At 45.9% G+C, this 144,179-nt stretch overlaps 4 long non-coding RNA genes across 7 annotated transcripts; 2 read left to right on the top strand and 2 right to left on the bottom strand.

Moving 5' to 3' along the window:
* Positions 1-14,013: 14,013 nt before the first annotated feature.
* LOC128776465 (uncharacterized) lies at positions 14,014-40,692 on the top strand. 2 transcript variants are annotated; one of them, XR_008421497.1, is made up of 4 exons: positions 14,014-14,260; positions 36,942-37,080; positions 39,328-39,384; positions 40,300-40,692. It is a non-coding gene; the product is annotated as an uncharacterized LOC128776465 (long non-coding RNA). The 2 variants fall into 2 exon arrangements; XR_008421498.1 differs by lacking the exon at positions 39,328-39,384 and having other exon boundaries at positions 40,300-40,691.
* On the bottom strand, positions 39,698-44,778 carry LOC109261581 (uncharacterized). Of its 2 annotated transcripts, XR_008421500.1 has the most exons (3): positions 44,586-44,778; positions 43,643-43,801; positions 39,698-39,975 (listed from the first exon to the last, which is right to left on the bottom strand). It is a non-coding gene; the product is annotated as an uncharacterized LOC109261581 (long non-coding RNA). The 2 variants fall into 2 exon arrangements; XR_008421499.1 differs by lacking the exon at positions 44,586-44,778 and having other exon boundaries at positions 43,643-44,412.
* Positions 40,775-47,566, top strand: LOC128776464 (uncharacterized). 2 transcript variants are annotated; one of them, XR_008421496.1, is made up of 5 exons: positions 40,775-40,865; positions 43,444-43,597; positions 45,075-45,181; positions 45,782-45,937; positions 47,380-47,566. It is a non-coding gene; the product is annotated as an uncharacterized LOC128776464 (long non-coding RNA). The 2 variants fall into 2 exon arrangements; XR_008421495.1 differs by lacking the exon at positions 45,075-45,181.
* A 661-nt stretch (positions 47,567-48,227) lies between these two features.
* On the bottom strand, positions 48,228-121,173 carry LOC109260859 (uncharacterized). Its single transcript, XR_008421501.1, has 5 exons — positions 121,020-121,173; positions 91,531-91,687; positions 63,527-63,683; positions 48,846-48,933; positions 48,228-48,490 (listed from the first exon to the last, which is right to left on the bottom strand). It is a non-coding gene; the product is annotated as an uncharacterized LOC109260859 (long non-coding RNA).
* Between the last annotated feature and the right edge of the window lie 23,006 nt (positions 121,174-144,179).

Raw genomic sequence — 144,179 nt, forward strand, 5'->3', positions numbered from 1 at the left:
ACCCCAACAGTGCACTTGTCTCCACGAAGGGCTGAGTGGAGTACACAAGGGAGGGTACCAGTCAGGATTAGTCTTTGGGTTCCAAGACCAGACAACTCTATGGGACGTTCTTCAGGTAGGCCTAAGAAATACTCTCTTGTAGGCACACTCGCGCTTTGGAAATCACATGGTGATGTTTCAGGTTCCATGCCAAGTGTTTCTGCACCTATTTTCGAACCCGTGTGCGTGTTGTAGTCAGACTTTGGAATTGGGTCCCATGGGGAGAGAGCCATAGCTATGGTTAGGGTTCGGACCAGGGACATCGACAGGGCTGAGACGACACCAGTATCATGAATTCCATGGAGGACTGAGGTGACGGCACATGCACAGCTGTGGGCCTGCTGTAGAGTTAGTGTGATAGATAGGGTTAGGAGCAGGTTGAGGGCTAGGGTTAAGATTACGGTTAGGGTTAGGGTATGTCCCAGGAGACTCCAGGCACTGACCCCACATCAGAGCAACTGTCTCCCCGAAGGGCCGAGTGGAGTACACAAGTGAGGATGCAGGTCAGGATTAGTCTTTGAGTTCCAAGTCCAGACAAATGTATGGGCCACCCTTCAGGGAGGCCTCAGGAATTCTCTTGGGCAGCTGCAGCCAGGCCTTTGAAAGGACATGGTGATGTTCCAGGTTTTTTGCCGAGTGATTCTGTACTGCTTCATGCACCCAGACTCGTGGTGTTTTCAGACTTCGGTATTGGGTCCCCATGGGGAGAGACCTTAGCTAAATTTAGGGTTCGATTGAGTGACATCACCAGTGCCGAAGCGAATCCAGTCTTGTGATCTCCATGGAGGGTTGAAGTGAGGGCCCATGTGAAGGTGCAGGTCATGAGTAGGCTTTGAATTGAGATAGGGTTAGGGTTTGTTGAGAGTTCTGGCTAGTGTTAGGGTTAGGGTTAGTTTCCAGGGGGATCCAAGCGCTGACCCCAAAGCAGTGCAGTTGTCTCCCTGAAGGGCTGAGTGAGGGTACAGTGGATCGTGCTCGTCAGGATTAATTTTTGGGTTCAAAGGCCAGACAACTGTATGGGCCACTGGTCGGGTAGGCCTCAGGAATTCTCAGGGGCAGCTACAGTGGGGCTTGGAAACAACATAGTGATGTTCCAGGTTCTATGCCAGGTGATCCTGCACCGCTTCAGGACCCCAAGTGTTGGGGTTGTCAGACTTTGGTATTGGGTACCCATGGGGAGAGAGCCTTAGCTAGGGTTAGCGTTCGATCCAGGGACATCGCCAGTGTTGATGAGACCAGTCTCGTGACCTACCTCGAGGGCTGAAGTGGGGGCCCATGTGACGGTGCGCTTCAAGTGTAGGGTTAGAGTTCGAGATAGGGTTTGGGTTCGCCTGAGGGTTCTGGTTAGGGTTTCTGTTAGGTTTAGGTCTCAGGAGCCTCTAGACACTGACCCCAAGGCAGTGCAGATGTTTCCCCGAAGGGCTGGGTTGAAGACACAAGGGAGGGTGCCGGTCAACATTAGGCTTTGGGTTCCAAGGCCAGAAAAATGTATTGGCCACCCTACAGGTAGGCCTCAGGAATCCTCTCATGCAGCTGCAGTCGCGGTTTGCAAATGACATGGTGAATTTCCATGTTCCATGCCGAGTATTTCTGCACTGATTGTTTATCTCATGTGCGTGCTGTTGTCAGACTTGAAATTTATTCCACATGGGGAGAGAGCCTTAGCTAGGGTTAGGGGTCGGTCCTGGGAAGTCACCAGAGCTGAAGCTACTCCAGTTTCATGATCTTCCTAGAGGGCTGAGTGAGGGCTCATGCGAAGTTTCAGGTGAAGTACAGGGTTAGAGTTAGAGATAGGGTTAAGTGTAGGTTGAGGGATATGGTTTGGGTTTCGGTTTCAGTTAGGGTTAGGTCCCAGGAGGCTCCAAGCACTGATTCCACAACAGTGCTGTTGTCTACCTGAGGGGCCGAGTGGTGTCCCCAGGGAGGGTTCAGTCAGGATAAGTCTTTGGGTTCCAATTCCAGACAAATGTATGGGAGACACTTCGGATAGGCCTCAGGAATCCTCTCGTGCAGCTGCAGTCGTGCTTTGGCAATGATGTGGTGATGTTCTACATTCCGTGTAGAGTATTTCTACACTGATCTCGAAACCGTGTGTTTGCTGTTGTCAGTTTTGGAATTGGTTCCCACGGGGTTAGCGCCTTAACCAGGGTTAGGGTTAGGTCCAGGGAAGTCGGCAGGGCCGAAGCGACTCCAGGTTCGTGATCTCCCTCGTGGGCTGAATTGAGGGCCCAGCAATGATGCGGGTCAAGTGTAGGGTTAGAGTTCAAGATAGGATTAGGTTTCGGTTGAGGGTTCTGTTTAAGATTACGTTTAGGGCTAGGGTTAGAATTAGGTCCCAGGAGGCTCCAGGCAATGAAAGCACAGCAGTGCAGTTGTCTCCCCACTGGGCTGAGTGTACAAGGGAGGGTGCTAGTCAGGATTATTCTTTTGGTTCCAAGGCCTGACAACTCTATGGGTCACTGGTGTAGTAGGCGTCAGGAATCCTGTCAGGCAGCTATAGCCAGGCCTTCGAAAGCTCATGGGGACCTTCCAGGTTCTATCCTGAGTGATTCTGCACCGCTTCTGGAGCCCAGGAATGTGGTGTTGTCAGACTTTGGTATTGGGTCCACATGGGGAGAGAGCCTTAGCTATGGTTAAGGTTCTGTCCCTGGACTTCGCCAGGTCTGAAGCGACTCTGGTCTCGTGATGTCCCTCCAGGGATGAAGTGAGAGCCCATGCGACGGTGATGGTCAAGCGGAGCGTTAGTGTTTGAGATAGGATTAGGTTTCGGTTGAGGGTTCTGGTTAGGCTTAGGTTTAGGGTAGTGTTAGGACCCAGGATGCTCCAGTCGCTGAACCCACAGCAGTGCAGTTGTCTTCCCGAAGTAATAAGGTGAGGGCACATGGTAGGGTGCTGGTCAGGATTAGTCTTGGGCTTCCAAGACCACACAACTCTTTGGGCCACTGGTCAGTGAGGCCTCTGGAATCCTCTCGGGATGCCGCAGCCGGGTCTTTGAAAGGACGTGGTGTTGTTCCAGGTTCTATGCCGAGTGATCCTGCACCGCTTCTGGACCCCAGGTGCATGGTGTTGTCACACTTGGTTTTGGGTCCCCATGGGGAGAGAGGCTTAGCTAGGGTTAGCTAGGGTTAGGGTTTGGTCCAGTGACATCGCCAGGGCTGAAGCAACTCCAGTCATGTGATCTCCCTCGAGGGCTGAAGTGAGGGCCCATGCGACGGTGCGGGTCAAGTGTAGGGTTAGGGTTACAGATAGGGTTAGGTGTAGTGTGAGGGTTATGTTTAAGGTTATGTTTAGGGTTAGGGTTAGATCCCAGGAGTCTCTAGACACCCCACAGCAGAGCAGTGTCTCCCCAAAGGTCTGAGTGGAGTACACAATGGAAGGTGCCTGTCAGGATTAGTTTTTTGGTTCCAAGGCCAGACAATTATATGGGCCACCCTTCGGTTAGGCCTAAGAAGTCCTCTAGTGCAGCTGTCATAGCTCTTTGGAAATGACGTTGTGATGTTACACGTTCCATGGCGAGTATTTCTCCACCGATTCTTGAACGTGTGCGTGTTGTTGTCAGACTTTGGAATTGGGTCCCCATGGGAAGAAAGCCTTACCTAGGGTTAGGGTTCGGTCCAGGGACATTGCCAGGGCCAAAGTGACACCACTGTTGTGAATCCATGGAGGGTGACGTGAGGGCACATTCACGGCTGTGGGTCTGGTATAGAGTTAGTGTGATAGATCGGGTCAGGTGTAGGGTGGGTTATGGTTAGGGTTATGGTTAGGGTCAGGGTTATGTCCCAGGAGCCTCCAGGTACTGAACCCACAGCAGAGGAGTTGTCTCCCTGAAGGTTTCAGTGGAGTACACAAGGTAGGGTGCCGGTCAGGATTAGTCTTTGGGTTCCATGGCCAGTCAAATGTATGGCCCACCCTTCTGGTGGGGCTCAGGAATCCTCTCGTACAGCTGTCTCCCTGAAGGGCTGAGTGGAGTACACAAGGGAGGTTTCCAGTAAGGATTTGTCTTGGGTACAAAGTCCAGACAAGTGTATGGAATGCTCTTCTTGTAGTACTCATAAATCCTCTGTTGTAGCTGCAGTTGTGCTTCAGATATGACATGGTGATGTTCCATGTTATGTTGAGTATTTCTGCACCGATTCTGGAACCCATGTACGTGCTGTTATCAGACTTTGGAATTGGGTCTCCATGGGGAGAGAGCCTTAGCTAGGGTTAGGGTTCAGTACAGGGACGTCGCCAGGGCCGAAACGATACCATTCTCGTGAATTCCATGGAGGGCTGAAATGTGGGCACATGGGCGGGTGTGGGTCTGGTTTAGAGTTAGTGTGAGCGTTCGTGTTAGGTTTAGGTGTAGCGTTAGGGTTACGTTTCTGTTTATGGTTGAGATTAGTTCCCAGGAGGTTCTAGACCCTGAACCTACAGCAGTGCAGTTGTTTCCCCGAATGGCTGACTGGAGTGCAGAAGGAAGGATACCGGACAGCATTAGTCTTTGCGTTCCACGGCCCCACACCTATATCCGCACTCTTCGGTAGGCCTCAGGAATCCTCCTGTGCATCTGAAGCCCTGCTTTGGAAATGACATGGTGATGTTCCACGCTTCACACATAATTATCCTGCACCGCTTCTCAACCAATTGTGCCTGCTCTTGTCAGACTGTGGAAGTTCGGTCTCCATATGCAGAAAGCCTTAGCTACAGTTAGGGTTTTGGCCAGGGAAATCTCCAGGGCTGAAGTGACACAAGTTCTGTGATCTCCCTGAATCGATGATATGAGGGCACACGCATGGTGCGAGTCAGGTGTCGGGTGAGTGTTAAAGATGAGGTGAGGATTAGGTTCACGTGTATACTGTGGGTCACTGTTAAGATTTGGGCTTGGTCACAGGAGGCTCCTGGCACTATACCCCCAGTAGGGCCATTGTCACCCCACAAGGCTGAGTAGAGGGGTCTAAGGAGGTTCCCAGTCAGGCTGAGTTTTGGGTGCCAGTGCCACTCCTCGGTTAGACCTCAAGAAGTCCCCTGTGGAGCTCCTTCTGGTCTTTGGAAATGACATTGTGATATTCCAGGTTCCATGCTGAGTAATCCTCCTCCGCTTCTGGGCCCCATGTCTGTCATGTCCTCAGACTTGGGAATTGGGTCCCCATTAGGAGAAAGCTCTTGCCAAGGTTAAGGTTCGTTCCATGGATGTTGCCAGGGCCAAAGCGACACCAGTGCCATGATCACCCTGAGGGCTGAATGAGGGTCCATGCACGGGTGCGGGTCATGTGTAGGGTTAGGTTTAGAGTTGGGTTGAGGTTTAGTTTGAGCGGTATGTGAGTGTCACAGTTAAGGTTAGGGTTAGGTCCCAGGAAGCTCCAAGCGCTGAACCTCCGCAGGGTAGTGGTCTCCCCAGAGGATTGTGTGTGGGCCTCATCAGAACGGGCTGTTCAGGCTTAGTCTTTGTGTTCTAGGAGCAGCCTCGTGTGTGTGCCATCTTAGTTGGGCCTCATCAGCCCCCTTGTGCTGCTCCATGCGAGCATTGGAAATTTCATGATGATGTTCGACGTTCCATGTCGAGTAATTCTGTACCGCTTTGGGCCATTTGTTTGTGGTGTTCTCAGGGATAGGAATTGGGTCCCCATCTAGAAAGATTCTTAACTAGGGTTAATGTTCTGACCAGGGACTTCACCAGTGTGGATGTGACACCATTCCTGTGTGTCGTGTGCGTTGGGTTAGGGTTTGAGATTGGGTTTGGTGTTAGGTGTTAGGGTTATGCTTAGGGTTGTTGTTAGGGGTTACTGTTAGGGGTTAGAGTTAGGTTTATGCATTAGGGTTATGTTTAGGGTTATGGTTAGTGTTTAGTGTTATGGTTAAGTGTTAGGTTTAGGCATTAGGTTTGGGCTTGGGTTAGGCTTAGGTTTAGGGTTATGGTTTGGGTTTGAGAGTTAGGGTAATGGTTAGATGGTGGGGTTAGGGTAAGTTGATAGCATTAGTGTTAGGGTTTGCGTTAGGTTTAGGGATAAAGTGAGGTCTAGGTCTAGGACTTGGGTTCGGGTTATGGGTGTGGAGATTCGATTAGTGGTTAGCATTAGGGTTAGTGTTCGAGTTTTATGGTTAGGTTTAGGGTTAGTGTTAGGTTTTATAATTTTAGGGTTAGCGGGTAAAGTTAGAGCATTAGGGTTATGGTTTTAGGGTTAGAGTTATATGGTTAGGGTTAGAGGTTTAGGCACAAGGTCACAGTTAGTTCAGGGATTGTTTACTTTCTTAGTTCGGTAGGGTTAGGTTTGGGTTTAGGGGTAGGGATAGGGACAGGGTTTAGTATTAGGGTTATGGTTAGGGTTAGCTGTTATGTTTAGGTGTTGGGATTTGGGTTAGTGTTAGGGTTAGGTCAAGGACAAGAATTAAGTTATGTTTGCACTCCCACTTGGAACGGGGAGATGTTTATGCGTAGACATCGACCTGGATGTGGGAGGGAGTGTGTTCATTCTTTTCGCCCCTGTCTCTCTAGGTATGATAGGATTTCACGTCCTGCCTCATCCGTTTTTGATGCATGGGGTGCATAGTTTTAATCTCTATATCATTTATTTCTTTTTTGATTTTAATTATTTTCTTCATTCTGTCCTTTGTGAGTTTTGTTTGTTGTCCTTTGTCTGGTTTTTATTTTATAAAGTTATGGAGTTTACTTCAGTGTTTGTTTGTTGTTGTTTTTTTTTTGTTTCTTTTTGCCTGAGGCAGACTTGTATTGTTATAAACTTCCCTGTTAGAACCAGTTTTCCTGCTTTACAGAAGTTTGGATTCTTCTGTTTTCATTTTCATTTGTTTCCATGTTTTTTTTTTTATTTTCTCTTTGATTTGTTGGTTGAGCCATTGTTTGTTTAGTGGCATGTTAACTTCCATGATTTTGTGCCTTTTCCAGATTTTTTTTTCTTGTTGTAGACTTCTAGTTTCATAGCTTTGTGGTCTGAAAAGACACATGGTATGGTGTCAATCGGTTTGATTTTGTTTTGGCTTGTTTTATGACCTAATATCGAGTGTGGGGAATGTTATGTGCACGTGAAAAGAATGTGTATTGTGCTGTTTTAGGATGGAATGTCTAAAATATATCAGTTAAGTCCATCTGGTCTACTCTATCATTCAAAATCTCTACTTCTTTGCTGATTTTCTGATGGAAATATCTCTCCATTGATGTAATTGGGGTGTTAAAGTGCCCTACTATTATTGGATGACTATCAATTCTTTAGTTTTGGACTGTTTTGTGTATTTGGATGCTCTCAGGTTGAGCGCATATATGGTTACAATTGTTCTATCTTTTTGTTCGATTGTATCTTTTATTATTATAGTGTCCTTTGTCTCTTGTTACAGTTTTATTTTTAAATCTATTTTGTCTGATAAAGGTACTGCTAGTGCAGATTTCTTTTGAAACCTTAGTTCTATAATTAGTCTCTTGTAGGTAGAAGATAGATGGGTCCTATATATTTACTCATTCTATCACCCAGTGCTTTTTATTATGAAGAGAGTGAGCACAGGCATGGGAGGGCGGGGTGGGGGGAATCAGGGAAGAGAGAGACAGAGAGAGAGTGAGAGAGAGAATGAGAATGTGAATGAATCCTCACCAAGTTCCATGCTCAGTGCAGAGCCCAGTTGGGGCTCAATCCCATGATCCTGCGATCATAGCCTGAACCGAAATCAAGAGTCGAAATCTCAAGCGATTGAGCCATCCAGTTGCCCCTATCTGTCACCCAGTGCCTTTGATTTGAGAATTTATTCTGTTTCTATTCAATGTAATTGATAGACACGTGCTTGTCCTATTATTACTTGATATTGGTTATTTCTGATTTTTTCTGATCCTTTGTTCTCTTTCTCTTATTTTGAGTTGCTGGGTTTCTTCACAATTTCACAGTTGAAATTGTTTGTCTTTATACTCTGCATATGTATTAGTAGTGTTTGATTTGTGGGTATTATTAGGTTTGTACCTAACCACTTCTGTATATAGGAGTCTATATTAAGTTGATAGTTGTTTAAGTTTGAACCAGTTGTTTACTCCTCTCCTTCCCGTGTTGTAGCTATGTAGTGTTCCTATTTTGAAACCTTTCATATTGTGAATACCTTGACTGATGTTTTACAGATATACTCATTTTTATTGCTTTTGCGTTTCACACTTTAATATTGTCACTTTAGGTGTTTCTTTTCCACTTAAAGAGTCCCCTTTAACATTTCTTGCAAGGGTGGTTTGTTGATTGTGAACTCGCTTAGTATTTATTTGGGAACCTCTTGATCTCTCCTTCCATCTGAATGATAGTTTGCTGGATAGACTCTTTGGCTGCAGATGTTTTCCATTCGGCACCTTTACCAGACCGTGCTGCTCACTTACGGTTTCAAAGTTTCTTCTGAAATACATCCAGTGATAACTTTATGGGGTTTCCCTTGTAGGTAACTGTCAACTTTTGTTTTCTTGCTGTGAAAATTTTTCTTTATCACGACATTTTGGGTTTTAATTACTATACGACTTGGTGTGGATCTGCTTGTGTTGAATATAATGGGGGTTCTTTGTGCCTCCTGCTCTGTATCTCTTTCCTTCCCCGCATTAGGGAAGTTTTCATTTATTGTGTCTTCAAATAAATTTTCGGATTCTATTTCTCAGAGTTCTGAGAATGAGAAATAGGACAGAAAAGACTTATTGAAGGTTCTCTGATGAGTCACTGGCTTTGCATGCGTGGAGGATAGATTTGAGACTCAAATGAACAACCTACCTTTAACTTCTAAGAACTAGAAGAAAAAAATAATCTATGCCCATTGTTCTCAAAAGGGAGAAATTAATCCATATGAGAGTGGAAACCAATGAAACAGACCATGAAATCAATAGAAAATATGAAGAAGACCAACAGTGGATTTTCAGAAGAGTGAAACAAAATTGTCAGGACTATACATAGACTATGCTAAAACATAAAGAGGACCAAATTCAAAAGAATTATAAATAAAAGAGAAGATATTATGCCTTATACCAAAGAAACATAAAGCAGACAAAGTGGCAACTATGGCCAAATTAGATGACAGAAAACTACCTACCTAGAGGAAATGGATAGGTTCTTAGAAACACACAACCTACCAAGATTGTATCAGGAAGATATGGAAGGTTTGCACAGACCCATTAAAGGAAGACTGTATCAATACAAGAAGATAACCAATGTAAGTAAATTGAATCAGTAATCGATGTTCTGCCAAGGAAGAAAACCCCAGGACCAGGTGGATTCATTGGTGAATTTAACCAAACGTTTGTAGAAGAACTAAGAGCAGTCCTCTCATTGATTCAAGAGGAATGAACACCACCAAACTCATTTCATGAGACTGGAATTACCCTGGTAGGAAGCCAGAAAGGATACTACCTGAACAGAAATCTATAGGCCAGTATCCCCGAGATGAATATAGATGAATCATTCCCAGTAACATACAGGCAAACCAAATTCAGGATCACGTGAAAAGGATCATTGACCGTTTTTTCCTGTAAAGGGTTTTTTCCCTGTAAAGGCAGGATGTTTCAGAAATGCATATCAATAAATGTGACCCCTCACATAATTGAATGAAATAAAAATCAACCAGAAACCAGACTCTTAACTATAAATAGCAAATGGAGGGTTACTATAAGTGAGGTGGGCAGGGGAATGGGTTAAATGGGTGATGGGCTATGGAGGGCGCTAGCAGTGAGGATCACTGGGTGTTGTATGTAAGTGATGGATGACTACATTCTATACCTGAAATTAACATACACTGTATGTTAACCAATTGGAATTTAAATAAAAACTTGAAAAAATAAATACTGAAGAAATGCATACATAAATTTAAACTAAACTAAATAAATACATTTTATTTTATTTTTTTTCAATATATGAAGTTTATTGTCAAATTGGTTTCCATACAACACCCAGTGTTCAATCCAAAATGTGCCCTCCTCAATACCCATCACCCACCCTCCCCTACCTCCCACCCTCCATCAACCCTCAGTTTGTTCTCAGTTTTTAACAGTCTCTTATGGTTTGGCTCTCTTCCACTCTAACCTCTTTTTTTTCCTTCCCCTCCCCCATTGGTTTCTGTTAAGTTTCTCAGGATCTACATAAGCGTGAAACCATATGGTATCTGTCTTTCTCTGTATGGCTTATTTCACTTAGCATAACACTCTCCAGTTCCATCCGTGTTGCTACAAAGGGCCATATTTCATTATTTCTCATTGCCATGTAGTACTCCATTGTGTATATAAACCACCGTTTCTTTATCCATTCATCAGTTGATGGACATTTAGGCTCTTTCCATAATTTGGCTATTGTTGAGAGTGCTGCTATAAACATTGGGGTACAAGTGCCCCTATGCATCAGTACTCCTGTATCCCTTGGGTAAATTCCTAGCAGTGCTATTGCTGGGTCATAGGGTAGGCCTATTTTTAATTTTTTGAGGAACCTCCACACTGTTTTCCAGAGTGTCTGCACCAATTTGCATTCCCACCAAGAGTGCAAGAAGGTTCCCGTTTCTCCACATTCTCGCCAGCATCTATAGTCTCCTGATTTGTTCACTTTGGCCACTCTGACTGGCATCAGGTGATATCTGAATGTGTATTTCCCTGATGAGGAGTGACATTGAGCATCTTTTCATGTGCCTGTTGGCCATCTGGGTGTCTTCTTTAGAAAAGTGTCTATTCATGTTTTCTGCCCATTTCTTAACTGGATTACTTGTTTTTCTGGTGTGGAGTTTGGTGAGCTCTTTATAGATTTTGGATACTAGCCCTTTGTCCGATATGTCATTTGCAAATATCTTTTCCCATTCCGTTGGATGCCTTTTAGTTTTGTTGGTTGTTTCCTTTGCTGTGGAGAAGCTGTTTATCTTCATAAGGTCCCAGTAGTTCATTTTGCTTTTAATTCCCTTGCCTTTGGGGATGTGTCAAGTAAGAAATTGTTACGGCTGAGGTCAGAGAGGTCTTTTCCTGCTTTCTCCTCTAGGGTTTGGATGGTTTCCTGTCTCACATTCAGATCCTTTATCCATTTTGAGTTTATTTTTGTGAATGGTGTGAGAAAGTGGTCTAGTTTCAATCTTCTGCATGTTGCTGTCCAGTTCTCCCAGCATCATTTGTTAAAGAGACTGTCTTTTTTCCATTGGATAATCTTTCCTGCTTTGTCAAAGATTAGTTGGCCATACCTTTACAATAGCATCAAAAACAATAAAATTTATTGGAATAAATTTAGCCAAGGAGGTGAAAGATCTCTACAGATAACTACAAAACCTGTGTGCAGAAATGGAAGAAGTTCAATTTGCATGGAAGAAACAGAACACACAAGTCAGTGAAAAGCCACCCCATGTCCATCTGTAGGAGGAATTAATACAGATACAACGTCCATACTACTCAAAGCCCTCTAGAGATTCAGTGCTATCTCTATCAAGACTCCGATGCAATTTTTATGCAATTAGAAACACATATCCTCAACTGTATTTGGAACCACAAAACGAGCCTAAGTAGCCAATGCAAGAAAGGACAAAATAGGAGGCATCACACTTCTCGATTTCAAGCTTCATTCTAACACAAAGAAGTCAGTTATGTTACTGGCATAAGCACACACATAAGACAATGGAATGGAAATTGAGAGCCCAATCTAAACCCATGCATGCACAGTCAACTAGTATTTGACAAGGGAGTCAAAAATACACAGTGGAGAAGAATAGTCTCTTGAATAACTGGTGCTGGGAAAATTGGATATTCACATGTACAAGAATAAAGGTTAGCACTGTATGTTACACCACTCCCTAAAGAGTGAAAGGAAGAAACATAGATGTGGTTAGAGAGAAACAGTGACAAAGAGGAAGTACAAAGAGGAAGGTAGACACCTGCTCGAGGTATGTGGATGGCGTTAGATACATCAGGGGAGAGGGGATGTGTGAGATGGCTCTGCGTGCTGGGGCAGAAAGGGATTGTATCGTGGGCATCAGAGTTCCATGACCCCAAGACTCCAACATCCCTGGGTCCAAGCTCTGCAGAAGCCATTGGAATTGAACAGAAGAGTATCCCTCATTTCTTCTGGAATTATGAGGCTCAGCCTCATGTTCTGTCATGGAGAGGGATGTCTTGAGGGAGATTGTGCTGCTCTTTGGCAGGTATACTCCAAGTCTGCCCTGTGGGGAGGTGTCCTGGGGCCATCTCTCTCACTGCCCCAGGCCCTGTTGGATTTCCCCTCTCCCCCACCAGCTGGCCTTCCTCAAGTTCTGAACCCAGGCATCAGGCATCATGTTGTCCCCAGGTCCTGAAGTCTGTACCTGGCAGAGGTGGACTGCTGATATTGATTTTAAAAAATTGACAATAAGGTCCATATCCTCCCTCTGGGACTAGCGGTGTGCATCCCAATCGTGGGTTGCTATCCTCCTGTCCACAACTAATCTGAGGATTCCAGAAGGTAGGTGAACACTTTAAAACACTCTAGTCTTCTCTTAAATCAAATTCAAAGACATTTTCTTGCCCCAGATTTTTTTTAATGCTGAAGAGATGGCAATTAGTAATTGAAGGCATAACGGTCCTATAGGATATTTACCTATATGACTGGTGGACATTATTTCATCCATCCATGTCCCTAAAGCACATTTCATTGGAAATATTATCCAAGGATACATACTGTAAATTCACAACTGATTCATAGCTCCCTGTAAGTTTCATTCTGACCTTGTCACATATGTGTCATCAAAAATATTATTAGTGACTTTTCAGATAAGCTCTTCACATCAAAATGGTGATGTTAGAAAATCTGGTATAAATGGAATTTCACAAATTCCAAATTAGGAATTATTTTTCATTTTTAATGTTTCTTTTTTCTTTTTTTGAGAGAGCCCGAGCTGGGGAGGGGGGAGAGAGTGGGAGATACTGAAACTAAGGCAGGCTCGAGGCTCTGAGCTCTCAGGACAGAGCCTGACGCAGGGCTCAAACTCATGGACTGCAAGATCACGACTTGCGTCAAAGTCGGACGCTTAACCGACTAAGCCACCCAAACGCCCCAGGAATTATAGTTTATTGGCAAAGAAGGAGAAATTAAAAATAGTGTAAAGGATGTCTATTTTTAATTGAAATATTGTTCACACATTTGTTTTATGAGTTTTAGGCATACATTGTAGTCATTCCACATGTCTATAAATTATATTGTACTTAAGCACAAGTGTAGCTATCCTGTGAAAGCATGCAACAGTATTATTACAGGATTGACTCCATTGCATTGGCTGTCCCTTGTATCCCTAGGACTCATTCATTCCATAGCTGATGCCGGTATCTCTCTCAAAGGTGTTCATTCTTTATCTAACCTAAGTATTTTGGTGGTAAACACAATTACCACTTGCTCAGCAAGTGTAAATTGGCGGTCTATTTTTCTGTGAACATTGCTTAAAACATTACAAATGATGTCATTACGTTAATAAATTCGGTTTCATTCTTCACTCACAAGAAAGGAGAAGGAAAAGATTTCTTTGTGTCCCAGGCCCTGTCATTAAAACCTTTCCCAATGTGGAGAACAGGTTTAGTTGCCCAGGCACCTTCAGTGTCTCAGCTGAGTGACCAGGGCCTTCCACATTGCAAAAATGCTCATGATGGCCAACAGAGAGAGCTCGAGCACCGCAGACCCGGAGAGGCGGGTTTCTCTGCCCAGGCAGTGATGGCCAGCAGAGGGTGCAACATCGGCTTTACTGACCCAGGGCACCTGAGAGCAGGAAGGGCGTTGATTGCTCCCAGAGTACTCGGGGCCTCTGCCGCTGCCTCAGTACAGAGAGCAGAGCTGCATTTCCAGCAGGTTGTGCCGCCCGCCCCAGGGGAGATCTTGGGAGCTTTGTAGCAACTTGGCATCTCCTGAGTCGCCAGAGAGAATTTGTCTTATTGTACTGAGTGCTGAGGAGTGGGCGCTGGGTGGCTTCCCTGGGCAAGCTGGTTGCTGAGCTGCACAGGCCCTTGCATATTCTGGGCTGTTCCCGTGTTTCATTCCTCCCATTCCCGGACAGTATTTGAACAAGACATATTTTACTAAAGGTCTCGTGGATTGCGGAGTCCCACGACATCACCTCATCGATGCAGTCGATGGTTTGTTCCAGATTCAGGCTTGTTTCCGGGAAGAAACCCTGACAGAAATTCAGAAGAATGGGAGCTGTTTTCCGTTAGGACATGAATACATGAAATGCTCGTCTTGGGAACTCCTAGAAGAATGAGCTGGGACCCACTTTCCGAGTCCTGCTAGAACCAGTGACCGAGGTAAGGGCACAAACTGTCCCCCACATCATACATGCCTTTTAAAAAGTTTCATGGTTATTTTTCCAACCTAATTAAGTGACTGCAAACTACAGAAAACCTGGTAGGTACCTGTCATTAACGTACGTTATCTTTAATTTAAATTGCAGTGAGTAAAGTTACAGTGTAGTATTAGTTTCAGGTGTAAAATATAGAGCAACCCTTCCACACGTCATCCGGTGCTCATCCCAGGTGTACTTCTTAATCCCCAGCAGCTGTTTCACCCATTCCCCACCTTGCTCTGGAAGCCCTGTTTGTTTCCTAGTTGAGTCTGTTTGTCACTGTCTCCTCCCCGCCCCCCCCCCCCGCTTTGTTTTGTTTTATTTCCATGTGTTAGTGAAATCATCTGGTATTTGTCTTTGTCTGAAAGGCTTATTTCACCCAGGGTAACATTCTCTTGCTCCATCCAGCTCATGGCAAATGGCAAGATTTCATGTTTTTACAGCCTAGTAATATTACATTCCATATACCACATCTCAATTTATTCATCAGTTGATGGATGCTTGGATAGTTTCTGTAATTTGGCTGTTGTAGAAAATGCTGCTGTAAACATCATGGTGCATGTATCCCTTTGAAGATTTTGTATTCTTTGTGGAAATACCTTGTAGTGAAATTGCTGGATCGTAATGTACTTCCATTTCCAGTTTTTTGTTTTTGTTTTTTTTTTGTTAGAAATCTCCATGATGTTTTCCATACTGGCTGCACCAGTTTGCATTCTTACCCACAGTGCAAGAGGGTTATCGGGCTGCAGTTTTATTTAAAAAATTTTTTAACATTTTTTAAATGTTTATTTCTTTCCTTTGAGTACATAAAAGTGAGGGAGGGGCTCAGAGATAGGGAGAGAGAGAATCCTGGCCATGCCCTACACTGTCATGGCAGGGTCCAACATGGGATTCAAACCCACACACCGCAAGATAATGTCCTAATCCGAAATTAAGAGTTGAACAGTAAACAGCCCGAGTCACACAGGCGCCCCACCAGTTTTCGGTTTTAGTGGAGGCTTTATCTGGTTTTGGTATCAGGGTAATGATGGCCTCATAAGATGAATTTATAAGTTTTCCTTCTTTTTTATTTTTTGTAATAATTCGAGGAGAATACATATTACCTCTTTCTTAAATGGATGGTCGAATTCATCAGTTAAACCATCTGGCCCAGAACTCTTGTGTTGGGGGGAGATTTTTTTATTACTGATTTGATTTCTTTCTGTTTTCAGATTTTATGTATCTTCCTGTTTCAGTTTTGGTAGTTTGTGTGTTTATAGGAATTTGTCCATTTTTCTCAGAGTTTCCAATTTGTTGCATATAGTTGTTCATAATATTAACTTCTAACTGTATTTTTGTGGTGTGGACTGTTATTTCTCCTTTCTTATTTGTGATTTTATTTATTTGAGTCCTTTCTCTCTTCTTACTGAAGTGTCTGCCTAGAAGTTTTCATGTTGATTACTGTTTTCAAAGAACCAGCCTGGTTTCATTGATTTTGTCTAGTGTCTTTTTGGTTTGAATATCCCTTATTTCCCTGTGAATCTCTATTACTTCCTTCCTTCTGCTGTTCTTCTTCTGATATGTGACCTAGAATATGATCAATTCTGGAGAATGTCCCATGTGCGCTTGAAAAGAATATGTACTCTGCCATTTTAGTATGGAGTGTTCTAAATATATCTGTTAAACCCATCAGGTCCAGTGTGTCATTCAAAGCCATTGTTTCCTTGTTGATTTTCTGTTTACAGCTTCTGTCCATTGATGTGAGTGATGTGCTAAAGTCCTCTACTATCGTTATATTATAAAAAATGAGTTCCTTTATGGTGGTTGTTAAATATTTTATATACTTAGTGATCGCATGTTGGGTGCATCAAAATTTACAATCATTGGATCTTCTTGTTTCATTGTCCCCTTTTGTATGAGATAGCGTCCTTCTTCATCTCTTGTTATGGCTTTATTTATGTATTTATTTATTTACTTACTTATTCATTTATTTATTTATTTATTTATTTATTTTAATTTAAGTCATAGTTGACATACAGTGCATTCTCGGATTCGGGAGAAGAATTTGGTGATTCATCCCTTACATACAATACCCAGTGCTCATCACAACAAGTGCTCTCCTTAATACTCATCTGACATCTAGCCCAGCGCTGACCCATTTCCCTCCATCAACCTTCGTTTTTTTTCTCTAACATTAAGAGACTCATGTGGTTTGTTACCACTCTTCTCGTTTCCTTCCCCCTTCCCATGTTTTCATCTGTTTTGTTTCTTCAATTCCACATGAGTGAAATCCTATATTTGTCTTTCTCTGATTGACATATTTCACTTAGCATAATACTTTATAGCTCCATCCACATCATTGCAAATGGCAAGATTTCATTCTTCTTGAAGTTGAGTTATATTTCTTTGTATATACATATGTTTGTATATATGAACGTACACATATGTACATATATACATATATATATATATATATATATATGCGTATACATACACACACACACACACACACACAAACACACACACAAAAAACTTCTTTATACCTTCATCAGTTGATGGATACTTGGGCTTTCTCTGTAGTTTGGCTACTGTTGATAATGCTGCTATAAATACTGGGTTCATGAAATGTCACTATTAGGTATTTACCCAAAGTGTACCAAAATAGAGTCTCAGTTTTAAAGGTTATTTTGCCTGATATAAGTATTGCTACTGGCTTTCTTTTGACATTATTGGCATAATAAATGTTTCTTTATTCCCTCACTTTAAATCTGAAGGTGACTTAAGTCCAAATAAATCTTTGTAGACAGCATCTAGATAGGTTTTGTTTTTGTTTGTTTGTTTGTTTTGTCCATTCTGACGCCCTATCCAATGTCTTATGATTGGAGCATTTAGTCCATGTACATTTAGAGTGGTTATTAATAGGTATATATTTAGTGCCATTCTTCTAGTTGTTTTGCCATGGTTTCTTGGTGTTTTCTCTGATCCTTTCTTGTCTGTAACACTTTTAGTCCTAGATTTCCACTCAAAGAGCCCGATTTAAATATTCTTTTCTTTTGACTGGTAGTACATTTCTTTACTTCTTTTTAATATCTCTCTTTTTTTTAATTTAAGCTCAAGTTAGTTACTTTATAGTGGAATACTGTTTCAGCAGTAGAATTTAGTGATCCATCAAGTACAAAATATACCCAATACTCATCCCAAGTGCGCCCGTAATGCCCATCACCCATTTAGCCCATACCCCTATTCAATAACCCTCCTGGAACCCTGAGTTTCTTCTCTGTATTTAAGAGTCTCTTATCGTTTGACTCCCTCTCTGTTTGTATCTTATTTTTGCTTTCCTTTCACTACGTTCATCAGTTGTATTAAATTCCACAGATGAGAGAAATCATATGATGTGTGTCTTTCTCTGACATGTTTTGCTTAGCATAATCAAGTCAGGTTCCATCCATGTTGTTTCAAAGAGCAAGATTTCATTCTTTTTGATCGCCGAGTAATATTCCATTGTATGAATATACCAGATCTTCTTTATCCATTCATCTGTCAATGGTCATTTGGGCTCTTTGCATAGTTTAGCTATTGTTGATAATGTTGCTATAAACATTGCAGTGCATGTGCCACTTCGACTCAGTGTTAGTGTATCCTTTGGATAAACACGTGGTAGTGCAATTGCTGGGGCCTAGTGTAGTTCTATTTTTAGTTTTTCTGACAAATCTCCATACTATTTCCAGAGTGGCTACACCACTTTGCATTTCCACCAGCATTTCAAAAGCGTTCCCTTTCTCTGCATCCTTGCCAAATCTGTCTTTTTCGGAGATGTTAATTTTAGCCATTCTGATAGGTGTGAGGGGATATCTCATTGTGGTTTTGATTTGTATTTCAGTGATGACGAGTGAGATTGAGCATCTTTTCATGTGTGACCAATCTGAATGTCATCTTTCTTAAAGTGTCTCTTCACGTCTTTTGCCCATTTCTTCACCGGATTATTTGGTTTTTGGGTGTTGAGTGTGATGATTTTTTATAGATTTTGGATACTAATCCTTTATCTGATATGTCACCTGCAAATATCTTCTCCCATTTCATTCAGTGGCCTTTCAGTTTTGCTGATTGTGTCCTCTGCTGTGCAGATGCTTTTTATCTTGAGGTCCCAATAGTTCATTTTGGTTTTTATTGCCCTTGCTTTGGAGACATGACAAGCAAGAAGTTGTTGTGGCCAGGATCAAGGAGGTAGATTGCCTGTTTTCTCCTCTAGGATTTTGATGGTCCCTTTCTTACATTTATATCTTTCATCCATTTTGAGGTGTGTGTGTGTGTGTGTGTGTGTGTGTGTGTGTGTGTGTGTGTGTGTGTGTGGTTTAAGAACATAGTCCAGGTCCAATCTTCTCACTGTCCAGTTTTCCCAGTACCATTTGCTGAAGAGACTTTTGTTTTTCCATTGGATACTCTTTCCAGTGTTATCAAAGATTACTCGGCCATATGTTTGAGGGTCCATTTATGGGTTCCCTATTCCATTCCATTGATGTCTGTGTCCGTTTTTGTGCCCGTACCATACTGTCTTGATGATTGCGGTTTTCTAATACACCATAAAGTCCAGATTTTAATGTCTCCAGCTTTGTTTTCTTTTTCAACATGACTTTGGCGATTTGGGGTCTTTTCTGGCTCCCTACAAATTTTAGGGTTGTTTGTTCTAGTTCTGTGAGAAATGCTGTTATTTTGATAGGGATTGCATTGAATGTGTCGATTGCTTTGGGTGGTATTGACATTTTAATAATATTTGTTCTTCTCATCCATGAGCATGGAATGTTTTTCCGTTTCTTTGTGTTTCTTCCATTTCTTTCATAGATGTTGTATGGTTTGTTCCTTTATTTTTTTAACGTTTGTTTATTTTTGAGAGAGAGAAAGAGAGAGCACATGAGCAGGGGAGGGGCAGAAAGAGAAAGAGAGAGGGAGACACAGACTCTGAAGCAGGCTCCAGACTCCGAGCGGTCAGCACAGTGCCCATCACGGGACTCAGACCCACAAATGAGGGATCATGTCCTGAACCGAAGTTGGCACTTAACCGACTGAGCCACCCAGGCGCCCCTCTATTGTTTTAAGTGTACTGATCTTTTACCTCTTTGGTTATGTTTACCCCTGGGTATTTGATGGTTTTCAGTGCAGTTGTAAAGTACATCAATCCTTGATTTCTCTCTGCTGACTCATTATTGGTGTATAGAAATGCAGTCAACTTCTGTATATTGATTTTATATCCTGAGACTTTCCTGAATTCCAGTATCAGTCCTAACAGTTTTTCCATGGAGTCTTTTGGATTTCCTTGGAAAGTATCATGTCTGTGAAGAGGGAAAGTTTGACCCTCCTTGCCAATTTGGACGCCTTGTATTTCTTTTTGTTGTCTGCTTGCTGAGGTTAGGACTTCCAACAGTTTGTGGAATAACAGTGTTCATTCAATAACATGTTCATTCAAGATCCGAAAAACGCTTAATTGACATACCACATAATACAGTGCTGTATACATACGTTATTATCTTAAAATATGTAAAGTGGATGTTTCTATGAAGCGTATATCATGCATTCAGTTTTCTGTACCATGAATGCTATTATTTAAATTACACAATAGTAAGAACAACAAGACTAGGTACATGGCCATCACTAGTAACTAATACTAGAACTAGTCATATAATATTACGTGTTGAAAACATAAAACCATGATTACTAATAATATTTTCAATCGTGGTGGGCTTCTAGTTACCAGAAAAATTGGGAAGATATTATTGAGTCTCCACATACATCAGAGTGTTTTCTGACTATTGATGTCCTCTAAGTCGATACATGATCACAATCAATATCCCAAAGAGATATGGTAGTATTAACTAACTTTATATTTGTATTCAGATTGCTTCTGTTTTAACCTCTTCTGTCCCAGACTCATCCCAGCTGGCACATTACAGTCATCCTGTCTCCTTCGGCTCCACTTGGCCATGACAATTTTTAGATTTTTCCATATTTTTCATGATCTGCAAAGTTTTGAGGGTACGTTTGTAGAATGTATTTTGTAGAATGATCTTTGGTTGGGATATGTCTAACGTTTGTTCAAATGCTTAGGCTGACTACTGTGTTTTGGAGCAGAAGATCCAGAGGCATAGTTCCATCCATAATTATCACTTCACATAAAGGTTGTTTACTCTGAAGATTTGGGTCTTTTGTGCTGTACAAATTTTAGGACTGTTCTAGTTCTATGAAAAATGTTTTTGCTATTTTGATGGCGATTGCATTAATTGTGTCAGTTGCTTTGGGAAGTATAGACATTTCCATGAAATTTGTACTTCCGATCCATGAGTATGGAATATCCTTCCACTTTTTTGTGTCACCTTGTATTTCTTTCATCACTTTTTTATAATTTTCAGAGTATAGGTCCCTCACCACCTTGGATAGATTTATTCATAGATACCTTATTATTTGGTGTACAACTGTAAATGGGACTGTTTTCTTAATTTCTCTGTCTACTGATTCGTTATTGTCTAGAAATGCAACAGATTTCTGTACAATGATTTTGTATCCGGTGACATTGATGTATTCATTTACCACTTCTAGCAGTTATTGGGTGGACTCTTTGGGGTTTTCTATATATAGTGTCATGTAATCGGCAAAGTGTGAAAGATTCACTTCTTCCAGATTTGGATTAGTTTTTCTTTTCTTTTCTTCTTTTCTTTTCTTTTGTCTTTTCTTTTCCTTTTTTTCTTTTCTTTTCTTTTCTTTTACTTTAATTTACGTTGTTTTGTTTCGTTTCGTTTTGTTTAGTTTCATTTCATTTGATTTATCTGCTGGCTGTAGCTTGGACTTCCAGTGCTATGTTTATTAAAAGTGGTAAGAGTAAACATCCTTGTGTTTTCCCTGACCTTATAGGAAAAGCTCTCAGATTTTCTCCATTAAGGTTGATTATAGCTTCAGGGTTTTCATAGAAAACATTTATTGCATTGATGTATGTTCCCTGTAAACCTACTTTAGGGGGTTATAATCATGAATGGATGTTGTAGTATGTCAAATGCTTTTTCTTCATGTATTGAAATGACCGTATGGTTCTTTTCTTTTAACGTTTATTAATTTTGAGAGAGACAGAGTGTGAGCAGGCAAGGGGCAGAAAGAGAGTGGGAGACACAGAGTTCGATGGAAGCTCTTGGCTCTGAGCTTTCAGCACAGAGTCTGATGTGGGACTTGAACTCACGAATCATGGGGTCATGACCTGAGCCGATGTCAGACTGCTAAAGGATTGAGCCACCCAGGTGCCCCGATCATATGGTTCTTATCCTTTCTCCTGTTGATATATTGTATCACATTGATTTGCAAATACTGAACCACCCTTGCAGCTTGGGAATAAATCCCACTTAATTGTGGGATATATTTACAGTTGTTATATCTCCTTTTGGACTGTACACTTTACTGTTATATAACGTCCTCCTCTGTCTCTTGTTATGTACTTTGTTTTAAGTGTATTTTTTCTGATACAAGTATTGCTACTCTAATTTTTTTTTCATCCGTTCTTACACCCTATGTCTCTAGATTGGAGCATTCATTCCATTTACCTTCAAAGAAATGATTGCTATGTATGTATGTATGTATGTATGTATGTATGTATGTATTGCCATTATATTACCTGTTTTCTTGTGGTTTCTAATGATTTTCTCCGATCCTTTCTTGTCTGTCTTTCATGTTTTGCTTATTTTCTTTAGTGAAGTATTTTAATTTATTTATCTTTATTCTTAGCATATTTGTGACTGGTTTTTGATATATGGTTACTGCTGGGTTATTTACATAACCTCTTCTGCATTTAGCAGTTTGTACTAAGCTGATGGTCATTTACCTTGGAACCCATTATGTTCTTCTCCCTAGGCTTTTGGTAGATGTTATTATATTTCAAATCCATATCTCTGAGTTCCTTAACTATTTTTTACAAAAATATTCATGTTTTACTTGATTTGTGTCTTTTACCTCTATAGTGTCACTTTTGGTCTCTCCTTTCCACTCAAAGAGTCCCTCTTCATATTTCTTGCAGGACTGATTTAGTGGTACAAACACCTTTAGTTTTTGTTTGGGAAAGTCTGTGTCTCCTTCCATTCTGAATGATAGACTTGCTGGATAGAGTATTCTTGGCTGCTGATTTTTCCATTCAGCACTTTGAATATGTGATGTCACTTGCTTCTCGCTTGCCAAGTATCTGTTCAGAAATCTGGTAGCTAGCCTTATGGGTCTTCCCTTCTAAGTGAAGGTCTCTTTGTGTTGCTGCATTTAAGAGTTTTTCTTTGTTGTCACTGTAATTTGCAAGTTTGCTTACAATATGTCTGGATGTTGGCCTGATTTTGTTCATTTCGATGTGAATTCTCTAGCCTCCCGCATGGGGATGTTTGTTTCCTCCCCCAATTAGGGCATTTTTCAGCGATTGTTTCCACAAATAAATTTTCTGCCCCATTTTCTCTTTCTTCTGAGACTCCTACAATATCAATATTGTTATCTTTGCTGTAGTCACTGAGTTCCCTTAGTCTCATCTCACGTTGCAGAATTCTGTTCTCTCTCTTTGGTTCAATGTGATTAATTTCCATTACTTAGTCTTCGAGGACACTGGTTTGCTCCTCTGCTTCTTCCATCCCTTTGTTAGTTCCAGCAAGCATGTCTCTCCTTTATCGTGTCCTCAATGTCTACTGTACTATTTCTTATCTCTAGTCAGTCTCACTCTTCTACTCATTTCACAACTCTAATGAGTACCCTTATGATCATTGCTTTCAAATCTGTATCAGGTATGTTACCTACATCTCTTTGGCTTAGATCTCTGGCTGTGACTTTGACTAGGTCTTTCATTGTGGATAAACATCTCTGTGTGTCCATTTTGTCTGTCTCTCTGTCTCTATTTGTCTGTGTTAAGAAAGTCAGCTGTACCTTCTGCTCTTGAAACTAATAACGTTATGAAGAAGAGGTCCTGGAGAACTCAGCAGTGCACATCTCCGTTTATAGGACCTGGACCTTCAGGAGGCTATCGTATGGGTACTGTTCACAGCCTGCTGCTGTGTCTGGGTTACTTTTCCTGTTAGTGCAGGTGTCTGCACTGACTGCGTGCTGTTTTGGGCTGTGCTTTGTCTCAGTGGTGTTAGTGGGACCCAGGCAGGCCAGCTGTGGGGTGGTGTGTCCGCTGGATAACTTGGGCACAGGGCAGGAGTGTTAGCAAAATTTCACAGGGCTACAAGTCCTATGCCAGATTTCCCGATGTCCTTTGGTGGCTGGGGGGTGTGGCCCAGCGGTGGAAGCTAGGGGCTTGAGGATATGCACAGAGCATGTCTGTGCCTGGGGACATGTGGCTTAGTGAGACAGATGAGGGTGCCTGGATATGTACAGCTGGGTGAGGTGCAGATGTGCACAGCATGTTGTGGCAGCTATGCATGCAGCTTGTCAGACAGGGTGCCCTTGTGGTTTGAAAAATGTTTGCCCTGAGACCAGCAGTCTTGGTTTGGTGAGTCCCCTAGTGAACCCTTGGGACTGGTGCACTGCTAATGGGTTAGTTAGCAAGTGTCTGTGCAGCCTCACCCTCTTGTGGGTGCTTCTATGCTTATTCTGGGAGGCTGGGGGAGAAGAGTGGTGCCTGTGAGCTCCCTCATTGTTGGAGAAGTCCTCCAACACACTCCAGAATGAGCATGAATACATCTGTCTCCTGTTTCCTCGGCATTGTGTAAAATGCCATGTTTACATTGCCTCTCTACACATGCAGGGATATGGCTATCACTCATCCTCCTGGATCTCCCAGTGCTGGGTCAGCTGACCTCCAAACCTCCTGTATCTGAACACAAAGGCATTCAGCCCCTCTAAGTTTTAATGCCCAATGTTATGGAGATTAGTCTTCCCTGTATGACCTCCCTGGTGTGAGGGCTCACTTTTTCTGCCCCTTCTGCAGGCAGACAGCCTCCACCTTTCTGACATTCCTAACCTTTCTGATGCAGCTTCTCTCTACTTCGGTGTGGAGTTTGTTCTGCCAGTCTTTGGATCGCTCTTTGGTTCATGGACTTGGATGTGGATGTTATGCAGTTGAAAATATGGGACAGGGTGAGCTCAGGGTCCTCTTACTTTGCTATTATTAATTTTTTAAATGTCTTATTATTTTGGATTTTTGAGACATGGGAAGACAAACTCATATCACACATGCACTTCAGGATTGGAAAGGAACTTTCCCACATTTGCTTCTATTATTTTATGTTTTGAAACTCTCTTTAATGAGATATGATAACATATAACAAACCTCAAGTTAAAGGGTATACTTTGATGAGATTGAGGGTACAGGACCATGGGTACAGCACCATGAAATCATATGGTTTCTCCCTAAACCTTCCATCATGATCCCTTTGTGTCTAATGCTAATGTTGCTTTTGAAGTAAGGACTACTTTTTTTTCCATGTTTTCACATATTGCCCAGGTGTCTGAAAGCTGGCATTGGGGTATCTCCTTTTCCGATAGTCTATATTCCCATAAGTTTTGAAGTCGGTTTACCTTTGGACTTTTGCTTCTATTGTATCTCTCTGTATGTTCACATGCTCTCGTTGCAATACTTTAATGATGAGGTCTTCATCATCGCTTTAATTTTCACCAAATGGTATGAGCTGCAGTTCCACTTATGACAGAAGGCACAGGCTTCCTGTGATATGTATTCAAGAGCAAGGCAGATATCCTGAGCACTTGAGCTGAGAATGTCACCCTGTCTTTTTTCCAGCCCTCTTCCCTTCCCTGCGAGACAAGAATCTCCTTTTGTTCACACAGAAATGTGGGTGAAGTCAGTAGAAAACGTTGCCTTCTCTCCTCTTCCCTTTATATCTCAAAATCCTTGCCACTATCTTCTGCCTTTCCCTTTCTCTGACTCATTCTCTCAGACCCACTGTTCCACTCCAGCCATGATCAGGGTGTCCTCCAGCTGCTGGCCTCTGCCCTGTCCATCCCTCAGTGAGAAATCTGGAGTAGGATTATGCATTTCACAGGACTGATCAAGATATATGTGATCCTCAGAGCCCTCCTGCACAAGGTTGCTGTCGTGGAGACATGGCATCCTGGGTGAGGATCTGACGCCATGTGTGGCCCCCTCACTCATCTTCCACAGTCACTGCTGGTCCCTGATCTTTACCCACCATTAGAAATCAGCCATATGCTAGGGTCAGGTACCTGTCTATCTGACCCCAAGCACCAGGAGTCAGTGAATATTTCTAAAATAAATGAGCACAAGCACCCCATGCATCTAGATATAGGAAGTTACCATCACCCCAGAAAACTCTCTCGGGCTCCTCTGCAAAAAGGGCGATCTTGCTACTATCCTCCATCACTGCAATTTCTGCTAGTTTGTTACCTGTGTGTATAGGAACCGCACTGTGTGCATTCGATGGGGGGTGAGAGTAGGTCCTCCTAGAAGCAAACACTGAAACAGAGACAGAACAGTAAAAGTACTATTAAGGGATACTAAGAAAAACAAAGTGGAGAGCGCAGGGTGAGCAGAGAAAGCATGCGGGCAGATCTGACACATTTTTAAGATATATAATCACCATACTCTGTCACCTCACACAGTCCTCTTCAAATTTCAAAATAGTTGTCATATAAGACAGTGAGATTTACGAGATTTGGGGTTATTTCCCTATGGTCTTATGTTTTGCTACGTGCATTCCCTCTTCGGTACTTAATCTGTGGCCTCAGATGAACACTTTAGTGTGTGGATGCATCTGCAAGTCTATATGTAATGGAATATGATTGTCTTCAGATCTCAGATGTAGAACTCTGATATACACATTCTCGTAATTATCTTTTTCTTTCTTTGTCTGGTAAGGCCTGAATCTTAATAGAATAAGTGTGCCGTTGTCTTCTTTAAAGTGGCGATCCCCAATCCCTGGGCTGAGGCATTAACCGTCTTAGTTTAATGAACTTCTGTGACCATCTTTTTTTGATGATCATTTGTGTGGAGATATCTTAATTGAAACTGTGAGAAGGGTGAGTGGACATTTCCCAGACATTTTGCAGATGCATTCTGTATTCAATGTCTTCTTTTCATTATGTCCTTAGAAACAAATATTACCCCTCTTTCACAGATAACCCATCTCAGGCTCTGTGTAGGTCCCACTGAGAATTGGTGTTCTGGCTGAGATAGCAGGAACACAGGGAAACCCTCGGGATATTGTGATAGAAGTTTAAGGAGATAGATGCAATGCCGTTGTCAGGTTATGTCAGGGGTCCAGCAGGGGTGGCATCTTGGCATCCCTGAATTGTAGGTCTACCCAGGCTAAAGGCCAATGCAGGCACTCAGCTGATCTAGATCCTGTCTTCACTTTTAGTCTCGCTGAAGGATATGAACTTAGGCAGACAAGCATTTCCTTAAGACCAAGTTAAATTTCCTATATATCCAGGGCATTTTTTTCACCCATAAATATCCAGAACCTTCAGACAACGCAGGGAGACAACAACCTTTTTAGATGATCACCTGGGTGCACTTTGACAAATATGACATTTTGGAGGGGAACCCTGCATTGTGCACTGAGAGTGATCCCACATAGCAGCTCCGTGTGGAACTCATGCTCCCTGCTCAGGCTGTGGTCAGGAATGGCCTGCAACTGCATCTCACTGAACCCAGTACCCTCCCCTCTGCACTTCCTCAAACTCTGCTTACTGTCCTCTAATTTCTCAAATTTCTATTCCTGTGTGATTCAAGTTTCCCCCACTCCTTCACTGGTGCTTCCATTATGGTGACCACAAGGTCTGTGTCATATAATGCATGTGCCCCATTTCACACAGGACACCTAAGGCACCTACACTTAGTGGTGCATCTCATTCTTCACAGAACTCAAAACATTGTGTCTGTAAAATATGCACCAGTACGCCCGATACATCTGTCTTTGTGTAAAAATCCTTTCTTTTTGACAGGAGAAACCTAAAGCTGACCTCATTACGGGGAAATGATACAGTCCATTGAACATATGTCCTGAGAAACTTGAGATATGTTACAAAGTCCTCAGGCAGTTTTGCAGTTGAATTGCCAAGCCCTAACAACCATCTCTACATTTTTCCCACAAAGTGTTTCACGAAGTAGATGAATATGCTTTAGAAATCCCTAACCACTTCAGTTTATCTACCCAAATAGAGGAGGCGGGGGATGGGGGGGTGTTCATAGCCCATGACTGGTGATGAAAGACTTTCCATGGGGTTAGGGTTAGGGGTTAGGGTTAGCGGTTCGGGGTTAGGGTTAGGTTTAGGGTTAGGGTTAGATTAGATGGTTAGATTTAAAGGGTTCGGATTACGGTGAAGGTTAGGTTTAGGGTTTATGGGCTAGGGTTGGGGTGATGGTTAGGGTAGGGCTTAGGTGTTAGTGTTAGTGTCAGCATTAGCTTCAGGGTTAGGTTCACGGTCAGGGTAGTGTCAGGGTCAGGGGATAGGGGTTAGGATTTAGGTTTTATTGTTTAGAGTTTAGGTTTTAGGTTTTGGGGTAGGTTTTAGGTTTTCGTGGTTACGTGTTAGTGGTTAGGTTTTAGGGTTATGGTCAGGGTCAGTGTTTGGTTTAGGGTTAGTGTTTAGGATTTATGGTTTACGGTTTAGGGTTAGAGTTTAGTGTTCAGGTCTAGGGTTTAAGTTTATGGTTACAGTTAGGATTTGGATTAGGATTTGGGGTTTAGGGTTCAGCGTTTCGGTGTAGGGTTTAGGGTTAGTATCATTGTTGCGGTTCGGGTTAGGGTAGGTCAGTGCCATGGTTTGTGTTAGGGATAGGATTTAGGGCTATGATTCAGGTTAGGGTTTGTGTTTGGGTTAGGGTTAGGAATAGTAGTTAGGATTAGGTCCTAGCACATTGCAGGGACTGATCCAACAGCGTTGCAGTTGTCTCCCCAAAGGGCTGAGTAGAGGTTCCAAGGTCAGTTTCCTGTCAGGATTAGTCTTTTGGTTCCAATCCAGACAACTGTATGGGAGAATGTTCTAGCAGGCCTCAGGAATATTCTCGGGCAGCTGCAGCCAGCTTTTGGAAACGACATGGTGATGTTCCAGGTTCTAAGCCAAGTGATCCTGCACCACTCCTGTACCTAGGGCGTGGTTTTGTCATACTTTGTTATTGGGTCTGCATGGGTAGAGAGCCTTAACTAGGGTTATGGTTTGTTACACGGATGCCGCCAGGGTGTAAGCGACTCTAGTTTCGTGATCTCCCTCTAGGGCTGAATTGCGGACCCATGCGACGTTGTTTCTCAACTGTAGGGTTAGGGTTGAGATAGTGTTAGGATTCGGTTGAGGGTTCTGTTAGGTTTAGGCATAGGTTTAGGGTTATGTTCCAGGAGATCTAGTCGCTGAAACCAGAGCAGTGCAGTTGTTTCCCTGAAAGTCTAATTTGAAGGAACAATGGAGGGTGCCGATTAGGATTAGTCTTTGAGTTCCAAGGCTAGACAACTGTATGGGCCACCAGTCAGGTAGGCCTCTGGAAATCTCTCTGGAGCTCCAACCGGTCCTTCAAAAGGACATAGTATATTACGTGTCCTATGCGGAGTGATGCTGCACCACTTGTGTTCCCCAGGCATGTGGTGTTGTCATACGTTGTTATTGGGTCTAATAGTGAGAGAGCCTTATCTAGGGTTAGGGTTCGGTCCAGTGACGTTTCCAGCTCCAAGTGAAACCAGTCTTGTCATCTCCTTCGAAGTCTGAAGTGAGGGCCAATATGACGATGCGGAGCAATTGTAGGGTTTGGGTTCGAGCTAGGTTTGGTTTCAGTTGAGGTTTCTGATTAGGGTTAGAAGTAGGGTTCGGGGTTTGTTCCCAGGAGGTTCAAGGCGCTAAACACATAGCAGTGCACTTGTCTCCCTGAAGGGCTGAGTTGAGGGCACAAGGGTCAGGATTTGTCTTTGGGTTCCAAGGCCAGACAATTCTATGGGCCACTGGTCGGTTAGGCCTCAGGAATACTTTCGAGCACCTGAATCCCAGCCTTGGAAATGACATGGTGATGTTCCAGGTTCTATGTGGAGTGATCCTGCACCTCTTCTGGACCCCAGGCGCGTGGTGTTGTCAGATTTTGGTATTCGGTCCCCATGGGAAGAGAGCCTTAGCTAGGGTTAGGGTTTGGTCCAGGGACGTCACCAGAGCTGAAGCAACTCCCGTCTCGTGATCTTCCTCGAGGGCTGAACTGAGGGCCTAGGTGATGGTACGGGTCAAGTGTACGGTTAGGGTTCGAGACTAGGTTAGGTTTTGGTTGGCGGTTCTGGTTGGGGTTAGGGTTATGGTTAGGTCCCAAGAGGCTCCAGGCACTGAACCTACAGCAGTGTGGTTGTCTACCCAATGGGCTGAGTTGAGGGCTCAAGGGAGGGTGCTGGTCAGGATTAGTCTTTGGGTTCTTATTCCAGATATCTCTATGGGCCACTTGTTGGGTAGGCGTCAGGATTCCTCTCAGATAGCTGCAGCCGGGTTTTGGAAACGACATGGTGATGATCCAGAGTATATGTTGAGTGATCCTGCACCATTTCTGCACCCCAGGCGCTTGGGGTTGTCAGACTTTGGTATGAGGTCCCCACTGGGAAAGAATCTTAGCTTGTGATAGGTTTCGGTCTAGGGACGTCGCCAGGGCCAAAGCCACTCCAGTCTTGTGATCTCCCTCGAGGGCTGAAGTGAGAGCCCATGTGACGGTGTGCTCAATGTAGGGTTAGTTTTCAAGTTAGGGTTAGGTTTTGCTTGAGAGTTCTGGTTAGCATTAGGTCCCAACAGGCTCCAGGCGCTGAAGCCACAGCAGTGCAATTGACTCCCTGAAGGGCTGAATTGAGTGCACAAGGGAGGGTGCCCTCAGGATGAGTCTTTGGATTCCAAGGCCAGACAACACTGTGGGCCAGTGTTCGGGTAGGCCTCAGGAATACTCTTGGACAGCTGCCACCGGGCCTTGGAAATGACATGGTGATGTTCCAGATTCTATGCTGAGTGATCCTGCACTGCTTTTGGACCATAGGCGTGTGGTGTTGTCACTTTGGTATTGGGTCCTTATGGGGAGAGAGCCTTAACTAGTGTTAAGGTTCGGTCCAGAGACAACACCAGGGCCAAAGCGACTCCAGTCTCGTGATCTCCCTCAATGGCTGAATTGAGGGTCCATGCAACGGTGTGAGTCATGGGTTTGGGTTCGAGATACCGTTAGGTTTCTGTTAAGGGTTCTGGTTAGGGTTAGGGTTAGGTCCCAGGATTCTCCCTACACTGAACCCACAGCAGAGCAGTTGTTTCCCTGAAAGGTTGAGTTGAGGGCACAAGGGAGGGTGCCGCTCAGGATTAGTCTTTGGGTCCCAGACCATACAATTCTATGGACCACTCATCAGTTAGGACTCAGGAATTCTCTTGTGCACCTGTACTCAGGCCTTGGAAATGACTCGGTGATGTTCCAGTTTCTATGCCGAATGATCCTACATAGCTTCTGGCCCCCAAGCACATGCTGTTGCGAGACGTTGGTGGGTCCCCATGGGGAGAGAGCCCTAGCTAGGGTTAGGGTTCGGTCCAGGGATGTCCCCAGATGCAAAGCGACTCAAGTCACGTGATCTCCCTCGAGGGCTGAAGTGAGGGCCCATGTGACGGTGCGGGTCAAGTGTAGCATTAGGTTTCGGTTGAGGGTTCTGGTTAGGAATAGTGTTAGGTCCCAGGAAGCTCCTGGCACTCAGTCCACAGCAGTGCAGTTGTCTCCACGAAGGGCTGGGTTGAGGGCACATGGGAGGATGCTGGTCATTTTTAGTATTTCCGTTCCAATTCCAGACAACTGTATGGACCATTGGTCGTGTAGGCCTCAGCAATCCTTTCGGAAAGCTGCAGCCGGGCCTGAGAAAAAACATGCTGAGGTTCCAGGTTCTATCCAGAATGATCCTGCACTGCTTCTGGACCCCAGGAGTGTGGTGTTGTCAGACTTTGGTTTTGGGTGCCCATGGGTAAGAGCCTTAGCTAGGGTGTGGTTCCATCCAGGGTTGTCGCCAGGCTGAAACAACACCACTGTTGTGAATTCAATGGAGGGCTAATGTGTGGCTGTGAGTCTGCTGCAGAGTTAGTGTGCTAGATACAGTTAGGTTTAGGGTGAGGGTTATGTTTCGGTTCACCGTTAGGGTTAGGTCCCAGGTGAGTGAAGGCAGTGACTCTGCAGCAAAGCAGTTGTCTTCCTGAAGGCCTGAGTGCAGTACAGAAGGGAGGGTTTTCGTTAGCATTAATCTTTGGGTTCCAAAGCCAGGCATACATATGGCCCACCCTTCGGTTAGGCCTCAGGATTCTTCTCGTGCAGCTGCTGTCGTGCTTTGCATATGACATGGTGATGTTCCACGTTTCATGCCTAGTATTTATGCACCGATTCTCGATCCCATGTATGTGCTGATGTCAGACTTTGTAAATGAGTCCCCATGGGGATAGACACTTAGCTAGGGTCAGGGTTCAGTATAGGGAAGTCGCCAAGTCTGAAGTGACACCAGTGTTTTGAATTCCATGGAGGGCTGAAGTGAGGGCACATACGCGGCTGTGAATCTGGTTTAGAGTTAGTGTGCTAGATAGGGTTAGGTGTAGGGTGAAGGTTGTGTTTAGGGTTATGATTAGGGTTAGGGTTAGGTCTCAGGAGGCTCTAGGCACTGAACCCACAACAGTGGTGTTGTCTCCACGAAGGGGTGAGTGGTGTCCCCAAGGGAGGGTGTCAGTCAGGACTAGTCTTTGGGTTCCAAGGCCAGACAAATGTAAGGGTCACCCTTCAGGTAGGCCTCAGGATTCGTCTCGTGCAGCTGCAGTCACGCTTGAAATGAAATAGTGATGTTCCACATTCCATGTCGAGTATTTGTGTACAGATTCTCGAAACCGTGTGCATACTGTTGTCAGACTTGGAATTGGGTTCTGACGGGGAGAGAGCCTTACCTAGGGTTTGTGTTAGGTCCAGGGAAGTCAGCAGGAGTGAATCGACTCCAGTTTCGTGATCTTCCTCGAGGACTGAATTGAGGGCCCATGCGACAGTTCGGGTCAAGTGTAGGATTTGGGTTAATATTAGGGTTAGGTGTAGGGTGAAGGTTATGGTTAGGGTTACGTTAGGGCTAGGGTTAGGTCCCAGGAATGTCTAGGCACTGACCCCACCTCAGAGCAGTTGTCTCCCCGATGGGCTGAGTGGAGTACACAAAGGAAGGTGTCAGTCAGGATTAGTCTTTGGTTTCCAATGCCAAACAAATATTGGGCAAGCTTCATATAGGCCTCAGGAATCCTCTCGTTCAGCTGCAGTTCCGCCTTGAAAATGACATAGTGATGTTCCATGTTCCATGTTCCATGTCAAGTATTTCTGCACTGATACTCGAACCTATGTGCGTGCTCTTGTCAGACTTTGGAATTGGGCCCCATGGGGACAGAGCCTCAGTTAGGGTTAGGTTTCGGTCCAGGGGCGTCACCATGGCAGAAGCCATAGCAGTGTTGTGAATTCCATGGGGGGCTGAAGTGAGGGTACGTGCGTGGCTATGGGTCTGGTGTAGCTTATTGAGGTTGATCGGGTTAGGTGTAGGGTAAGGATTATGTTTAGGATTAGGGTTAGTTTTAGGTCTCAGAAGACACCAGACACTGATCCCATAGCAGAGCTGGTGTTAACCCGAGGGGCTGAGTGGAGTACACAAGGGAGGGTGCCGGTCAGGATTAGCCTTTGTTTTCCAAAGCCAGAGAAATGTATGTGTCACCCTTCGTGTAGGACTCAGGAAGCTTCTCGTGCAGCTGCAGTCGCGCTTTGGAAATGACATGGTGATGTTCCACGTTCCATGCCAAGTATTTCTGCACTGATTCTCGAGCCCATTTGTGTACTGTTGTCAGACTTTGGAATTGGGTCCCCGAGCCTTAGCTAGCATTAGGGTTTGGTCCAGGGAAGTTGCCAGTCCTGAAGCAACTCCATTTTCGTGATCTCCCTCGAGGGCTGAATTGAGGCACATGCGAGGGTGTGGTTCAATGTAGGGTAGGGTTAGATATAGGGGTAGGTGTAGGGTGAGGGTAATTGTTAGGGGTACAGTTAGGGTTATGGTTTGGAAATAACATGGTGATGATATATATTCCATGCCAAGTATTTCTACACCTGTTTTCGAACCTTGTGTGTGCTATTATCAGATTTTGGACTTGTTTCCCCATGGGAGAGACACTTATATAGGCTTAGGGTTTGGTCCAGGAATGTCACCAGGGCCAAAGCAACTCCAGTGTTGTGAATTCCATGGAGCTCTGAAGTCAGGGCACATGCGCAGCTGTGGGTCTGGTGTAGACTTAATGAGATAGATAGGGTTCGGTGTAGGGTGATATTTATGGTTAGGGGTACTGTTAGGTTTAAGTTTAGGTCCCATGAGACTCCAGACACTGACCCCAAACAGAGCAGGTGTCAACCTGAAGAGCTGAGTGTAGTACACAAGGGAGGGTGCCCGTCAGTCTTCGTATTTGGGTTCCAAGACCAAACAAATGTATGGGCCACCCTTTGGGTAGGCCTCAGGATTCCTCCCGTGCAGCTGCAGTTGCACTTTGGAAGTGACATGGTGATGTTCCAAGTTCCATGCCAACTATTTCTGGACCAATTCTTGAACCAGTGTGAGAGCTGTTGTCAGATATTGGAATTGGGTCCCAATGCATACAGAGCCAGAGCTAGGGTTAGAGTTCATTCCAGCGGTGTGGCCATGGCCGAAGAGACTCCAGTCTCGTGATCTCGCTGGAGGGCTGAATTGAGTGTCCATGCGAGTGTGCAGGTCAAGTGTAGTGTTTGGGTTAGAGATAGGGTTAGGTGTAGGTTGAAGTTTACGATTAGGGTTACAATTAGGGTTAGGGTTAGGTCCTAACCCAGCAAGCTCCAGGCACTGAACGCACAGCAGAACAATTGTATCCCCGAAGGGCTGAGTGTAGGACACAAGGGAGGGTGCCTGTCAGGATTAGTCTTTGGGTTCCAAGGCCAGGCATATGTATGGGCCACCCTTCGGGTAGGCCTCAGGAATCCTCTTGTGCAACGGCAGTCGTGCTTTTGAAATGACATGGTTATGTTCCTTGTTCCATGCTGAGTATTTTTGCACCGATTCTCGAATCCTTGTGGGTGCTGTTGTCAGATTTTAGAATTGGGTCCCCATGGGGAGAAAGCCTTAGCTAGGGTTAGGGTTCAGTCCAAGGAAGTCGACAGGGCTGAAGCGACTCCAGTCTAATGATCTCCCTCAAGGGCTGTGTTGAGGGCCCTAGAGAAGGTGGGGGTCAAGTATAGGGTTCAATTAGAGATAGGGTTAGGTGTAAGTTGAGGGTTATGTTTAGGGTTATGGGTAGCGTTAGTTTTAGGTCCCAGGAGGCTCCAGGCACTGAACCCACAACAGTGCAGTTGTCTCCCCGAAGAGCTGAGTGGAGTACATAAGGGAGCGTGCCGGTCAGTATCAGTTCATAAGATCCAAGACCAGAGAGATGTTTGGGCCACCCTTGGAATAGGCCTCAGGAATCCTGTCGTGCAGCTGCAATCACACCTTGCAAAAGAAATGGTGGTGATGTTCCATGTTCAATTCCGGGTATTGTTGCACCAATTCTCGAACCCGTGTGCGTGCTGTTGTCAGACTTTGGAATTGGGTCTCCATGGGGATAGACACTTAGCTAGGGTAAGTGTTCGGTACAGGGAAGTTGCTAAGGCTGAAGCGACACCAATGTTGTTAATTCCATGGAGGTCTGAAATGAGGGCACATGTGCGGCTGTGGATCCGGTTTACTTTTCATGTGCTAGATAGGGTTAAGTGTAGGGTGAGGGTTATGGTTAGGGTTATGTTTACGGTTAGTGTTAGGTCCCAGGAGGCTCTCCATCCATGTAGTTTCAAATGGCAAGATTTTATTCTTTTTGATGGCTAAGTAATATTCCAGGGTGTGTGTATGTATGTATGTGTATACACACACACACGCACACACACACATATACATACCGTGTGTGTGTGTGTATGTACGTCTGTATCCATTCATCCATCGATGGACATTTGGGCTTTTTCCATACTTTGGCTATTGTTGATAGTGGTGCTATAATCATGGGGGTGCATGTGTCCCTTCAAAACAGCACACCTGTGTCCCTTAGATAAATGCCTAGTATTGCAATTGCTGTGTCATAGGATAGTTCTCTTTTTAGGTTTTTGAGGAGCCTCCGTACTGTTTTCCAGAGCGGCTGCAGCAGCTTGCATTCCACTATTCATTGTTCAGTAGGATGTTCTTTATTCTACAAGTATTTGTTATCTTTCCAAATTTTTTCTGGTGGTTGATTTCGAGTTTCATAGCATTGGGGTCTGAAACTGTGCACGGTATGATCTCTATCTTTTTGTACTTGTTGAGTACAAGTAAACATAAAATTATTTATGTTTACTTATTTTAGAGAGAGAGACACAGCATGAGCGGGGGAGGGGCAGAGAGAGAGGGAGACAAAGAATCCGAAGCAGGCCTCAGGCTCTGAGCTGTCAGCACAGAGTCTGACACAGGGCTCAAACTCACAAACCATGAGATGACGACCTGAGCTGAAGTCAGATGCTTAACTGAATGAGCCTCCCAGGCACCCACTTTAATGAAATTTTAAATGACACCGTTCAAAGTGCACTTGCTACCTTGCAAACTCAGAGAGAGAGAAAGAAATGTGAAGAATCAGGAAGTGGTTAAGAGTTGGCTGCTGAGTTTTACCGTAATTTGGCTTTGGAGGGTTTTTGTTCATTGGGTGAAGTGAGCACAGCATATTTGCCTGCCATTTACCACAGTAGACAATGGGCCTCTGGGAGCCAAAACTCTGACCAATGAGTTGGAATTTTACTAGGACCGCCAAGATGAGATTTGCTATTTCAAGGACTAGGAGTTATCTTTTATTTTCACAACTAGGTAATTATCACATCATTCAACTTTGCCCTCCAAGATATGTAGAAAATACCCAAATATAGTTGAGAGAGGGTGATAGCCAAAGTGTATAATCCTTTCCCTTTAAAAAATATGTTTAAATTATGCTTTATGATTTTTTTTAAATTTTAGTGAGGGGGCATGCAAGTGGGGGAGAGGGGCAGAGGGAAAGAGAGAGAATCTTAAGCAGGATTCACACTCAGTGTGGAGCCCAACACAGGTCTGGGTCACATGATCCTACAATCATGACCTGACCCAAAATCAAGAATCTGATGCTCAACTGACTGAGCCACCCAGGTGCTCAATAGTCTCTTTCTCTCTGAATGCTGAATAGTAAATTTTCAACGTGAATGGGGGATAAACATACATGCATACATACATACATACATACATACATACGTATACCACTAAGAAAGCCATGAGTTGTTAGACATGAACTATTTTCCATCATCTTTGTCTTCTAGTTATATTCATGCCTCAAGGTGTTTGTTGATTGCAATGCACGATCTTGCTGTGTGAGGTACAAATTGTTGTGTGATCAGTTTTCCGTGAAAGTCTTTCCTCATATCTGTCTTAACCACAAGATGCAAATGTTGAATTCAAGGATGTAGAGCTAAGAGCCTTCAGGTCCAATAACTGTCAACTAGAAGTTATATTTTCTGTTGGGGAGAAATCCCCATATGATGGCAATGACTTTGCATTGGTAAGGGAAAGAATACTTTCATGCCTTCGTGGTTCTTGCCTTTTTTCTGTCTCACCAAACTCAAGACTCAGGTCATGTGCAGGTTTATCAAGAAAACACCTTTTTTTTTCCAGAAAATAAAAACGCCCTGGAAGACAAGTGTGATGCATTGAGGTCTGTGAAAGCCACAAAGGAAGCAAAAGTCAAACAGCTGAAGGAGAAAGCACATAACCTGGAAGAATTCTATGAACAAAGAAAAGTGCCTACAAAAAAGTAACATGGGGGCGCTTGGGTGGCTCAGTCGGTTGAACGTCCAAATTTGGCTCAGGTCATGATCTCACGGTCCATGAGTTCAAGCCCCATGTCGGGCTCTGTGTTGACAGTTCAGAGCCTGGAGCTTGCTTTGGATTCTATATCTTCCTCTGGCCCTACACAACTCGCACTCTGTCTCTATCAAAAAATGAATAAACGTTAAAAAAATTTAGAAAAGTAAGATGTTCATGTGAGAACTGTCACAAGGACCAGATTGTATGGGAGAACATGGCAGCCAGTAGAGATAATTGTATTTCTTTTGGAACTGGGTCCAGAATATTTTTGCCCAATGCATTCAGTAGTATTGGACCTTCCCTTCCTACCTTGCTTTCTGTAATGTAACCTGCATTTTCCTTTCTGTCCTAAGTGCTTGCCACACATTGTGTCATGTTTTGGGGGTGGAAGAGGGAAGGTACCATCATTAATAACTTTAATACCTGGATCCACTCTGGATCCACCTACACTGTCCTACAGGTTTCAATCGCATCACACTGTTTTGTCACCCAGCAATTAGGTCATTTTTCTTCAGGACCAGACATGGGTCAAAAATGTGTGGGGAAAAAAAATGAATTATCTTGCTGCAGAAACAATGGAAGTTGCTTTCTGGAAAGTGGGTAGGGGTACCAGCAGTACTGGATCCCTGCATCCATTCTGCCAGTGAGATTGCTCACTGCAGGCCCAATCCCTAAGAAAGTCAAGTTGTTTCCTGTCCCCTGATTTTTTAAGTGTAACTCTTCTGAGTCTTGGCCAAAGCCCACAGCTTCACTAGGGCTCATCTTTGCTGGCCGCCCCTGAACTACACTTGTTTACTTCTAAGTCTGTGCCCATAAAGTTGTTCAGCTTCTTTGCCATTCAAATGTATGCCCCCCACCTCAATGATGAGTCCTAGGGAGTTTGGGTCCAACTGCCAGGCTGGCTTTGTCCTGGGCTTCCTTCTTCTCCATCTTGGTCTTGTGTGTCTTTGTGGGGTTGTCAGACACTTGGTGCATTCAGTAACATGTTTCCTCCTTTGTACAGTATTTCCTTTTGTTCTCAGGAGGAGATGCGGGACTTTAGAGTCCCTCACTCGTGTTGGAAAATGAAGTCTTCTCTTCCCTGGAGACTCACCTTATATTTGTCCTTCCCACAGCTGGGGCTGGGGTTAGGGCTTGCTCTGTCTCACTGGCATCTTGTTTTTGTTAACTCGTAAGCACTTTCTGTGAGTGGGTGCAGCACCCTGACCACCTCTCTATCTTCAACCCCTTACAACAGAGCCACTACATTACAACCACTCCAGCGAGCATTTGCCGAAGGACTGCCTGAGAGGCCAGAAGGAAATGCATGTGCCTTTCTCTGTCTAGTGCTTTTGTGTCATTTTCTAAGAGATTTTCAATTTTGCATGTGATTATTGAGTACATCAAGTGTCAAGTTGAAACCATCTCAATCAACACCACAAAGAAAATAGTCTGAGGGTAACACAGCAACCCAGCCTTGCCAAGCATTGCCTTTTGCTGCCTTCATTATCAATGGAATGAGTCTTGTTAAAGTAGATTTGGCTCCATGAAGTTGAGAGTTTTCTACCTGAAATCTCTTTCCTGGAAGTAATCCCAAACTGTGTGACAGTTCATATCATGTTGTACGTCAGGAGATGATGTTGTTCTAAGATTGGCCTTTTGAAGGTGGAGGCAGGGGTTGCAGTCCTGAACTCTAGCGATGTCTGGGAGTGAGCTGCAATGTTAGTGAAACCATATTCTGGAAGGTCGTCTTTCAGGTGATTGCCTGTGTCATGGTACAACTTTTGGACTGAGAATCAGGGCTCCCCATGGAGGTGTAAGACTAGTGATGATCCCCTGCTTCATCCTAATGGGTACAGTTGGTCAGATATGGTTTTTCACTCACTGATGAAATGAGTCTTCACCATCTCAAACAAAAGACCAACTCTGGGAAGGCACAAAGTACAATGTTATTTGATGACTTTATGATAAAGGAGAGGAAACGAGAACTAGAAAGACAGTTCCAATAGTAGAGACGTGGCAGCAGACAGAAGTTGAATTTTCTTGAACTTAAATGGGGTGTTCACTTCATTTCTCTGATTGGGTTGTCAGTCTGTGCATTTATGGGAGAAGTGGGGGAAGGGATATTTGCATAGGACTTCAAGAGTGCTGGGAGGTAAAAAGGGAGAACCTCTGGACCTTGTTCCTGACTGTGTATGTATCTTTCCCATCATAGGAAGCTGAAAATGACACTGTGAACTGGTGGCAAAGAAGAATCAGCTGGCAGCTGCAGGTAAAATTTGAAAATAGCTACTTAAGGGGCGCCTGGGTGGCTCAGTCGTTTAAGCGTCCAACTTCAGCTCAGGTCATAATTTCACAGTCCGGGAGTTCGAGCCCCGTGTCAGGCTCTGTGCTGACAGAGCAGAGCCTGGAGCCTGTTTCAGATTCTGTTACATCTCTCTCTGTCCCTCCCCTGCTCATGCATGTGCTCACTCTCTCTCTGTCTCAAAAATAAACATTAGGAAAAAAAAGAAAATAGCTACAGAAGAAATAAACAAGTACAAGTGAGTTCAGCTAGTAATTACCAGCAGCTCATGAAACCGCTGTTCACTTTTTGGTTTTTAATCTTTGTGCAGTGTTTAAAGTCAACATATGCATAGAGTATTAACAGATAAAAAAGGTAAGTTTAGAAAGAATAAAACAATTAAGTTTCTAAACATTTGCAGATCTCAAGTAGTGGCCAGACTGTGTGGAAACTTTGTCCATGCTAACATTCCTCAGAGGTGGTGTCAATTGTCATCATATGTAGGAAAGCAGTGTGTCGTACAATGAATCATACCCATCAACGTGGTAGTGCCATTTCATGGCCCTCGTCTTTGCAACCCTGGGAAACATGGTGAGGATATAAGTTATAGAAGAATAGATCTTTATGATAACAGACACTTGTCACATGATGAGTTATGGAAAGATTGAAAATGGGAAGGAATTCTATGAACTCTGAACCCTACAGGCATGGAATAATGAGTAAGGAAAAGATGTAACAATAGCTTTGATCCTACTGGTCATTGATAATCATGTGCAAAGTGTTTCATGTGTAAGAATAAATTGTATCCTGGGACAAATATGAGGTTGTTGGGAACGTGGGCAGCTTATTTAAAATCATACCCAATATCGGGCCTTATCTGACAAGAGCAATTGTAACTCACAGGCAACAAATTGAACAAACACGGGAACAGCTGCAGCAGGCAGAGCTCCCCTTTAGACACCAGGTAACCTGAGTTCTGCCTGACATACTGAACCCTTAGCACCTCACGCGGGTGAGTGTAGTGGCCCTTGGAATCCCTGACCACGGGCTTTTCATTGTTGGCTTTTTCAGCTTGCAGTTCATGAGAAGAATGCTCAGGACAACTAGGTAAGTGTTTTCTTGTTTCCTCCTCTTTCTTTGGTGCACAGTGTGGCACCACCTTCCGACTGAAGGTGGATGTGTTTTTTCTCCCCCAGATCAAGACTCAGATCTGGGACAGGGAGATGGAGGAGCAGGGCAGGGAGGTCGCTTACTTGAAATACAGGTGTGGTCATTTGACTTGCGTTTTTATGGGTGTTTCCAGGGATGACGCCTGCACTGTTTGTTGTCTAGTAGACGACGCGGTGTTGCAACTCTTATAGAAGTCCATTATTTTCCTGTATCCAAGACTGGATGGGATGGAAGCAAAGAGGCTGCCTGAGGGATACATGAGGCAGAAACCAATCACTGCAAGAACCCTCCACGGAGAGGTAAGGAGCACGTTGTGATGTGCCGCAGTCTAATTTCTGCTGTGCAGCCTGTTCCTGTGTGTGATCATCGTGTGGTCTGGAAAGAATCACAAGCAGTAAGGACCGCAGGTGGTCTGAAGGGGTGACAGAAGGGTGTTCTCCTCTGCTGCCGCAGACAGTGAGGCACTTGTCCCTGTGACTGGTGGAGTTCGTGACCCTCCCACCTCCTCTAACATCCCGGTGTCTGAAGAGCCTGGAAACCTTCTTCCCACCCGGACACAATACGAAGACTTTAGTTTATTTGAGGAGAAGGTCATTTATTCACTAGTTTTAACAGTCTTTCTTTTTGTTTGTTTTGGGAACTGTAGCCCTACATCCCTCATTTCAAGTTCCATAAAGCTTAGCTTAGTCCTCTGATGGTATCAGTGCAACTCTGCAGCTTCACTGCTAACTTCTGACAGTTTTCCTTTTCTTGATAGTGTCAAATTAGTCTTTCCTTATATACTAACTGCTCTCATGTGGAAGGCAGCTTGTAGATAAGCTGGGAGATTGAACAATTTGCCTGAAGCCTGAAGAAATGCACCCTTCTTGAGGACTCATTGAGGATATACACCAAACCAGTATTCTCAATGTTATTCTTTTTTGTTAATTTTATTTATTTTGAGAGACGCATAGACAGAATGCCAAGCAGGCGCCACACTGTCAGTGAGGAACCCAATGCTGGGCTTGAATTCACAAGCTGTGAGATCGTGACCTGAGCCAAAATTAAGAGTTGGATGCTGAATCCAAGCATCCTCAGATTAATTCTTGATCTGTAATGGAATCGTGATTTCCCATGATGTATACTGAGAAAACTGTTTTACTGGTGAATTCTAAATTGCTAGTTTGCCTGGCCTGTCCACAGTTATGTGATTAATTATGAAACAACATGAACTAGGGCACCATGAGGTCTTTATCAAGGTGAGGGGATGGTTCTCCCCCTTATCCTTGGGGACCTGACCATAGGGAAAAGTTTAAGATATTCGAGGAATGAGTTGAGGGATTGTTTTCATTCCACACAGTCCTCTGAAAGCAGAATAAACCTCTGTCCCTTCTAGGGTCTTTAGTAGATCGAGAAACTGCTGAAACCTTTGTGGGTTACAGCGGCTCTGACTGTACCAAGAATGCATACAAGGACAAGGTAAATGCCAGGGCCATTCTCAGTTGTAACTCTTTTGGGAAACCCTCATCTTTATGTACAGCATGCTCCCCCAGCCTTGTCTCATTTTGCGTGTTGTGTGATATGTCTGTTTGTTCTTTCTTTTCCAAATGCACACTCATAACCCAGGAGCCCACAGGCTTCTCAATTTTTAGTCTGTCAGCTTTCTGTGGTAAGTTTAGAAGCCAAAAGCGCTTAGAGACTGAGTACCTTAAGGTTTTTCCATGAGTTTCAGGAAATAATGAGAGGAGGATGACTGCACACTCCAAACAGAGGTCTCCCGGCCTGGGTGATCCCTTCCAGACCTCACCTCTGTGGGAACAGTGTGGCTGCTGTGTCTTCTTTTCTTGATTCTGGCTAGGAGATGAACCTGTTAGAAACGACATCATGACTCCAACTTTTTATTATGTGCCCTGTGCCATTTAGAGTGGTCATAGAGAAAGCCAATGTCATCACCTTTCTGTCTTTGTTGGTAAATGACTTGTCTGGAATCCTCCAGCTATACCTTAGGTAAAAAACAATTTGAACACTGTGTCCTTCAGTTGTGTTTCTATGAGCAGTTTCTGGTTGTGTCCCCAGTCACTGTTAGAGCTGATATAATCTCATGACACATACCAGTTTTATACCAAAACACTTGCATGAAATCTGTTATGTGAATTTCTCCCTCTTTTTTTCCGTTGCACATAACTACTCTGTGTCCTTTAGTATGCTTAAAGTCAGAATTCCCTATGAATTAAGATGAACACATCTGAACTTTGTAGACATTCACCACAAGTAACTCGTTCTTCACAGAAGACTCTCATTCCCCTGCAAGGTTCCAGGCATCCTCCACTCCCCAGAGGTCTCTGAGGCCTTTGACAACACTTCAAGAGGGAAGACTCCTTTCTCAGGGAGAGGACCAGAGGAGGCACAGTGAGGGTCCGGCCGCAGAACGTTTTGCCAGGAGTGGCTGTGATTCCATGAGCAGAACATGAGTCGTTCATTCCCAATCATTTTTTTTTTGTGTGTTCTTAATATAGCAAAAGCAGAGCATCTGGAGTCGCCGTAGAGGAGGGATGCAGGGTGAACCTGGACATCGATGGCTGCCTGTCGGGAGAATGCTACTTCATTAATCTGTAATTACTTCTGTTAACCCTCTAGGACAGGACCCTTGCCATTTTACTTCCGCAGACATGGGCAATGATGTGTGGTGGCAATAGGTTAACCTCTTGCATCTACTACCCCAAGCTGTTGGTGGTATCCAGTGGCAGGGACAGACTTTTCAGGTACTGATGCTACTCTCTTGGATCCTGGTGGTAGAGAGGTGGCAGGTGCTGACACCTTCTTCTCTGGGTTACAGCTGCTTTTGGTATTTGTTCTCTTGTCTGGCATATGGATGTAACTGTCACCTCTGTTCTGCAGGGCAGTCTGGATCCTGGGGACCTCCTCCGTTAACTGGATGATTCTGTATGCCCTACCCTAGACATGCCCCGCCCCCATGGACTATTAGGCACGTCCACCTCCTGAACCTTAGTGGCCCTGAGGCCACCCAGAACCCCTCCACCTGCAACACTTGGTAAGATGATCTAAGCACTAGGACTTGACTCTAAAACACACTCACCTTATTTTGTTGCTGTTAGGTCTTGGGCCAAGGTGCAGAGGCGGTACCACAGACCATTGTGATGCAAGGGGAATGTGTCTGCTGCCATTACCATATTCCTCAAGTTGCTCAGGATCTCATCTTTGTCCTTTCCCCCACCATGGGTTGGTACAGGCATCTCTTGTGGAAAAGGAATGGGGCCGTATGCAGAAAAGCAGACATAGCGCTTCAGCAGAAATGCCCTGTACACAGTCCACTTGCTGGGATCTGTGAGGCATGAGGCACAATGTAACGTACGTCCATCTAGTTGTGCTCACAGCCATCCATAGTTGTTCTATGAGTGATGAATACATCTGAATCAGGGCTTTTAGGAGTCTTCATCAAGTTATAAGGGATGGTTCTTCAAGTTCTTTTTGGGTATCACCGGAGGCATGTGGGACACCCTGTGCATGTAATTTGGGATCTCACTGGGACAAAGAGTTTAAGTTGAAGGAAGTATGAGGGGAGGGTTTTTTGTTTTGTTTTTGACCTCCAAACAGTCTACTCAAGTCAGAATAAACCTCCATCCCTTCTAGAGCTTTTTGCAGGTCCAGAAGTAGGTGTCACAACCAAGAGTGACATCGACACTGGCTCTACCAAAACTACCAAGAAGCACAAAGTAAATACTGTGGCCATTTTCAGTTCTAAGTCTTTACGGACAGCCACATCTTTCTGTACAGGACACTCTCCTGCCATTGTCTCTGGTTTGTGTGAAGTATGGCCTGTCTGCTGTTTTTGTTTTTTTTTCCCAAATGCAAAACCTTTACCACCGAGTCTATGGGATTCCCTATTTTCCAGCTGGCATCTCTTTGTGGTAACTTTGGAAGCTAAGCGTGCTTAAGGGTGAGAACCATAGGGCTTTTCCAATGTGTTCCTGGAATAAATCAAGGAGGATGACACCACACTCCACTTGGAAGTCTCCTACCTTGCCTCATTCTTTGTGGATCTCCTCAATGTGGAATCATTGCTCTTGCTGTTTCTTCCTCTCCTGTTTCCTTCTATTGAGGGTTTTAACGTGCTCAGAAAAATCTGTGGGTATCCTTACAATTTGAAAATGCAAACTGCCTTCACTCCAACTTATATTTTTGTATGTGTCATTTACAATGGTCTTAGACAAAGTAAATTTCATACCCATCAGCATTTTGGTAAACATGCTGTCCAGAGTCCCTTCAGGTGTGCCCTGGGCACAAATATCTGAACTATAAGAGGTGGCATATTTGCCATAGAAAACATGCACTGAAACTTAAGTTGTGAAGAGAAAAAATCCAAAATTACCTGTGTGTCAAGTCCCCACGGTGTCCTTCACTTGTGTTCACATGAGCACAGTCTCTCGTGTCCTGTGTCACAGGTACAGCTAAAACATGGAAACTTACACCAGACATCAAAGTGCATTTGTGTTAATTTTGTCTTTTAGAATTTCAGCTCATTTTTCCAGAGGACACAATTACCCTGCAAAGTGTACTGCACTTAAGCTGAGAAGTACCTCTGAATTCAAATAAATTAGCTGAACCCAACTAACATGTATAGGCTACCTGTTTCTCTAAGAGCATGCTTTCCCAGGTCCTCTACAGGCCCTCACTGTGCCCATGGATAGCACTTCCAGAGAGGAGGAGATCCCATTGTCGGGACAGTAGTTTGGACACAGGCAGGGGCTTAGAGGCAGAACTTTGAGCCACGAGGGCTATGATTCCATGTGTGGACACTGGCTTTGTCATTCCTTCTCATTCTGTAGTTCTTCACATACACAATAAACAGCCTCTGTGGTGGAGGGGATGAAGGGTGGAGTGTGATCCTGGACATAGTTGACTTCCTATCTGGAATATGCTACTTTGTTAATTTAGTATTCAGCCTATAAATCTTCTAGGAAAAGGACGCTTGCTGTTTCTATGTTTCCAGACATGTGGGGACATTAGTTTACCCCAATCACATCCTCTTCCCACCCCAAAGCTGTAAGTGGAACCCAAAGTATGGGTAGAGATTTTGGCACTGATTCTGCCCTCTTGGAACCTGGTGGTGGGGAAGCTAGTAGGATATGAGCACTGCTGCTTTGGGTTTCCGCTTTTTGCTGGTGTTGGTGCTCGGTTCTGTCCTATGAACATACCTCTCATTTCTTTTCCACAGGCTATTTTGTATGCAAGAGTCCTGGTCCTTTCCCAGGATTGCCTTGCAGGCTGTACCCTGTGGACCACCCTTCACCACCAGCCATGGGCTATAGGCCACATCCCCCTCCTCCACCTACTCTATTTGTTAAGATGACCTGAACTGGATGAGTGGCTGGTAAAGTATATTCATCTTCTTCATGATTGACTTTGTGGCAATGATGTAGAGATGGTTGTGAGTCTTGGCAATCCAACTACAAACTGCCTGAGGACACTGTAGCATATCTCAAGTTTCTCAGGACATACATACAATGGGCAGTGTCATGTCCCTGTAATACAGTGAGCTATACGTTTCTCTTGTCAAATGAAAGAGGAGTTTTTACACAAAAGCAGATGTATCAGCAGTACTGGTGCGTATGTTGGAGACACAATGTGTTGGGTTCTCTAACTTTTAGAGCATCAGGTGTCCTGTGTGAAAGAGGGACATTCATTAAACGATGCAGACCTTGTGATCACCATGATGGAAACACCAGTGAAGGATCCAGTGCAAAACCGGGGGAGACTTGAATCATACAGGAATAGAAGGGAAGTTGAGCACAATAAGCAGAGTTTGAGGAGGTGCAGAGGGGAGGGTGTTGGGGGTCAGTGAGATGCAGCTGGAAGTCATTCCTGGCCACAGCCTGAGCAGGGAGTGTGAGGTCCATACGGAGCTGCTATGTGGGACCGCTCTCAGTGCACAATGCACTGTTCATCTCCAAAATGTCAGTGTGTTGCCAAAGTGCACGCAGGTAATCACCTAAAAAGATTCTTGTCTCCCTGGATTTTCCTGAAGGTTCTACATATTTGTGGGGGGAAAAGAGCCCTGGAGATATGGGGAATTTAACTTGTTCTTATGAAAATGCTGTATGCCCAAGTTCATATCCCTCAGTGAGACTAAAAGTGGAGACAGGTTCTAGATCAGCTGAGTCATCCTACAATTCAGGGCTGGCCAGATGCCACCCCTGCTGGACTCCTGTCATCACCCTGACTACAGCTTTGCATCTCCTCAAACTTCTCTCACAATATCCTGAGGCTTTGCCTGTGTTCCTGCTGTCTCAGCCCTAATAACAGTTCTCAGTGGGACCTACACAGAGCCTCAGCTGTGTTATCTCTGAAAACAGGGGTAATATTTGTTTCTAAGAACAAGAGAAAAAGAAGACATTCAGTGTATAAAGCATCTGCAAAATCTCTGGGAACACGCTTCTCACAGTTTCAGTTAAGATATCTCCACACAATGATCCTCCAAAAAAGATGGTCACAGGAGTTCATTAAACTAGGACTGTTAACAACTCAGCCCAGGGAGTGGGAATCACGGTTTTAAAAAATAAGACAATGTCCCTCGTTTTTCTATTAGAATTCGGGCCCTGCCACACAGTGAAAGAAATCTAATTATGAGAATGTGTACATTCAGAGACCTAGATCTGAAGACAATCATTTTCTATTACACATAATCTCACAGATGCAGCCACACACTACAGTGTTCATCTGAGGCCACAGCCACAGATAAACTACAGAAGACAGAATGCATGTAGGAAAACATAAGATCACAGGGCAATAAACCCAAATCTCTTTGCCTTGTAGGACAACTCTTTTGAAATTTGAAGAGGACTGTGCATGGTGACAGACTATCATGTTTGTATATACATTTTAAGAATGTGTCAGATCTACCTGAATGCTTTCCATGCCCATCCTGTCCCCTCCACTTTGTCCTTCCTACTGTCCCCTAATCCACCTTTCATCGTTATGTCTCTGTGTCAGCGTCTGCTTCTAGGACCATCTATTCTCACTCCCCATTGGTGCACACAGTGGGGTTCCTGTACACACAGGTAACAAAGTACCGGAAATGGTGGAGGGAATTTTCTGGGGTGATGGGACCTTCCTATATCTAGGTGCTTATGCTCATTTATTTTGGAAATATTCCCTGAGTTCATGATGCCTTCGGGTCAGATAGGTATCTGTCCTTAGGAAATGGCTGAGATCTAATGGTGGAGAAGGATGAGGGACCAGCAGTGACTGTGGTAGAGGAGTGAGGGTCAGACCCATGCCCAGGATGCCAGGTGTCCACAGACAGCACCACGTGTAGGAGGACTCTGAGGAGCAGAGATTTCTTGATCAGACCCATGGACTACATAATCATCCTGCAGTTTCCTCACTGAGCGATGGCCAGAGCAGAAGGACAGCAGCTGGAGGACACCCTGATCATGGCTGGAGTGGAGCAGTGGGCCTGGGGGATTGAGTCAGGGAAAGGGACAGGCAGAAGGCAGCAACAGGGAGGTTGAGAGACAAAGGAAAGAGAAGAGAAGGGACCCTTCTCTGCTGACTTCACCTACATTTCTGTGTGACCAAAATGAGACGCTTGTCTCCCAGGGAAGGGAAGAGGGCTGGCAAAAAGACAGAATGACACATACTCAGCTCAAGTGCCCAGGGTATCTGCCTTGCTCTTGAGTACCTAACACAGGAAGGACGTGCTTTCTGTCATGATTGGAACTGCAGCTCGTACCATTTAGTGAAAATCAATCCAATTATGCATCCCTCAGCATTAAAGTACTCCAACAAAATTAAGTGAACAGACTGAAAGATACAACACAGGATAAAGTCCAAAGGTAGAATGACTGCAATACTTTCGGGAATACAGTCTATCAGAAAAGGAGGTAGGTACCCTAGTGCAGGCCTTCAGACACCTGGGCAATATCTGAAAATGTAAAAAAAAAAAAAAAAAAGTCCTTACTCCAAAAGCAACATTAGCTCTAGACACAAAGGGATCATGATTTAAGGTTTAGAGAGAAAGCATGTGACTTCATGGTGCTGTATCCATGAGATCAATTCTCATCAAATTATACCCTTTAATTTGAGGCTCTTTGTTATATGTAAATTATACCTCATTAAAGAGAGTTTCAAAGCACAAAATACTAGAAGCAAATGTGGGAACGTTCCTTTCAAATCCTGAAGTGCATGGGTGAGATGAGTCTGTCTGCCCATGTCTCAAAAATCCAAAACAATAAGACACTTAAAAAATTAATAGCAGACTAAGCAGACCCTGAGCTCACACTGTCCCATGTTTTCAACTGCATAACATCCACATCCAAGTCCATGAACCAGAGAACGATCCAAAGACTGGCAGAACAAACTCCACACCTAAATAGAAGCTGCATCAGAAAGGTGGAGTCTGGCTGCCTGCAGAAGGGGCAGAAAAAGTGAGCCCTCACACCAGGGAAGACTAATCTCCATAACATTGGGCATTAAAACCCAGGGGGGCTGAATTCCCTTGAGTTTAGATCCTGGGCTTTGGAGGTCAGCTGACCCAGCACTGGGTGATCCAGGAGGATGAGTGACAGCCAGGTCCCTGCCTGTGTAGAGAGGCAACGTATACATGGCATTTCACACAATGCTTAGGCCACAGGAGACACATGTATTCATGCTGATTCTTGATTCTTGACTCAGCTGGCCTGCCTGGCTCCCACTGACACCACTGACAGCAAGCACAGCCCACAACAGGCACGCATTCAGTGCAGACCTCCGCACTGAAAGGAAAAGTAACCCAGACACAACAGCAGGGAGTGAGCAATACCCATACGATATCCTCCTGAAGGTCCAGGAGGACGCATATCTCCGTCTATAAACGGAGATGTGCACTGCTGAGGACTCCAGGACCTCTTCTTCATAACGGCATTAATTTCAAGATCAGAAGGCACAGCTGACTTTCCTAACACAGAGAAATAGAGCCAGAGAGACAGACAAAATGGACACACAGAGATGTTTATCCACAGTGAAAGACCTAGTCAAAGCCACAGCCAGAGATCTAAGCCAAAGACATATAAGTAACATACCTGATACAGAATTTAAAGCAATGATCATAAGGATACTCACTGGAGTTGTGGAATGAGTAGAAGAGTGAGACCCCTGACAGAGGTAAGATATAACATAGTTACACACTGAGGACACAATAAAGGAGAAACATGCTTGCTGGAATGAACAGAGGGAAGGAAGAAGCAGCCGAACAAACTAGTGACCTCGAAGACTGAGTGATGGAAATTAATCACACTGAACCAAAGAGAGAGAACAGAATTCCGCAACGTGAGACGAGACTAAGGGAACTCAGTAACTACAGGAAAGATAATAGTATTCATATTGTAGGAGTCCCAGAAGGAAGAGAAAATGGGGAAGAAAATTTATTTGAGGAAACAATAGCTGAAAACTTCCCTAATTGGGGGAGGAAAACAAACATCCACATCCAGGAGACTAGAGAACTCCCATCAAAATCAGGCCAACACACAAACCTATTGTAAGGAAACTTACAAATTAGGGTGAGAGTAAAGAAAAACTCATAAAAGCAGCAAAACAGTCCTTAACTTAGAAGGGAAGACCCATGAGGCTAGCTACATATTTCTGAAAAGAAACTTGGCAAGCCAGAGTGACATCACATATTCAAAGTGCTGAATGGAAAAATCAGCAGCCAAGAATACTCTATTCAGCAAGGCTATCTTTCAGGATGAAGGAGACACAGACTTTCACAAAGAAAAACTAAAGGAGTTTGTACCACTAAACCAGTCCTGCAAGAAATATTAAGAGGGATTCTTTGAGTGGAAATGAGAGACCAACAGTGACAGTATAGAGGTAGAAGACAAGTTCAAGTAAAAAATGAACATTTCTGGAAAAAATCAGTTAAAATACTCAGAGAAATGGGTCTGAAATATAATAACATCTGCCAAAAACCTAGGGAGGAGAAAGTAATGGGTTCAAAGGTAAATGACCATCAACTTAATACAAACTGCTAAATGCAGAAGAGGTTATATAAACACCTAACAGTAGCCATATCCTAAAACCAGTCATAACTATGCTAAGAATAAAGAAATCAAAATGTATCACTAAAGAAAATAAGCAATACATGAAACAAAGGCAAGAAAGGATCAGAGAAAATCATTAGAAACCACAACAAAACAGGCAATAAAATGGCAATACATATATACATAGCAATCAATTTTGAAGGGAAATGGAGTGAATGCTCCAGTCTAGAGAGGTAGGGTCTAAGAATGGATGACAAAACAAAACAGATTCTGATGCCTACAAGTGACCCACTTTACACCTCAAGAATGATAGGATAGAGAAACATCACACAAATGAATGTCAAAAGAAAGCTGGGGTGGCAATATTTGTATCAGAAAAAATACACTCAAAAAAGTACATAACAAGAGACAAAGGAGGACAGTATATAACAGTAAATGGTACAATCCCAAAAGAAGATATAACAACTGTAAATATATCCCACAATTAAATGGGATTTATTCCCAAGCTACAAAGGTGGTTCAATATTCGCAAATCAAACAATATGATACAATACATCAACAGGAGAAAGGATAAGAACCAGATGATCAGGAAATCCGGGTGGCTGATCCTTTAACAGTCTGAAATCAGCTCAGGTCATAACTTCATGATTCCTGAGTTCAAGTCCTGCGTCAGACTCTGTGCTGAAAGCTCAGATCCAAGAGCCTCCTTCGAATTCTATGTCTCCCTCTCTCTCTGCCCCTCCCTGCTCACACTCTCTCTCAAAATTAGTAAACGTTAGGGGCGCCTGGGTGGCGCAGTCGGTTAAGCGTCCGACTTCAGCCAGGTCACGATCTCATGGTCCGTGAGTTCGAGCCCCGCGTCAGGCTCTGAGCCCCACGTCAGGCGCTGGGCTGATGGCTCGGAGCCTGGAGCCTGTTTCCGATTCTGTGTCTCCCTCTCTCTCTGCCCCTCCCCCGTTCATGCTCTGTCTCTCTCTGTCCCAAAAATAAATAAAAAACGTTGGAAAAAAAAAATTTAAAAAAAAAAATTAGTAAACGTTAAAAGAAAAGAAGCATACAGTCATTTCAATACATGCAGAAAGGAACATTTGACAAAGTACAACATCCGTTCATGCATGTAACCCCCTAAAGTAGGTTTACAGGAAACATACATTAACATCATAAAGGTTATCTATGAAAACCCTGCAGTTATAATCAACCTTAATGGGGAAAATCTGAGAGCTTTTCCTGTAAGGTCAGGAAGAAGACAAGGATGTTTATTCATACCACTTTTATTTTATTTTTTTTTTTAATTTTTTATTTTATTTTTGGGACAGAGAGAGACAGAGCATGAACGGGGGAGGGGCAGAGAGAGAGGGAGACACAGAATCAGAAACAGGCTCCAGGCTCCAAGCCATCAGCCCAGAGCCTGACGCGGGGCTCGAACTCACGGACCGCGAGATCGTGACCTGGCTGAAGTCGGACGCTTAACCGACTGCGCCACCCAGGCGCCCCTCATACCACTTTTAGTAAACAAATTACTGGAAGTCCTAGCCACAGCCAGCAGACAAACAAAATGAAACTATTTGCAGATTACATGACACTATATATAGAAAACCCTAAAGAGTCCACCCAATAACTGCTAGAACTGATAAATGAATTCAGCAATGTCACAGGATGCAAAATCATTGTACAGAAATCTGTTGCATTTGTAGACCATACAGAAGCAGTAGAAAGAGACATTAAGAAAACAGTCCCATTTACAGTCATACAACAAAAATAAGATATCTATAAATCTAACCAAAGTGGTGAGCGACCTATACTCAGAAAAGTATAAAACAGTGATGAAAGAAATTCAAGATGACACAAAGAAATGGAAGGACATTCCATACTCACGGATCAGAAGTACAAATATAGTGAAAATGTCTATACTTCCCAAAGCAATTGACAGAATTAGTGCAATTTCCATCAAATTACCGACAGCAGTTTTCACAGAACGACAACAGTCCTAAAATTTGTATGGAACCAAAAAAGACCCCAATCTTCAGAGTAAACAATCTTTATGTGAAGTGATAATTATGGATGGCACTATGCCTCTGGATCTTCTGCTCCAAAACACAAAAAATCTGGCTTAAGCATTTGAACAAACGTTAGACATATCCCAACCAAGGATCATTCTACAAAATACATTCTACAAACGTACCCTCAAAACTTTGCACCTTATGAAAAATATGGAAAAATCTAAAAATTGTCATGGCCAAGTGGAGCCTAAGGAGACAGGATGACTGTAATGTGCCAGCTGGGATGAGTCTGGGCTAGGAGAGGTTAAAACCGAAGCAATCTGAATACAAATATAAACTTCACTTCATACTACCATATCTCTTTGATACATTGATTGTGATCATGTACCAACCATTATGACATCAATAGTGAGAAAACAGTCTGATGTATGTGGATACTCAGTATTATGCTCCCAATTTTTTTTGGTAACTAGAAACCCATCATGAAAGAATAGATTATTAGTAATCATGGTTTTTCTACACATAAGATTACATAACCAGTTCCAGTATTAGTTACTAGTGATGTACATGTACCTATTCTTGTTCTTACTATTGTTTAATTTAAATAATAGCATTCATGGTACAGAAAACTGAATGCATGATAAACACTTCATAGAAACATCTACTTTACATATTTTAAGATAATAACGTATGTATATACCACTCTATTATGTGGTATGTAAATGTTTTTCTGATCTTGAACGAGCATGTCATTGAATGGCTTTCCATAAAGGTGGTTATGCTAGATAATGAATGATACTCAGATTTTACAGGATGTACGTCACATCATGCCTGAACATCGTCAAAAATAAAAACATACACGCGGCCAGATGAAGCATTGTGACTGGCTCACTTATTGTAAAGAACCCTTGCTTTACTATTTTCACGTATATTTTTAGCAGGAATACAAGAGAATCAAATATTTCCAAATCGAAGAGATATTCAAAGACTGGAAGAATGATAGGGAGTTCAAAGGGTTTCAGAAGGATAAGATGTGACCATGAAGGGGGAGTCACAGGCAAGCAGCTTTCTCTGGTCCACACTGACATGTTTGCATGAGGATATGTGACTTGCCAAAGGGTAAGTCCCAGAAGTACAAGAGGGAAAGACAACGCTTTAGGGCGGGGTGACTTGGAAAGGGTGCTTCTGTGCCTAAGTGATGGGTCAGCAACCTGGCTGGGGGTCCCTGCGTCAAAGACTTCAAAAGGTCAGCAGTAACCCATACTCACAAAGATCTTAGTAACATAGATCAAAGTAAATTAGAGCCACAAAGATCTTAGAGCCACAGAGTCGATCTTTACCTATGATTAGAAGATGGTCACAGTTTCACAGGATATGATCTTTGGGCCGGCAGTAGATGCCTAAAATATTATTTAGGGCTATACATTTAATGAAAAAAATGTATGTGTAAAAATTTGGGTTTGGAATGTTAAGAAAAATCACAGGCCCATCATGGAGTTACTTACGGTAAGGCCACATGTCACTAAACCTAATTTCATTCCTGCAGGAATGTAACCTTTAACCAGTCAGCAAAGAATTTCCTAGTCAGTGCTGGAAATTTAACTGATAGATCCCTGCCGTTCCCCTCAGAGAGGCAGTCTTGCCTAAATAAGGTATTCCATGCCACTATTTTTTTTTTTAAGTTTATTCAAGTTAGAGACAGGGAGCACATGCAAAAGAGGGGCAAGACAACAGGGAAAGAGAGAATCCCACAACCAAGAGGTCATGATCTGAGCCAGGATCAAGAGTCAGACACTTAACTAAGCCATCCAGGCACCCTGAGAATGTGGAGTTTCAAAGGTTAGCAGTCTTGGCTGGGATACAGCCATGAGGGCACTGGCCTACTCCTGAAGAGAAAGCGCAAACAACTTGCAGGCAGATGGCATTGAAACAGTGATCTGTACAACACCTGGTGCACACACTGGGGGAGATTATACACTCATCGTGGAGAGCATCCCTGTGAAGCAGTGTTCACAATGAGGGGACAAAGAGCTAGGACAGAGGAGCTGCGTGGCGCCATTACCCTGCTCTGCACACCCCCCCCCCCCGGGAAAAAAAAACCACAGAGCCATCTGCTGGAACCAAGGCAATCCCCACACTGGGTGCCTAAGCTGCTTACGACAACCCCAACTTCCTGTGTTCTGGCGAGACTGGCCTTCAAGGTCATTCAATCTTGCTTCAGTCCCAATGGAGCTGGCCCCTTCCCCAGAAGACCAGGGGAAGCCCATGACCATACCACCTCTCTTGACCAGACAGTTATGCAGGGCTTCACTTCTAGTGGCAATCATTTCAAGTCTCACTTAACAAGCAGATCGGAGCAGACCTAGAAAAGTCTCACAACATTCTGGCCAAGGACCATACATTGCTCATACAACTGGCTTGAAGGATAGTGCAGCCAGAACACAAAACAGTGCATGCAACACACACCACAGACACTCCGTGATGTGCCAGGCCCTGGACACTAGATGATCTCCTCTTCATAAAGCCATTCATCCCAGAGGCAGGTAACATAATGAGCTTTGGTAACAGAGAAGGTAAATACTCAACCAAAATGCCAAGATAAGAGGAATGCATCCCAATGAAAGAACAAGATAAGGTCATGGCCAGAGACATGGAAGGAACATTTCCAAACTCATTCTATGAGGCCGGCATGGCCTTGAGTCCAAACTGGACAAAGACCCCACCGGAGAGGAAAACTACAGACCAATTTCCCTGATGAACCTGGATGCGAAAATTCTCAACAAAAAGTAGCAAACCGGATCCAACAATACATAAAAAGGATTATTCAGGACAATGAGGTGGATTTTATTCCTGGAATGCACAATAGATTCAATATCTGCAAATCAACTGATGTGATACATCACATTGATAAAAGAAAGGATAACAACCACATGATCCTCTCAATAGATGCAGAATAAACGTTTGACAAATGCAGCAGCATTCTTTCTTGGTGAAAAAAAAAAAACCTCATGAAAGGAGGGATAGAAGTATCATTCCTCAACATGAGAATATCCAGATATGAAAGTCCCACAGCTAATATCATCTTCAGTGGTGAAAAACTGAGCTTTCCCCCTAAGGTCAGGAACACGACGGGGATGTCCACTCTCAGCACTGTTATTCACCATACTGTTGGAAGTCTTAGCCTCAGCAATTAGACATCAAAAAGAATACAAAGTGTCCAAGTTGGCTAGGAGGAATCAATATTTCCCTGCTCACAGTCACAATACTCTCCGTGGAAAATCTGAATGACTCCACCAAAAAACTTCTAGGATTGATACAGGAATTCAGGAAAGTATCAGAATATACAATCAATATGCAGAAGTTGATTGCATTTCTATACACCAGTAATGAATCAACAGAGAAATCAAGGAATTGATGTCATTTACAACTGCACTGAAAACCATAAAATACCCAGGGATAAACCCAACCAAAGAGGGAAAAGATCAGTACAGTTAAAACAATACAGGGTCTCCTGGGTGGCTCAGTCGGTTAAGTGCCGTCTTCGGTTCTGGGCATGATCCTGCATTTGTGGGATTGAGTCCCTTGACGGGCTCTGTGCTGACAGCTCAGAGCCTGGAGCCTGCCTCAGAGTCTGTGTCTCCCTCTCTCTCTCTCTCTGCCCTCCCCCCCCCCGCCCCCCACCGCTCATGCGCTCTCACTTGCTTGCTCACTCTCTCAAACATAAATAAACATTAAAAAATTAAAAGAACAAACCATACAGCGTCTATAAAAGAAGTTGAAGAAGACACAAAGAAATGAAAAAAAATCCCATGTACATGGATTAGAAGAACAAATATTGTTAAAATGTCAATACTATCCAAAGCAATCGACAAATTCCATGTAATTCCTATCAAAATAACACCAGCATTTTTCACAGAGCTAGAGACAACAATCCTAAAATTGTATGGAACCAGAAAAGATCCCAAAGAGCCAAAGTAATGTTGAAAAAGAAAAACAAGGATGGAGACATTACAACTCTGGACTTTATGGTGCATTAGAAAGCCGCAATCATCAAGACAGTATGGTACGGGCACAAGAACAGACACATAGATCAAAGGACCAGAATATGGAACCCAGAAATGGAGCCTCAAACATATGGCTGAATAATCTTTCACAAAGCAGGAAAGAATATCCAAAGGAAAAAGAAGAGTCTCTTCAGCAAATGGTACTGGGAAACCTGGACAGTGACAAGTATGAACCTGGACTATGTTCTTAAACTTCTCTCTCTCTCTCTCTCTCTCTCTCTCTCTCTCTCTCTCTCACACACACACACACACACACACACACACACACACACACACCTCAAAATGGATGAAACATCTAAATGTAAGACAGGAAACCATCAAAATCCTAGAGGAGAAAACAGGCAACCTACCTCTTTGATCCTGACCGCAACAACTTCTTGCTTGTCATTTCTCCAGAAGCAAGGGCAATAAAACCAAAATAAACTATTGGGACCTCAAGATAAAAAGCTTCTGCACAGCAGAGGACACAATCAGGAAAACTAAAAGGAAACTTAATGGAATGGGAGAAGATATTTACAGGTGACATATCAGATAAAGGGTTAGTATCCAAAATCTATCAAGAACTTATCACACTCAACACCCAAAAACCAAATAATCCAGAGAAGAAATGGGCAAAAGACATGAAGAGACACTTTAACAGGACATCCAGATTGGTCACACGTGAAAAGATGCTCAACCTCATTCCTCATAAGTGAAATATACATCAAAACCACAATGAGATATCCCCTCACGCCGATCAGAATAGCTAAAATTAACATCTCAGGAAACGACAGATGTTGGCAAGGATGCAAAGGGAAAGCTTTTGCAATGGTGGTGGGAATGCAAAATGGTGTAGCCACTCTGGAAAATAGTATGGAGATTCGCTACAAAAACCAAAAATAGAACTGCACTAGGACCCAGCAATTGCACTACTAGGTTTTTACACAAAGGATACATTAATGCTGACTCCAAGTGGCACATGCACTCTAATGTTTATAGCAGCATTATCAACAATAGCTACATTATGCAAAGAGGCCAAATGACCATTGACAGATGAATGGATAAAGAAGATGTATATTCATACAATGGAATATTACATGGTGATCAAAAGGAGTGAAATCTTGCTATTTTCAACAACGTGGAGTGAACTGGACTTTATTATGATAAGCAAAATATGTCAGAGAAAGACACATCATATTAAATTCCACAGATGAGAAAATTCATAACACTGAAGAACGTAGTGAAAGGAAAGCAAAAATAAGATACAAACAGAGATGGAGTCAAATGATAAGACACCGTTAAATAGAGGGAAGAAGCTCAGGGTTCCTGGAGAGTTACTGAATAGGGGTATGGGCTAAATGGGTGATGGGCATTAGAGACAGCACTTAGGATGAGTACTGGATATATTTTGTAATTGACGGATCACTAAATTCTAATCCTGAAACTATTCCACTATAAGGTAACTAACTTGGGCTTAAATTTTAAAAAAGAAAAAAATATTAAAAATAAGTAAAGAAATATACTACCAGTCAAAAGTAAAGAATATATAAATCGGGCTCTTTTAGTGGAAATGAAAGACCAAAATTGTTACAGACAGAAAGGATCAGAGAAAACATCAAGATACAATGGTAAAACAACTAGTAGGGCACTAAATATATACCTATCAATACTTACTCTAATGTAAATCGATAAATGCTCCAATCAAAAGACATTGGATAGGGAGACAGAATGGACACAAAAAAAAAAAAGGAAAAGAAAAGAAAAAGAAAAGAAACAAACAAACAAAAAAAAAAAAACAAGGCCTATCTAGGTGCTGTCTACAAAGCCTTATTTGGACTTAAGTCACCTGCAGATTTAAATTGAGGGAATGAAAAAACATTTATCATGCCAATAATATCAAAAGAAACCCAGTACCCATACTTATATCGGGCAAAAAAACTTTAAAATTGAGACTGTAGTTTGGTACCCTTTAGGTCAATACCTAGTAGAAAATTGCATGCACCCAATATTTATAGCGGCTTTATCAACAGTAGCTAAATTATGGAGAAAGCCCAAGTATCCAACAAGTGATGAAGGTATAAAGAAGTTGTGGGGTCTGTGTATGTGTGTGTCTGTGTATTCATGTATACGCGTGTGTGTGTGTGTACGTGTATATATTCATTCATACATACATACATACATACATACATACATACGTATATACAATCAAATATGTCTCAGCTTCAAAAAGAATGAAATCCTGTCATTTGCAACGATGTGGATGGATCTAGAATGTGTTATGCTAAGTGAAATATGTCAATCAGAGAAAGACAAATATATCATTTCACTCATGTGTAATTGAAGAAACAAATCAGATGAAAACATGGGAAGGGGGCAGGAAAAGAGAAGAGTGGTAACAAACCACATGTGTCTCTTAATGATAGAGAAAAAAAAGTGAAGATTCATGGAGGGAGATGGGTCAGCTCTGGGCTAGATGGGGGACCTGTATTAAGAAGAGCACTTGTTGTGATGAGCACTGGGTGTTGTATGTAAGGGATGAATCACTGAATTCTACTCACGAATCCGAGAATGCACTGTATGTCAACTAAGACTTAAATTTAAAAAATAAATAAAGCTGTAACAAGAGATGAAGACGAACACTATCTCATACTAAAGGGGACAACCAAACAAGAAGATCCAATGATTGTAAATTTTGATGCCCCCAACATGCAACCAGCAAGTATATAAAACATTTAACAACAACAATAAAAGAACTCATTTATAATAATATAACGATATTAGAGGACTTTAACACATAACTCACATCGATGGACAGAACCTGTAAACAGAAAACCAACAAGGAAACAATGGCTTTGAATGACACACTGGACCAGATGGGTTTAACAGATATATTCAGAACACTCCATACTAAAATGACAGAATACACATTCTTTTCAAGTGCACATGGGGCATTCTCCATAATTGATCACATTCTAGGTCACAAATCAGGCCTCAATAGGTACCCAAAGGCAGAGATCAGACCAAGCATTTTTTCTGACCACGAAGCTAAGAAACTTGAAGTTAACCACGTGTGCGCACGCACACACACACACACACACACACACACACACACACACACTAAGGGGGAAAGGCCACAATTAAAGGGAGGTTAAATAACATGCTACCAAATGAATGGGTCAAACAGGAAATCAATGAGAAAATACACCGAAACTAATGAAAATGAAAATACACTGGTAAAAATATTTGGAATGCGGCAGAAGCAGTCTATGATGGAAGTATATAGCAGTACAAGCCTACCATAAAGAGCAAGAAAAATCCCAAACAATCCTAACTTATAACTAAAGGAATGAGAACAGCCGAAGGAAGGAAATAATAGAGATTAAGGCAGAAATAAGGAATATAGAAACCAAAAAGACACTAGAGCAAATCAATGAAACCAGGGGCTGGTTCCTTGAAAACAGTAATCAACATGAAAACCTCCTAGGCATACTTTTCACAAAGAAGAAGGAAAGGACTCAAATAAAATCACAAATAACACAGGAGAAATAACAGTCAACACCACAAAAATACAGTTAGAAGATAATATTATGAAAATCTATATGCAACAAATTGGACACTCTGAGAAAAATGGAACAATTCCTAGAAACACACAAACTACCAAAACTGAAACGGAAAGATACATAAAATCTGAAAACAGAAAGAAATCAAATCAGTAATAAAAAATTTCCCCCCAACACAAGAGTTCAGGGCCAGATGGCTTCACTAATGAATTCCACCATCCATTTAAGGAAGAGATAATATGTATTCTTCTCGAATTATTACAAAAAATAAAAAAAGAAGGAAAACTTACAAATTCATCTTATGAGGCCATCATTACCTTGATACCAAAACCAGTTAAAGCCTCCACTAAAAATGAAAACTGCCGGGGCTCCTGTGTGGCTCGGTGGGTTTGGTGTCCAAATCTTAATTTTGGATTAGGACATTATCTTGCAGCGCATGGATTCGAGTCCCACGTTGGACCCTGTGCTGACAGTGTGGAGCATGGCCAGGATTCTCCCTCTCCCTGTCTCTCTGCCCCTCCCTCACTTTTATGTACCCTATGTCTCTAAGTAAATAAATACTTTAAATATGTTTTTAAAAATTTAAATAAAACTACAGACCAATATCCCGATGAATATGTATGCATAAATTCACATCAAGATACCTTCAAATTAAAGTCAATAATACATTAATAGAATCATTTACCATAATCAAGTGGGATATATTCCCGGACTGCAAGGGTGGTTCCACATTCACAGATCAATCAACATGATGCACCACAGTAATAGAAGAAAGGATAAGAACAATATGATGCTTTCAAGACATGCAGGAAAACGATTTGACAAAATGTCACGTCCATTCACGATAAAACCCCCTAGCAAGTATATTGGTACTCAACCTACCTGCACATAATAAAGGCCATCTATGAAAAACCCACAGCTCATCTCATCCTCAATGGGGAAAAATTGAAATTTTTCTTCCAAGGTCAGGGACAAGACAGGGATGATCCCTCTCACCACTGTTATTCCACATAGTACTGTAAGTTATAGCCACAGCAATCAGACAACAAAAAGAAATAAGAAGCATCCAAACTGGCAAGGAAGAAATAGAACTTTCACTATTTGGAAATGACATGATGCTCTCTATAGAAAACATGAAAGATTCCCCTCAAAATTGTTAGAATTGATACATGAATTCAACAAATCAAAATATACAGAAATCAATGTACATAAATCTATTGCATTTCTGTAGACAAATAATGAATTAACAGAAAGAGAAAGTAAGGGGTCAATCCCATTGACAGGTGCACCAAATACCCCAAGATACCTGGAATAAACCTAACCAAAGAGGTAAAAGATCTGTACTCTAAAGGCTTTGAAACACTGATGAAAGAAATGGAAGAGGACGCAAAGAAAAGGAAATACATTTCATGTTCCCGGATAGGAAGAACAAAATACTGTTAAAAGGTCTACACTCCACAAAACAATCTACACATGTAATGAAATCCCTATCACACAAACAAAACATTTGTCACAGAACTAGAACAAATAGTCCCAAAATATGTATGGAGTGACAAAGACCCCAAACAGCCAAAAGAAATTGAAGACCAAAACTAAAGCTGGAGACATCACGCTTCTAGACTTTAGGTTATATTACAAAGCTGTACTGAACAGAACAGTATGGTACTGGCAACCAACAACAACAACAAAAACATAGACGCAGAGACCAATAGAATGGAAACCCAGGCATGAACTCATACATATATGGTCAATTAATTCTCAACAAAGCAGGAAAGGATATCCAATGGGTAAAAAAAGATACTCTTGGGACACATGTGTGTCTCCACAGCGTGTGACTGTGGATTCAGCTCCAACCATGATCTCAGGGCAGTGCAGAGCATGCGTGGGATTCTCTCTCTCCATTTCTCTCTGACCCTCTTCTGCATGTTCTCCCTCTCTCTCTCTCTCTCTCAAAAATAAATACATAAACTTAAAAAAAGTCTCCTCAACATGTGGTTTTGGAAAAACTAGACAGCAACCTGCAAAACAAAACAAAAACACAAACGGACCACTTTCTTACAACATACACAAAAATAAATCCAACATGAATAAAGAACTATGTGTGAAACCTGAAACCATAAAAATCCCAGAGGATACCTAACACAGGCAGTATCTTATTTGACATTGGCTGTACAAACATCTTTGTAGATATATCTCCTGAGGTAAGGGAAACACAAGCAAAAATAATGGGACTTCATAAAAATAAAAAGCTTCTGTCACAAAGGAAATAATCAACAAAACTAAAACACCTACAGAATAATATTTGTAAACGACATCTGATAAAGGTTTACTGTCCAAAATATATAAAGTTATACAGCACCCAAAAAATGAGAAATCCAATTAAAAATGGGCAGATGACATGAATGGACATTTTCCCAAGGTGACATAAACATAGCCAAGAGACACATGAAAAGATGCTCAGCATTACTCGTCTTCAGGGAAATACAATTCAAAAGTACAATGAGATAACACGTCACATCTGTGAAAATGACTAAAATCAATGAATGATGAGACAGCAGGTGTTGGCAAGGATGTGGGGAAAGAGGAACCCTCTTGCATTGTGGGAAGGAATGCAAACTGGTGCAGCCACTCTGGAAAACAACATGGAGATTCGTCAAAAAAAAAATGGAAATAGAACTATGTTACGATCCAGCAATTTCACTACGAGGTATTTACAGAAAGAATACAAAAATAATTCTTCAAAGGGATACATGCACCATGAGTTTACAGCAGCATTTTCTACAAAAGCCAAATTACGGAAACTGACCAAGCATCCATCAACTGATGAATAAACTGAGATGTAGTATATGGAATGTAATATTATTTAGCCATAAAAACATGAAATCTTGTCATTTTCCACGAGGTGGATGGAGAGAATGTTATGCTGGGTGAAATAAGCCTGTCAGAGAAACACAAATACCAGATGATTTCACTAACACATGGAAATGAAACAAAACAAAGTGGGGGGGGGGAGGAGACAGTGACAAACACTCTTAACTAGAAAACAAACTGAGGGGTTCCACAATGAGGTGGGGGAATGGATGAAACAGCTTCTGGGGATTACGAAGTGCACCTGGGATGAGCACCAGGTGACGCATGGAAGTGTTGCTCTACATTGTACACCTGAAACTAATATTACACTGTATGTTTACTAAGTGCAATTTAAAGTAATAGATATCAGAAGGTTAAGACACCTACCTACGGGGTTTTCTGTAGTTTTCAATCACTTCATTAGGTTGGAAAAATAACCATAAATTTTTTAAAAAAGCATGTATGTTGTGGGGGACAGTTTGTGCCCTTACCTCGGTCACTGGTTCCAGCAGGACTCGGAAAGTGGGTCACAGCTCATTCTTCTAGAAGGTCCTGAGACAAACATTTCGTGTATTCAAGTCCTAACGGAATGCAGCTCCCGTTCTTCTGAATTTCTGTCAGGGTTTCTTCCCGGAAACAAGCCTGAATCTGGAACAAACCATCGACTGTATCTATGAGGTGATGTCGTGGAACCCTGCAATCCACAAGTCCTTTAGTAAAATACGACTTGTTCAAATACTGTCCAGGAAGTTGAGGAATGAAACACGGGAACAACCCAGAAAATGCAAGGGCCTATGCTGTTTTGCAACCATCATGCCCAGGAAAGCCACCCAGCGCCCCCTCCTCAGCACTCAGTACAACAAGGCAGCTTCTCTCTGGCGACTCAGGAGATGCCAAGTTGCTGCAAAGTTCCCAAGGTCTCCCCTGGGACGGGCGGCAGAACCCGCTGGAAACACAGCTCTGCTCTCTGTCCTGAGACAGTGGTAGAGGCCCTGTGTCCTCTGGGAGCAGCAGCAGCCCTTCCTGCTCTGAAGTGCCCTGGGTCAGAAAAGCTGATGGTGCGCCCTCTGCTGGCCATCACTGCCTAGGCAGAGGAGGCCGCCCCTCCGGGTCTGTGGTGCTTGAGCTCTCTCTGCTGGCTACCATGGGAATTCCTGCAAAGTTGAAGGCCTTGGTCGCTCAGCTGAGGGACTGAAGGTGCTCTGGGCAACTCTGCCTGTTCTCCACAATGGGAAGGGTCTTAGTGACAGGGCCTGGGACACAAAGAAACCTTTTCCTTCTCCTTTTTTTTGAGTGAAGAATGAAACAGAATTTATTAACATAATGACATCATTTGTAATGTTTTAAGCAATGTCCACAGAAAAATAGACGGCCAATTTACACATGCTGAGCAAGTAATTGTGTTTACCACCAGAGTATTTAGGTTAGATAAAGAATTGACACCTTTGAGAGAGAGATAACTGCTTCCAGCTATGGAACGAATGAGTCCTAGGGATACAAGAGATAGCCAATTGAATAGAGTTAATCCTGTAATAATACTGTTGCATGCTTTCACTTGTGCTGAAGGACAACATAATTTATAGACATATGGAATGACTACAATGTATGCCTAAAACTAATACAACAAATGTGTGAAGAATATTTCAATGAAAAGTTGACATCCTTTTACATTTAAAAATAAAACTCTAAGAAGAGGGAAAGAAGGAAATTATAATGATAAAAGGTATAATCCAATGAAAGATACAACAATTGTAAACATACATGTGCTCAACCTGAGAGAATCCAATACACAAAACACTGAAATCCTAAAGTAAAGAATTGATACTCATGCATACATAGAAGGGCACTTTAACACTGCAAAGACATCAAGGGAGATATCATTCCACCAGAAAATATACATTTGTACATTTTCTAATAACAGCATGCACATGGGTTCCAGAATTGATGAAGAAATACTCGACATGGAACGTGGAATATCACCATGTCATTTCCAAAGCGAGACGGCAGCTTCACGAGAGGATTCCTGAAGCCTACAGTAAGGGTGGCACATACATATGTCTAGCCTTGGAACCCATAGAATAATCTTGACCGGCACACACCCTTGTGACTCCACTCAGCCCTTTGGGGATACACCTGCTCTGCTCTGGGGTAACAACCCGGAGCCTCCAGGGAGCTAACCCTAAACCTAATGGTAACCCTAACCAGAATACTCACCCTACACCTAACCCTATATATCACACTAACTTTACAACAGATCCATGTCGGAACATGTGCCCTCATTTCAGCCTTCCATGGAATTCAAAACACTGATGTTGCTTCGACCCTGGCGACTTTCCTGGACCGAACCATAAACCTCTGACAACATCACGTGGCTGGGGTCCAGAAGCAGTAAAGGGTCACTCGGAATGGAACGTGGAACCTCACCATATCATTTCCCAGGCCCGGCTGCAGCTGCCCGAGAGGATTCCTGAGGCTTACCCTACAGGGGGCCATATATTTGTGTGAAATTGGAAGCCAAAGACTGGTCTTGATTGGCACCCTCCCTGTACCCTCTACTCAGACCTTCGGGGAGACCACTGCACAACTGTGGGTTCAACGCCTGGAGAATCCTGGGACCTAACCCTAAGCCTAATGCAACCCCTAAACGGAAAGCTCCACCGAAGTCTAAGTCGACCTCGAACCCTGACCCTATACTTGAGACCCACCATCACATAGGCCCTCACTTCAGACCTCAAGGGAGATCATGAGTCTCGGGTCGCATCGGTCCTGGTGACGTCCCTGGAACGAAACCTAAACCTACCTAACGCTCTCTCACCATGGGGACCCAATACTACAGTCTGACAACACCATGCAACCGGGGTCCAGAAGCGGTGCAGGCTAACTCGGCATGGAACCTGGAACCTCAACATGTCATTTCCCAACCCGGCTACAACAGCCCGAGAGGATTCCTGAGGCCTCCCAGAACATCGCACAGAGAGGTTGTGGCCTTGGAAGCCAAAGTGATCCTGACCGGCACCCAACCTTCTGCCCTAAACTCAGACCTCCGTGGAGACAACTGGCTTCTGAGGGTTTGGCACCTGGAGACACCAGGGACCTAACGCTAACCCTAACCCCACTCCAAAAGGGGACTCTCCAACGAAAATAAAGGGGACCTAGAACCATACCCTACACTTGAGAAGCCCCATATAATGGGCCCTCACTTCAGCCCTCGAGGGAGATCACAAGACCAGAGTCGCTTCAGCCCTGGCGGCGTCCCTGGACCGAATCCAAACACTAGCTAAGGCTCTCTCCCCTTAGGGACCCAAAACCAAAGTCTGACAACACCACACGCCTGTGATCCACAAGCGGTTCAGGCTCATTCGGCATGGAACTTGGAAGCTCACTCTGTCATTTCCCAGGTCCGGCTGCACGGGCCACAGAGGATTCCTGTGGCATCCACGACCAGGGGCCCATGGACGTGTCTCGCCTTGGCAACCAAAGACTGATACTGACCGGCACGCTCACTTGTGCCCACAACTCAGCCCTTCGGGGAGACCACTGTCCTACTGTGGGTTCAGCGCCTGGAGTCTCCTGGGACCTAAACCTAACCCTACCCAAAACCAGGACCCTCCTCCGAAACCTAAGTCAGCCTCGAACCGTAACCCTACACTTGAGCCGCCCCGTTGCATGGGCCCTCACTTCAGGCCTCGAGGGAGAATACGAGACCGGAGTCGTTTAGACCCTGGCGACGTCCTGGAAAGAAACCTAACCCTAGCTAAGGCACTCTCCCCATGGGGACCCAATACCAAAATCTGACAAACCACTTGCCTGGGGTCCAGAAACGGTGGAGGCTCAATCGGCATGGAACCTGGAAGCTGTCCATGTCATTTCCCAGGCCCGGCTACACAGCTGCCCAAGAGGATTCCTGAGGCCTCACCGACAAGGGGCCCATCGACATGTGTGGCCTTGGCAGCCAAAGACTGATCCTGACCGGCACTCTCCCTTGTACCCCCAACTCAGCCCTTCGGGGAGACCACTGCCCTGCTGTGGGTTCAGCGCCTGGAGCCTCCTGGGACCTAACCCTATCCCTAACCATACCCTTAAACGTGACCCTCCACGGAAACCTAGGACTGCCTCGAACCGAACCCTGCACTTCAGCCACCTTGACGCATGGGACCTCACTTCAGTCCTCGAGGGAGATCACCAGACTGGAGTCGCCTAGGCCCTGGAGACCTCCCTGGACCAAACCCTAACCCTACCAAAGGCTCTCTCCCCCTGGGGACCCAATTGCAACGTCTGACAACACCACGCGCTTGGGGTCCAGAAGCGGTGCAGGCTCATTTGGTATGAAACGTACAAGCTCAACCCAGGCAGGGCTACATCTACCCGATAGGATTCCAGAGGCCTTCTCGAACAGGGGCCCATCGACGTGTCTGGCCTTGGCAGCCAAAGACTGATACTGAACGTCACTGTCCCTTGTGTCCTCACCTCACTCCCTCGGGGTGACCACTTCCTTGCTGTGGGTTCGGCAACTAGAGCCTCCTGGGACCTAACCCTAACCCTAACCATACCCCTAACCGGGACCTTCCACCGAAACCTAAGCCTGCCTCGAACCCTAAACCTGCACTTGAGCCGCCTTGTCGCATGGGCCCTCACTTCAGCCCTCAAGGGAGATCACAGGACCGGAGTTGCTTCGGCCCTGGTGACGTCCCTGGAACGATCCCTAAACTTAGCTAAGGCTCTCTCCCCATGGGGACCCAATTCCACCGTCTGACAACAGCACGTGCCAGGGCAAGAAGCGGTGCAAGCTCACTCAGCATGGAACCTGGAAGCTCAACATGTTTCCCAGGCCGGTTTGCATCTGCCAGAGAGGATTCCAGAGACCCTCTCGACCAGTGACACATCGACGTGTGTGGCCTTGGCATCCAAAGAATGATCCTGGCCGTCAATGTCCCTTGTGCCCTCATCTCAGCCCTTCGGGGAGACCACAGCCCTGATGTGGGTTCGGCGCCTGGAGCCTCCTAGGTCCTAAACCTAACCCTAATCCTAGCCCAAACCGGGACCCTCCACAAAACTTAAGCCTGCCTCAAAACCTAATCCTGGACTTGAGCCGACTTGTCGCATGGGCCCTCAGTTCCACCCTCGAGGGAGATCACGAGACCGGACTCGCTTCGGTCCTGGCGACCTCCCTGGACCAAACCCTAACCTTAGCTAAGGTTCTCTCCCCATGGAGACCCAATTCCAATCTCTGACAACACCAAACGCCTGGAGTCCAGAAGCGGTGCAGGCTCAGTCGGCATGGAACCTGGAAGCTCAAAATGTCGTTTCCTGGTACGGGCTGCATTTGCCCCAGAGGATTCCAGAGGCCTTCTCAACCAGGGGCCATCGACTTTGTGGCCTTGGTAACCAAAGACTGATCCTGACCGTTACCGTCCCTTGTGCCCTCAACTCAGCCCTGCAGGGAGACCACTGCCCTGCTGTGGGTTCGGCACCGGGAGCCACCTGGGACCTAACCCTAACCCTACCATACACTTATCTGTGTCCCTCCAATGAAACCTAATCCTGCCTCGAAACCTAACCCTGCACTTGAGCTACCTTGTCGCATGGGCCCTCACTTCAGCCCTCCAGGGAGATCAGGAGACCGGAGTTGCTTCGACCCTGGCGAAGTCCCTGGACCGAACCCTAACCCTAGCTAAGGCTCTCTCCCCAAGGGGACTCAATTCCACCGTCTAACAGCAGCATGCGCCGAGGGTCCAGAAGCGGTGCAGGCTCACTAAGCATAGAAATGGAAGCTCAACATGTCGTTTCCCAGGCCGGTCTGCAGCTGACCGAAAGGATTCGGAGGTGTCCTCGACCAGGGTCCCATCGACTTGTGTGGCCTTGGCAGCCAACACTGATCCTGACCGTCACCATCCCTTGTGCCTTCAACTCAGACCTTCGGGGAGACCACTGCCCTGCTGTGGATTCGGCGCTTGGAGAATCTTGGGACCTAACCTTTACCCTAACCCTACCCCTAATTGGGAAACTAGACCGAAACATAAGCCTGCCTCGAACCATAACCTTGCACTTGAGCATCCTTGTCTCATGTGTGCTCACCTCAGCCCTGGAGGGAGATCATGAGACCAGAGTCGCTTCGGCCCTGGCGACATCCCTGGAACAAAGTGTAACCGTAGCTAAGGCTCCTTCCCCCTTGGGACCCAATTCTAGCGTCTGTCAACAGCATGCGCCTGGGGTCCAGAAGTGTTGCAGACTCACACGGCATAGAACATGGTAGGTCACCATGTCGTTTCCCAGGCCGGTCTGCAGCTGACTGAGAGGATTCGGACGCGTCCTCGACCAGGGGCCCATCGACATGTGTGGCCTTGGCAGCCAAAGACTGATCCTGAACGTCACCGTCCCTTGTGCCCTCAACTCATCCCTTTGGGGAGACCACTGCCCTGCTGTGAATTAGGCGCCTGGAGAATCCTGGGTCCTAACTTAACACTACACTACCCCAAACCGGGAAACTCCACCAAAACCTAAGCCTGCCTCGAAACCTCACCCTGCACTTGAGTCGCCTTGTCGCATGGGCCGTCACTTAAGCCCTTGAGGGACATCACGAGACTGGGGTCGCGTCGGCCCTGGTGACGTCCTTGTACCAAAACCTAACACTAGCTAAGTCTCTCTCCCAATAGGGCCCCAATTCCACTGACTGACAACAGCACACGCCTGGGTACCAGAAGCGGTTCAGGCTTACTCAGTATGGAACCTGGAGCTCAGAATGTCGTTTGCCAGGTGGGGTTGCAATGGCCCGAGAGGGTTCTGGAGACTTCCTCAACGAGGGGCTCATTGACGTGTGTGGTCTTGGCAGCCAAAGGCTGATCCTGACCGTCAAGGTCTCTTGTGCCCTCAACTCAGCCCTTCGGGGAGACCACTGCCCTGCTGTGTGTTCGGCGCCTGGAGCCTCCTAGGACCTTACCCTAATCCGACCCCTATCTGGGAAGTTCCACCGAAACCTGTGTGCCTCAAACCATAAACATGCACTTGATCCTCCTTGTAGCATGGGCCCTCACTTCAGCCATCGAGGGAGATCACGAGACTGGAGTTGCTTTGGCCCTGGTGACGTCCCTGGACCAAAACCCAAACCTAGCTAAGGCACTCTGCAAATTGGGACCCAATTCCACCATCCGACAACACCACGTGCCTGGGGTCCAGAAGCGGTACAGGCTCACAAGGCATTGAACCTGTTCTCAGCATGTCGTTTCCCAGGCCGGGCTGCAGATGCCTCAGAGGATTCAGAGGCATCCTTGACCAGGGACCCATTGACGTGTGTGGCGTTGGCAGCCAAAGATTTATCCTGACCGTCAGCGTCCCTTGTGTCCTCAACTCAGCCCTTCAGGGAGACCACTGCCCTGGTATGGGTTCGGCGCCTGGAGCCCTCTGGGACCTAACCCTAACCCTAACCATACCCCTAACCGGGACCCTCCAACGCAACCTAAGCCTGCCTCGAACCCTAACCCTGCACGTGAGCTGCCTTGTCGCATGGGCCCTCACTTCAGCCCTCGAGGGAGATCACGACCGGAGTCGCTTCGGCCCTGGTGACGTCCCTGGAGCAAACCCTAACCCTAGCTAAGGCTCTCTCCCCATGGGGAACCAAATCCACCGTCTGAACAACACCACGCACCTAGGGTCCAGAAGCGGTGCAGGCTCACTTGTCATGGAACATAGAAGCTCAAGATGTCGTTTCCCAGGCCGGTCTGCAGCTGACCGAGAGGATTCGGAGGCATCCTTGACCAGGGGCCCTTGACGTGTGTGGCCTCGGCAGCCAAAGACGGATCCTGACCAGCACCGTCCCTTGTACCCTCAACTTAGCCCTTCGGGGAGACCACTGCCCTGGTAGGGTTCGGCACCTGGAGCCTTCTAGGACCTACCCTAACCCTAACCGTACCCCTAACCGGGACCCTACACCTAAACCTAAGCCTGTCTCGAACGTAACCCTGCACTTGAGCCGCCTTGTGGCATGGGCGCTCACTTCAGCCCTCGAGGGAGATCACGAGACCAGAGTCACTTCGGCTCTGGCGACATCCCTCGACCAAAGCCTAACCGTAGCTAAGGCTCTTTCCCCCTTGGGACCCAATTGCAACATCTGTCAACACCATGGGCCTGGGGTCCAGAAGCGGTGCAGGCTCACTCGTCATGGAACCTGGAAGCTCATCATGTCGTTTCCCAGGCCAGGCTGTAGCTGCCCAAGAGGATTCCGAGGCCTCCTTGACCAAGGGCCCAATCACGTGTGTGGCCCTGGCAGCCAAAGACTGATCTTGACCGTCACCGTCCCTTGTGTGCTCAACTCAGGACTGCGGGGAGACCACTGCCCTGCTGTGGATTTGGTGCCTGGAGCCTCCAGTGACCTAACCCTATACCTAACCCTGCCCTGAACCGGGCCCCTCGACCGAAACCTAAGCCTGCCTCGAACCCTAACCCTGCGCTTGAGCCGCCTTGCTGCATGGGCCCTCACTTCAGCCCTCGAGGGAGATCACGAGACTGGAGTCGCTTCGGCCCTGGCGACATCCCTGGACCAAACCCTAAGCCTAGCTAAGGCTCCCTCCCTATGGGGACACAATTCCCACGTCTGAGAACACCAGGCGCCTGGTGTCCAGAAGCGGTGCAGGCCTACTCCGCATGGTAACTGGAAGCTCACAGGATAGTTTCCCAGGCCCGGCTGCAGCTGCCTGAGAGGATTCCAGGGCCTTTGGACCAGGGTCCCAGACACGTGTGAGGCCTTGGCAGCCAAAGACGGATCGTGACCGGCAGACTCCCTTGTGCCCTCAACTCAGCCCTTCGGGGAGACCACTGCCCTGCTGTGGGTTCGGCGCCTGGAGCCTCCTGAGACCTAACCCGAACCCTAACCGTACCCCGAACCGGGACCCTCCACCGAAACCTAAGCCTGCCTCGAAACCTCACCCTGCACTTGAGTCGCCTTGTCGCATGGGCCGTCACTTAAGCCCTTGAGGGACATCACGAGACTGGGGTCGCGTCGGCCCTGGTGACGTCCTTGTACCAAAACCTAACACTAGCTAAGTCTCTCTCCCAATAGGGCCCCAATTCCACTGACTGACAACAGCACACGCCTGGGTACCAGAAGCGGTTCAGGCTTACTCAGTATGGAACCTGGAGCTCAGAATGTCGTTTGCCAGGTGGGGTTGCAATGGCCCGAGAGGGTTCTGGAGACTTCCTCAACGAGGGGCTCATTGACGTGTGTGGTCTTGGCAGCCAAAGGCTGATCCTGACCGTCAAGGTCTCTTGTGCCCTCAACTCAGCCCTTCGGGGAGACCACTGCCCTGCTGTGTGTTCGGCGCCTGGAGCCTCCTAGGACCTTACCCTAATCCGACCCCTATCTGGGAAGTTCCACCGAAACCTGTGTGCCTCAAACCATAAACATGCACTTGATCCTCCTTGTAGCATGGGCCCTCACTTCAGCCATCGAGGGAGATCACGAGACTGGAGTTGCTTTGGCCCTGGTGACGTCCCTGGACCAAAACCCAAACCTAGCTAAGGCACTCTGCAAATTGGGACCCAATTCCACCATCCGACAACACCATGCGCCTGGGGTCCAGAAGAGGTGCAGAATGACTCGGCGTGGAACCTGGAAGCTCACCATGTTATTTCCCAGGCCCGGCTGCAGCTGCCCGGGAGGATTCCGGAGGCCTCCTCGACCAGGGGCCAATAGAGGTGTGTGGCCTTGGCAGCCAAAGACGGAACCTGACCGGCACCGTCCTTTGTGCCCTCAACTCAGTCCTTCGGGGAGACCACTGCCCTGCTATGGGTTCGGTGCCTGGAGCCTCCTGGGACCTAACGCTAACCCTAACCCTACCCCGAACCGGGACCCTCCACCAAAACTTAAGCCTGCCTCGAACCCTAACCCTGCACTTGAGCCGCCTTGATGCATGGGCCCTCACTTCAGCCCTTGAGGGAGATCACGACAACCGAGTCGCTTCGGCCCTGGCGACGTCCCTGGACCGAACCGTAACCCTGGCTAATGCTCTCTCGCCAAGGGGACCCAATTGCAACGTCTGACAACACCAGGCGCCTGGAGTCCAGAAGCGGTTGAGGCTGACTCGGCATGGAACCTAGAAGCTAACCATGTCATTTCCCAATCCCGGCTGCACTGCCCAATAGGACCCGGAGGCCTACTCGACCAGGGGCCCAATCATTTGTGTGGCCTTGGCAGTCAAAGAGGGAACCTGACCAGCACCGTCCCTTGTGCCCTCATCTCAGCCCTTCGGGGAGACCACTGCCCTGCTGTGGGTTCCGTGTCTGGAGCCTCCTGGGACCTAACCCTAACCCTACCCCGAACCGGGACCCTCCACCAAAACCTAAGCCTGCCTCGAACCCTAACCCTGCACTTGAGCCGCCTTTGTGTATGGGCCCTCACTTCATCCGTCGAGGAAGATCACGAGACCGGAGTTGCTTCGGCCCTGGCGACGTCCCTGGACCAAACCCTAACCCTAGCTAATGCTCTCTCCCCATGGGGACCCAATTCCAACGTCTGATTACACGATGCGCCTGGGGTCCAGAAGCGGTGCAGGCTGACTCGGCATGGAACCTGGAAGCTCACCATGTCGTTTCGCAGGCCCGGCTGCAGCTGCCCGAGAGGATTCCGGAGGCCTCCTCGACCAGGGTCCCAATCACGTGTGTGGCCATGGCTGCAAAGACGGATCCAGAGCAGCAAACGCCATTGCGCCCTCAACTCAGTCCTTCAAGGAAACCACTGCCCTGCTGTGAGTTCGGCGCCTGGAGCCTCCTGGGACCTAACCCTAACCCTAACCCTACTCAGAACCAGGACTCTCTACCGAAACCTAAGCCTGCCTCGAATCCTAACCCTGCATTTGAGCTGCCTTCTGCCATGGGCCCTCACTTCAGCCCTCGAGGGAGATCATGAGACCAGAGTCGCTTCGGCCCTGGCTACGTCCCTGCACCGAACCCTAACCCTAGCTAAGGTCCTCCCCATGGGGACCCAATTCCAACGTCGAACAACAGCACACGACTGGGGTCCGGAAGCAGTGTAGGCTCACTCTGCATGGAACCTGGAAGCTCACCATGTCATTTCCGAGGACCGGCGGCAGGTGCCCAAGAGGAATCCTGATGCCTCCTCATCCAAGGGCCCATCGAAATGTGTGGCCTTGGCAGCCAAAGACGGATCCTGACCTGCACCCTCCCTTGTAGCCTCAACTCAGCCCTTCAGGGACACCACTGCCCTTCTGTGGGTTCGGCAACTGTAGCCTCCTGGGACCTAACCCTTTCCCTACCCCTACCCCTACCCCGAACCGGGAATCTCCACTGAAACCTAAGCCTGCCTCGAATCTAACCCTGCACTTTTGCCGCCTTGTGGCATTGACCCTCACTTGAGCCCTCATTGGCCCTCACTTCAGGCAGATCACGAGACCGGATCGCGTCGGCCCTGCCGACGTCCCTGGACCAAACCCTAACCCTAGCCAAGACTCTCTCCCCATGGGGACCCAATACTAACGTCTGACAACATCACGCGCCTGGGGTCCAGAAACGGTGCAGGCTCACTCGGCATGGAACCTGGAACCTCACCATGTCCTTTCTCTGACCTGGCTGCAGCTGCCCGAGAGGATTCCGGAGGCCCCCTCGGTTAGGGTCCCATCCACGTGTGTGGCCTTGACAGCCAAAGACAGATCCTGACCGGCACCCTCCTTGTGCGGTCAACTCAGCCCTTCGGGGAGACCACTGCCCTGCTGTGGGTTCGGCGACTGCAGCCTCCGGTGACCTAACCCTAACCCTACCTCGTACCGAGACCCTCCACCAAATCCTTTGCCTGCCTCGAAACCTAACCTTGCACTTTTGCCGCCTTGTGGCATGGGCGATCACTACAGCCCTCAAGGGAGATCATGACACCGGAGTCGCTTCGGCCCTGGCGACGTCCCTGGACAGAAGCCTAACCCTAGCTAAGGTCCTCCCCATGGGGACTCAATTCCGAAATCTGATAACACCACACTCCTGTGGTACACCTGCGGTGCAGGCTCACTTGGCACGGAACCTGGAAGGTGACCATGTCGTTTCCCAGGCCCGGCTGCAGCTGCCCGAGAGGATTCCTAAGACATACCAGAACAAGGGCCGATTGAGTTGTGTCGCCTTTGAAGCCAAAGACTGACCCTGAGCAGCATCCTCCCTTTTGCCCTCAACTTAGCCTTTCAGGGAGAGAACTGCCCTGCTGTTCGTTTGGAGCCTGGATACCTCTTGTACCTAACCCTAAGCCTACCCCGAACCGGATCCCCATACCAAAACTTATGCCGGCCTCAAAACCTAACCCTACAATTGAGCCGTCCTGTCTCATGTGCCCTCACTTCAGCCCTCAAGGGAGATCACGAGACCGGAATCAAATCGGCCCTTGTGACTTCCCAGGCCCTAACCTAACCCTAGCTAATGCTCTCTTCCCATGGGGACACAATTGTAATGTCTGACACCACACACGCGCCTGGGGTCCACAAGCGGTGCAGGCTCACACGGCATGGTACCTGGAGCTCGCCATGTCATTTCCCAGTCTGCCTGCAACTGCCCGAGAGGATTCCTGAGGCGTCCCCGTCCAGGGGCCAATCAACTTGTGTGCCCGTGGCAGTTAAAGACCTATCCTGACCAGCACGCTCCCTTGTGCCCTCAACGCAGCCCATCAGGGAGACCACTGCCCTGCTGTGGGAACAGTGCCTGAAGCCTCCTGGGACCTAACCCTAACCCTACCGCGAACAGGACCCCCACACCGAAACCTAATCTGGCCTGGAACCCTAACTCTACACTTGAGCCACCCAGTCGCATGGGCTCTCACTTCAGCCCTCGAGGGAGATCACAAAAATGGACTTGCTTCGGGCCTGGCGACGTTCCTGGAACCAACCCTAACCCCTCTAAGTCTCTCTCCCCATGGGGACCCAATACTAAAGTCTGACAACACCACGTGCCTGGGGCCCAGAAGCGGTGCAGGATCACTCGGCATGGAACCTGGCATCTCACCATGTCGTTTCCCAGTTCTGGCTGCAGCTGCCCGAGAGGATTCCTGAGGCCTCCCCATCCAGTGTCCCATCGACGTGTGTGGCCTTGGCAGTCAAACACTGATCCTGACCGGCACCCTCCCTTGTGCCCTCAACTCAGCCCTTCGGGGAGACCACTGCCCTGCTGTGGGTTCGGGGCCTGGAGCCTCCTGGGACCTAACACAAACCCCAACCCTACTCTGAGACGGACCGTACCAGACTGTGGGTAAGAATGCAAACTGGTGCAGCCAGTATGGAAAACATCATGGAGAATCTCCAAAAAATAAAAAAATAAAAATTTAAAAAAACCTGGAAATAGAAGTACCTTACAATCCAGAAATTTCACTACAAGGTATTTCCACAAAGAATACAAAATCTTCAAAGGGATAAATGCACCGTGATGTTTACAGCAGCATTTTCCACAACAGCCAAATTACGGAAACTTCCCAAGCATCCATCAAGTGATGAATAAATTGAGATGTGGTATACGGAATGTAATATTTAGCCGTAAAACCATGAAATCTTGTCATTTGCCATGAGCTAGATGTAGCGAGAGAATGTTATCCTGGGTGAAATAAGCCTTTCAGACAAAGACAAATACCAGATGATTTCACTAACACATGGAAATAAAACAAAACAAAGCGGGGGGAGGGGGGAGGAAACAGTGACAGATTTTTATCTAGGAAACAAACTGAGGGCTTCCAGAACAAGGTGGAGAATGGGTGAAACAGCTGCTGGGGATTAAGAAGTGCACCTGGGATTAGCACCGGGTGATGTGTGGAAGGGTTGTTCTATATTGTACACCTGAAACTAATACTACACTGTATCTTTACTCACTGGAATTTAAATTAAAGTTAACATATATTAATGACTGGTACCTACCAGGTTTTCTGTAGTTTGCAGTCACTTCACTAAATTGGAAAAATAACCATGAATTTTTTTAAGAAGCATGTATGGTGTGGGGGACAGTTTGTGCCCTTACCTCGGTCTCTGGTTCCAGCAGGCCTCAGAAAGTGGGTCCCAGCTCATTCTTCTAGGAGTTCCCAAGAGGAGTATTTCATGTATTCATGTCCTAAAGGAATGCAGCTCCCATTCTTCTGAATTTCTGTCAGGGTTTCTTTCCAGAAACAAGCCTGAACCTGGAAGAAACCATCAACTTCTTCGAAGAGGTGATGTCGTGGGACCCTGCAATCCACGAGACCTTTAGTAAAATGCGTCTTGTTCAAATACTGTCCGGGAAGGGGAGGAATGAAACACTGGAACAGCCCAGAATATGCAAGGGCCTGTGCAGCTCAGCAACCAGCTTACCCAGGGAAGCCACCCAGCGCCCACACCTCAGCACTCAGTACAATAAGGCAAATTCTCTCTGGTGACTCAGGAGATGCCAAGTTGCTACAAAGCTCCCAAAGTCTCCCCTGGTGCGGGCGGCACACCCTGCTGGAAATGCAGCTCTGCTCTCTGTACTGAGGCAGCGGCAGAGGCCCTGAGTCCTCTGAGAGCAATCAAAGCCCTTCCTGCTCTCAGGTGCCCTGGGTCAGTAAAGCCAATGTTGCGCCCTCTGCTGGCCATCACTGTCTGGGCAGAGGAATCCGTCCCTCTGGGTCTGTGGTGCTTGAGCTCTCTCTGCTGGCCATTATGGGCATTCTTGCAATGTGGAAGGCCCTGGTCGCTCAGCTGAGACACTGAAGGTGCTCAGGGCAACTTAAACCCGTTCTCCACATTGGAAAACGTTTTAATGACAGGGCCTGGGACACAAAGAAATCTTTTCCTTCTCCTTTCTTGTGAGTGAAGAATGAAACCGAATTTATTAATGTAATGACATCATTTGTAATGTCTTAAGCAATGTTCACAGAAAAATAGACCGCCAATTTACACGTGCTGAGCAAGAGATAATTGTGTTTACCACCAAAATACTTAGGTTAGATAAAGAATGAACACCTTTGAGAGAGATACCGGCATCAGCTATGGAATGAATGAGTCCTAGGGTTACAAGGGACAGCCAATGTAATGGAGTCAACCCTGTAATAATACTGTTGTATGCCTTCAAAGGATAGCTACACTTGTGCTTAAGTACAATATAATTTATAGACATATGGAATGACTACAATATATGCCTAAAACTCATACATCAAATGTGTGAACAATATTTCAATAAAAATAGACATCCTTTACACTATCTTTAATTTCTCCTTCTTTGCCAATAAACTATAATTCCTGGGGCGACTGGGTGGCTTAGTTGGTTAAGCGTCCGACTTTGACGCAAGTCGTGATCTTGCAGTCCATGAGTTTGAGCCCTGCGTCAGGCTCTGTCCTGAGAGCTCAGAGCCTCGAGCCTGCCCCAGATTCAATATCTCCCACTCTCTCCCTCCTCCCCAGCCTGGGATCTCTCAAAAAAAAAAGAAAAAAGAAACATTAAAAATGAAAAATCATTCCTAATTTGGAATCTGTGAAATTCCATTTATACCAGATTCTCTAACATCACCATCTTGATGTGGAGGGCTTATCTGAAAAGTCACTAATAACATCTTTGATGACACATATGTCACAAGGTCAGAATGAAACTTACAGGGAGCTACAAATCAGTTGTGAACTTACAGTATGTATCCTTGGCTAATATTTCCAATGAAACGTGCTTTAAGGACACGGATGGATGAAATAATGTCCACCAGTCATATAGATAATTACCCTATAGGACCATTATGCCTTCAATTACTAATTGCCATCTCTTCAGAATTAAAGGAAAGCTGGGACATGAACATGTCTTTGAATTTGATGTAAGAGAAGACTGGAGTGTTTTAAAGTGTTCACTTACCTTCTGGAATCCTCAGATAGTTTTGTGGAGAGGAGGATAGCAACCCACGATTGGGACGCCAACCGCTAGTCCCAGAGGGAGGATATGGACTCTATTGTCAATTTTCTTAATCAATATCAGCAATCCACCTCTGGCAGGTACAGACTTCAGGACCTGGGGGCAACATGATGCCTGATGCCTGGGTTCAGAACTTGAGGAAGCCAGCTGGTGGGGGAGAGGGGAAATCCAACAGGGCCTGGGGCAGTGAGGGAGACTTGGACACCCCCCACAGGGCAGGCTTGGAGTTTACCTGCCAAAGAGCAGCACAATCTCTTGCCTGAGTCACTCCCAGTGACTGAAGTCAAAGTCACACTCAGTGTCTGCAGTTACTCCTAGTGATGGCAGCCGTCATTCCCAGTGACTGAAGTCATCACACCCAGTGCCTGAAGTCTCCACTGCCAGTGCCTGAAGTCGGCACTCCCAGTGCTGAAGGAACTGCAAGGGAAGGACAGAGAGACAGGAGACACAGAATCCCAAGCAGCCTCCAGGCTCTGTCACCTCAGCACAGAAACTCCAGGGGAAGGTCAGAGAGAGAGACACACACAAAATCCCATGCAGCCTCCAGGCTCTGTGCTGTCATCACAGAGACTCCCGGGGAAGGACAGAAAGAGAGAGAGAGACACAGAATCCCAAGCAGCCCCTCCAGGCTCTGTGCCGCGAGCACCGTGCCTCCAGGATCTGTGCCGCGAGCACAGAGCCTCCAGGCTCTGTGCCTCGAGCCCAGAGGCTGCAGGCCCTGAGCCACTCACCATGGATGACAGCACTCCCCGTGCCTGAAATGCACAGGCACATTCTGAGGATGCATGCCATGCCTGAGGGTAGTCTCTCTGTCTCCTTGAGTTCCCTGTGCATGTTGGGGCAAACCTTGTTGAAAGACACATGTACTCCCCTTTCCTGAATGGCACCGGGGTTCCCCGTCCTGAAGCTGTGCTCCATGCCTGAAAAAGCTCCCAGTGTCTGAAGGCAAGCCCCATGCCTCAAGGTGCTCCCCTTGACTCAAGGGCACAAGCACCCCCTGAAGACTTGCCCCATGCGTGACAGCGCACCCCTTGCCTGAGGGCGCCCTGTGCCTGATGACAAGCACAGTGCCTAATGGCGCAACCTGTGCCTGAAGAGCACAGAGGCTCCCCTTGCCTGAAGTCACGCCCTGTGCATAAAGCCCCTCACTGTACCTGAAGGTGCTCCCAGTGCCTGAAGACAAGCCCCATGGTTGAAGGTGCGCCCCATGCCTCAAAACGCTCTGTGTGCCTGAAGCCGCTCCCTATACCTGAGAGAAAAGAGTCACAGAATCCCAAAAAGCCTCCAAACCCTCTGGTCTCAGCTCAGAACCTCCCGGGGAAGGTCTGAGGGATGCGAGACACAGAATCCCAAGCAACCCTATGAGCCCAGGGAACCCAGACCATGGGCTGCGAGCCCAGGGCCCCCAGCACATGGGCTGCGAGCCCAGGTCCCCCAGGCCCGGGACTGAGAGCCCAGGGCACCCAAGCCCGGGGCTGCGAGCCCAGGGCCTCCAGGTCCTGAGTCACTTACCATGGCTAAAGGCACTCACTGTGCGTGAAATGCACAGGCACATTCGGAGGATGCATGCCATGCCCGAAGGTAGTCTCTCTGTCTCCTTGAGTTCTCTGTGGATGCTGGGGCACCCCTTGTTGAAAGACACATGTACTCCCCTTTCCTGAATGGCACAGGAGCTCCCTGTCCTGAAGCTGTGCCACATGCCTGAAAAAGCTCCCAGTGCCTGAAGGCAAGCCCCATGTCTCAAGACACTCCTCTTGACTCAAGGGCACAGGAACTCCCGGAAGGCTTGCCCCATGCCTGACTGCGCAGCACTTGCCTGAGGGCGCCATGTGCCTAATGGTGAGCACAGTGCCTGATGGCGCGCCCCGTGCATGAAAAGCACAGAGGCTGCCCTTGCCTGAAGTCACTCCCTGTGCGTGAAGCGGCTCCCTTTACCTGAAGGTGCTCCCAGTGCCTGAAGACAAGCCACGTGGTTGAAGGTGCGCCCCGTGCCTCAAAAAGCTCCGTGTACCTGAAACTGCTCCCAGTACCTGAGAGAAAGGAGTCACAGAATCCCAAACAGCCTCCACACCCTGTGTTCTCAGCTCAGAAACTCCCGGGGAAGGTCCGAGGGATGGAAGACAGAATCCCAAGCAGCCCCTCCAGGGGCTGTGCAGCGAGCCCAAAATCCCAAGCGAGACACAAGCTAGAATCGCAAAAAGCCTCCAGACCTTGTGGTCTCAGCTCAGAAACTCCCGGGATAGGTCTGAGGGATGCAAGACACAGAAACCCAAGCAGCAGCTGCGACCCCCGGGCCTCCAGGTCCTGAGTCACTTACCATGGCTTACCATGGCTGAAGCCGCTCCCTGTACCTGAGGGAAAGGAGTCACAGAATCCCAAACAGCCTCCAGACCCTGTGGTCTCAGCTCAGAAACTCCCAGGATAGGTCCGAGGCATGCGAGACACAGAATCCGTAGCAGCCCCTGCGAGCCCCGGGCCTCCAGGTCCTGAGTCACTTACCATAACTTACCATGGCTGAAGCCGATCCCTGTACCTGAGAGAAAGGAGTCACAGAATCCCAAAAAGCCTGCAGACCCTGGGGTCTCAGCTCAGAAACTCCCGGGGAAGGTCCGAGAGATGGGAGACACAGAATCCAAAGCAGCCTCTCAAGGGGCTGTGAAACGAACACAAAATTCCAAGCGAGACACAAGCTAGAATCCCAAAAAGCCTCCAGACCCTGGGATCTCACCTCAGAAACTACCGGGATAGGCCCGAGGGATGCGAGACACGGAATGGGTAGCAGACACTGCGAGCCCCGGGCCTCCAGGCCCAGGGCTGCGAGCTCAGGGCAAACAGGTCCTGAGTCACTTAACAAGGCTTAACATGGCTGAAGCCGCTCCCTGAACCTGAGAGAAAGGAGTCACAGAATCCCAAACAGCCTCCAGACCCTGGAGTCTCAGCTCAGAAACTTCTGACAACACCACGAGCATGGGGTCCAGAAGCAGTGCAGGATCACTCGGCATGGAACCTGGAAGCTCACCATGTCGTTTGCCAGGCCCGGCTGCAGCTGCCCGAGAGGATTCCAGAGGCCTCCTCGACCCGGGGCCCATGGACTTGTGTGGCCTTGGCAGCGAAAGACTGATCCTGACCGGCACCCTCCCATGTGACCTAAACTCAGCCCTTCGGGGAGACGTCTGCCCTGCTGTGGGTTCGGCACCTGGAGCCTCCTGGGACCTAACACTAACCCTAACCTTACCCCGAACCGGGACCCTCTACCGAAACCTGACCCTGCCTCGAACCCAGGACTGCCCTTGAGATGCCTTGTGACACGGGCCCTCACTTCAGCCCTCGAGGGAGATCACGAGACCAGAGTCGCTTCGGCCTTGGCGACGTCCCTGAACCGAACCCTAACCCTAGCTAAGGCTGTCTCCCCAAGGGGACCCATTTCCAACGTCTGAGAACACCATGCGCCTGGCATCCAGAGCGGTGCAGGCTGACTCGGCATTGAACCTGGAAGCTCACCATGTCATTTCCAAGGCCCGGCTACAGGTGCCCGAGAGGATTCCAGAGGCCTCCTCGACCAGGGCTCAATCACGTGTGTGGCCTTGGCAGCCAAAGACGGATCCTGACCGGCACCCTCCCTTGTGCCCTCAAGTTAGCCCTTCGGGGAGAACACTGTCCTGCTGAGGGTTTGGCACCTGGAGACTCCTGGGACCTAACCCTCACCCTAACCCTACCCCAAACCGGGACCCTCCACCGAAACCTAGGTATGCCTTGAACGCTAACCCTGCACTTGAGCCGCCTTGCTGCATGGGCCCTCACTTCAGCCCTCGAGGGACATCACGAGACCCGAGTCGCTTCGGCCCTGGCAACGTCCCTGGACCGAACCATAAACCTAGCTAAGGCTCCCTCCCCATGGGGACCCAATTCCGATGTCTGACAACACCACGCGCCTGGGGTCCAGATGCGGTGGAGGCTCACCTGGCATGGAACCTGGAAGCTCACCATGTCGTTTCCCAGGCCCAGCTGCAGCTGCCCTCCCTTGTGTCCTCAACTCAGCCCTTCAGGGAGACCACTGCCTTGCTGTGGGTTCGTCGCCTGTAGCCTCCTGGAATCTAAACTTCACCCTAAACCTAACTTGTGTTGGAACCCTCCACTGAAATCTCAGCCGTCCTCGAAACCTAACCCTCCACTTGAGTCGCCCCATCGCTTGGGCCCTCATTTCAGACCTTGAGAGAGATCACGGGACCAGTGTGGCTTCGGCCCTGGCGACGTCCCTGGACCGAACCCTAACCCTAGCTAAGGCTCTCTCCCCATGGGGACCCAATCCATACGTCTGACAACACCATGTGCCTTGGGTCCTGAAGGGTTGCATGGTCACTGGTTATGGTATCTGGAAGCTCACCATATCGTTTTCCATGCCTGTTGCAGCTGACAGAGAGGATTCCTGAGCCTTCCCCTACCAGACGTTCATAGAGTTGTGTGGCCTTGGAAGAACAGAGTCTGATCCTGCCCAGCACTCTCCCTTGTGCCCTGAACTCAGTCCTTCGGGGAGACCACTGCACTGTTCTGGCTTCAGCACATGGGGCCTCCTGGGGCCTAACCCCAACCCTACCCTTAACCGGACTGTCCACCATATCCTAAACCGGCCTTGAACCCTAACCCTTCATTTTACCCTCACCTTTGCATGGGCCCTCACTTCATCTCTCAAGGGAGATCTCGAGACTGGAGTCGCTTCAACCCTGGCTACATCCCTGGTCCAAACACTAACCGTAGCTAAGGCTCTCTCCCCTTGGGGACCCAATCCCAAGGTCTGGCAACACCACGCGCCTGGGGTTCCAGAAACGGGGCAGTGTTACTCGGCATGGTTCCTGGAATCTAACAATGTCGTTCTGCAGGCCCGGCTGCAGTTGTTTGAGAGAATTCCTGAGGCCTACCCGACCAGTGGCCCATAGAGTTGCATGGCCTTGGAAGCCTAAGACTGATCCTTACCGGCCCTCTCCCCTGTGCCCTCAACTTAGCCCATTCGGGAGACCACTGCCCTGCTGTGGGTTCCGTACCTGGAGCCTCTTGTGTCCTAACCCAAACCCTACCCCTAACCTGAAACATCAACCGAATCCTAACCCGATTTTGAAACCTAATCCAACACTTGACCCCCGCTGTCTCCTGGTCCCTTACTTCATTCCTCTAGGGAGATCACGAGACTGGAGTTGCTTTGGCCCTGGCAACGTCCTTGACCGAACCCTAACCCTAGCTCAGACTCTCTCCCATTGGGGATGTAAGCAACAAACCATAAATCGTCTATGAGAAAAATTGAAGAAACCCAAAGAAATGGAAAACATTCCATGCTCACGTATTAGAAGAACAAACATTGTTAAGATGTCATTACTACCAAAGCAATCGACACACGCAATGCAATCCCTATCAAAATAACACGAGCTTTCTCCACAGAGCTAGAACAAACAACCCTAAAATGTGTAAGGATCCAGAAAAGATACCAAAAGCCAAAGTCATGTTGAAAAAGAAAACAAAGGTGGAAACATAACTATTTTGGATTTATGGTGTATTACAAAGCTACATTCATCAAGACGGTATGTACAGGCACAGAAACAGAGACAGACGTCAATGGAACAGAATATGGAACCCAGAAATATACCCTCAAACATATGGTGAGTAATCTTTGTTAACACAGAAAGAATATCCAATGGAATAAGAGTCTCTTCAGCAAATGGTACTAGGAATACTGGACAGTGAGAATGATGAACCTGGACACTGTTCTTAAATCACACACACACACACACACACACACACACACACACACACACCTCTCAAAATGGATGAATGATCTAAATGTAAGTCAGGAACCATCAAAATCCTAGAGGAGATAACAGGCAATGTACCTCCTTGATCCTGGCCGCAGCAACTTCTCGCTTGTCATGTCTCCAGAAGCAAGGGCAATAAAAACCACAATGAACTATTGGGTCCTGAAGATAAAAAGCTTCTGCACAGCAGGGGACAAAATCAGCCAAACTAAAAGGCAACTGAATGAAATGGGAGAAGATATTTGCAGGTGACATGTCAGATAAAGGGCTAGTATCCAAAATCTGTAAAGAACCTATCACACTCAACACCCAGAAACCAAATAATCCAGTGAAGAAATGGGCAAAAGACATGAAGAGACACTTTAAGAAAGATGACATCCAGATTGGTCACACATGAAAACATGCTCAATCTCACTCGTCATCACTGAAATACAAATGAAACCCACAATGAGATATACCCTCACACCTATCAGAATGGCTAAAATTAACATCTCCAGAAATGACAGATGTTGGCAAGGATGCAGGGAAAGGGAATCCTTTTGCAATGCTGGTGGGAATGCAAAGTGGTGTAGCCATTCTGGAAAATAATATGGAGATTCATCACAAACAAAAAATAGAACTACACTAGGACCAGCAATTGCACTACTAGGTATTTATCCAAAAGATACACTAACGCTGACTCGAAGCGGCACGTGTACTCCAATATTTATAGCAGCATTATCAACAATAGCTAAGCTATGCAAAGAGCCCAAATGACCACTGACAGATGAATGGATAAAGAAGATATGGTATATTCATACAATGGACTATTACTCGGCGATCAAAAAGAATGAAATCTCGCTATTTGCAACAACGCGGATGGAACCGGATTTTATTAAGCTAAGCAAAATATGTCAGAGAAAGACACACATCCTATGATTTCTCTCATCTGTCGAATTTAATAAAACTAATGAACATACTGAAAGGAAAGCAAAAATAAGATACAGAGAGGGAGTCAAATGATAAGAGACTGTTAAATAGAGGGAAGAATCTCAGGGTTCCTGGAGGGTTACTGAATAGGGGTATGGGCTAAATGGGTGATGGGCATTAGGGGTGGACGTTGTGATGAGTATTGGGTATATTTTGTACTTGATGGATCACTAAATTCTACTGCTGAAATTATATTCCTCTATAAGGTAACTAACTTGGGCTTAAATTTTAAAAAGAAGAAATATTAAAAATAAGTAAAGAAATGTACCACCAGTCAAAAGAAAAGAATATTTAAATCGGGCCATTGAGTGGAAATGAAAGACTAAAAGTGTTACAGACAAGAAAGGATCAGAGAAAACATCAAGAAACAACGACAAAACAACTAGTAGAATGGGACTAAATATATACCTATCAATAATCACTCTGAATATAAATGGACTGAATGCTCCAATCAAAAGACATTGGATAGGGCGTCAGAATGGACAAAACAAACAAACAAACAAACAAACAAACAAACAAACAAACAAAAAACAATGTCTATCTAGATGCTGCCTACAAAGCCTTATTTGGACTTAAGTCTCCTGCAGATTTGAAGTGAGGGAATGAAGAAATATTTATGATGTCAATAATGTCAAAAGAAAGCCAGTAGCAATACTTATATCAGGCAAAATAAACTTCAAAACCGAGACTCTATTTTGGTACCCTTTGGGTAAATACCTAATAGTGACATTGCATGCACCCAATATTTATAGGAGAAGTATCAACAGTAGCCAATCTATGGAGAAAGCCCAAGTATCCATCAACTGAAGAAGGTGTAAAGAAGTTGTGGTGTGTGTGTATGTATACGTATGTATATGCATATGTACATATGTGTATGTTCACATATACATACATACGTATATACAATGAAATATAACTCAGCTTCAAGAAGAATGAAATCTTGCCATTTGCAACGATGTGGATGGAGCTCGAATGTATTATGCTAAGTGAAATATGTCAATCAGAGAAAGACACATATATGATTTCACTCATGTGGAATTTAAGAAACAAAACACATGAAAGCTAGGGAAGGAGGCAGGAAAAGAGAAGCGTGGTAACAAACCACATGAGTCTCTTAATGTTAGAGAAAAAAAAAAGTGAAAGTTGATGGAGGGAGATGGGTCAGCACTGGGCTAGATGGAGGACGAGTATTAAGGAGAGCACTTGTTGTGATGAGCACTGGGTGTTGTATGTAAAGGATGAATCACCAAATTCTACTCCTAAATCCGAGAAGGCACTGTATGTCAACTAAGACTTAAGTCAAAATACATACATACATACATACATACATACATACATACATACATAAAGCTATAACAAGAGATGAAGACAGACACGATCTCATACTAAAGGGGACAGCCAAACAAGAAGATCCAATGATTGTAAATTTTGATGCACCCAACATGCGATCACCAAGTATATAAAACATTTAGCAACAACCATAAAGGAACTCATTTATAATAATATGATGATAGTAGAGGACTTTGACACATCACTCCCATCAATGGACAGAACCTATAAACAGAAAGTTAACAAGGAAACAATGGCTTTGAATAACACACTGGACCAGATGGGTTTAACAGATATATTCAGAACACTCCATACTAAAATGGCGGAGTACACAATCTTTTCAAGCATACATGGGGCGTTCTCCAGAATTGATCACATTCTAGGTCACAAATCAGGCCTCAAGAGGTACCCAACGACAGAGATCAGACCAAGCATCTTTTCTAACCACAAAGCTAGGAAACTTGAAGTCAACCACAAAAAAAGGGCGGGGTGGGGGGAAGGCCACAAATAAAGGGAGGTTAAATAACATGCTACTAAATGAATGGGTCAATCAGGAAATCAATGAGAAAATACACTGAAACAAATGAAAATGAAAATACACTGGTAAAACCCTTTGGAATGCGGCAAAAGCAGTCTATGATGGAAGTATATAGCAATACAAGCTTACCTTAAAGAGCAAGAAAAATCTCAAACAATCCTAACTTACACCTAAAGGAATGAGAAAAAGAGCAGCAGAAGGAAGGAAATAATAGAGTTTAGGGCAGAAATAAGGAATATAGAAACCAAAAAGACACTAGACCAAACGAATGAAACCAGGGGCTGGTTCTTTGAAAGCAGTAATCAACTTGAAAACCTCCTAGGCAGACTTTTCACAAAGAAGACAGAAAGGACTCAAATAAATAAAATCACAAATAAGAAAGGAGAAATAACAGTCAACACCACAAAAATACAATTAGAAGATAATATTATGAACAACTATATGCAACAAATTGTACACTCTGAGAAAAATGGACAAATTCCTAGAAACACACAAACTACCAAAACTGAAACAGGAAGATATATAAAATCTGAAAACAGAAAGATATCACATCAGTAATTAAAATCTCCCCCCAACACAAGAGTTCAGGGCCAGATCGCTTCATTGATGAATTCTACCATCCATTTAAGGAAGAATACGTATTCTCCTCGAATTATTACAAAAAATAAAAAAAGAAGGAAAACTTACAAATTCATCGTATGAGGCAATCATTACCCTGATACCAAAACGAGATGAAGCCTCCACTAAAACCGAAAACTGCAGCGGCGCCTGTGTGGGTCGGTCGGTTTACTGTCCAACTCTTAATTTTGGGTTAGGACATTATCTTGCGGTGCGTGGGTTCGAGTCCCACGTTGGGCCCTACCATGACAGTGTGGGGCATGGCCAGGATTCTCTCTCTCCCTGTCTCTCTGCCCCTCCCTCACTTTTATGTACTCTAAGGAAAGGAATAAATATTTAAAAAAATGTTTAAAAATTTTTAAATAAAACTGCAGAGCAATAGCCTGATGACTATGTATGCCGAAATTCTCATTAAAATACCTTCAAATTAAAGTCAACAATACATTCATAGAATCATTTACCATAAGTAAGTGGGATATATTCCTGGGCTGCAAGGGTGGTTCCACATTCACATATCAATCAACATGATGCACCACAGTAATAGAAGAAAGGATAAGAACAATATGATGCTTTCAACAGATGCAGGAAAACTATTTGATAAAATGTCACATCCATTCATGATAAAAACTCTTAGCAAAGTACATTGAGACTCAACCTACCTGCACATAATAAAGGTCATCTATGAAAAACCCACAGCTCATCTCATCCTCAATGGGGAAAAATTGAAAGTTTTTCTTCCAAAGTCAGGGACAAGATAGGAATGACCCCTCTCACCACTGTTATCCCACATAGTACGGGAAACCCTAACCACAGCACTCAGACAACAAAAAGAAATAAGAGGCATCCAAATTGGCAAGGAAGAAGTAGCACTTTCGCTATTTGGAACTGACATGATATGTTGTATAAAAAACATGAAAGGGTCCCTTAAAAATTGCTAAAATTGATATATGAATTTGACAAGTCACAATCTACAGAAATCAAGGAACATAGATGTATTGAATTTCTAACACAAATCATGAATTAACACAGAGAGAAAGTAAGGGATCAATCCCATTGACAGGCTCACAAATACCACCAGAAAACAGGAATAAACCTAACCAAAGAGGTGAAAGACCTGTACTCGAAAGGCTATGAAACTCTGATGAAATAAATGGAAGAGGACACCAAGAAATGGACATACATTTCATGTTCATGGATGGGAAGCACAAAATACTGTTAAAATGTCTACACTCCTCAAAACAATCTACACATGTCATGAAATCCCTATCACACTAACAAAAACATTTGTCACAGAACAAGAACAAATAATCTCAAATTCGTATGGAATGACAAAAGTCCCCAAACAGCCAAAACAAACTTGTAGAAGAAAAGCAAAGCTGGAGACATCACCATTCCAGACTTTAGGTTATATTACAAAGCTATACTGAGCAGAACAGTATGATCAGTATATCAGTACTGAACAGTACTGACAAAACAACAACAAAAAATAACAACAACAAACTCATATGCATAGTCAATAGCATGGAAACCCAGAAATAAACTCACACTTCTATGGTCGATTAATTCTCAACAAAGCAGGAAAGAGCATCCAATGGAGAAAAAGATAGTCTTGGGACACATGGGTGGCCCAGTCACGAAAGCGTGTGATTGTGGATTCAGCTAAGTTCATGATCTCAGGGCAGTGCAGAGCATGCGTGGGATTCTCTCTCTCCATTTCTCTCTGCCCCTCTTCTTTTTTTTTTTAACGTTTTTTTTTATATTTATTTTTGAGACAGAGAGAGACAGAGCATGAACGGGGGAGGGGCAGAGAGAGAGGGAGACACAGAATCGGAAGCAGGCTCCAGGCTCTGAGCCATCAGCCCAGAGCCTGACGCGGGGCTCAAACTCACAGACCGTGAGATCGTGACCTGAGCTGAAGTCGGCCGCTTAACCGACTGAGCCACCCAGGCGCCCCTCTTTGCCCCTCTTCTGCATGATCTCTCTCTCTCTCTCAAAAATAAATACATAAATTTAAAAAAAGGCTCCTTAACATATGGTTTTGGAAAAACTGGACAGCAATCTGTAAAACAAAACAAAAACAACAGACCACTTTCTTACAACATACACAAAAGTAAATCCAACATGGACAAAGACCTATATGTGAAACCTGAAACCATAAAAGTCCCAGAGGATAACACGGGTAGTATCTTATTTGACATTGCCTGTACAAACGTCTTTGTAGATATATCTCTAGAGGTAAGGGAAACACAAGCAAAAATAATGAGACTTTATAAAAATTAAAACCTTCCATCACCAAGGAAATAATCAACAAAACTAAAACATCAACAGAATGATATTGCAAACTACATTGGATAAAGGGTTAGTGTCCAAAATATATACAGTTATACAGCACTCAAAAAATGAGATATCTGATTAAAAATGGGCAGAAGACACGAATGGACATTTCCCAAAGGAAGACACATACCTGGCCAAGAGACACATGAAAAAATGCTCAACAATACTGATCTTCAGGGAAATACAATTCATAAGTACAATGAGATAACACATCACATCTGTCACAATGACTAAACTCAATGAAGGATGAAAGAGCAGGTGTTGCCAAGGATGTGGGGAAAGAATAACCCTCTTGCACTGTGGGTAGGAATGCAAACTGGTGCAGCCACTCTGGAAAACCACATGGAGATGTCAAAAAACAAAACAAAACTGGAAATAGAAGTACCTTACAATCCAGCAATTTCACTACAAGGTATTTCCACAAAGAATACAAAATCTTCAAAGGGATACATGCACCGTGATGTTTACAGCAGCATTTTCTACAAAAGTCCAATTACAGAAACTATCCAAGCATCCATCAACTGATGAATAAATTGAGATGTGGTATATGGAATGTAATATTATTTAGCCATAAAAACATGAAATCTTGCCATTTGCCACGAGGTGGATGGAGAGAGAGAATATTATGCTGGGTGAAATAAGCCTCTCGGAGAAAGACAAATACCCAATGATTTCACCAACACATGGCAAGAAAACAAAACAAAGGCGGGGGGGAGACAAACGGACTCTTAACTAGGAAACAAACTGGGGAGTTCCACAGCGAGGTGAGGGAATGGGTGAAACACCTGATGGGGATTAAGAAGTGCACCTGGGATGAGCTCCGGGTGATGTATGGAAGTGTTGCTCTATATTGGACACCTGAAACTAATATTACACTGTGTCTTCACTCACTGGAATTTAAATAAAAGATAACATAAGGTTAATGAGACTTACCTACCAGGTTTTCTGTATTTTTCAATCTCTTCACTAGGTTGGAAGATAACCATGAAATTTTTAAAAAAGCATGTATGATGTGTGGGACAGTTTGTGCCCTTACCTCCGTCTCTGGTTCCAGCAGGACTCGGAACATGGGTCCCAGCTCATTCTTCTAGAAGGTCGTGAGACGAGCATTTCATGTATCCACGTTCTAATTGAATGCAGCTCCCGTGCTTCTGAATTTCTGTTAGGGTTACTTCCAGGAAACAAGCCTGAATCTGGAACAAACCATCGACTGCATCTATGGGGTGATGTCGTGGGACCCCGCAATCCACAAGTCCTTTAGTAAAATACGTCTTGTTCAAAAACTGTCCGGGAAGGGGTGGAATGAAACACGGGAACAGCCCAGAAAATGCAAAGGCCTGTGCAGCTCAGCAACCAGCTTGACCAGGGAAGCCACCCGGCGCCCCCTCCTCAGCACTCAGTACAACAAGGCAGCTTCTCTCTGGCGACTCAGGAGATGCCAAGTTGCTGCTAAGCTCCCAAGGTCTCCCCTGGGGCGGGTGGCAGAACCTGCTGGAAATGCAGCTCTGCTCTCTGTACTGAGGCACCAGCAGAGGCCTGAGTCCTCTGAGAGCAATCTAAGCCCTTCCTGCTCTGAGGCGCCCTGGGTCAGAAAAGCAGATGGTGCGCCCTCTGCTGGCTATCACTGCCCAGCAGAGGAACCCCCCCCCTCCCGGTCTGTGGTGCTCCAGCTCTCTCTGCTGGCCACCATGGGAATTCCTTCAATGTTGAAGGCCCTGATTGCTCAGCTAAGAGACCGAAGGTGCTCTGGACAACTAAGCCTGTTCTCCTCGTTGGGAAGGTTTTAGTGACAGGGCCTGGGACACAAAATCTTTTCCTTCTCTTTCTTGTGAATGAAGAATGAAACCGAATTTATTAACGTAACGACATCATTTGTAATGTTTTAAGCAATATTCACAGAAAAATAGACCACCGATTTACACATGCTGAACAAGAGCTAATTTTATTTACCACCAAAATACTTAGGTTAGATAAAGAATGGACACCTTAGAGAGAGAGAGATACCAGCGTCCAGCTATGGAGTGAATGAGTCCTAGGGATACAAGGGACAGCCAATGGAAGGGAGTCAATCCTGTCATAATATTGTTGCATGCTTTCACATGATAGCTACACTTGTGGTTGAGTACAACATAATGTATAGACATATGGAATGACTACAATGTATGCCTAAAACTAACACAACAAATGTGTGAACAATATTTCAATTAAAAATAGACATCCTTTACACTATCTTTAATTTCTTCTTCTTTGCCACTAAACTCTCCTTCCTGGGGTGCTTGGGTGGCTTAGTCGGTTAAGCGTCCGACTTTGACTCAAGTCATGATTTTGCAGTCCATGAGTTTGAGCCCCGCATCGGGCTCTGTCCTGAGAGCTCAGAGCCTCGAGCCTACCTCATATTTGGTGTCTCCCACTCTATCCCCCTCCCCAGCTCGGGTTCTCTCAAAAAAAGAAACATTAAAAATGAAAAATCATTCCTCATTTAGAATCTGCGAATTTCCATTTATACCAGATTCTCTAACATCACCTTCTTGATGTTGAAAGCTTATCTGAAAAGTCACTAATAATATCTTTGATGACACATATGTGACAAGGTCAGAACGCAACTTACAGGGAGCTACACATCTGTTGTGAATTTACAGTGTGTATCCTTGGCTAATATTTCCAATGAAATGTGCTTTAGGGATACGGATGGATGAAATAATGTCCATCAGTCATATAGGTCAATTGCCTATAGGACTATTATGCCTTCAATTACTAATTGCCATCTCTTCAGAATTAAAAGAAAGCTGGGTCAATAAAATGTCTTTGAATTTGATGTAAGAGAAGACTAGGGTGTTTTAAAGGGTCCACCTACCTTCAGGATTCCTCAGATTGGTTGTGGACAGGAGGATAGCAACCTATGTTTTGGATGCACACCACTAGTCCCAGAGGGAGGATATGGACCTTATTGTCAAACATTTTTTTTAATCAATATTACTAGTCCACCTTTGCCAGATCCAGACTGCGGGACCTGGGGGCAACACAATGCCTGATGCCTGGGTTCAGAACTTGAGGAAGGCCAGCTGGTGGGGGAGGGGGGAAATCAAAAACAGAGCCTGGGGCAGTGAGGGAGATGGCCCTGGGATACCTCCCCACAGGGCAGGCTATGGAGTTTACCTGCCAAAGAGCAGCACACTCTCCATGACAGAACGTGAGGCTGAACCTCACAATTCCAGAAGAAATGAGGGCTACACATCTTTTCAATTCCAATGGCCTCTGCAGAACTTGGACCCAGGGATGTTGGAGTCTTGGGGCCATGGAACTCTGATGCCCATGATAGAAGCCCTTTCTTCCCCAGCACTCAGAGCCACTTCATACATCCCCTCTCCCCTGGCCCATCTAACCCTGTCCACATACCCGGACCAGGTCTCTACTTTCCTTCTTGTACTTCCTCTTTGTCACTGTTTCTCTCTAAACACATCTCTCTCTATTTCTTCCTTTCACTCTCTAGGGAGTGGTGTATTATACGGTGCCAAACTTTCTTCTTATACATGTGAATATCCAATTTTCCCAGTACCAGTTATTCAAAAGACTACTCTTCTCCACTGTGTATTATTGACTCCCTTGTCGAATACTAGGTGACTGTGATGCATGGGTTTAGTTTGGGCTCTCAATTTCTGTTCCATTGTCTTTTGGCTGTGCTTATGCCAGTGACATAATTGATTTCTTTGTGTTAGAATGACGCTTGAAATCAAGAAGTGTGATGCCTCCTGTTTTGTTCTTTCTTGCATTGGCTACTTGGGGTCTTTTTGTGGTTCCAAATAAATTATAGGATATGATTTTCTAATTACATAAAAATTGCATCGGAGTCTTGATAGAGATTGCACTGAATCTCTAGATGGCTTTGGGTAATATGGACATTGTATCTGTATTAATTCCTCCGAAAGTTAGACATGGGATGGCTTTTCACTGACTTGTGTGTCCTCCCCTTTCTTTCACCCAAATTGAATTTCTTCCATTCCTGCACACAGGTTTTGTAGTTTTCTGTAGAGAGATTTTCATTTCCTTGGCTAAATGTATTGCTATAATTTTTATTGTTTTTGATGCTATTGTAAATGGGATTGTTTTCTTTACTTCTTCTTAGATAATTGGGTTAATATATAGGAATGATACAGAATTTGATATGGTGACTTTCTAGTTTGGAACTTCACTGCATTTCTTGATTAGATATTAACAGATTCTTTTACATTAAACTTTTTATTTCAGTCCTTTACCTTGTTTAAAAAAAAACATGTTATTTGGGAATAGCTGACATACTATGTTACATTAGTTTCAGATGAACAACATAGTGATTGGACAAATGTATACATTCTGCTACGCTAACACAGGTGTAGCTATCATCTGTCACCATGCATCACTACTCCAGTACCATTCTCTATGTTCCCTATGCTATATCTTCTATCTGTGATTCATTCATTGCATAACCAGAAGCCTGCATCACCCAATCTCCTTCACATATCTAGGGCACCCTTTTCTTGTGCCTGATCTTAGTGGAAAATCTTTCACAATTTCACTACTGAGTATGATATTAGCTGTGGGCTTCACATACATGGCCTTTCTTATGTTGAGATATGTTCCTTCTACACAGAATTTTAAAGATATTTTTAGCACAAATGAATACCAAATATTCTCAGAACACTTTTTCTGTGTCTACTGACATCATCACATGAGTTTTCTTTTCTTTTTTAACATGTATTTATTTAGTTTAGTTTAAATGTATTTATGTATTTCTTTAGTATTTATTTTTTCAATTTTTTAATTTAAATTCCAGCTGGTTAACATACAGTGTAATGTTAGCTTCAGGTATAGGATGTAGTCATCCATCACTTACATACAACACCCAGTGATTCTCACTACTAGTGCCCTCCTTAGCCCATCACCCATTTAACTCATCCCCCAACCCACCTCCCTTATAGTAACCCTCCGTTTGTTATTTATAATTAAGAATCTTGTTTCTGGTTGATTTTCTTTCATTCAATTATGTGAGGGGTCATATTGATTGATTTGCATTTCTGAAACATCCTGCCTTTGCAGGGAAAAAAAATCCTTCATCACGGTCAATGACCCTTTTAATGTGCTGCTGAATTTGGTTTGCCTGTACATTATTGGGAATTATTCATCTATATTCATCACGGGGATACTGGTCTACAGATTTCCGTTCAGGTAATATCCTTCTCTGGCTTCCTACCAGGGTAATTCCAGTATCATGAAATGAGTTTGGTGGTGTTCATTCCTTTTGAATCAGAGAGACGACTGCTGTTAGTTCTTCTACAAACATTTGGTCAAATTCACCAGTGAATCCACCTGGTCCTGGGCTTTTCTTCCCTGGGAGAACTTCGATTACTGATTTAATTTACTTGCATTGGTTATCTTCTTGTATTGATACAGTCTTCGTTTAATGGGTCTGTGCAAACCTTCTATTTCTTCCTGGTACAGTCTTGGTAGGTTGTGTGTTTCTAAGAACCTATCCATTTCTTCTAGGCAGGCGGTTTGCTGGCATCTAATTTGGCCATAGTCCCCTCTTTGTCTCCTTTATGTTTCTTCGGTATAAGGCATAATGTCTTCTCTTTTATTTATAATTATTTTGAACTGCGTACTCTCTGTGTCTTAGCGTAGTCTATGTATAGTCTTGACAATTTTGTTTCACTCTTCTGAAAACCCCTGTTGGTCTTCTTCATATTTTCTATTGGCTTCATGGTCTCAGTTTCATTGGTTTGCACTCTCGTGTGGATTACTTTCTCCCTTTTGAGAACATTGTACATAGATTGTTGTTTTTTTCTAGTTCTTTGAAGTTAAAGGTAGGTTGTTCATTTGACTCCCAAATCTATCCTCCACGCATGCAAATCCAATGGCTCATCAGAGAACCTTCAATAGGTCTTTTCTGTCCTATTTCTCATTTTCAGAACTCTGAGAAATTAGAATCAGAAAATTTATTTGAAGACACAATAGATGAAAATTTCCCTAATGCGGGGAAGGAGACAGATCCAGAAGCAGGAGGCACAAAGAACCCCCAATATATTCAACGGAAGCAGATCCACACCAAATCATATAGTAATTAAAACCCAAAATATCGTGATAAAGAAAAATTTTCACAGCAGGAAAACAAAAGACGGCATTTACCTACAAGGGAAACCCCACAAGGTTATCACTGGATGCTTTTCAGAAGAAACTTTGAAACTATAAGTGACCAGCATGGTATGGTAAAGTTGCTAAATGGAAAACATCTGCAGCCAAAGAGAGTCTATCCAGAAAACTATCAATCAAATAGGAGGAGAGATCAAGAGGTTCCCAAATAAATACTCAGCGACTCAAAACCAACAAACCACCCCTGCAAGAAATGTTAAAGGGGACTCTTTAAGTGGAAAAGAAACACCTAAAGTGACCATATTAAAGTGCAAAATGCAGAAGCAATAAAAACGTGTATATCTGTAAAACATCAGTCAAGGTATTCACGATATGAAAGGTTTTGAAATAGGAACACTACATAGCTACAACACGGGGAGGAGAGGAGTAAAGAACCGGTTCAAACTTAAGCAACTATCAACTTAATATAGACTTCTATATGCAGAAGTGGTTAGGTACAAACCTCATAATAACCACAGAACAAACACCACTAATACATATGCAGAGTATAAAGACAAGCACTTTCAACTGTGAAATTGTGATGAAACCCAGCAAACCAAAAAAAGAGAAAGAGAAGAAAGGATCAGAAAAATTCAGAAACAACCAACATCAAGTAGTAATAGGACAAGTACATGTCTATCAATTACTTTGAATGGTAACAAAATAAATGCTCAAATCAAAGGCACTGGGTGCCAGATAGGGGCAACTGGATGGCTCAATCGCTTGAAATTTCAACTCTTGATTTCGGCTTAGGCTATGATCCCAGGATCATGGGATTGAGCCCCAATTGAGCTCTGCACTGAGCATTGAACTTGGTGAGGATTCATTCTCATTCTTATTCTCTCTCTCCCTCTTTCTCTCTTTGTCTCTCTCTTCCCCCATTCCCCCCACCCCGCCCTACCATGCCTGTGCTCTCTCTCTTCATAATAAAAAGCACTGGGTGATAGAATGAATACAATATAGGACCCATCTATTTCCTACCTACAAAAGACTAGTTAAGGAACAAAAGTATCAAAAGAAAACTGCATTAGCCATACCTGTATCAGAAAAAATAGATTTAAAAAGAAAACTGTAACAAGAGACAAAGAAGGCACTATACTAATAAAAGGTACCTTCCAGCAAAAAGATAGAACAATTACAAAGATAGAACAATCTCAGCGTTCAACCTGAGAGCATCCAAATACACAAAACAGTCCAAAACTAAAGTAAAGAATTGATAGTCATACCATCATAGTAGGGCACTTTAACACCCCAATGACATCAGTGGAGAGATCATTCCATCAGAAAATCAACAAGGAAGTAGTGACTTTGAATGATAGAGTAGACCAGATGGACTTAACCTATATATTTTAGACATTCCATCCTAAAACACCACAATACACATTCTTTTCATGTGCACATGGAACATTCCCCACACTCGATAAAATATTAGGTCATAAAACAAACCAAAACAAAATCAAACTGATTGACGTCATACCATGTGTCTTTTCAGACTATAATCCTATGAAAGTAGAAGACTACAACGAGAAAAAATATCTGGAAAAGGAACAAAACATGGAAGTTAAATAACATGCTACTAAACAATGGTTCAACCAAGAAATCAAAGACAAAATCCAAAATGGATTGCAAACAAAAGAAAATGAAAACACAGCAATCCAAACTTCTGTAAAGCAGGAAAACTGGTTCTAGCAGGGAAGTTTACAGCAATACAGGTCTCCCTCAAGAAAAAGAAAACACTGAAGTAAACTCCATGACCTTATAATTATAAAAGCCAGACAGATGACAACAAACACAACCCCCAAACAGCAGAATGATGAAATAAATTAAAGTCAGAGGAGAAATAAATAATATAAAGATTGAAAGTATGCACCACAAGGACCAAAAATGGATGAGGCAGTAAGTGAAATCTTACCAAACCGAGAGAGGGCAGGGTGATGGCGTGAAACACTCCACACCCATGCTAGAAAGGGGCGAGGCAAAAACATCCTCCAGGGCAGGAAGACAGGGGCGATAAAACGAACGCAATCCCTCACAGATGGAGGGCGGTGTCCACACATGAACATCCTCCCACTCCATTTGGGAGTGCAAACATGACCTACTTCTTGCTGTAGCCCTAACCCTAACACTCACCCAAATCCCAACACCTAAACCTAGCAGCTAACCCTAACTATAGTCCTAATACTAAACCCTGGCCCTATCCCTAGGTCTAAATCCAACCCTAACCCAACTGAGCTATAAAAGTAAACATATCCCGAACTAACCCTAACCTTCTTACCCTAATCTTAAAACTCTAATTCTAAAACCCTAACCCTAATGCTCTAACTCTACCTGCCAACACTAAAAGTATAAACCAAAACACTGACACTAACCCTAACCATAAAATGGTTACACTTTACCCAAACGCTAACACTAATCGTTACAAATCGTTAGTGGGTTACACTAACACAAACGCTAACCCCTAATCAAGTACCCTAACCCATAACCCGCACCAAAGTCCTAGACCTACTCCTCACCTTATCCCTAAACTTAACGCAAACCCTAACACTAACGCTAACACCTAACCATAACCCTACCATTTAACCCTAACCCTAAGTCTCAAACCCAAACCATAACCCTAAAACTAAGCCTAATCCAAGTCCAAAGCTAACACCTAAACATAATTCTAACTCAAAACCCTAACCCCTAACCATAACCCTAAACACTAACCATAACCCTAAACCCAACCCTAATGCATAAACCTAATTCTAGCCCCTAACACTAACACCTAACACCAACCCTAACCGTAACCCTGACCCCTACCACCAAACCCAATCCCAAACCCTAAGCCAACACACACGACACACAGGAATGGTGTCACCTCGGCACTGGTGAAGTCCCTGAACAGAACATTAACCCTAGTTAAGGATCTCTCTGGATGGGGACCCAATTCCTATCTCTGAGAACACCACAAACAAATGGCCCAAAGCGGTGCAGACTTATTTGGCATGGAACATCAAACATCATCATGACATTTCCAATGCCCGCATGATGCTGCACAAGGGGGTTGATGAGGCCCAACTGAAGATGGCACACACAGCTGGCCCTGGCTCACAAAGACTAAGCCTGAACAGCCCACTCCAATGAGGCCTACACTCAATCCTCTGGGAAGACCACTACCCTGCAAGAGTTGCAGCGCTTGGAGCTTCCTGGGACCTAACCCTAACCTTAACTGTGACACTCACATACCGCTCAAATTAAACCTCACCTCAACTCAAACCTAACCCTACACATGACCCGCACCCGTGCATGGGCCCTCATTCAGCCTTCCAGGGTGATGATGGCAATGGTGTTGCTTCAGCCCTGGCAACGTCCCTGGACCAAAACTTAACCTTGGGTAAAGCTTTCTCCTAATGGGGACCCAATTCCTAAGTCTGAGGACATGACGGACATGGGCCCCAGAAGCAGAGGAGGATAACTCAGCATGGAACCTGGAATATCACAATGTCATTTCCAAAGACCAGAAGGAGCTCCACAGGGGACTTCTTGAGGTCTAACCAAGGAGTGACCCTGGCACCCAAAACTCAGCCTGACTGGGACCCTCCTTAGACCCCTCTACTCAGCCCTGCGGGGGGACAACTGCCCTACTGGGGGTATAGTGCCACGAGCCTCCTGTGTCCAAGCCCTAATCTTAACGGTGACCCACAGTATATACGTGAACCTAAACCTCACCTCATCTTTAACACTCACCCAAAACCTGACTTGCACCATGCATGTGCCCACACATCATCGATACAGGGAGATCACAGGACTGGTGTCACTTCAGCCCTGGAGATTTCCCTGGCACAAAACCCAAATGGAGCTAAGGCTACCTCCACATGGGGACCGAATACCACAGTATGACAAGAGCACACACACTGGGTTGAGAAGCGGTGCAAGATAATTCTGTGTGAAACGTGGAACATCACCATGTCATTTCCAAAGCATGACTTCTGATGCACAGGAGGAATCTTGAGGCCTACATCCTGAGTCCAGATGTATGTGTCTGGCCTTGGAACGCAAAGACTAATGCTGATCAGTACCCTTCTGCATACCAGTCAGCCCTTCGGGGAGACAACTGCACTACTGTACATTAAAGGCTTGGAAATGCTTGGGAACTAATCTTACCCCTAAACAGAACTGTAAACTTAACCCTAAACCTAAACCTAATACAAACTCTCACACTAACTCTACACCAGACCGACAACCGCCCAAGTGCCCACATTTTAGCCCTCCATGGAACTCATGTGAATGGTGTCACTTTGGCCCTGGTGACGTACCTGGACTGCACACAAACCCTAACTGAGGCTCTCTCCCCATGGGGACTAATACCAAAGTCTGACAGCACTATGCGCTTGGGATCCAGAAGCGGTGCAGGATGACTCGGCATAGAACCAGGAACCTCACCATATCCTTTGACACAACCGGCAACAGCTTGCCGAGAGGATTCCTGAGGTCTATCCGACCAAGGGCCCAGAGAGTTGAGTGGCCTTGAAAGCCAAAGACTAGTCCTGACTGGGACCCTCCCATCTGCAATCAAATCAATATTCGGGGAGACAACTACCCTACTGTGGGTTCAGCATCTGGAGCTGCATAGGACTTAACAAAAACACTAACCCTACAGAACCCTAAACCAAATATAACCCTATATCAAACACTAACCCTACATTCCCCACCCCCCCCCCGCCGTGACATGGGCCCAGAAATCAGCCCTCAAGGGAGATCAAAAGACTGGAGTCGCTTCAGCCCTGTCGACATCCTTGGACCGAATCCTAACCCTAGCTAAGGCTCTCTCCCCATGGAGACCCAATACCAAAGTCTGACAACACCACCCGCCTGGGGTCCAGAAGTGGTGCAGAATAACTCAGCATGGAACCTACAAACAAAACATGTCCTTTACCAGGCCCAGCTGCAGCTGCCGGAGAGAATTCCTGAGGCCTCGCCAACCAGGGACCCATAGAGTTGTGTGTCCATGGAAGCCAGGGAATGATCCTGACCGGTACCCTTCCTTGTGCCCTCAACTCAGTCATTCAGGCACACAACTGCACTGCTGTGGGATCAGCGCCTGGAGACTCCTGGGAACTAACCCTAACTATAACCCTAACCGGAACACTACACTAAAACCTAAGCCGGCCTCAAACCCTAACCCTATACTTTAGCCGCAAGTTCACATGGGCCCTCACTTCAGTCCTCGAGGGAGAATATGAGACTGGACTCGCTTCGGCCCTGGCGACGTCCCTGCACTGAACCCTAATCTTAGCTAATGCTCTCGCCCCATGGGGACCCAATACCAAAGACTGACAACACCACATGCCTGCAGTCCAGAAGTGGTGCAGTGTCACTCGGAATGGAACATGGAAACTCACCATATCATTTCTGGGCCAGGCTGTAGTTGACCGAGAAAATTCCTGAGGCCACCCCAACTGAGGGACAATAGAGTAGTGTGGCCTTGGAAGCCAAAGAAGGACCCTGACCGGCTCCCTAACTTGTGCCCACAACTCAGCCTTCGGGGAGACCACTGCACTGCTGTGGGTTCAGCGCGTGGAGACTCCTGGGACCTAACCCTAACGCTAACCCTACCCTGAAACGGAACCCTCCACCGAAACCTAAGCCTGCCTCGAACCCTAACCCTGCACTTGAGCCGACATGTGGCAAGGGCCCTTATTTCTGCCCTCGAGGGAGATCACAAGAACAGAGACGCTTCGGAACTGGCAACGTCCCTGGACTGAACCCTAACCCTAGCTAAGGCTCTCTCCCCATGGGGACCCAATACAAACGTCTTCCAACACCACGCACCTGCGGTCCAGAAGCGGTGCAGGCTCACTAGGCATGGAACCTGGAAGCTCACCATGTCGTTTCCCAGGCCCGTCTGCCACTGCCCGAGAGGATTCCAGAGGCCTCCTCAACCAGGGGCCAAGCGACGTATGTGGCATTGGCAGCCAAAGCCGGATCCTGAACGGCACCCTCCCTTGTGCCCTCAACTCAGCCCTTAGGGGAGACCACTGCCCTGCTGTGGTTTCGGCGCCTAGAGCCTCCTGGGACCTAACCCATACCCTAAATCTACCCCGAACCGGGACCCTCCACTGAAACCTAAGCCTGCCGCGAAACCTAACCCTGCACATGAGCCACCTTATGGCTTGGGCCCTCACTTCAGCCCTCGAGGGACATCATGAGACCGGAGACGCTTCTGCCCTGGCGACGTCCCTGGACCGAACTCTAACCCAAGCTAAGGCTCTCTCCCCATGGAGACCCGAATCCAACGTCTAACAACAGCACACACCTGGGGTCCAGAAGCACTGCAGGCTCACTCTGCATGGAACCTGGAAGATCACCATGTCGATTCCCAGGCCCAGCTCCAGGTACCCGAGAGGAATCAGGAGGCCTCCTCGGCCTGGGGCCCATCAACTTGTGTGGCCTTGGCAGCAAAGACGGGTCCTGACCGGCACCCTCCTTGTGCCCTAAACTCATTCCTTTGGAGAGACCACTACCCTGCTGTGGGTTCGGCGAATGGAGCCTCCTGGTACCTAACCCTAACCCTAAACCTACCACAAACCGGGACGCTCCACCGAAACCTTGGCCTGCCTCGAATCCTAAACCTGCACTTTAGCCGCCTCAGAGCATGGTCCCTCACTTCAGCCCTCGAGGGAGATCACGAGACCAGAGTCGTTTCGGCCCTGCCGACGTCCCTGGAACGAACCCTAACCCTAGCTAAGACTCCCTTCCCATAGGGACACATTTCCAACGTCTAACAACACCATGCGCCTGGGGTCCAGAAGCAGTGCAGCTCACTCAGCATGGACCCTGGAAGCTCACCATATCGGTTCCCAGGCCCGGCTGCAGCTGCCCGAGAGGATTCCGGAGTCCACCACACCAGGGACACATCGACGTGTGTGGCCTTGGCAGCCAATGACTGATCCTCACTGGCACCCTCCCTTGTGCCCTCAACTCAACCCTTCGGGGAGACCACTACCCTGCTGTGGTTTCGGCGCCTGAAGCCTCCTGAGACCTAACCATAACCCTAACCCTACCCCAAACCGGGACCCTCCATCGAAACCTAAGCCTGCCTCGAACCCTAACCCTGCACATGAGCCGCCTTGTGGCAAGGGCCCTCACTTCAGCCCTCAAGGGAGATCAAGACACCGGAGACGCTTCTGCCCTGGCGACGTCCCTGGACCGAACCCTAACCCTAGCTAAGGCTCTCTCCCATGGGGACCCAATTCCAACGTCTAAAAACAGCAGACACCTGGGGTCCAGAAGCAGTGCAGGCTCATTCTGCATGGAACCAGGAAGCTCACCATGTCGTTTCCTGCCCTGGCTACAGGTGCTTCAGAGGATTCCGGAGGCCTCCTCGGCCAGGGACCCATCGACGTGTGTGGCCGTGGCAGCCAAAGACGGATCCTGATCGGCACCCTCCCTTGTGCCCTCAACTCAGCCCTTCAGGGAGACTACTACCCTGCTGTGGTTTTGGCGCCTGGAGCCTCCTGGGACCTAACCCAAACCCTAACCCTACACCGACACGGGACCCTCCACCAAAACTTAGCCTGCCTCGAAGCCTAACCCTGCACATGAGCCGCCTTGTGACAAGGGCCCTCACTTCAGCCCTCAAGGGAGATCACGAGACAGGACTCGCTTTGCCCCTGGCGACGTCCCTGGACCAAACCCTAACCCTAGCTAAGGCTCTCTCCCCATGAGGACCCAATACCAACGTCTGACAAAACCACGCGCCTGGGGTTCAGAGGCCGTGCAGACTCACTCGTCATGGAACCTGGAAGCTCACCATCTCGTTTGCCAGGCCCAGCTGAGGTGCCCGAGAGGAATCCGGAGGCCTCCTCGGCCAGGGACCCATCGACGTGTGTGGACATGGAAGCCAAAGACGGATGTTCAGTGGCACCCTCTCTTGTGTCCTCAACTCAGCCCTTCAGGAAGACCACTACCCTGCTGTGGTTTCGGCGCCTGAAGCCTCCTGGGACCTAACCCATACCCTAAATCTACCCCGAACCGGGACCCTCCACCGAAACCTAAGCCTGCCTCGAACCCTAACCCTGCACTTGAGCCGACTTGTGACATGGGCCCTCACTTCAGCCCTCGAGGGAGATCACGAGACCAGAGTCGCTTCGGCCCTTTTGACGTCCCTGGACTGGACCCTAACCCTAGCTAAGGCTCTCATCCATAGGGGACCCAAGACCAACGTCTGACAACACCAGACTCCTGGTGTCCAGATGAGGTGCAGGCTCACAGGGAATGGAACCTGTAAGCTCACCATATCGTTTCCCAGGCCCGGCTGCAGCAGTCTGAGAGGATTCCAGATGCCACCTCAACCAGGGGCCCATCGACGTGTGTGGCTTTGGCCGCCAAAGACGGTTCCTGACCGGCACCTTCCCTTGTGCCCTCAACTCAGCCCTTTGGGGAGACCACTGCCTTGCTGTGGGTTCGGTGTCTGGAGCCCCCTGGGACCTAAACCTAACCCGAACCCGAACCGGGACCCTCCACCGAAACCTACGCCTGCATCGACCCTAACCCTGCACTTGAGGGACATGTGGCATGGGCCCTCACTTCAGCCTGCGAGGGAGATCACGAAAACAGAGTCGCGTCGGCCCTGGCGAAGTCCCTGGACCGAACCCTAACCCTAGCTAAGGCTCTCTCCCCATGGGGACCCAATTCCAACGTCTGACAACACCACGGGCCTGGGGTCCAGAAGAGGTGTAGGCTCACTCGGTATGGAATCTGAAAGCTCACCATGTTGTTTCCCAGGCCCGGCTGCAGGCGCCTGAGAAGATTCCCGAGGCCTCCTCAACCAGGGGCCCACTCACGTCTGTGGCCTTGGCAGCCAAAGACGGATCATTACCGGCACCCTCCCTTGTGCCCTCAACTCAGCCCTTCGGGGAGACCACTGCCCTGCTGTGGGTTCCATGCCTGGAGCCTCCTGGGACCTAACACTAACCCTAACCCTACCCCAAACATGGACCCTCCACCGAAACCTAAGCCTGCCTCGAAGCCTCACCCTGTAATTGAGCCGCCTTCTGCCAACACCACATGCCTGGGGTCCAGATGCAGTGCAGGCTCACTTGGTATGGAACCTGGAAGCTCATCATGTCATTTCCCAGGCTCAGCTGAAGCTGCCCGAAAGGATTCCGGAGGCATCCTCGCCCAGGGGCCCTTCGACGTGTGTGGCCTTGGCAGCCAAAGATGGATCCTGACGGGCACCCACCCTTGTGCTCTCAACTCAGCCCTTCGGGGAGACAACTGCCCTACGGGGGGTTCGGGGTCTGGAGCCTACTGGGACCTAACCCTAACCCTAACCCTACCCCGTACCGGGACTCTCCACCAAAACCTAAGCCTGCGTCGAACCCTAACCCTGCACTTGAGCCGCCTCTTCCATGGTCGCTCACTTCAGACCTCGAGGGAGATAACAAGACTGGAGTCGCTTCGGTCCTAGCGACTTCCCTGGAGCGAACCCTAACCCTAGCTAAGGCTCTCTCCCATAGGGCCGCAAGACCAACGTCTGACAATACCAGGCGCCTGGCGTCCAGATAAGGTGCAGGCTCACCCGGAATGGAAACTGTAAGCTCACCATGTCGTTTCCCAGGCCTGGCTGCAGCTGCCCGAGAGGTTTCCAGATGCCACCTCGACCAGGGGCCCATCGACGTGTGTGGCTTTGGCAACCAAAGACAGATCCTGACCGGCACCTTCCCTTGTGCCCTCAACTCAGCCCTTCGGGGAGACAACTGCCCTGCTGTGGGTTCGGCGTCTGGAGCCTCCTGGGACATAACCCTAACCCTAATCGCACCCCGAATAGGGACCCTCCACCAAAACCGAAGCCTGCCTCGATGCCTAACCCTGAGACACCATGTGGCATGGGCCCTCACTTCAGCCCTCGAGGGAGATCACGAGACCGGAGTCGCTTCGGCACTGGCGACGTCCCTGGACCTAAACCTAACCCTAATTAAGGCTGTCTCCCCAAGGGGACCGAATACCAACGTCTGAGAACATCACGTGCCTGGGGTCCTGAAGCGGTGGAGGCTCACACGGAATGGAAGCTGGAAGCTCACCATGTCGTTTCCCAGGCCCAGGTGCAGCTGACCGAGAGGATTCCGGATGCCTCCTCGACCAAGGGCCCATCGACGTTGTGGCCTTGGCAGCCAAAGACGGATCTTTACCGGCACCCTCCCTTGTGCCCTCAACTCAGCCCTTCGGGGAGACCACTGCCCTGCTGTGGGTTCGGCGTCTGGAGCCTCCTGGGACCTAACCCTAACCCTAACCGTACCCCGAACCGGGAGCCTCCACCAAAACCTAAGCCTGCGTCGATCCCTAACCCTGCACTTGAGCAGCCTTGTGACATGGGCCCTCACTTCAGCCCTCGAGGGAGATCACGAGATCGGAGTCGCTTTGGCCCTGGCAACGACGCTGGACCGAAACCTAACCATAGCTAAGGCTGTCTACCAAAGGGGACCAGGGTACAACGTCTGACAACACCACATGCCTTGCGTCCAGAAGCAATGCAGGCTCACCCGGACTGGAACGTAGAAGCTCACCATGTCGATTCCCAGGCCCGGCAGCAGCTGCCCAAGAGGATTCCGGAGGCCTCCTCGACCAGGGGCCAATCGATGTGTGTGGCCTTGGCAGCCAAAGACGGATCTTTACCGGCACCCTCCCTTGTGCCCTCAACTCAGACCTTTGAGGACACCACTGCACTTCTATGGGTTCGGTGCCTGGAGCCTCCTGGGACCTAACACTAACACTATCCTTACACCGAACCTAGACCCTCCACCGAAACCTAAGCCTGCCTCGAACCCTAACCCTACACTTGAGCTGCCTTGTGGCATGGACCCTCACTACAGCCCTCGAGGGAGATCTCAAGACCAGTGTCGCTTCGGCCCTGGCGACGTCCCTGCACCGAACCTAACCCTATCTAAGGCTGTCTCGGCAAGGGGACCCAAATCCAACGTCTGAGAACACCACGCACCTGGCATACAGAAGCCGTGCAGGCTCACCCGGCATGGAACCTGGATGCTCACCATGTCGTTTCCCTGGCCCGGCTGCAGATGACCGAGAGGATTCCAGAGGCCTCCTCGACCAGGGCCCAATCACGTGTGTGGCCTTGGCAGCCAAGACGAATCCTGACCGGCACCTTCCCTTGTGCCCTCAACTCAGGCCTTTGGGGAGACCACAGCTCTGCTGTGGGTTCAGCGCCTGGAGCCTCCTGGGACGTAACCCTAACCCTAACCCTAACCCTTCCCTGAACAGGGACCTCCACCGAAACCTAAGCCTGCTTCTACCCCTAACCCTGCACTAGAGCTGCCTTGTGGCATGGGTCCTCACTTCATCCCTCGATAGAGATCACGAGACTGGAGGCGCTTCGGCCCTGGCGATGTCCCTGGACCGAACCCTAACCCTAGCTAAGGCACATTCCCCATGGGGACCCAATTACAACGTCTGACAACTCCACGTGCTTGGGGTCCAGAAACGGTGCAGGCTCACTCAGCATGGAACCTAGAAGCTCACCATGTCCTTTCCTTGGCCTGACTGCAGCTGCCTGAGAGGATTCCGAAGGCCTCCTCAACCAGGGGCCAATGGACGTGTGTGGCCTTGGCAGCCAAATACAGATCCTGACTGGCACCCACCCTTGTGTCCTAAACTCAGCCTTTTGGGGAGATCACTGCCCTGCTGTGGGTTCGGAGGGTGGAGCCTCCCTGGACCTAACCCTAAACCTCAACCAACTCCGAACCAGGACCCTCCATCAATACCTAAGCCTGCCTCGAACACTAACCTGCACTTGAGCCTCCTTGTAGCATGTGCCCTCATTCCACCCTCAAGAGAGATCATGAGACAAGAGTCACTTAGGCCCTGGCGATGTCCCTGAACGAACCCTAACCCTAGCTAAGGCTCTCGCCGCATGGGGTCCCAATTCCAACGACTGACAACACCACGCCCCTGGTGTCCAGAAGCGGTGCAAGCTGACGTGGCATGGAATCTGGAAGCTCACCATGTCGTTTCCCAGCCCCGGTTTCGGCTGCCCAAGAGGATTCTGGAGGCCTCCTCGACCAGGGGCCCAATCAGGTGTGTGGCCTTGGCAGCCAAATACGGATCCTAACCCGCACCCACCCTTGTGCCCTCATCTCAGCCCTTTGGGAGACCACTGCCCTGCTATGGGTTCAGCGCCTGGAGCCTCCTGGTATGTAACCCTAACCCTACCCAACCCAACCCAACCCAACCCCGAAACAGGACCCTCCGTCGAAACCTAAGCCTGTTTTGAACCCTAACCCTGAACTTGAGCTGCCTTGTGGCATGGGCTCTCACTCAGCCCTCGAGGGAGATCACGAGACCGGAGTCGCTTTGGCCCTGGCGAGGTCCCTGGACCGAACCCTAACCCTATCTAAGGCTCTCTCCCCATGGGGACCCAAAACAACGTCTGACAACACCACGTGCCTGGTGTCCAGAAGCAGTGCAGGCTGACTCACCATGGAACCTGGAAGCTCAACATATCGTTTCCCAGGCCCGGCTGCAGCTGCCCGAGAGGATACTGGAGGCCTCCTCGCCCAGGGGCCCATCGACCTGTGTGGCCTTGGCAGCCAAAGACTGATCCTGACCAGCACGCTCCCGTGTGCCCTCAACTCAGCCCTTCGGGGAGACCACTGTCCTGCTTTGGGTTCGGCGCCTGGATTCTCCTGGGACCTAAACCTAACCCTAACTCTACCCCGAAGTGGGACCCTCCACAAAAACATAAGCCTACCTCGACCCTCACCACACACTTGAGCCGTCTAGTGGCATCGAACCTCACCTCAGCCCTCGAGGGATATACGAGACCAGGGTCGCTTAAGCCCCGGCGACGTCCCTCGACCGAACCCTAACCCTAGCTAAGGCTCTCTCCGCATGGGGACCCAATACCAACGTCTGACAACACCACGCGCCTGAGGTCCAGAAACAGTGCAGGCACATTCAGCATGGAACCAGGAAGCTCACCATGTTATTTCCCATGCTCGGCTGCAGCTGCCCGAGAGGATTCCGAAGGCCTCCTCGACCAGGGGCCCATCGACCTGTGTGGCCTTGGCAGCCAAAGACTGATCCTGACCATCACGCTCCCGTGTGCCCTCAACTCAGCCCTTCGGGGAGACCACTGTCCTGCTTTGGGTTCGGCGCCTGGATTCTCCTGGGACCTAAACCTAACCCTAACTCTACCCCGAAGTGGGACCCTCCACCAAAACATAAGCCTACCTCGACCCTCACCACACACTTGAGCCGTCTTGTGGCATCGACCCTCACTTCAGCCCTCGAGGGATATACGAGACCAGGGTCGCTTAAGCCCCGGCGACGTCCCTCGACCGAACCCTAACCCTAGCTAAGGCTCTCTCCGCATGGGGACCCAATTCCAACGTCTGACAACACCACGCGCCTGAGGTCCAGAAACAGTGCAGGCTCATTCAGCATGGAACCAGGAAGCTCACCATGTTATTTCCCATGCTCAGCTGCAGCTGCCCGAGAGGATTCCGAAGGCCTCCTCGACCAGGGGCCCATCAACGTTTGTGATCATGGCAGCCAAAGACGGATCCTGACCGGCACCCTCCCTTGTGCCCTCAACTTAGCCCTTCAGGCAGACCACTGCCCTGCTATGCGTTCAGTGCCTGGAGCCTCCTGGCACCTAACCCTAACCCTAACCCTTCCCCGAAGTGGGACCCTCCACCGAAACCTAAGCTTGCCTCGAAACCTAACCCTACACTTGCGCCGCCTTGTGGCATCGACCCTCACTTCAGTGCTCGAGGGATATCCGAGACCAGAGTCGCTTCGGCCGTGGCAATGTCCCTGGACCGAACCCTAACCCTAACTAAGGCTCTCTACCCATGAGGACCCAATTCCAACGTCTGACAACACCACACGCATGGGGTCCGAGCGGTGACTCAGCACGGAACCTGGAAGCTCACCATGTCGTTTCCCAGGCCCGGCTGCAGCTGTCCGAGAGGATTCTGGAGGCCTCCTCGAACAGGGACCCATCGACATGTGTAGCCTTGGCAGCCAAAGACTGATCCTGATCGGCACGCTCCCTTATGCCCTCAACTCAGCCCGTCGGGGAGAACACTGCCCTGCTGTGGGTTTGGCGTCTGGAGCCCACTGTGACCTAACCCTACCATGACCGGGGACACTCCACCAAATCTAAGCCTGCCTCGCACCATAACCTGGCACTTGAGCCGCCTTGTCGCAAGGGCCCTCACTTCAGCCCTCGAGGGAGATCACGAGACCGGAGTCACTTCGGCCCTGGCTATGTCCCTAGACCGAACGCTAACCCTAGCTAAGGCTCTCTCCCCATGGGTACCCAATTCCAAAGTCTGAGAACACCATGCACTTGGGGTCCAGAAGTGGTGCAAGCTCACTCGGTATGAAACCTAGAAGCTCAACATGTCGTTTCCCTGGCCCGGCTGCCGCTGCCCAAGAGGATTCCGGAGGACTCCTCGACCAGGCGCCCATCGACATGTGTGGCCTTGGCAGCCAAAGAATGATCCTGAACGGCACCCTCCCCTGGGCCCTCATCTCAGCCCTTCGGGGAGACCACTTCCATGCTGTGGGTTCGGCGCCTAGAGCCTCCTGGGACCTAATCCTAACCCTAACCCTACCCCGAAGCGGGACCCTCCAACAAAACCTAAGCCTGCCTAAGCATGCACTTGAGCCGCCGTGCTGCATGGACCCTCACTTCAGCCCTTGAGGGAGATCATTAGACCGGAGTCGCTTCGACTGTGGCTACGTCCCTGGACCGAACACTAACCCTACCCAAGGCTCTCACCCATGGGGACCCAATTCCAACGTCTGACAACACACGCGCCTGGGGTCCAGAAGCGGTCCAGGCTCACTAGGCATGGAACCCGGAAGCTCACCATGTCGCTTACGGGGCCCGGCTGCAGCTGCCCGAGAGGATCCCGGAGGGTCCTCGACCAGGGGCCCATCGACGTGTGAGGGCCTTGGCAGCCAAAGACTGATCCTGAAGGCACCCTCCTGTGTGCCCTCACCTCAGCCCTTCGGGGAGACAACTGCCCTGCAATGGGTTCGGCGCCTGGATTCTCCTGAGACCTAACCATAACCCTACGCCTAACCCTACACCGAACCGGGACCCTGCACCGAAAGCTAAGCCTGCCTCGCATCGTAACCCAACACTTGATCCGCCTTGTTGAATGGGCCCTCACTTCAGCCCTCGAGGGAGATCACGACAGCAGAGTCACATCGGGCCTGGCGACGTCCCTGAACCGAAACCTAACCCTAGCTCAGGCACTCTCCCCATGGGGACCCAATTCCAACGTCTGACAACACCTCGTGCCTGGGTTCCAGAAGCGGTGCAGGCTCACTTGGAATGGAACCTGGATGCTCAGCATGTCGTTTCCCAGGCCTGGCTGCAACTACCCGAGAGGATTCTGAAGGCCTCCTCGACCAGGGGCCCATCGACATGTGTGGCCTTGGCAGCCAAAGACTGATCCTGACCAGCACGCTCCCATGTGCCCTCAACTCAGCCCTTCGGGGAGACCACTGTCCTTCCGTGGGTTCGGCGGCTGGATTCTCCTGGGACCTAACCCTAACCCTAACTCTACCCCGAAGCGGGACCCTCCACTGAAACCTAAGCCTGCCTCGAACCCTAACCCTACACTTGAGCTGTCTTGTGGCATCGACCCTCACTTCAGCCCTCGAGGGATATCCAAGACCAGAGTCGTTTAGGCCTTGGCGACATCCCTGGACCGAACCCTAACCCTAGCTCAGGCACTCTCCCCATGGGGACCCAATTCCAACGTCTGAGAACACCACGCACCTGGGGTCCAGAAGGGGTTCAGGCTCACTCGGCTTGGAACCTGGAAGCTCACCATGGAGTTTTCCAGGCCCGGCTGCAGCTGCCGGAGAGAATTCCGGAGGTCTCCTCGACCAGGGGTCAATCGACGTGTGTGGCCTTGGCAGCCAAAGACGGATCCTGACCGGCACCCTCCTTTTGCCCTCAACTCAGCCCTTCGGGGAGACCACTACCCTGCTGTTGGTTCGGTGCCTGTAGCCTCCTGGGACCTAACCGTACCCATAAAGCTACCGTGAACCATGACCCTCCACCGAAACCTAAGCCTGCCTCGAACCCTAACCCTGCACCTGAGCTGCCTTGTGGCATGGGCCCTCACTTCCTCCCTCGAGTGAGATCACGACCGGGGTCGCTTTGGCCCTGGCAACGTCCCTGGACCAAACCCTTACCCTAGCTAGGCTCTCTTAGCTAGGGACCCAATACCAAAGTCTGACTACACCACGCGCCTGGGGCCCAGATTCCATGCAGTGTCACTCGGCATGTAACCTGGAACCTCACCATGTCGATTCCCAGCCCCGGTTTCAGTTGCTGGAGAGGATTCCTGAGTCCTCCTCAACACGGACCCAGAGAATTGTGTGACCTTGGCAGCCAAAAACTGATCCTGACCTGCTCCCTCCACTGTGCCCTCAACCGAGCCATCCGGGGACACCACTGCCCTGCTGTGTGTTTAGTGCCTGGACTTTCCTGGGACCTAAACCTAATCCTAACCCTACCTGAATCGGTACTCTCCAATGAAACTTAAGCCGTCCTGGAACCCTGACCTTGTACTTGGACAGTCCGTCACAAGGTCCCTCACTTCAGCCCTCCAAGGAGATCATTACACTGGAGGCCCTTGGGCCCTGGCGACGTCCCTGGACCGAATCATAACCCTAGGTAAGGCACTCTCCCCATGGGGACCCAATACCAAAGTCTGAGAACACCACCCACACTGTGTCCAGAAGCAGTGCAGGGTCACTCGGCATGGAACCTGGAAGCTCACCGTGTCCGTTCCCAGGCCTGGCTACAACTGCCCGAAAGGATTCCTGACACCTACCCAACCAGTGTCTCATGGAATTGTGTGGCCTTGCAAGCCAAAGATTAATCCTGACCTGTACCCTCCCTTGTGCCCTCAACGTAGCCCATTTGGGACACCATTGCCCTGCTGTGGTTTCAGCACCTGGAGCCTCCTGGGTCCTAACCCAAACCCTACTCTTAATCAGAACCCTCAACCGAATCCTAACCTGATCATGAAACCTTATCAAACATTTTACCCTCGCGGTGTCCTGGTCCCTTACTTCAGCCCTTGAGGCAGATCATGAGACTGTAGTTGCTTTGGCCCTTGCAGCGTCCTGGACCAAACCCTAACCCTTGCTCAGACTCCCTTAAAATGGGGACACAAGGCACAAATCATAAATCTTCTATGAGAAAAATTTAAGAAACCCAAAGAAATGGAAAACTTTTCGTGCTCATGTATTAGAAGAACAAACATTGTTAAGATATCAATACTAACATAGCAATCAACACATTCAATGCAATCCCTATCAAAATAACATGAGCTTTCTTCACAGAGCTAGAACAAACAACCCTAAAATGTGTGAGGAGCCAGAAAAGACACCAAAAGCCCAAGTCATGTTGAAAAAGAAAACAAAGCTGGAGACATAACTATTTTGGATTTGTGGTGTATTAGAAAGCCACATTCATCAAGACAGTATGGTACGGGCACAGAAACGGAGACAGACGTCAATGGAGCAGTATATGGAACCAAGAAATATACCCTACAACTTATGGTGAGTAATCTTTGATAACACAGGAAGAAGATCCAATTGAATAAAACAGTCTCTTCAGCAAATGGTAGTAGGAAAACTGAACAGTATGAAGAATGAACCTGGACACTTCTTAAACCACACACACACACACACACACACACACACACACCTCAAAATGGATGAAAGATCTAAATGTAAGTCAGGAACCACCAAATCCTAGTGGAGATAACAGGCAATGTACCTCCTTAATCCTGGCCACAGCAACTTCTCGCTTGTTATGTCTCCAGAAGCAAGGGCAATAAAATCGAAAACGAACTATTGGGTCCTGAAGATAAAACCTTATGCACAGCAGGGGACACCATCAGCCAAACTAAAAGGCAACTGAATGAAATGGGAGAAGATATTTGCAGGTGACATGTCAGATAAAGGGCTAGTATCCAAAATCTGTAAAGAACCTATCACACTCAACACCCAAAAACCAAATAATCCTGTGAAGAAATGGGTAAAAGACATGAAGAGACACGTTAAGAAAGATGACTTCCAGATTGGTCACACATAAAAAGATGCTCAATCTTAGTTGTCATCACTGAAATACAAACAAAACCACAATGAGATACCCCCTCACACCTATCAGAATGGATAAAATTAACATCTCAGGAAACGACAGATGTTGGCAAGGATGCAGGGAAAGGGAACCCTTTTGCAATGCTGGTGGGAATGCAAAGTGGTGTAGCCACTCTGGAAAATAGTATGGAGATTCGTCACAAAAACAAAAAACAGAACTACACTAGGACCCAGCAATTGCACTACTAGGTATTTATCCAAAGAATACACACGCTGATTCAAAGTGCCACATGTACTCCAATGTTTAAAGCAGCATTATCAACAATAGCTAAATTATGCCAAGAGCCCAAATGGCCACTGACAGATGAATGGATAAAGAAGATATGGCATATTCATTCAATGGACTATTACTCGGCGATCAAAAAGAATGAAATCTCACTATTTGTAACAACGTGAATGGAACCGGACTTTATTATGCTAAGCAAAATATGTCAGAGAAAGACACATCCTATGATTTCTCCCATCTGTCGAATTTAATAAAACTGATGAACATAGTGAAAAGACAGCAAAAATAAGATACAAACAGAGAAGGAGTCAAATGATAAGAGACTGTTAAATAGAGGGAAGAATCTCAGGGTTCCTGGAGGGTTACTGAATACGGGTATGGACTACATGGGTGATGGGCATTAGAGGTGGCCCTTGGGATGAGTATTGGGTATATTTTGTACTTGATGGATCACTAAATTCTACTGCTGAAATTATATTCCTCTATAAGGTAACTAACTTGGGCTTAAATTAAAAAAAAAAAAGAAATTTTAAAAATAAGTAAAAAAAATGTACCACCAATCAAAAGAAAAGAATATTTAAATTGGGCTCTTGAGTGGAAATGAAAGACTAAAAGTGTTACAGACAAGAAAGGATCAGAAAAACATCAAGAAACAATGACAAAACAACTAGTAGAATGGGACTATATATATACCTATCAATAATCACTCTGAATATAAATGGACTAAATGCTCCAATCAAAAGACATTGGATAGGGCGTCAGAATGGACAAAACAAACAAACAAACAAACAAACAAACAAACAAACAAAAAACAATGTCTATCTAGATGCTGCCTACAAAGCCATATTTGGACTTAAGTCACCTGCAGATTTGAAGTGAGGGAATGAAGAAACATTTATCATGCCAATAATGTCAAAAGAAAGCCAGTAGCAATACTTATATCAGGCAAAATAAACTTTAAAACCGAGACTCTATTTTGGTACCCTTTGGATAAATACCTAATAGTGACATTGCATGCACCCAATATTTATAGCAGAAATATCAACAGTAGCCAAACTATGGAGAAAGCCCAAGTATCCATCAACTTATGAAGGTATAAAGAAGTTGTGGTGTGTGTGTGTGTGTATGTGTGTGTGTGTGTACACATGTATATGCATATGTACATACGTGTATGTTCATATATCCATACATACGTATATACAATGAAATATAACTCAGCTTCAAGAAGAATGAAATCTTGCCATTTGCAATGATGTGGATGGAGCTCAAATGTATTATGCTAAGTGAAATATGTCAATCAGAGAAAGACAAATATATGATTCCACTCATGTGGAATTTAAGAAACAAAACACATGAAAACTAGGGAAGGGTGCAGGAAAAAAGCAGCGTGGTAACAAACCATATGAGTCTCTTAATGTTGGAGAAAAAAAAGTGAAGGTTGATGGAAGGATATGGTTCAGCACTGGGCTACATGGAGGATGAGTATTAAGGAGAGCACTTATTGTGATGAGCACTGGGTGTTGTATGTAAAGGATGAATCACCGAATTCTACTTCTGAATCCGAGAATGCACTGTATGTCAACTAAGGCTTAAATTAAATTAAAATAAATAAATAAATAAATAAATAAATAAATAAATAAATCTATAACAAGAGATGAAGACAGACACGATCTCATACTAAAGGGGCAGCCAAAGAAGAATATCCAATGATTGTAAATTTTGATGCACCCAACATGCGATCACCAAGTATATAAAACATTTAGCAACAATCATAAAGGAACTCATTTATGATAATATAACGATAGTAGAGGACTTTAACACATCACTCACATCAATGGACAGACTCTATAAACAGAAACTCAACAAGGAACAATGGCTTTGAATGACACACTGGACCAGATGGGTTTAACAAATATATTCAGAACACTCCGTACTAAAATGGCAGAGTACACATTCTTTTCAAGCGTACATGGGGCATTCTCCAGAATTGATCACATTCTAGGTCACAAATCAGGCCTCAAGAGGTACCCAAAAACAGAGATCAGACCAAGCATCTTTTCTGACCACAAAGCTAGGAAACTTGAAGTCAACCACAAAAAAAGGGCGGTGGGGGGGGGGGGGAAGGCCACAAATAAAGGGAGGTTAAATAACATGCTACTAAATGAATGAGTAAAACAGGAAATCAATGAGAAAATACACTGAAACAAATGAAAATGAAAATACACTGGTAAAACCCTTTGGAATGCGGCAAAAGCAGTCTATGATGGAAGTATATAGCAATACAAGCTTACCTTAAAGAGCAAGAAAAATCTCAAAGAATCCTAACTTACAACTAAAGGAATGAGAAAACGAACAGCAGAAGGAAGGAAATAATAGAGTTTAGGGCAGAAATAAGGAATATAAAAAGCAAAAAGACACTAGACCAAAACAATGAAACCAGGAGCTGGTTCTTTGAAAGCAGTAATCAACTTGAAAACCTCCTAGGCAGACTTTTCACAAAGAAGACAGAAAGGACTCAAATAAATAAAATCACAACTAAGGAGAAATAACAGTCAACACCACAAAAATACAATTAGAAGATAATATTATGAACAACTATACGCAACAAATTGGACACTCTGAGAAAAATGGACAAATTCCTAGAAACACACAAACTACCAAAACTGAAAGGGAAGATATCTAAAATCTGAAAACAGAAAGATACCACATCAGTAATTACAAAAATCTCCGCCCAACACAAGAGTTCAGGGCCAGATGGCCTCATTGATGAATTCTACCATTCATTTAAGGAAGAGGTAATATGTATTCTCCTCGAATTATTACAAAAAATAAAAAAGAAGGAAAACTTACAAATCCATCATATGAGGCCATCATTACCCTGATACCAAAACCAGATGAAGCCTCCACTAAAACCGAAAACTAGAGCGGCGCCTGTGTGGCTTCGTCGGTTTACTGTCCAACTCTTAATTTTGGGTTAGGACATTATCTTGTGGTGCGTGGGTTCGAGTCCCACGTTGGGCCCTACCATGACAGTGTGGAGCATGACCAGATTTCTCTCTCTCCCTGTCTCTCTGCCCCTCCCTCACTTTTATGTACTCTATCTAAGGAAAGAAATAAACATTTAAAAAAATGTTTAAAATTTTTTTAAATAAAACTGCAGACCAATAGCCTGATGACTATGTATGCAGAAATTCTTATTAAAATACCTTCAAATTAAAGTCAACAATACATTAAAGGAATCATTTACCATAATCAAGTGGGATATATTCCTGGGCTGCAAGGGTGGTTCCACATTCACAGATCAATCAACATGATGCACCACAGTAATAGAAGAAAGGATAAGAACAATATGATGCTTTCAACAGATGCAGGAAAACCACTTGACAAAATGTCACATCCATTCATGATAAAAACCCTCAGCAAAGTACATTGAGACTCAACCTACCTGCACATAATAAAGGTCATCTATGAAAAACCCACAGCTCATCTCATCCTCAATGGGGAAAAATTGAAAGTTTTTCCTCCAAGGTCAGGGACAAGACAAGGATGACCCCTCTCACCACCGTTATTCACATAGTACAGGAAATCCTAGCCACAACAATCAGGCAACAAAAAGAAATAAGAGGCATCCAAATCGACAAGGAAGAAGTAGCACTTTCGCTATTTGGAATTGACATGATGTGCTCTATAAAAAACATGAAAGACTCCCTTAAAAATTGCTAAAATTGATATATGAATTCGACAAGTCACAATATACAGAAATCAATGTACATAAATGAATTGCATTTCTATACACGAATCATGAATTAACACAGAGAGCAAGTAAGGGATCAATCCCATTGACAGGTTCACAAATAACCCAAGATACCAGGAATATACCTAACCAAAGAGGTGAAAGACCTGTACTCTCAAGACTATGAAACACTGATGAAAGAAATGGAAGAGGACACAAAGAAATGGAAATACATTTCATGTTCATGGATGGCAAGAACAAAATATTGTTAAAATGTCTACACTCCTCAAAACAATCTACACATGTCATGAAATCCCTATCACACTAACGAAAACATTTGTCACAGAACTGGAACAAATAATCTCAAAATTTGTATGGAATGACAAAAGTCTCAAAACAGCCAAAACAAACTTGAAGAAGAAAAGCAAAGCTGGAGACATCACAATTCCAGACGTTAGGTTGTATTACAAAGCAGTACTGATCAGAACAGTATGGTACTGGCAAAACAACAGCAACAACAACAACAACAACAACAACAACAAAACACAGAGGCATAGATGAATAGAATGGAAACCCAGAAATGAACAGACACCTATATGGTCAATTAATTCTCAACAAAGCAGGAAAGAATATCCAATGGAAAACAAAGATAGTCTTGGGACACGTGGGTGGCTCAGTCACGAAAGCATGTGATTGTGAATTCAGCTCAGGTCATGATCCCAGGGCAGTGCAGAGCATCCATGGGATTCTCTCTCTCCATTTCTCTCTGCCCCTGTTTTGCATTCTGTCTCTCTCAAAATAAACACATAAACTTAAAGTCTCCTTAACATATTGTTTCAGAAAAACTGGACAGCAACCTGCAAAACAAAACAAAACAAAAAAACAACGGACCACTTTCTTAAAACATACACAAAAATAAATCCAACACGGATAAAGACCTATGTGTGAAACCTGAAACCATAAAAATCCCATAGGATAACAAGGGTAGTATCTTATTTGACACTGCCTGTACAAACGTCTTTGTAGATATATCTCCTGAGGTAAGGGAAACACAGGCAAAAATAATGGAACACCGTAAAAATAAAAAGCTTCCGTCACCAAGGAAATAATCAACAAAACTAAAACACCTACAGAATGATATTTGCAAACGACATCTGATAAAGATTTAGTGTCCAAAATATATAAAGTTATACAGCACACAAAAAATGAGAAATCTGATTAAAAATGGGTAGAAGACACGAATAGACATTTTCCCAAGGAAGACATAGACGTGGCCAAGAGACACATGAAAAGATGCTCAACAATACTGATCTTCATGGAAATTAAATTCAAAAGTACAATGAGATAACACATCACATCTGTCAGAATGACTAAAATCAATGAAGGATGAAACAGCAGGTGTTGCCAAGGATGTTGGGAAAGAGGAAACCTCTTACACTGTGGGGAGGAATGCAAACTGGTGCAGCCACTCTGGAAAACATCATGGGATTTGTAAAAAACAAAAAAAGAAAAAACTGGAAATAGAAGTACCTTACGATCCAGAAATTTCACTACGAGGTATTTACACAAAGAATACAAAAATAATTCTTCAAAGGGATACATGCACCCTGATGTTTACAGAAGCATTTTCTACAACAGCCAAATTATGCAAACTGCCCAAGCATCCATCAAATGATGAATAAATTGAGATGTAGTATATGGAATGTAATATTATTTAGCCGTAAAAGCATGAAATCTTGTCATTTGCCACGAGGTGGATAGAGCGAGAGAATGTTATGCTGGGTGAAATAAGCCTGTCAGAGAAAGACATATACCCGATGATTTCACTAACACATGGCAATAAAACAAAACAAAGTGGGGGGGGGGGGGGAGGAGACAGTGACAAACAAACAGACTCTTAACTAGGAAACAAACTGAGAAGTTCTACAGCGAGGTGTGGGATTGGGTGAAACAGCTTATGGGGATTAAGAAGTGCACCTGGGATGAGCCCCGGATGACGTGTGAAAGTGTTGCTCTATATTGTACACCTGAAACTAATATTACACTGTATATTTACTCACTGTAATTTAAATTAGAAGATAACATAAGGTTAATGACAGGTACAAACCAAGTTTTCTGTAGTTTTCAATCACTTCACTAGGTTGGAAAAATAACGATGAAATATTTTAAAAAGGATTTATGATGTGGGGACAGTTTGTGCCCTTACCTCGGTCTCTGGTTCCAGCAGGACTCGGAACGTGGGTCCCAGCTCATTCTTCTAGAAGGTCCTGAGACGAGCATTTCATGTATCCACGTCCTTATTGAATGCAGCTCCCGTGCTTCTGAATTTCTGTTAGGGTTTCTTCCCGGAAACAAGCCTGAGTCTGGAACAAACCATCGACTGCCTCTATGAGGTGATGTCATGGGAACCCACAATCCACGAGTCTTTTAGTAAAATACTTCTTGTTCAAAAACTGTCCGGGAAGGGGTGGAATGAAACATGGGAACAGCCCAGAAAATGCAAAGGCCTGTGCAGCTCAGCAACCAGCTTGCCCAGGGAAGCCACCCGGCGCCCCCTCCTCAGCACTCAGTACAACAAGGCAGCTTGTCTGGCGACTCAGGAGATGCCAAGTTGCTGCTAAGCTCCCAAGGTCTCCCCTGGGGCGGGTGGCAGAACCTGCTGGAAATGCAGCTCTGCTCTCTGTACTGAGGCACCAGCAGAGGCCTGAGTCCTCTGAGAGCAATAGAAGCCCTTCCTGCTCTGAGGCGCCCTGGGTCAGAAAAACCGATGGTGCGCCCTCCGCTGGCCATCACTGCCTAGGCAGAGGAACCCGCCCCTCCCGGTCTGTGGTGCTCCAGCTCTCTCTGCTGGCCACCATGGGAATTCTTTCAATGTTGAAGGCCCTGGTTGCTCAGCTGAGAGACCGAAGGTGCTCTGGGCAACTAAGCCTTTCTCCACATTGGGAAGGGTTTTAGTGACAGGGCCTGGGACACAAATCTTTTCCTTCTCCTTTCTTGTGAATGAAGAATGAAACCGAATTTATTAATGTAATGACATCATTTGTAATGTTTTAAGCAATGTTCACAGAAAAATAGACTGCCAATTTACACATGCTGAATAAGAGGTAATTTTATTTACCACCAAAATACGTAGGTTAGATAAAGAATGGACACCTTTGAGAGAGAGATACCGGCTTCCAGCTATGGAGTGAATGAGTCCTAGGGATACAAGGGACAGCCAATGGAGTGGAGTCAATCCTGTAATAATACTGTTGCATGATTTCACATGATAGCTACACTTGTGGTTAAGTACAACATAATGTATAGACATATGGAATGACTACTATGTATGCCTAAAACTCATACATCAAATGTGTGAACAATATTTCAATTAAATATAGACATCCTTTACACTATCTTTAATTTCTCCTACTTTGCCAATAAACTATCATTCCTGGGGCGCTTGGGTGGCTTAGTTGGTTAAGAACATTATTTCAATTAAAAATAGACATCCTTTACACTATCTTTAATTTCTCCTACTTTGCCAATAAACTATCATTCCTGGGGCGCTTGGGTGGCTTAATCGGTTAAGCCTCTGACTTTGACTCAAGTCATGATTTTGCAGTCCATGAGTTTGAGCCCCACGTCAGGCTCTGTCCTGAGAGCTGAGAGCCCTGAGCCTGCCTCAGATTCGGTGTCTCCATCTCTCTCCCCCGTCCCCAGCTCAGGTTCTCTCAAAAAAAGAGACATTAAAAATGAAAAATCATTCCTCATTTAGAATCTGCGATTTTCCACTTATACCAGATTCTCTAACATCACCTTCTTGATGTTGAAAGCTTATCTGAAAAGTCACTAATAATATCTTTGATGACACATATGTGACAAGGTCAGAATGCAACTTACAGGGAGCTACACATCTGTTGTGAATTTACAGTGTGTATCCATGGCTAATATTTACAATGAATATGGTTTAGGGATACGGATGGATGAAATAATGTCCATCAGTCATATAGGTAAATTTCCTATAGGACCATAATGCCTTCAATTACTAATTGCCATCTCTTCAGAATTAAAAGAAAGCTGGAACAAGAAAATGTCTTTGAATTTGATGTAAGAGAAGACTATGGTGTTTTAAAGAAGATACCTCCTGGAATCCTCAGATTGGTTGTGGACAGGAGGATAGCAACCCACGATTTGGATGCACACCACTCATTCCAGAGGGAGAATATGGAGCTTATTGTCAAATATATTTTTATCAATATTACTAGTCCACCTCTGCCAGGTCCAGACTGCAGGACCTGGGGGCAACACAATGCCTGATGCCTGGGTTCAGAACTTGAGGAAGGCCAGCTGGTGGGGGTAGGGGGGAAATCCAACAGGGCCTGGGGCAGTGAGGGAGATGGCCCTGGGACACCTCCCCTCAGGGCAGGCTCTGGAGTTTATCTGCCAAAAAGCAGCACACTCTCCCTCAAGACATCCCTCTCCATGACAGAACGTGAGGCTGAGCCTCACAATTCCAGAAGAAATGAGGGATACCCATCTTTTCAATTCCAATGGCCTCTGCAGAACTTGGACCCAGGGATGTTGGAGTCTTGGGGTCATGAAACTCTGATGCCCATGATACAAGCCCTTTCTCCCACAGCACTCAGAGCCACTTCATACATCCCCTCTCCCTTGGCCCATCTAACTGTGTCCACATACCTGGACCAGGTCTCTACTTTCCTCCTTGTACTTCCTCTTTGTCTCTGTTTCTCTCTAACCACATCTCTCTCTGTTTCTTCCTTTCACTCTCTGGGGAGTGGTGTAACATATGGTGCCAAGCTTTGTTCTTATACGTGTGAACATCCAATTTTCCCAGCACCATTTATTCAAGAGAATACTCTTTTCGACTGTGTATTATTGACTCCCTTGTCAAATACGAGGTGACTGTGCACGCAAGGGTTTACTTTGGGCTCTCAATTTCTGTTCCATTGTCTTGTGGGTGTGTGCTTATGCCAGTAACATAACTGATTTCTTTGTGTTAGAATGAAGCTGGAAATCAAGAAATGTGATGCCTCCTGTTTTGTTCTTTCTTGCGTTGGCTACTTGGGCTCTTTTTGTGTATATCTGTAAAACATCAGTCAAGGTATTCACGATATGAAAGGTTTTGAAATAGGAACACTACATAGCTACAACACGGGGAGGAGAGGAGTAAAGAACCGGTTCAAACTTAAGCAACTACCAAGTTAATATAGACTTCTATATGCAGAAGTGGTTAGGTACAAACCTCATAATAACCACAGAACAAACACCACTAATACATATGCAGAGTATAAAGACAAACACTTTCAACTGTGAAATTGTGATGAAACCCAGCAAACCAAAAAGAGAAAGAGAAGAAAGGATCAGAAAAATTGAGAAACAACCAGCATCAAGTAATAATAGGACAAGTACATGTCTATCAATTACTTTGAATGGTAACAAAATAAATGCTCAAATCAAAGGCACTGGGTGCCAGATAGGGGCACATGGATGGCTCAATCGCTTGGAAATTCGACTCTTGATTTCAGCTTAGGCTATGATCCCAGGATCATGGGATTGAGCCACAATTGAGCTCTGCACTGAGCGTGGAACTTGGTGAGGATTCATTCTCATTCTCTCTCTCCCTCTTTCTCTCTTTGTCTCTCTCTTCCCCCATTCTCCCCACCCCCCCTCCTATTCCTGTGCTCTCTGTCTTCATAATAAAAAGCACTGGGTGATAGAATGAATACAATATAGGACCAATCTGTTGCCACCTACAAAAGACTAGTTAAAGAACGAAAGTATCAAAAGAAAACTGCATTAGCCATACCTGTATCAGAAAAAATAGATTTAAAAAGAAAACTGTAACAAGAGACAAAGAAGACACTATACTAATAAAAGGTACCTTCCAGCAAAAAGATAGAACAATTATAAACATATCAGCGTTCAACATGAGAGCATCCAAATACACAAAACAGTCCAAAACTAAAGAATTGATAGTCATACCATTATAGTAGGGCACTTTAACACCCCAATGATATCAATGGAGAGATCATTCTATCAGAAAATCAACAAGGAAGTAGTGACTTTGAATGATAGAGTAGACCAGAAGGACTTAACCGATATATTTTAGACAATCCATCCTAAAGCAGCACAATACACATTCTTTTCATGTGCACATGGAACATTCCCACACTCGATAAAACATTAGGTCATAAAACAAGCCAAAACAAAATCAAACCGATCGACGCCATACCATGTGTCTTTTCAGACCACAATGCTATGAAAGTAGAAGACTACAACAAGGAAAAAAAACATGGAAAAGGCAAAAAAAAAAAAAACCTGCAAGTTAAATAACATGCTACTAAACAATCAATGGCTCAACCAAGAAATCAAAGACAAAATCCAAAATGACATGCAAACAAATGAAAATGAAAACACAACAATCCAAACTTCTGTAAAGCAGGAAAACTGGTTCTAACGGGGAAGTTTATAGCAATACAGGTATGCCTCAGAAAAAGAAAACCCTGAAGTAAACTCCATGACCTTAAACTATAAAAGCCAGACAGAGAACAATAAGCAAAACCTGCAAACAGCAGAATGAAGAAAATAATTAAGATCAGAGGAGAAATAAATGATAAAAAGATTAAAAGTCTGCAACCCAAGGACCAAAAATGGATGAGACGGTAAGTGAAATCCTACCACACCGAGAGAGGGCAGGGTGATGGCGTGAAAAACTCCACAACCAAGTTGGAATGGGGTGAGGCGAAAACCTCCAGTTCAGGGAGACAGGGGCGATAGAATGAACCCAATCCCTCCCAGATGGAAGGCAGTGTCCACGCAAGAACATCCTGCCGTTCCAAGTAGGAGTGCAAACATGAACTACTTCTTGCTGCAGCCCTAACACTGACACTAACCCAATTCTCAAAAAGCCCTAAACCTAAGAGATACCCCTAACCAAGCCCTAATACTAAACCCTGCCCCTATGCATAGATCTAAACCCAACCATACCCTACCGAAACATAAAGTAAACATATCCCGTAATAATCCTAACCCTCTTGCCCTACTCCTAAAACTCTAATCCTAAAACCCTAACCCTAATGCTCTAACTCTACCTGCTAACCCTAAAATTATAAACCCCAAAACTAATACTAACCCTAACCATAAAATTCTAACACTAACCCTAACGTTAACCCCTAATCAAATCCCCTAACCCATAACCCGAACCAAAATCCTAGACCTAGACCTCACCTTATCCCTAAACCTAATGCAAACCCTAACACTAACGCTAACACCTAACTCTAACCCTACCATCTAACCATAACCCTAATTCGCAAACCCAAACCATAACCCTAAACCTAAGCCTAACCCAAGTCCAAAGCTAACGCCTAAACCTAACTCTAACTCAAAACCCTAACCCCTAACCATAACCCTAAACACTAACCATAACCCTAAACCCAACCCTAATGCATAAACCTAATTCTAGCCCCTAACACTAACACCTAACACCAACCCTAACCGTAACCCTAACCCCTAACACCAAACCCAATCCCAAACAGTAACCCAACACACAACACACACAGGAATGATGTCACCTCGACACTGTTGAAGTCCCTGGACAGAACATTAACCCTAGTTAAGGATCTCTTAGGATGGGGACCCAATTCCTATCTCTGAGAACACCACAAACAACGGGCCCAAAGTGGTGCAGGATTACTTGGCATGGAACATGGAACATCATCATGACATTTCCAATGCCCGCATGATGCTGCACAAGGGGGTTGATGAGGCCCAACTGAAGATGGCACACACAGCTGGCCCTGGCTCACAAAAACTAAGCCTGAACAGCCCACTCCAATGAGGCCTACACTCAATCCTCTGGGAAGACCACTACCTTGCAAGAGTTGCAGCGCTTGGAGTTTCCTGGGACCTAACCCTAACCTTAACTGTGACACTCACATACCGCTCAAACTAAACCTCACCTCAACTCAAACCTAACCCTACACATGACCCATACCCGTACATGGACCCTCATTCAGCCTTCCAAGGTGATCATGGCAATGGTGTTGCTTTGGCCCTGGCAACGTCCCTAGACCAAAACTTAACCTTGGGTAAAGCTTTCTCCTAATGGGGACCCAATTCCTAAGTCTGAGGACATGACGGACATGGGCCCCAGAAACAGAGGAGGATAACTCAGCATGGAACCTGGAATATCACAATGTCATTTCCAAAGACCAGAAGGAGCTCCACAGGGGACTTCTTGAAGTCTAACCAAGGAGTGGCCCTGGCACCCAAAACTCAGCCTGACTGGGACCCTCCTTAGACCCCTCTACTCAGCCCTGTGGGGGACAACTGCCCTACTGAGGGTGTAGTGCCACGAGCCTCCTGTGACCAAGCCCTAATCTTAACGGTGACCCACAGTATATACGTGAACCTAAACCTCACCTCATCTTTAATACTCACCCTAAAACTGACTCACACCATCATGTGCCCACACATCATCGATACAGGGAGATCACAGGACTGGTGTCACTTCAGCCCTGAAGATTTCCCTGGCCCAAAACCTAAACGGAGCTAAGGCTATCTCCACATGGGGACCGAATACCACAGTATGACAAGAGCACACACACTGGGTTGAGAAGCGGTGCAAGATAATTCTGTGTGAAACGTGGAACATCACCATGTCATTTCCAAAGCATGGCTTCTGAGGCACAGGAGGAATCCTGAGGCCTACATCCTGAGTGCGGATAAAGATGTCTGGCCTTGGAATGCAAAGACTAATGCTGATTGGTACCCTTCTGCACTCCAGTCAGCCCTTCAGGGAGACAACTGCACTACTGTACATTAAGGGCTTGGAAATGCTTGGGAACTAATCTTACCCCTAAACAGAACTGTAAACCTAACCCTAAACCTAAGCCTAATGCGAACTTTCATACTAACTCTACACCAGACCGACAACCGCCCATGTGCCCACATTTCAGCTCTCCGTGGAACTCATGTGAATGGTGTTACTTTGGCCCTGGTGATGTACCTAGGGTGAACCCAAACCCTAGCTGAGGCTCTCTCCCCATGAGGACCCAATTCCAAAGGCTGATAACAGCATGCACATGGGTTCAAGAATCCATGCAGAAATACTCGGCATGGAATGTGGAACATCACCATGTAATTTGCAAGTGCAACTACAGCTGCACGACAGGATTCCTGAGACCTACCTGAAGGGTGGCCCATACATTTTCTGGCCTTGGAACCCAAAGACTAATCCTTACCAGCATGCCCCCATGTGACCACCACTGAGACCTTGGGGGAGACAACTCCTCTACTGAGAGGTCAGGGCCTGGAGCCGCCTAGGAACTAACCCTAAGGCTAACCCTAACACTAACAATAACACTCAACTTACACCTAAACCCATCTATCACACTAACTAAACTGAACACAGCTGCGCAAGAGCCATCACTTCAGCCCTCTATGGATTAACAACACTGGAGTCGCATAGGCCCTGGCGACCTCCCTGGACTGAACCCAAACCCTAGTAAGACTCTCTCCCGATGGGGACCAAATAACAAAGTCTGACAACACCACGCGCCTGGAGTCCAGAAGCAGTGAAGGATGACATGGCATAGAAACTAGAAACTCACCATATTGTTTCCCAGGCAGGGATGCACTGTGGAAAAGGATTCGTGAGGCCAAACCGAACAAGGGCCCATAGAGTTGTGTGGTGTTAGAAGCCAAAGACTAATCCTGACTGGCACCCGCCCTTGTGCCCTCAACTCAACCCTTCGGGGAAACAACTGTACTGCTGAGGGTTCAGCATCTGGAGCCTCCTGGGACCTAACCGTAACACTAACCTTACCATTAACCAGAACCCTCCACCGAAACCTAACCATATCTCGAACCCTAACCCTACACTTGACTCGCCCCATTACATATGCCCTCACTTAAGCCCGCGAGACAGATCACGAGACTGGAGTGGCATCGCCCCTGGCGAAGTCCCTGGACCAAACTGTAACCCTAGCTAAGACTCTCTCCCCATGGGGACCTAATACCAAAGTCTGACAACACAACGCGCTTGGGGTCCAGAAGCGGTGCAGGATGAATCCGCAGAACCAGGAACCTCACGATGTCGTTTGACACAACCAGCAACACCTTGCTGAGAGGATTCCTGAAGCCAATCAGTCCAGGGGCCCATAGAGTTGTGTGGCCTTGAAAGCCAAAGAATAATCCTGACGGATACCTTCCCTTCTGCCTTCAAATCTCCATTCGGGGAGACACCTACCCTATTGTGAGTTCAGCGCCTGGAGCTGCATAGGACTTAACCCTAACCCTGACCCTACCCCTAATCAAAACCCTCAACTGAAACTAACACTACATCGAACACTAACCCTACATTTGACACAAACCACCCCCCTCTTGCCATGTGCCCACAAATCAGCCCTCGAGGAAGATCACGACACTGGAGTCACTTCGGCCCTGGCGACATCCTTGGACAGAAACCAAAACTTAGCTAAGGCTTTCCCCATTGAGAGCCAATACCAAAGTCTGACAACTCCACACGCATGGGGTGCAGAAGCGGTGGAGGGTCACTAGGCATGGACCTGCAACCACACCATGTCATTTGCCATCCCTGGCAACAGCAGCTCGTAGGATTCCTGAGGCCTACCCGACAAGGAGCCATGGAGTTGTGTGGTCTTGGAAGCCAAAGACTGATCCTGACCAGCACCCTCCCTTGTGCCCTCAACTTAGCCCTTCGGGGAGACCACTGCCCTGCTGTGGGTTCGGCGCCTGGAGCCTCCTGGAACCTAACCCTAACCCTAACCCTACCCCAAACCGGAACCATCCACTGAAACCTAAGCCGGCCTTGAACCCTAACCCTACACTTGAGCCTCCCCATCGCATGGGCCCTCACTTCAGCCCTCGAGGGAGATCACGATACCGGAGTCGCTTCTGGCCTGGCGACGTCCCTGGATTGAAACCTACGTACCCAAGTCTCTCTCCCCTTGGGGATCCAATACCAAAGTCTGACAACACGACATGCCTGCGGTCCAGAAGCATTACATGATCACTTGGCATGGAACCTGGAAGCTCACCATGTCGTTTGCCAGGCCCAGCTGCACCTGCCCGAGAGGATTCCTGAGACTTCCCCGACCAGGGGCCCATAGATTTGTGTGGCCTTGGAAGCCAAAGAGTGATACTTACAGGCACGCTCCCTTGTGCCGTTAACTCAGCCCTCTGTGGAGACCACTGAACTGCTGTGGGTTCAGAGCCTGAAGCATCCTGGGACCTAACCCTAACACTAACACTACTCCTAACAAGAATTTTGCAACTAAACCTAAATCGGCCTCGAACCGTAACCATACACTTGACCACACCTCTGCATGGGCCCTCATGGGAGATCATGAGACTGGAGTCGCTTCGGCCCTGGCAATGTCCCTGGATTGAACCCTAAACCTAGCTAAGGCTATCTCACCATGGAGTCCCAATACCAAAGTCTGACAATATTACGCACCTGGGGTCAAGAAGCCATGCAGGGTCACTCAGCATGGAACCTGGGGTAGAACATGTCATTTCCCAGGCCAGGCTGCAGCTGCCCGAGAGGATACCTGAGTCTTCCCGAACCAGAGGCCCATAGAGTTCTGTGCCTTGGAAGCAAAAGACTGATCCTGACCGGCATCGTCCCTTGTGGCCTCAACTCAGCCCTATGGGGAGACCAGTGCAGAGCTGTGGGTTCAATGTCTGGAGCCTCCGGGAACCTAACCCAAACCCTAACCTACCACTAATCGGAACCCTCCACTGAAACCTAAGCCGACCTCAAACCCTAAACCTACACCTGAGCGAACCATCCCATGAACCCTCACTTCAGTCCTCGAGGGAGATCACAACAATGTAGTCGCTTCAGCCCTAGCGACGTCCATGGACCGAACTCTAACCCTAGGTAAGGCTCTCTCCCCATGGGGACCCAATACCAAAGTCTGACAACACCACGGGCCTGGGGACCAGAAGCAGTGCAGGGTCACTCGGCATGGAAGCTGGAAGCTCAACATGTCGTTTCCCAGGCCCGCCTGCAGCTGTCCGAGAGGATTCCAGAGGCCTCCCCGACCAGAGGCCCATACAGTGTGGCATTGGAAGCCAAAACTGATCCCGACTGGCACCCTCTCTCGTGGCCTCAACTCACCCCTTCACTGAGACAATTGCACGGCTGTGGGTTCAGCGCCTGTAGCCTATTGGGAAATAACCCTAACACTAAACCCACCCCTAACCGGATCTCTCCACCGAAACCTAAGCCGGCCTCGAACCCTAACAAGAGTTGATCCACACTGTCACATGAGCCCTCCCTTCAGCCCTCGAAGAACTCGAGACTGCAGTCGCTTCGGCCCTGGCGATGTCCCTGGACCGAACCCTAACCCTAGCTAAGGCTCTCTCCCCATGTGGTCCCAATACCAAAGTCTGACAACACCACGCGCCTGGGGTCCAGAAGCGGTGCAGGCTCACTCGGCATGGAACCTGGAAGCTCAACATGTCCTTTCCCAGGCCAGGCTGAAGTTGTCTGAGAGGATTTCTGAGGCCTACCCGAACAGGGACCCATAGAGATGTGTGGCCTTGGAAGCCAAACACTGATCCTGACTGGAACCCTCCCTTGTGCCATCACCTCAGCCCTGTGGGGAGACCACTGCACGGCTGTGGGTTCGGACCCTGGAGCCTCCTGGGACCTAAGACTAAGCCGAAACCTATCCCTAACCAGATTCATTCACTGAAACCCAAGCCGGCTTGAACCCTAGTCCTACACTTGAGACGAACCATCCCATGGGCCCTCACTTCAGCCCTTGAGGGAGATCATGAGATTTGAGTCACGTCTTCCCTGGCGATGTCTCTGGACTGAACCCTAACCCTAGCTAAGGCTCTCTCCCCATTGGGACCCAACACCAAAGTCTGACAACGCCACACGCCTGAGGTGCAGAATAGGTGCAGAGTCACTCGGCATGGATCCTGGACCCTCAACATGTCATTTCCTAGGCCCAGCTGCAGCTTCCTGAGAGGATTCCTGAGGTCTCCCTGACAAGGGGCCCACAGCGTTGTGTGCCTTGGAAGCCAAAGACTGATCCTGACCGGCACCGTCCCTCGTGTATTCAAGTGAGCCCTTAGTGGATACCACTGGACGGTTGTGGGTTCAGTGCCTAGAGCCTCCTGCATCCTAACACGAACCCTAACCCTGTCCATAACTGGAAACTTCCACCGAAACCCAAGACAGCTTCTAACCCTACCCCTACACTTGAGTTGCACCATCGCTTGGCCCTCACTTCAGCCCTCGGGGGAGATCACGAGACTAGAGTCGCTTCGGGCCTGGCGACGTCCGTGGATTGAATCCTAACACTACCTAAGGCTCTCTTCCCATGGGGACCAAATACCAAAGTATTACACCACACACCTGGGGTCCATATGCGGTGCTGGCTCACTCGGCATGGAACCTGGAAGCTCACCATTTTGTTTCGTAGGCCCGGCTGCAGCTGCCCGAGAGGATTTCTGAGGTCTCCCCGACCAGGGGCCCAGGGAGTTGTGTGGCCTTGGAAGCCAAAGACTGATCCCGACCGGCACCCTCCCTTGTGCCATCAACTCAGCCCTTCGGGGAGACCACTGCATGGCTGTGGTTTCAGCGCCTGGAACCTCCTGGTATCTACACTAACCATAACCCTATACCCATCCGGATCCCTACATCCAAACCCAAACCGGCCTCGAAACCTAACTCTACACTTGAGCCGCATTGTCGCATGGGCCCTCACTTCAGCCCTCGAGGGAGATCACGAGATTGGAGTCACTTCATCCCTGGTGACGTCCCTGGACCGAACCCTAACCCTAGCTAAGGCTCTCTCCCCATGGGGACCCAATACGAAAGTCTGACTTCCCACGCATCTGGGGCCCAGAAGTGGTGCAGGGTCACTCAGCATGGAATCTGGAGGCTCACCGTGTCGTTTCCCTGGCCGGGCTGCAGCTGTCCGAGAGGATTCCTGAGACCCCCGGATAAGGGGACCATAGAGTTGTGTGGTCTTGGCAGCCAAAGACTGATCCTAAGCAGCACCCTCCTTGTGCCCTCAATTCAGCCCTTCAGGGAAACCACTGTACTGCTGTGGGTTCGGTGCCTGGAGCCTCCTGGAGGTAACCATAACCCTAACCCTCCCCCTAACCAGAACCCTCCACCGAATCCTAAGCCGGCCTCGACCCTACCCCTACACTTGAGCCACACTGTCGCATGGGCCCTCACTTCAGCCCTTGGGTGACATCACAAGACTGGAGTCGCTTGGCCATGGAAACATCCCTGGACCGAACCCTAACCATACCTAACTCTCTCTTTCCATGGGGACGCAATAACAAAGTCTGACAACACCACATGCCTACGGTCCAGAAGCGGTGCAGGGTCACTCGGAATGGAACCTGGAACCCCACCATGTCATTTCCCAGGTGGGGCCGCAGCTGCCCTAGAGGATTCCTGAAGCCTACACTGCCAGGTGTCCATAGATTTGTGCGGCCTTGGAAGCCAAAGACTGATCCTGACCAGCACCCTTCCTTGTGCCCTCAAGTGAGCCCTTCACCGAGACCACTGTCCTGCTGTCGGTTCAGTGCCTAGAGGCTCCTGGGACCTAACCCTAACCATAACCCTACCCCTATCCGGAACACTCCATCAAAACCTAATCCGACCTCGAAGCCTAACCCTACACTTGAGCCGCACCTTCGCATGGGTCCTCACTTCAGCCCTCGAGGGAGATAACGAGACTGGTTTTGCTTCGGCCCTGGTGAAGTCCCTGGACTGAACCTCAAACCTAGCTAAGACTCTCTCCCCATGGGGATCCAATACCAGAATCTGACAACACCTAAGCCTGGGCTCATAAGGGATTAAGGATCACTTGGACTAGATCCTGGTACATTAGCATGTCGTTTCCAAGGCCTGGCTGCAGTTGCCAGAGAGGTTTCCTGATGCCTACCCGACTAGTGGCCATAGAGTTGACTGTTGTTGGAAACCAAAGACTAATGTTGACCAGCACCCTCCATTTTGTCTTCAACTCAGGACTTTGGGGAGACAACTGCATTGCTGTGGTTTTAGCTCCTTGAGCCTCCTGCGAAATAAACCTAACCCTAACCCTAAGTTTATTCCTCAACCAAACCCTACCGTATATACAAACATCATGAGACTCGAGTTGCTTCAGCTTGGCGAAGTGCCTGGATCGAACCCTAACCGATGTTAAGCTCTCTCCCAATTGGGACCCAATTCCAATGTCTGACAACAGCACGTACATGGGTTCGAGTATCAGTACAGAAATACTCAGCATGGAATGTGGAACATCACCATGTCATTTCCAAAGTGCACCTGCAGCTGCATGAGAGGATACCTGAGGCATCCTTGAAGGGTTGACCATATTTTGTCTTGTCTTGGAACCTAAGCTTAATCCTAACTGGCGCCCTCCCTGTGTACTCCACTCAGATCTTCAGGCAGACAATTGCTCTCCTGGGGGTCAGTGCCTGGAGCCTCCTCGGACATAACCCTAACCCTAACCTTAACCCTTACCATAACCCTCAACCTCCACCTAACCCTATCTGTCACAGTAACTCTACAGCAGACCCGCATCTGCCCATGTGCCCTCACTTCAGCCCTCCATGTAATTCATGACACTGGTGTCATTTCAGACCTTGTGATGTCCCTGGACAAAATCTAACCCTAGCTATGGCTGTCTCCCCATGGGGACCCGCTTTCAAAGTCTGACAACAGCACGCACACGGGTTCATAAATCGGTGCAGAAATACTCGGCATGGAACCTGAAACATCACCATGCCATTTCCAAAGCATGACTGCATCTACAAGAGAGAATTTCTGAGTTCTACTCAAAAGGCGTCCCTTAGAGTTGGCTGCTCTTGGTACCCAAAGACTAATCCTGACTGGACCCTCCACTGTGTACTCCACTCAGCCCTTCATGGACGCAAGTGCACTGTTGGGGTTTCAGTGCTGCAGCCTCCTGGGACCTAACCCCAATCCTAACCTTTACCCTGACCATAACCATCAACCTACACTTAACCTTGTCACATTAAAAAAAAAAATCAGAATCATAGTGTCCCAGATGATAAAGAGAGAGAAAAGGGGTAGAAGTGTTAAGTTAGCAAATCATAACATATAATTTTTCTTACCTGGGAAAAGGCACAGACTTTAAAATCCAGGAAGCACAGAAGACTCTCATTAGATTCAACAAAAACCCACCAGTAAAAGGAATATTATATTCAAAGTCAGAAAATACTCAGGCAAGGAAAGAATCATGAAAGCAGCAAGGGAAAAAAGTCCTTAACAAACAATGGAAGACAGATCAGGTTTGCAGCACACCTATCCACGGCAACTTGGCAGGGCAGAAAAGAGTGGCAAGGTATACTCCATGTGCTGAATCAGAAAACTATGCAGCTAAGAATTCCTTATCCAGCAAGTCTGTCATTCAAAATAGGACAGATTACAAGTTTCCCAGACAAACAAAATAGTTAAAGGAGTTCATGACCACTAAACAAGACCTCAAGGAATTTTCAGGGGGACTTTCTGAGGAAGAAAAGATGTAAAAAAGGAAAAAAAAACCACCAAAAGTACCAAAGACTGGATAGCACAAAAAACACCACCACAAAATCCAACTCTACAAGACACATAATGACAATAATCCCATATCTTTGAGTACTCACTCTAAACGTCAATGGAATAAATGCTCCAATCAAAAGACACAGGGTAACAGAGTGGGGAAAAAAAGAAGATCCATCTATATGTTGTTTGTAAGAGACCCACATGAGACCTAAAGACACCTTCAGATTGAAAGTAAGGGGATGGAGAACCATCTATCATGCTAATGGTCGCCAAAGAAAGCCAGAGTAACCGTACTCATATGAGACAATCTAGACTTTAAAAAAAAGACTGTAACAAGAGATGAAGAACGTTGTTGCATCATAATTGAGGGGGTCTATCCACCAAGAAGACTTAACAATTGTAAACATTTATGCTCCCAATGTGAAAGCACCCAAAAATATAAATCAAGTCATCACAAATATAAAGAAGCTCATCGATAATAAAACCATAGTAGTATGGGACTTCAACACCCCACTATGACAACATAAAGATCATTTAAACAGAAAATCAACAAACAAACAATGGATTTGAGTGAAACACTGGACCAGATGGACTTAACAGTTATATTCAGAACATTTCTTCCTAAAGCAGCAGAATATACATTCTTCTCCAGGGCACATGGAATGTCTGCAGAATACATATCATACTGGAAACAAATCAGCCCTCAAGAAGTACAAAAAGTTCGAGATCATGCCATGCATATTATCAGACCACAACGCTATGAAACTCAAAATCAACCACAAGAAAAAATTTGGAACGAAAACAAATACTTGGAGACTAAAGAACATACTACTAAACAATGAATGGTGGAATGCAAGCTGGTGCAGCCACTCTGTAAAACAGTATGGAGGTTCCTCAAAAAACGAAAAACAGAACTACTCTACGACCCAACAATTGCACTGCTAGGCATTTATCCAAGGGACACAGGTGTGCTGATTCGAAGGGACACATGCACCACCCCCATGATTATAGCAGCACTATCAATAATAGCCAAAGTATGGAAAGAGCCTAAATGTCCATCAATGGATAAATGGATAAAGAAGAAGTGGTACATATATACAAAGGTGTGTTACTCAGCAATCAAAAAGACTGAAATCTTGCCATTTGCAACTATGTGGATCGAACTGTAGTGTATTCTGTTAAGTGAAATTAGTCAGTCAGAGAAAGACAAAAATCATATGACTTCACTCACATGAGGACTTTAAGAGACAAAACATATGAACATAAGGGAAGGGAAACAAAAAGAAAATAAAAACAGTGAGGGGTCAAAACAGAATTGACTCATAACTATGTAGAACAGACAGAGGGTTACTGGACGGGATGTGGGAGGGGGTTGGGCTCAATGGATAAGGGGCATTAAGGAATCTACTCATGAAATCATTGTTACACTATATGCTAACTAATTTGGATGTAAACTTTAAAAAATAAAAAATAAAATTCAAAAAACAGGGAATGAATGGGTGAACCAAGAAGTTAAAGAGAAAATTAAAAAAAAAAAAAACATGGAAGGCAATGAAATGGATAACACCACACCCCCAAACCTCTTGGATTCAGCAAAGGTAGTCATAAGAGGAAGTTTATAGCAACCCAGGCTTTCAAAAAGAAGTAAGAACGACAAAGATACACAACCTAACCTTATACCTTAAAGAGCTGGAAAAAGAACAACAAATAAAACCAAAACCAGCAGAAGGAAAGAAATGATAAAGATTACAGCAAAAATCAATGCTATTGAAACTGAAAACTAAAACAAATACACACACAGGAAAAACAACAACAACAACAACAACATATAACCCCACAAAAAACAAAAACAAACAAACAAACAGTAGAACAGATCAATGAAACCAGAAGCTGTTTCTTTGAAATAGTTAATAAAATTTATAAACCACTAGACTGTTGGATCAAAAAGAAAAAGTAAAGGACCCAAATGAATAAAATCAAGAATGAAAGAGGAGAGATCACAACCAACACAGCAGAAATACAAACAATGATAAGAGAATATTATCCGCAAATATATGCCAATAAAATCGGCAATCTGGAAGAAACGAACAAATTTCTAGAAATATATAAACTACAAAAACTGAAAAAGTAAGAAATAGAAAACTTGAACATACCCATAACCAGCAAAGACATTGAATTAGTAATCAAACATATCCCAAAAAACAAGAGCCCAGGTCCAGATGGCTTTCCAGGGGAATTCTACCAAACATTTAAGGAAGAGTTAACACCTATGCTCTTGAAGATGTCCCAAAAAAAGAAATGGAAGGAAATCTTCCAAACATTTTCTCTCAACCCAGCATTACCTTGATTCCAAAACCAGAAAAAGACCCACTAAAAAGGAGAAGTATACACAAATTTTCATGATGAACATGGACGCAAACATCTTCCACAAGATATGAACCAACCAGATCCAACAATACATTTAAACGTTACGCACCTCGACCAAGTGGGATTTATACCTGGAATGCAAAGCTGGTTCAATATCCACAAAACAATCAATGTGACTTATCACATCGATAAAAGAAAGGACAAGAACCACATGATCCTCTCAATAGATGCAGAGAAAGCATTTGACAAAATACAGCATCCTTTCTTGATAAAAAGCCTCAAGAAAGTAGGGATAGAAGGATCATATCTCGAGATCATAAAAGGCATATGTGAAAGACCCGACTCTAAGATCATCCTCAATGGAGCAAAACTGACAGCTTTCCTACTAAGGTGAGGAACAAGACAAGGATGTTCACTCTCATCACTGGTATTCAACATAATATGGGAAGTCTTAGCCTCAGCAATCAGACTACCCAAAGAAATAAAAGGCATCCACATCATCCAGGAGGAGCTCAACATTTCACTCTTCATAGATGGCATGAAATTCTATGTGGAAATCTAAAAATAGTGCACCAAAAAACTGCTAGAAATAATACATGAATTCAGCAAAGTGGAAGGATATAAAATCAATGCACAGCAATCAGTTGCATTCCTATGCACCAACAATGAAGCAACAGAAAGAGAAATCAGGGAATCTATCCCATTAACAATTGCACCAAAAACCATAAAATACCTAGGAATAAATCTAACCAAAGAGGTGAAAAACATATACACTGAAAACTATAGAAAACTTAAGAAAGAAATTGCAGATGACAAACACAAAAAGGAAAAATATTGCATGCTCCTGGATAGGAAGAACAAATATTGTTAAAATGTCAATAATACCCAGAGCAATGTATATATTCAACACAATAACTATCAAAATAATACCAGCATTCTTCACAGAGCTACAACAAAGAATTCTACAATTTTTATGGAACCAGAAAAGACCCTGAATAGCCAAAGCTATCTTGAAAAAGAAAACCAAAGTAGGAGGCATCAGAATCCTGGACTTCAAGCTGTATTACAAAGCTGTATTCAACAAGACAGTATGGTCCTGGCACAAGAACAGACACTCAGATCATTGGAAGAGAATACAAACACGGACCCACAGACGTGTGGCCAACTAATCTTTGACAATGAAGGAAAGAATATCCAATGGAATAAAGACAGTCTCCTCAGCAAGAGTGCTGAGAAAACTGGACAAGCGACATGCAGAAGAACGAGTCTGGACCACTTTCTCACACTCAAAATGGATGAAAGACCTAAATGTAACATAGGAAGCTATCAAAACCCTCGAGAAGAAAGCTAGCAGAAACCTCTTTGATGTTTGCTTCCACAACTTCTTAGTCAACAAGTCTCCAGAGGCAATGGAAACAAAAGCAAAAATGAAATATTAGGACCTCATTAAAATAAAACGCTTCTGAACAGAGAAGGAAACAATCAGCATAACTAAAAGGCAACCAACAGAAAGGGAGAAAATATTTGCAAACGACATATGGATAAAGGATTAGTATTCAAAATCTATAAAGAACATATCGAACTCAACACCCAAAAAACAAGTAATCCAGTGAAGAAATGGGCAAAGACATGAGAAAACACTTCTCCAAGGATGACATCCAGATAGGCAAATGAGACATGAAAAAATGCTCAACATCACTCATCATCAGGGAAATACAAATCAAAACCACAATGAGATAACACCTCACCCCTGTGAGAATGGCTAACATTAACAACTCAGGCAACAACAGATGTTGGCGGAAAAGTGGTGAAAGAGGAACTCTTGCACTGCTGGCTGGAATGCAAAATGGTGAAGCCACTCTGGAAAACATTAGGTAGGTTCCTCACAAAATGAAAAAGAGGACTACCCTAACCCAGCAGTTGCACTACTAGGTATTTATCCAAGAGAAAGAGATATGCTATTACGAAGGGACAAGTGAACCCCAAAGTTTATGCAGCACTATCAACAACAGCTAAAGTATAGAAAAAGCCCAAATGTCCATTGATGGATGAATGGATAAAAAGATGTGGTATATATATGTATGTATATATACATACACAATGGGGTATTACTTAGCAACACAAAAGAATAATTGTACAACTCGCATGAATGCAAATATACTTTTTAAAACAAAGCTCATTCGGAAATAGACAATCTATGCAGAAAAATCCTAAGTTCTATTTCTAACAACCAGGTGCACCCAAAGAAAGAACGATACTCTCTTAAGTATAAATAACTGACTTTCAAAGTCTACGACGGTTTTGAGCAATACAGCTCAGTCATGTTACCAAGAACACATGGTAAACTCTTACAACAAAGGCAATGACTTTTTCCTCTATATTGTAGGAAAAAATAACAGCTATTATCTTGACATTATGAATTCATTGTATAATTCAGACCTGTTACAAAGGAAACAAACTCTCTCAGTATTCTTCCTGGCTAAATTTTGCAAAGGGACGAATACATTTATATAATCATTAAGGATAACAGAAATTGCAGCAGAAAAAATAAAAGTATGTGAGATTGAAATTCAACCTGTGGGTATAATTACTCAGATACTAAACTTAATCCCATTTCCTGGAATGTGACAGCAGCTTTACACGTACCGTGGCTTATAATATACCAGGCTGAAGTATGGCTTTTCCCCGTTCATCTTGGGGACATGTGGTAAATGAAAGAAAGTGGGCTTTGGAGCCCATGTGAACAAAGTTATCCAAAGGACAGCACTTAGTAGTACTGTGATCTCAGAAACATGACCTACTCTCTCTTGAGCTTCAGATTGTGGATTTTCAAAACGAGACTAATACTTACCTCACCTGGAGGTTATGATGCCCATGTTAAGGATGTAATTCCAGTGCCAGCCAGCAACTTGGAGTATAGAGGTAGAGGGAAGATGCAAGCCTATACAAATAAATAAACAGAGTTATAACTTGGGCTAAGGGCAAACTGGGATTAGCACTGTGTGAGCAAATAATGGGGACAAGGGCATGGAGAAAAAAAACATGTAGGTAGTGACTAGGTACAACAGACAGAAACCTGTTATGGAATGCATTTGCCCCCTAAGTCCATACATTGAAATCCTAACTACCCATGGGACTGTACTTGGATACCAGATCTTGAAAGGTAAAGTGGAGGTCGAATGAACTCAATTACGGGGAGGGACCCTAATCTAATAACTGGTGTTGTATAGGAAGAGAGTAGGCACCTACACACACAGAAGGAAGACCACATGAAGACAGTGGGAAGGAGGTCATCCACCAGTCATGGAGAAAGGACACCCACCCTGGCCACACCTTGATCTAAAGTGTGAGAAAGTTGGAGGCACCTGGGTCGCTCAGTCGGTTAAGCACCCGACTTTGGCCCAGGTCATGATCTCACGGTTCATGAGTTCAAGCCCCACGTCGGGCTCTGTGATGACAGTTCAGAACCTGGAGCCTGTTTCAGATTCTGTGCCTCCCTCTCTCTCTCTCTCTGACCCTCCCCCATTCATGCTCTGTCTCTCTCTGTCTCAAAAATAAATGTTAAAAAAATAAAGTGTGAGAAAATAAATAAATAAATTTCTGTTGCTTAAGCCACCCAGTCTGCAGTACTTTCTGATGGTGGACCCAGCAAAGTAATATCAAATCCCAATATTTACTTGCTCAGCAAATGGTGTTTGAGCCTTTGAAGGAGTTAGACACTGTTCTAGAGCCCTAAGGAAACAGCCCTAAACAAGCTAGTTTGGTCTTTGAACCCCATGGAGCTGACATTCTGGCAGGGAGTGCAGTAGGTGACATCCAGCAAGCAAGAAAGAAAAACAGATGATGCCAAGGGCCGGGAAGGAAAAGAATGCTGGGAAGGGATATCAAGTGTTCAGGTTGGAGAAGGAGCAGTTTTCGGTTTTAGATAGAGAGCTAGCAGAGACTCCACTGAGCAGGTGATGTCAGAGCAAAGATATGATGGAAATGATGGAGTATGTCATGTTGGTCTGTGGGAGAACATTCCGGACACAGAGAGGAAAAGTGAGTGCAAAGACCTAAGCAGGAATATGTGCCTGACATGCTCAGGGAGGAGGGAGGGGACAGGTGTGGCCGCAGCCTAGTCAACAAGGGGAGGGGAATAGGAGAGACCTTCAGGGAGGAAGCAGAGTCTGGGGAGAGTAGCACCTTTGTGGTATACATTGGAGTCAGCAGTCTGAAGACATGAAGAGCTGGGGGCAAGGCATAAAGACTTGGAGGCCCCAGCTGCTGGTAGATAGAAGCCTGAGGCTGGCTGAGACCAAACCAGAGTAAGGGTGGACTGAAAGCAGATGGGGGGGGGGGGTGGGAAGAAGATGAGGACCAACCAAAACAGACACTGGTCAGCAGCAGCCCAGATGGTGGGAGGAGGAAAGAAGTAATTTTTAAAGAAAGGGAGTAATCAAGTGAGTCTGTAAAATGGTGCCACGTCGTCCACATACTGGGCGTTGAGACTTCACTGTGAGCTTTAGCGATGTATGTCATTCATTAAAGAGATGAGAACTAGGGACGAGTGGGAGAGGAAACCCATTCAGACTCAGCTGACAGAGACAAGGGAAGGTCTGCAGGTACTGGCATGTGCAATGCTAGGCATAGGAAGACCAAACAGGTGGTGCTGGATGAGAAGTGATTGCTCCCCGTGGGCTGGGAGAAACAACTGCAGGTGCACAGGATGGCCGGGTCCTGAGAAAACCCACGGTGTGCAGGAGAGAGGGAAGCGGTATGGGAAGCATGTTAGCAAGAGATGGATTCCTCCCTTAGGAATACGACCCAACTGTGTCAACGGGACACCAGCCAGAGCCGTGGGGATAGATGTAGCAAGGTGGGCGGCTGTGAGGTTGTTGGGAATGTGTGTGATTGGGAAACACAATAAAGATGCCCTATGTTCTCTCTGCCTGTAGAATGGGATCATGGCCAACATTTCAATACTGATGCACACGAGAAACAGAGCATCGAGCCCTCCATAGGGTCTCCCAAGTTGTCCTCTTACAGCAGACATTCCCACCTCGTTCCTGCACCCATCACCTTTGTGATGCCTGGCAATCCCTGATCTGCTAACCATTTTTATGATTTTGTCGCATTGAGAATATTATACAAATTGAATCGAAAAGCATGTGATCTTTTTAGGATTCGCTTTTCCACTTGGGCATAATTCTCCAGAGATTCGGTCCTGCTGCAGTGTCTGTCAGCAGTGCATGCCCTGGCACTGCTCACAGGTGAGCGCCCACCACACGGGGATAGCATGGTTTGGCTGTCTCCCTTTGGAAGGACACGTTGTACTAGGCTGTGCAATGACACTCAAAGAAAGCAAGTCCTAATAGCTGGAATCTAACTCCCATCGATGGGATCTAGTTAAGGATCTTGAGGCCTGGGTTGCCTGAGTGAGCCCTAGATGGAATGACGAACATCTTTAGAGAGGCAAAGGGAGACTTGACAAAAGAGGAGGCACTGTGTCCATGGAGACAGACTGGGGTGATGTGGTCACAAGCCAAGGGAGGTTGGTGGCCACTGGGAGCTACTAGATGGAAGGGGTACACTGTCCCCTGGAGCCCTGGAGTCTCCACCGGAAGTACAGCCCAGCTGACACCTTAGTCTCAGTAAAGGGATTTCGGCCTCCAGAACTCTGAGAGAACATGATTTTGTTCTCATAAGCCATCAAGTTTGTGGTAAAAGAGCAGTTGTGCACACAACAGGCCCCCCATTCCCATCTCCCTTGGACTTTGGACTCTTCCTTCCCTGAGAAAGTCAGGGAAGTTCTGGCATTTCAACCTAGTTGACTGCAGGCAGCCATTGAGTCATTATTACGACCATTCCCAGTTCTCCAGGCAACACATTAAATTACATTTCCTGCAGGAAGAACCGTGTATCCATGTCTGACCTATCTTATGTCACCCTCTTTGGTGTAATACTCTTTGAACCCACTCCCATACTCGTCCCCCATCTACTACCAGTGCAAAGTGGTAATATTCTGCAACTCCCCTGCATGGACACCTGATCATGCGTGGACCTGATCCCACACCCCCGTTTGGAGTACACTGGAATCCCGCTATCTTCCAGGAAGTAAACACAGATGGTAGACATGGAGCGTGAAGATCACTGCTCTCGGTCATGACAATATTGTCTTAGGTAAAGCCATTGAAACCTTTTCTCTAGGGGTCCTGGGTGGTATAGGACTATTTTCCTCAGACAGGTAAGTTGCTTCTCTTGGCAACAAACACAAGATCCTCACCTCATGAAGTCATACGTTTTCTGGTGTTTTTCCCTTGCTTTCAACCTCTCCTATTTCCTGCGTATACCCCAGACACCCAAAACTGACCCCAGACAGACTCTGTAACTGCCCCCCATGGCCACAGTGACAACCCCACCTGTGATCCTCCAGCGTGCTGTCCT

This window comes from Panthera pardus, unplaced genomic scaffold, assembly GCF_024362965.1.
Source record: "Panthera pardus isolate Hobbes unplaced genomic scaffold, ASM2436296v1 HiC_scaffold_13, whole genome shotgun sequence".
NCBI lineage: Eukaryota > Metazoa > Chordata > Mammalia > Carnivora > Felidae > Panthera > Panthera pardus.